Source organism: Onychostoma macrolepis, chromosome 10, assembly GCF_012432095.1.
Source record: "Onychostoma macrolepis isolate SWU-2019 chromosome 10, ASM1243209v1, whole genome shotgun sequence".
NCBI classification, from domain to species: Eukaryota; Metazoa; Chordata; class Actinopteri; order Cypriniformes; family Cyprinidae; genus Onychostoma; species Onychostoma macrolepis.
Genome location: NC_081164.1, coordinates 4,598,495 through 4,718,873, shown reverse-complemented (window position 1 = coordinate 4,718,873; position 120,379 = coordinate 4,598,495). Strand labels below are relative to the sequence as shown.

The 120,379-nt window shown below is 38.8% G+C and overlaps 2 protein-coding genes, 2 long non-coding RNA genes and 1 pseudogene across 8 annotated transcripts; 4 read left to right on the top strand and 1 right to left on the bottom strand.

The window, feature by feature from the left end:
* Window positions 1-8,722: 8,722 nt before the first annotated feature.
* On the bottom strand, window positions 8,723-44,598 carry si:dkey-88l16.3 (low-density lipoprotein receptor-related protein 2). Its single transcript, XM_058790209.1, has 56 exons — window positions 44,466-44,598; window positions 42,921-43,040; window positions 42,558-42,788; window positions 41,945-42,058; window positions 41,683-41,802; window positions 40,901-41,026; window positions 40,617-40,820; window positions 40,355-40,523; window positions 40,109-40,277; window positions 39,792-40,020; window positions 39,591-39,710; window positions 39,295-39,513; window positions 37,967-38,287; window positions 37,662-37,880; window positions 37,415-37,582; window positions 36,787-37,050; window positions 36,497-36,712; window positions 35,914-36,126; window positions 35,565-35,828; window positions 35,224-35,439; window positions 32,362-32,571; window positions 31,994-32,260; window positions 31,704-31,919; window positions 31,119-31,331; window positions 30,770-31,033; window positions 30,480-30,695; window positions 28,509-28,720; window positions 28,170-28,452; window positions 26,974-27,129; window positions 25,710-25,976; window positions 25,115-25,330; window positions 24,676-24,828; window positions 24,316-24,582; window positions 23,698-23,913; window positions 23,464-23,616; window positions 23,114-23,380; window positions 22,824-23,039; window positions 22,420-22,566; window positions 22,100-22,267; window positions 21,807-22,022; window positions 20,906-21,135; window positions 20,325-20,454; window positions 20,037-20,230; window positions 19,707-19,893; window positions 19,150-19,365; window positions 18,331-18,514; window positions 18,036-18,237; window positions 17,792-17,956; window positions 17,495-17,692; window positions 15,906-16,455; window positions 15,009-15,134; window positions 14,621-14,728; window positions 10,164-10,397; window positions 9,727-9,979; window positions 9,535-9,646; window positions 8,723-8,840 (listed from the first exon to the last, which is right to left on the bottom strand). The coding sequence occupies exons 1-56, from the start codon at window positions 44,515-44,517 to the stop codon at window positions 8,796-8,798; spliced, it is 11,211 nt and encodes a 3,736-aa protein (XP_058646192.1). The 5' UTR covers window positions 44,518-44,598; the 3' UTR covers window positions 8,723-8,795.
* Window positions 44,599-46,370: 1,772 nt separating this feature from the next.
* LOC131547723 (uncharacterized) lies at window positions 46,371-48,596 on the top strand. The gene is made up of 3 exons (XR_009272991.1): window positions 46,371-46,503; window positions 47,812-47,947; window positions 48,534-48,596. It is a non-coding gene; the product is annotated as an uncharacterized LOC131547723 (long non-coding RNA).
* Window positions 48,597-55,460: 6,864 nt separating this feature from the next.
* LOC131547704 (uncharacterized) lies at window positions 55,461-56,670 on the top strand. Its single transcript, XR_009272988.1, has 3 exons — window positions 55,461-55,897; window positions 56,298-56,362; window positions 56,453-56,670. It is a non-coding gene; the product is annotated as an uncharacterized LOC131547704 (long non-coding RNA).
* Window positions 56,671-66,112: 9,442 nt separating this feature from the next.
* Window positions 66,113-82,591, top strand: LOC131548802 (cytosolic phospholipase A2 gamma-like; annotated as a pseudogene).
* Window positions 82,592-85,923: 3,332 nt separating this feature from the next.
* Window positions 85,924-109,915, top strand: smad2 (SMAD family member 2). 5 transcript variants are annotated; one of them, XM_058788692.1, is made up of 12 exons: window positions 85,924-86,090; window positions 86,334-86,412; window positions 88,798-89,234; window positions 101,216-101,305; window positions 102,537-102,730; window positions 102,851-102,985; window positions 103,084-103,146; window positions 104,732-104,785; window positions 104,950-105,162; window positions 105,386-105,523; window positions 105,611-105,755; window positions 107,746-109,915. In XM_058788692.1, exons 3-12 carry the CDS (start codon window positions 88,996-88,998, stop codon window positions 107,867-107,869), a joined length of 1,395 nt encoding a protein of 464 aa, XP_058644675.1. In that variant the 5' UTR covers window positions 85,924-86,090; window positions 86,334-86,412; window positions 88,798-88,995; the 3' UTR covers window positions 107,870-109,915. The 5 variants fall into 5 exon arrangements, with proteins under 5 accessions (XP_058644675.1, XP_058644676.1, XP_058644673.1 ...); XM_058788690.1 differs by having other exon boundaries at window positions 85,925-86,090; window positions 86,338-86,412; window positions 103,084-103,158; XM_058788689.1 differs by having other exon boundaries at window positions 85,925-86,090; window positions 103,084-103,158.
* Window positions 109,916-120,379: the final 10,464 nt, after the last annotated feature.

Here is a 120,379-nt window from a genome sequence, read left to right as displayed (position 1 = left end):
CTTTCCTCAGTTTAGGGGTAATGCATAAGCTGAATTAATATACATTAATGATTTACAATCACTTATAGAAGATTTTTTTAATGTTTTCAAAATACAGCTGATAAAACATAGAATAAAAACAGAAATATTGTGAATTACCGTTACAGTTTAAAATAACTTTTATTTTAATATATTTTAAAATGTAGCATACTTCTGTGATGCAAAATTGAAAAAAACAACAACTTTGTAATATTATAAATGTACTTTGATCAATTTAATGCATCTTTGCTGAATAAAAATATTTATTTATTTTTCATGAAATAGACATTAAAATATTTAAATAAATAAAAACATTAACATTTAAATAAACATTATAAAAGTTATAAAATATATATCATTATAAATATCAATATTAAAAATACAATAAATATTTTAAAATAAATTAATATTCAAATTAAATATTTACTTGACACATTTGTTTATTTCAATTTCAAATATTTATTTTATAAACATATTTCTTTTTAAACAAATCTTTCTGACCCTAAAAGTATGTGCATACAGTATCTCTCTAGTTTATACAATTTTTGATGTAAATAAATTATAAAAATCTTATTTCATTCAACAGTTTTTAGCATAAAAACGTGTCGCTTTTCTCATGTGTATATCACATTCACATGTGATGGACCCTAAATATATGTTTTCAATGGACAGCACAGTTTACCAAATGACGCATGGTTTCAAGAAAAAAAATTCTGTGAGAAAATGAAATGTGAACAAATTCTTTAGAAATACTAAATGGACATAAAACTTTATCACTTAACACAGGCAAATGTATATAGTTCTTTTTAAGCAAGTTCTCCAAGAAAATTAATGTACGGTAAACAAACTAACACATGAAGACATTTGAAATACACAAGCCTCAACAAAACAGTTAGCCTAACTGGCAATGAAAGCGTTCAGACAGCCTGTGAATTTGATGCCAGGTTACAGCCTATAAGGTGCATCCAGACAAATGCCTCCCTAAGGCAAAATAACTACAGAAACAGAGTAGCTATACACGTTTAAATCTACTCACCATTTTCCAAGAGAAAACTGGCAAACATACATTCAGACCTATGACTGGAATGCAACCCTGTAGGAGTTTACCTGCGTACAAATGAGGAAAAGATGGTGACACAGGTGCCTTTAGAACAGATGAATGCATTGAGACAGAAAGAATAAAGCAATGTTCCCAAGCAGAAAAGAGACCCACCCATCCACCAACACTCAGTGAAACTAAACTCCTGTCAGGTAACACATGGCCAAGGAGGAGTGAACTTTCAGTTTACAGGACAAATAAGGGCCAGATGAAGATAGCACAGGAGTAACAGTTTGACAACATTTAACTCAGTGTAGGATTTGCCGTACGGGTGCCGTGACGCCCGATAAACAATCACAGAGTTCCGCGAGCGTCTCGTTCTCCGCCCTCGTGCAACGCCAGCAACGCCTAATAACCTCACCTGAGTACGGTTGGCGAAAATGACGTTCTCGGCGTGTATGATCCTTAAAACATTTATGTTTTAATCCAGGTATGTTTTATAGTTAAATCAAATTGAGTCTACATTTGAGAAAGAGACTGCAAATTAAGTTGTTATCCTCTCATAATCTCAAGACTGCGACTGAATCACTGACTCGTTCGCTCATGAATCATTCAGCCAATGTTGCGACAGCTCAAAATTGAAAAGAAAGAACTAGTAAACTCGGTTTTTATGCCGAATCTGTAATACTGCTGCAATAATATGGCACAATAATCTCAAAACGTGTTCAAAAATGTATTTTCATGGAGTAGCCTATAAAATGTGCAGTACAGATATGGGTTAATTGATTTTAACAACCATTAGTGGATAGAGGTGGGTAGTAATGAGTTAACTTTTATACTCTGTCACGTATAGCACAGAGAGTGAGAACGAAAAATAATATTTGATTCATGAACGAATTATTGACAGAACTATAAGATTATCAGAGGGAAAAATAAAGACAATATATTTACACCCCATTTTTTTTTTTCATAAAGAACAAACTAAATTGTAATTAGTAGATTTTTATTTCTAAAATGAACCAAATTATTAAAAGGGATTCTTTTGGTAGGACAGTTGTTGAATTCTCAGGGGTATTTAATGAGTTATGATGAATTTCTTTCATATTTTAATTTCCCTGTAACCCCAAAAGAATATGCCTCTGTAATTGGAGCTATCTCTTCTAGTATGGTGTCTTTGTGCAGAGGTATTTCTATGGAAGCAGAATAATGACAATAGTTTTTGAAACATAAAGCATGCTGAATTCCACAAATCGAAAATAAAAGATGCATTGCAATTAACAGTGCTTGCATTTTAATGCCTTGTATTTCCAGGGCTTGCATTTTTAGGTCCTGAAATTTAACACAGTTGTTTATTTAAGTTGTGAATATTTCAATTCAAAATATTTCACACACATTTTCATAATTAAAAATTCAACAATTCATATTCACCGTCCAGAATTCACTTCCAAAATATTCAACCTGTTTAAAAATACGATGTATAATATTCGACAGGCAAATTTCGGTCACTTTTTCACTTTCCAAATTCGCTGCCACAAATTCAGTGGTTAAAATTCAGCAGAAAATTCCAGTAGCCCCTCACTGCAGAACAAAGATCCAGGGGGCAGGGTTGGATCCACATCCAGGGGGTGGAGATTGATAGGTTTAGGGGTGGGGATGGGTGGGTTTAGGGATCAGGGGATGGAGACAGGTAGGTTTAGGTAAATGTAAGGTGGGAGGAGTCGGATCTAGATCCAACCACACCCCCTGGATCTTGTGTTCTGCAGTGAGGACCATCTCGAAAATTCAGCGTTGCACATCCGGGAACCGCAGGAATAGCAGTAGAGCACCGATGCATGATCTCAAGCTGCTGTCAGCCGCTCACCAGCAGGTCATATGTGGATCAAGTCATTCATTTACAAAAACTGATTTGCAGAAATGGAGCAAGGGCTAAGTAGAAGTTTTGATTATCGGGGCCAGTATAAACATGTGGAAACACTGATTGTGTGTATGTTTAATTCAACATTTTGGCTGTTTTCCGTAGCCTACATATAAGCAGCTTTCTCTACCACAAAGGAGATTATAATGCTCTTTTACCCAACACTGAAGTACAGAACTAACATTACATCTGAGGAAGACATATATTGCTTTCGGTTGCTTAGTTTCTGTAACTCTGTATCATGGCTTGTGTGACGCTGTGCTGTAATACTGGGGTTCCCCTCATACGTCACACTCCAGGATTCCCCAACGACGCGTAACGCGCCTCAGTGAACTAATACAGTGATATAAGACCTCAGATCTCAGAATACACTTTATTGATGATTATGCGAACTATATCCACAGTTAAGCAGATGTAGAATATGAATGAACGCGCAAGGTTTCACGCTGTTTCCCTCAGAAATCGGTTAAAGAAAACACATTTCGTGGCTCAGTAGTGCACTAACACAATAACAGCTATTAGACTTGTTTGAGATGCGCCTCGCCTGAAATGTAGGCGAGAGTAGGCGGCTGCAGTGAGGGGAGGAGTGAAATAAACGCAGTCAGGACGGACAGTTCTGACCTCTCGAAGTGGAACAGATACCAACGAGATCAAAGGCGGATATCGCGTTATTCTCACTCATGTGCTGTTCTGCTAATAAATGTAATATAATTTCAGTTCTGTTGCTTTTATATAAATATAAATATGATGAACAAGACACCCAACGTGCTTGCTATTTAATACGAAAGGCATATTTATCATCCATTTCTACTTTAATATAAACATGTATTTTAGATTTACCTCACAGTACAAAACGAAGTAATAATTTTATTAAATTATTTAAATTAAATTATTAAATTCCAATAATTTATTCAAATGAATGTTTACAGTAAATGAATAATTTACTCAAACTGACTAAATATATATTGCCAATAACTCGCCTTAGACAATAATTTCCCTAAGTATGTACACTATCTTACTAAGTATGTACACAAATATTTTTAAGAAAAAAAATTACAGTAATTCACCAAAATGTTACTAGTGACCAGACTGACTTGCTACAGTTGAAATTTTGCAAACATCTTCCTCACTGTACATACAGTATATAATTATTCTTAAGAAATTACTGTAATTCACTTTTTTTTTTTTTTAAATAAATGAAGACAAAAACGTTCATTTTCTGGTTGTCATACACTCATTAAGTTACAATTTTCATATGCTCAAGCTGAACGTTAATGTTATCTTGTGCTTTAGCAAGGTATCTCTGGCTAAAACTAGCTAAGGTAAACCCTCCTTCGAGTTACCCACCGTATTTATTTTTAAATATTTTATAAATCCCTCCATTTAATATTTGGTGGCCTTTTGTGTTCAAAATTGTGCAAAAACATTGTGGGACATGGTTTTCACACTGTAGCTGTCATTGTAAGACAGTGAGCAACTCCCTTTGTTTGTCTGAGGGAGCAACAGTAACTAAGGGGGGCGGGGCTTACCGATAGGTCAATTGTGAATTGTACATACAGTAAGGGAGATACTGGCAAAATTTCACAACTTACTACAACCTGTGGAACATGAAAAACCCTTTTGGTGAATTACTGTAGTTTTAAAAAAATATATATTTGTGTACTGTACATACCGTAAGGGAGATATTGGCAAAATCTAACCTGTAGTGAGTCAGTTTTGTATCTAGCAACGTGCTACAACCATTGGAACATGAAAAAAAAAACAATAAGTAAATAATTGTGTACTGTACATATATATAAAGGGAGGTATTGTCAAAATCTCATCTGTAGTAAATCACTATGAGCAATACAAGCTTTACAATTTGACACTTTGTTATTTTAAATGATAAAAGTAATTTTAATTTAAATACATTGGACGTTTTAACCCAGTCGGTGGAATTGTTAGACGGCCGCTTGGGTGCGATAGCGCGTCAATGCTTTCTCCGGTTTACATTTGCAGCAACAATACACATAGGTGCTTTTGAACTCATTTTTTATGTCGATATAAAGTAGTTGCTTACTGTTAAAACTAATCGTGGTATTGATATCTTTGTAGGACTGTCGACTCTATAGATCAGTGGTAAGGGACAGCAACGAAAATGCAGCGCGTTGCGTTCTTCTGACCTCATTTGCATGCCTCATTTGTATATAGTTCGCATAATCTTCAATAAAGTGTATTCTGAGATCTGAGGTCTTATATCACTGCATTAGTTCACTGAGGCGCGTTATGCATCGTTGGGGAATCCTGGAGTGTGAATTTGGAAAGTGAAATAAAATGACCGAAATTTGCCTGTCGAATATTATACATCGTATTTTTAAACAGATTGAATATTTTGGAAGTGAATTCTGGAAGGTGAATATGAATCATTGAATTTTTAATTATGAAAATGTGTGTGAAATATTTTGAATTGAAATATTCACAGCTTAAATAAACAACTATATTAAATTTCAGGACCTAAAAATGCAAGCCCTGGAAATACAAGGCATTAAAATGCAAGCACTGTTAATTGCAATGCATCTTTTTTTTCAATTTGTGGAATTCAGCATGCTTTATGTTTAAAAAACTATTGTCATTATTCTGCTTCCATATATTTCATACTCTAAACATGCTTCTTTACTTCACCCTGCCGACACTTTCTGTGGCAGAATTTGTTTTTCATCCGGCAATGAATCCGTTTTTCATCAATTTTTTGAAATTGAGATTATACATCATCTGAAAGCTGAATAAATATTCTTTCCATTGATGTATGGTTTGTTATGATCGGACAATATTTGTCTGAGATACAACTATTTGAAAATCTGGAATCTGAGGGTGCAAAAAAATCTAAATATTGAGAAAATTGCCTTTAAAGTTGTCCAAATGAAGTTCTTAGCAATGCATATTACTAATCAAAAATGAAGTTTTGATATATTTACGGTAAGAAATTTACTAAATATCTTCATGGAACATGATCTTTATTTAATATCCTAATGATTTTTGGCATAAAAGAAAAATCGATCATTTTGACCCATACAGTGTATTTTTGGCTATTGCTACAAATATACCCCAGCGACTTAAGACTGGTTTTGTGGTCCAGGGTCACATATTTGTTTTACTTTATGTTGGATTCTAAATGTAATAATTTCTCTCTTATTTTTATTATTTTTATAGGGGTCATGACATGGATTTTTCTTATTATTTTAATATGTTCCTTGAGGTTTACTTATAATGTTAATAAAACAAATAAAAATGTGGAAAAATTATTATTTTCAACCCTCTGACCCTCTCTCTTAAACTACCTGTTTTAAGGGGCGTGTCCTTTAAGGCTTGTCAGTCAGCCACTGTTAATGTCATTGTTAATGTCATTGCATAGGAAACAGTATCAATGCCCCCTTGCTGTTGCATGTGAGTGTTTTGACAACATGATCAAAAACAAAACTGCCATTTCCAGACAAAGCATTATGAAATCATTAAAGCTGCAGTCCGTAAGTTTTGCCTCTTTGTCGCCATCTCTGTTTGAAAACCTGCAATTGCAGCTGCTTGCAGAATTATCTTGCTTGCTTGGGCTGTGCTCCGGCACGGCTCCAGCGCGGCTGAATCTAATGTTTTGAGGAGTGTGTGTCAGTCTGTCAGTCACCGCACCGGTGTGGATACTGAATCACAGTTTCTAGTTTACGTCTTGGAATATATGACCCAAATAAGTATTTTCACCGTATATTGCCATCTGAACAAGTAACAAGTCTGCCACATTTGTTCTGACCAACTGAGGAAAAAAAGCATTACCATAAATCACGCTACCAATGGTGATTTAATCTAAAGATCAGTTAGCTCATATCACATCAAACTGTGCAAATTATTGTTATACTTTATTCTCAAATTATTAATATTAACAACATCAGAATCACGTGACTATGAGTATAGTGTGTATTAGCGTGTAGATTTCAATTTCTGTACAGTCTAATCTAATTGTCATGCCATTCGAATTTCATATTAAGAAATTCTTTTAACCAAAAAAAGCTAATTATGCTCCCTTCGAACTGGTTTTCTTTAAAATACAAATCTTGTGCAATCCCGGCTATCTGTAATCAGAAGCACATTTGAAATTGGAATATAATACAATTTAATTCACGTGTTTCATGAACACAATACTTTCTGGATTACAATCCGCCATCAAAATGATACATTAATTATTCCAGCTGCTGTGAGAAAAGGCTATAAACGATCCTCCCCTGCAGGATCCTCACATGCGACTATAGCCTACTAGCTGGGACAACTTCATGTTTACAGACGTGACGTAATGACGCAGTGCCATGCTCGAATTTCCCACGAAAACCTACCCGTACCACTCAAATTAGAAAACATTATTATAAGATAACCGTTGTGAATCGGGCTAAAGTAAGGTGATAGTTTTGAACACTGGCTGGTTATGTACTTGCTCAAATATTGATTTTGGATCATTTTTAACCAAAAAAAAAAAAGTTACGGATTGCAGCTTTGTGTGTTACAATTACAGTTTGTGTTGCAGCAGTAGTCAGATCTAGTACCGCTTCATCTTTCAACAAATGTTTTCTTTGTGAACTCTCCATGACACTGTGCCTCGTTTACAAAACAAAAAACTCCAATCAATCCTCCGACACAATCTGGGGTGACAAATTTTTTCTTTACACTGGGATCCTTGTACAAAGACGTGAACGAGCCGTTTAAACCAAACGTGTCAAAGCGAATGTTCTTTCACTCCATTTGTCCTGACGACAGACTCGAGCATGTGGACTGTGTCAGAAAGTGAACACGCATCTCTATACTTTATCCACTGTAGACAAGATAGCAGCAGTGATTGTAATGAAACTTGGAGAACGTTTTAAATGGTAAAAATACCTCTTATATACCAAAACATCAAGGCAAATTTGATTTCGCATGTCATGAGCCTTTTAAGTCACTGTTGGAGGAGGCAAGAGAGGAAGGCAGATCATGAAGTCATGCCACCCCAGATCGATTAGTGACTGCATAAAAAGGAACCTGAATTTAACCTATTTTATGAATATTTAAATTGAACACATTTGAATTGTGTTCCACAAACTCTGAAGGCACAAAGACGGATTCACACAAGCGAGCCTCTTCCTCTTGTTCAGGTACTGGTTCATGTTTCATATGGGGGATGGGTTGGAGAAAAGAGAAAGTATTGAAAGTAGGCCTGGGTTTGCATAACCAAACAAGCCTTTGTATTGTACATAGGAGCCTGAAGCCCAAGGAGGAACAGCAGGTTATTTAAAGCAGCAACTCAAATGACCAAGCAATAAAGACCTTGACGCTTTGAACTTAAGTTATAGGAACCACACAACTATAAAATGAGACTAGAATTACTTTTGTAAATGTGTGATAGATCAACATGCATTGTACAAAAAAAAAAAAAAAAAGAAAAAAGGATGGCACTGTAGAGCTGCTTCTTGCATATAAAAGTACATGTAGTTTCAGGCTAATTAATTATTACTTTAAGACTTCCAATAAAAACTAGACTCTTTGGTTTCACAATCTCATTAGATTCCTCTTCTGGCATTAACCCTGCGGTTTCACTTGTGAAATACTGTGTAAATATTTCTTGAGAATTCCAAGTACCAGCTGTTTCGACATCGGTGGCAAGTTTATATGCAACAAGCTTTTTTCTTGACATTGGACTTTGCAATGTTTAAACCCTTTCATGTTAGTTAAAAAAAAAAATATATATATATTGAAACGAAGTGAGCCACACCATATTTCTTGCAACATTATTATTTTTTTATTAGAGGGGGAAAAAAAAAAAAAAAAGCATTAGCTGACAACAGGGGTGGTGGTAATGGCTGGAGTAATCGGACCCTACAGGAAAGAGAAAAATAAGATTAAATTCTTAATGTAAGAGAAAATTCTTGACAATGATTTTATATCATTCCAAAGCTTTATGACTATACTTCCTATGTGTAATACAAAAGGAGAGGTTTAGCAGAATGTCCAGGCTACTCTTTGCCATACACAGAAAGTATAGGGCAAAAATGTACAAAATATTTCGAAAAATAAAATGTTCCACATTTCTGGATAAATCGATTTGGCTATTATAAAAGCAAAAAGATTCACCAAAAAAAATAAATAAATAAAATGTATTCACAATTAAGATAACTCAATTTGACTTTACAAATATTGTATGATTTTATTTTTGCAAAAATAAATCAAATGAGATCCCCCCAAAAAGAGTGTTACTTTCACAAATCAAATTTGAAAAATATTTACAAGTTTAACTTGCAAATATTATCCTATTTATTTGTGAATGTTTAATTTTTGTACATCTAATTTATTTGTGGATCATAATCTATTTATCAGGAAATAAACATCAAAAAGCAAACAATTCTAACAATTAGAAACAATTCTAATCCCATACCATTTACTGTATGCAAAACAGCAGTGTAAACATTCTTTAAAATAAATAACTGTTCTCTAAAAGAATGTCATGCATATAAATATATACATGTAACTAGTATAAAAAAAAAACAAAAAAAAAACAGAAACATCATTGTACCTCTTCAGGATCATACAACTCATTAGCAAAGTTTGAGTAGGTCGTGTGCTCTTCCACGTCAGTCACAAGTGTTTCTTTTTCAGTGGTGTCTTCCCTCGCTGCTTGTGCCCTTCTGCCAATATAAAGGGGGGGGGGGGCTTCAAGTATGTGCTTCATAAAAACAACATCTATAATATTTAAGAAATGATAAACCTCCTCTTGAGGATGACGGCGGCCATCAGAGCACCTCCGAAGAGAAAGGTAAGTGTGAGCGCGAGTGCGGTGCTGCTGGAGGCGGCGTTCTGACACAGATCCCCGCTGTATCCTTCCTCACACTCACACACCGGCTCACCCTCCACTCTCACACACGTCCCGTGACCGCTGCAGCGCTCTGCCTGACACGACTCCTGCACCGCAGCGCTGCCGTCTCCAGACGGAGAGAGATCGACAGCAGAGCCCAGAGCACCTTTGCAACCAACAACAACTCTTAAGCAACTTACTGGCAATAGCAACAGCCCAGAAACTGCCTAGCAACTACTCAGGACACATTAGCACTGTTGCAGTTAGTTTATAAACCGATCTATACATGTAATATTGCAAAATAGGAAGTTGAGAATGACAGTTATGCAGAAGAATGAAGAATCACTCACACTCCTCATCCGAGCCGTCCTGGCAGTCTGGGATCTGGTCGCAGAACTTGGCCGCAGGGATGCACTTGAGGCCGTCTCTGCACGCTTTACTGCCCACAGGACACTCGAGGTTGGAAACGCATTTGGTTTTGTTCACCGAGAGGTAGTCCTGCGCACAGCGACATGAGCGTCCACCTGGATACGGCAGACACAGGTGACTGCAGCCCCCGTTGTTTTCAGAACAGACATTGGTTCCTGGTCAGGAACAGAAAAGCAGACAAAATCAGATGTTACATACACAACGGTTATTCTCCCTTGTTCAGTTCACTCTGGCAGAGAGATGCAACCTGTGTTCAGACTAACATACTAGATTACACAGCGAAACCTAAAAAATAAAAAGATGTTTTGTTGTGTGTGTTAATTTATATCATTTTTAAATTTACATTATATTACAACCCGAATTCTGGAACTGTTGGGACGTTTCTTTTTTTGAAAACAGACTTTCAAATCACAATATTTTATTCATAAAACATGGAGAACAAATGTTTAAACAGAAATTTTACAATTTAATCCACTAAATGAGCTCATTTCAAATGTGATGCCTGCTACAGGTCTCAAAAAAGTTGGCACGGGGGCAACAAAGGGCTGAAAAAGCCAGACATTTTGAAAAGATTCAGCTGGGAGAACATCTAGCAACTAATTAAGTTAATTGACATCAGGTCTGTCACATGATTAGCTATAAAAGGGGTGTCTTAGAGGAGGCAAAGTCTCTCAGAAGTAAAGATGGGCAGAGGCTCTCCAATCTGTGAAAGTGTGTAAAAAGATTGTGGAATACTTCGCAATTTGACGCTGAGGAACATTTTTAAAGGCTTTGCAAATCTCATCATCTAGAGTGCATAACATCAAAAGATTCAGAGAAACTGGAGATCGCTGTGCTTAAGGGCAGGGCCGCTGCTGGCCAAATGGGTACCCTAAGCAGGATTGTATTGTTGTGCCCCCTCACTCAAATATTATGGAAGTAATACATTAAAAAAAACGCCTACTATACACTTTAAAAAAAAAAAAAAAAAAGTTGAGGGAACTTAAATTTTTTTTTTACCAGCTTCCGCAGATTTTTGAGTTTGCTCAACTTATTTTTGTGGGAAATTCTCAAACTTCTGTTATATAAACTTAAAATGACAAGTTGAGAAAACTCAAATCTGCTGAAGCTTGTTGCCTTAATTTTAAGTTGGCTCAACTTTTTTTTTTACAGTGTAGGGGTCAAAATAGAACTTTAATAAAATATAAAAGTAAATAAATTGTAATTAAACTATTTACAAATTACAATTGTAACTCTAGACAGTTACCTATGGCTATGATTTTAAGACAGTTGTCTGATTGATTTTATAGTCTCAGGCATTCAGAAATAACAAAAGAAAATTAAGCAGCTTTACTACGATAAAACCATGGTTCATTTTTGATCGTCCATATTGAGGATATGATCGTCCTGTAAGTGTAACAGCAGCAGTTACCAGACATTTGGCTCCCTTTGCAGGCATTTGTAATAATATAAAATAACTTATGTACATTACATGTTATATTATTATTGGTTACCATGATATAATTAAGCAGTAACACTTTACAATAAGGTTCATTAGTTAACTACATTAGTTAACATTAACAAAGATTAATAAACGCTGTATAAGTGCAGTTCATTATTAGTTCATGTTAATTTCAACATTTAATACATTAAAATCTTGTTAACATTAGGTAATGCACTGTGAACTAACAATGAACATCTGTATTTTTATTAACTAACGTTAGCGAAGATTAGTAAATACAGTAACAAATGTATTGCTCATGGTTAGTTCATGTGATAGTTAATACATTAATGTTTAAGGTTCATTAGTTATTGTAAAGTGTTACCAATTAAGCATTATTGCCTCTTTTATATAATGCATTTGAAGTCATTTTAAAGGCTGTTTTTGGCTTAGGTCTGTTTTTATAACCACAAAAAAAAAAAAAATTCCCCTAATACTTTTGTAAATTATTATTTGAAGTAACAAAACCATGGTTAATTTGCAGTTACCATGGCTACAAGAACCATGATTGTTTTATTTGTGTTAAAACCATGGCTAATTTTCGTAAGGGAACATGGAAACTCAAGAGAGAATATTAGATGTGTTGGTGATGGTGAAATTATTACCGACATTAACGTTATCAACAGCCAAAAAAAAAAAAAAAAAAAAAGTGTTTCACAGGATTATGAAGGTAGCCTACCTGAAAGTGATGCACAGGCTTCGTTTATCATCTTTTTTTTCTGCGCTGGATTGTTGATGTTTTTACAGGCATAGTTGTCCATTAATTATGATCATTTGCATTCAGCCGCAAACATGAGTTGTGAACGGGCACGGGCACAGACACAGATGGGGGAATGGCGCATCTCAGTTGTTTTTTTGAGCAACTGGGATGTTGCCACCCTGGGAGTTGGTGCCCTACGCAAACTGCATACTCTGCGTATAGGGAGTGGCGGTACTGTGTAAGGGACAAGGTTGAAGACCTTTGCTGGATGCCTGTGGTCTTTGGGCCCTCAGAGGACACCGCATCACTAATCAGCATGATTCTGTCACTGACATTACTAAATGGGCTCAGGAATACTTCCAGAAACCACTGTCGTGGTTTCCGTGCCATCTGCACATGCCAACTAAAGTGCTATCATGCAAAACGGAAGCCATATGTGAACATGGTCCAGAAGCGCCATGGTGTCCTGTCGGCCAAGGCTCATTTAAAATGGACTGTTTCAAAGTGGAAAGTGTTCTATGGTCAGACGAGACCATAGTTTGTTTGAAGACTACATATAAAGTGGCTACCAAAATAAATGTTGGTAACTGCAGTTTGACAAAGTAATGACTAAAAGTTGACAAATGCAATGACTTTTTGTCGACTAAAACCATGAAAGACTCAAAAGACTAAAATGTGACAGACAAGCATTTTCGTCTCAAGATCAAGTCAAAAATGCCTGCCAAAATTAACAGTGTGAAGTAGAAGAGTCCGGGTGCTGAAGTGGCCTGCCTGCAGTCCAGATCTTTCTCCCATAGAGAACATTTGGCACATCATTATACGAAAAATACATCAAAGACGACCACAAACTCTTCAGCAGCTGGAATCCTATATCAGGCAAGAATGGGACCAAATTCCAACACCTAAACTCCAGAAACTCATAACCTCGATGCCCAGACATCTTCAAACTGTTTTGAAAAGAAGAGGAGATGCTACACCATGGTAAATATGCCCCCGTCCCAACTATTTTGAGACCTGTAGAAGGTCCTGTAAATTAGCTAATTTTGTGCATAAAATTTCTCAGTTGTTGCTCAGTAATGTGATCCATGTTCTATTGTGCATAAAATATTGAGTCATGCGATTTGAAGTTTTTAGTTTCTACATTTAAAAAAAAAAAAAAAAAAAACGTTCCAACCTTTCGGGAATTCGGGTTGTAATATTTTAAATATTTATATAAGCAGATATATCGTTTGTTTTATTTTTTTAATCTCATTTATAAAGAATATAAAAGATAAGTTAAAAGAATTAGAAAAGTATAAAGTTAAAGAAAAAATGCATGCATAATACAAAAAATAAGTGATAGAATAGGATAAGTAAACAAATACGTGCATAATTAAATTAGATAAAATTAAGAGTAAGAGTAAAAGTAAAAGAAAATGGTTAAGCAAAAATAAATAAGTAAAAAGAAAGATTAATTGAGAAAGAAATATATTTGGTTAACTTTTTTTAACAATATATTTTATGTTTAATATGTGTATTTTATGAGTAAAACTCAAATGAAAGATAACATACAAACAAATAATCTAAAATAACAATACAATAAAGTAAAACATGAAAAGATAAAATAAAAGTTAGAGAGACATAAAAATGCAAAAATAACGTACATAGAATTAAATATTTAATTTAAATATTAAAACAAGATACAATAACGAAAGTTAAAATAAATCAGATTAACATTTAAATATTTTAATTCAGCTATGTAAAATTACCTTTTATCAGACCAATCAAGTTTATTATTATTATTATTATTATTATTATTATTATTATTAAACAACTCTGTAATCACTATGGTTTATTCAGCAGACTGGAAATGTATGGTCAAATCGAACACATTGTGGGATACAGTACTAAGCACAGTGAACTTTGTTGTGTAGGATGCATTTTGGCAAATGTATTAGGTGATCCGGGCATTTAAAATATACAGAAATTCATACGCTGTATACAACACATACTACGCAAAAACAGAGCAGTAGTAGAGTCAAGCTGAGGAGCGGTGAGTGAGTCTGTGCTGCATGGGTTCTTCAGTGAAAGCTACAGTGAGGGGTGTGGGAACGTAAAAGGAGAACTCTAAATGTGTCTTTTGTGTGGCCAAGCTACCTTCCCCTCCACACACACACACGTGATGAGTCCTCAATACACCTCAGATCACACAGAAGTACCTTTCTGACTGGACCTGCTGTAAGCCTTCAGCTCTATGACGTTCGCTGTCACCTCAAACCACATCAGTTTGGGCTGGAAACCATCAGTGTACCATACTTTAGCTGTACCTGTTGAAAAACAACAAAGAACACTTTAAAATCAGTTTGGAAACTTTCCTCAGCATAAATTGATATTTATATGAATGATTAATCTGCAGATCATGAAACTTGATTAAAATTATTTTCTTATCAAGAGTTGTCAGCTGATTAATTGTAGTTCTGATTATTAAATGTGTAAACTACTGTCCAAGTTTCATTTGAGAGCCACTTGGGCTTCATGCCATCTAGTGGCTCTACACAGAATTGCATTCAGGTGGAAACTAGATTTCTGGAGGTCTTCGATCGTTACCGTTGTCCAGAGTGATCCAGAAGTAGATGTCCTCAACACGAGCAAAAGACACAATGAAGGCAGATCCGGTGCTGTACTCCGTATAATCAGAGCCATCGATATTAATAGAGCTAATCATTTCATTCCCTTGGATAAAAGAAAAAAAAATCAGTTAGCATTATTGATTGGAAGAGATCATTTCCACAGCATGAAATAAAACATTCGATTTTTGCCTCAAACAAACATTTAACAAAACAAAAGCAAACAGATAGTTTACAAGTAAGTGTTACAGGGTAGCAGATTTAGACTAGCTAGCTTTGTTAAATTAAAGACAATAGTTTGTAGTCCTAGATAAACTTGTATATTTCTCAGATGAAAATATTACTATTAGTGTTTCAATATTAATAATTCATAAGTGCTTATTCCAATAAATTAAAACCAACAAGGAGTTCATTAAAAAAGATAAATTTGTATTTCAAATAAATTAAAGTGTATTTTATAACAATACTACAAATAATAAATACTCCAATTATAGAAGACATTTCCCAAATAAAGTAAAAAACAAATGTCCAAATGTTAAACAAATGTAAAAAGAAAAAAGTATGTGCTTTTTTTTTTTTTTTTACCACCACTACTAAACTTGAATGGTTGATCTTGATAGCCAACACTACACTGTGTAAAAAAAATTATCATCTTCCCAAAATGCTTTTATATAAAAAAAAAAAAAAAAAGATTTTTACCACTAAAGCAGGACAGGCCTCTGATTTCTAACACTACTGTACTTTGCGTGCCATGTTAATCGTTGCACGAGTCCTTTTTTTTTTCTTAAATGTATAAAATATATTTTTGTTTTAATATTGGGACATCAATCTGTACCCTAATGTGGAAAGTATAATTTAATTTTAGTTTTTAACGCACCGATATCTGCCCAATACAGTGTTGTTCCTTTCTCAGAAAAGGCAAGTGAAGCAGGCATCTTTGCTTTGCTCCACAGCAGTGTGCGGTTGTTCCCGTCCATGTGAGCACAGTACACCTGAGGCAGAGACTGGGCTGCCATCCGTCCCACTGCAGTGAAGCACAGCCGGCCCGTGGGAGGGTGCAGGGCGATGGAGATGGTTCCCTCCAGCTCAGCCTGCAGCACCAGGCCGGTGTATTTCCCTCCGGGGGACGTGACGTAAAGCTGGGGGCTCTTGACGCTGCTCCAGTAGAGGTTTTGGGTGACCCAGTCCACAGCCAGAGCAGTCACCAGGTCCCCCTTGAGCTGAAGCACGTGACCGAGGGGTGTGAAACCAGAGCCGCTGAGCTTGAGCTGAGCTACAGACCCGCGTCCGGCGTCAGCTACAGAGATGGTGCGGTCCTTAAGGAGCAGATCAAAGTCTGAAGCTTCATTCACGGCAGGCAGAGCCAAAGCACGGTGCTCCGGCCACGTCTTCAGCCCAACCTCTGCCTGAAGGCTCTTCGTGAAGATCTGAGCAGGGGAGAACGGCTTATTATTGAAGGATCAGTAAAAGACAAGCTTTAAAAAAAAAAAATCCTTCATTTATCATAAAATATAAAATGCTATTAAATAATTCACACATTATACATATTTACACACTTCACAGCAAGTATCTACCTACAAGATCAATTTAATTACAAAAAAATTAAATAAAAATACATTTGTCCAGTATTTAAAAAGTATAAATTAGAACTCCACTTTGTAGCGAACGTGATCCATGAGATCCGTGATTTAAATCTTTTAAAATATTTTTAATAATTTTATTTTAGGAATTGTGTATTTGAGTGAAAGAATACTTAATTACTTAATGAGGGAAAAAATAAAGAATTAAAATATAAAAGTCACTTCTGAATCATTTAATACATATGTATAATTAATATAATTTAATTGATCCAATTATCATTTAACAAGTATATATTTATTACAATTACAAAGAACATTTATACATAAATTTAATTTACAACTACAAAATTTTTTTTTTAACCATGAATAAATGTAATTACAAATACAATTTAATTAGGACAATTTGTATCATTTCATTTTAATATTAATTATACATACATTTATAAACAATTACGATTTACAATTAAAAATTATTAAATTTAAATTGCACATTAATTCACTTAGAAATATGTAATAAACTGAATTATAATTTAATTAGAACTTAATTTATTAGTTACCAATTTATAAAAACAAATTAGGCTGTTGGTCAACGGTTCTCAATTCCAATCCTCGTATGTGTTCCATTTAAAGGTCATTGAATTGATGTGAATTTAAATTGTATTTACAGATGCATTTGTCACACTCTAGTAAGTTTCGTCTGTGTGTGAAGACGCTGCGTAGCGCAAAGGCGTGAGGACTGGAATGGAGAACATTTCATGTTGAATTTAAAACCAGCAAATACGTAATGAGAATAGTGTAATTCCAAAGTTTTTACTCTACAATCTGTCCTGGTGACAAACTATTGTATCACGAAAAGCCATTCAGTCATTCTTCTAGAGTGGAGCACCTGTGTAATCATGGTAGGAGACAGCAGCATAAGGAAAGGCGACGAATCCGTGGCACAGGTGAATCCGTCCACGGCTAAGAGAAGCCCCGCTGGGCAGCGACAGACCGCGTCGAGCCCCGGAGTCAGCAAACACACGTGAGAGCATCTGAGCTTCTCACACGGACCAGACACATTGGGCTGCAAAAGAGGGTGGACAACCTAGACCAAAACAGAAAGAAACACTCAGCAATGCAAGATATATTGATGCAGAAGACGACTGTGATGACATTTAGTAATGTGTACAGTACGTATTCTCACTTTGAGGTCAAACGGCTGTCCGGGTCTCTTGAGGAGAACTTTGCGGTTCTTGCCAGTCAGTTTATTGGCAGCTTGAACAGATCTTCTGTGAGTGTCAGACCAGTAGACCATGTCATTAAACACAGCCACAGAGAAAAGACTGGGCATCTCGGACAGCTGCAGCAACTGAAAAACAACAAAAAAGATTCAAAAACGTAAACTGTGCCATTTATTGTTTGTGCCCTCTTGCAGCATTTCATATTACCCTCATGTTTTCTCCATCCAGCGTCGCTGAGCCTATACACCTGAGCTTCTCATCAGTCCAGTATAGTCTGTCAGTAAGAGTGTCCACCGTCATGCTGACAGGCTGCTCGAGACCACGGCTGACCACCACCTTCCTGTCTGAGCCGTCCATGCCGGAGCGCTCGATCCGTGCCCGACCTCCAATCTCAGACCAGAACATTATCCTGCAGACAGTATCTGGAAACATTCATCTGCATCCATACACTGAGACTGAAAACACACGTAATAGCTCCAACTCAAGGAGGTGTGCTTCTTACCCCTTCTGAGGCAGCAGCACAAGCGAACGAGGCTGATGCAAATCCTTATCCACAACTATGATGTAGTTTTGTGCCTTTACAATACTGCTGGTCAATCTCACAGCTAGAATCTGCCCAGCAACACCATCCACCCAGTAAAGGTTTCTTCCCATCCAGTCAATAGCAATGGAGTCTGACTTCACACCTGAATGTGCAAAATTGTTTTGGTTAGAGCAGGGATTCCCAAATTTTAGTAAGCTGAAGACTTTGGCCTAAAATACTTTCCATATTTTTTGGAATATAATTTGCATTTGCGTTTAAACCTATATTCCAAAACAACTTACAAAATGGATTTAACAATCAAGAAAATGTTACTTGTACTGGAGGCCACTATAACTTGTTTTATACTTCACTCCACAACGTTAACAATTAAAAAAAAAACACCACACTTTAAATTGAATGGCAATAACAGATCTGAAAAATGTTAATAGTATGCTTTTAAACCTTTACATTTTATTTACTGGTATTTTACATTTCTGAATGTAATAATGTGACTTATAAATAAATGATGAGTTGCATCAGTATAAATCAATGCAATGACCTGGTGCGAGTTACAGTCAGGAGTGATTTATTTCAGAAAATATGGTACTTTAAGGACCTGAGATTTTAAGGCAATATTTTAAAACTTTAGCATTATCTCACATAATGTTGACAGTTCTCTGTCAGTTAATGGAGACATGGAACCTTCATTTTCAGTAAAAATGTTTTTATTTTAAAATCATTTATTTTAACTTCACATTTGAGACTTTATTTTTTGTTTACGAATTCATTTATTTTTACCTTTGACGATAGTTCCAATGTTTTCCTTTATTCTGTGGAAGGCATATTTGATGCTCTCTTCCTCCAGACTGACCCAGTACACCCTCTGCTCTCGCCGGTCGTAGTCCAGAGAGAAGATGGCCTTCTGTCCTGGTGCGATGAGAGCTTCAATACTGGAGCTTCGCAGACCCAAATTTAACAGCTCATACTGTTCAGAGATCAAAAGACTGGGCTCCTCTGCACAAAAACATGACTTAATCAGAAGAACCATACTATTAATACAGAAGAATAATAGTAAGAATTCTATTGGATTGCAAGTACATAGTCTATGTACATTTCCAGTATTTCCTGTGCAATTATTTAAAATGAATTAGATATATTTTTGTACCATTTCAGATAAGAACATCCCTTAAAAAGGACACGCAAGAGTGTAAATTGTGGTTGGTCACATTTAAAAATAAAATAAAAGGTTACTTCCAGGTAATGCTTGACTAGAAACATCAAAGTGGATCAGACTTTACAGTGATGATCAGAAGTTTGGCAATGCAAGGCTAGCTATAGCTTCTATAGACTGATACCTGCTGTCTTGCAGCTGCGTCCATCTGGCTCCAGTATAAATTCAGGGTGGCATTGACACAGGTAAGAGCCCAGCGTGTTGAGGCATTTATGACTGCAGGCAGCTGGCTGAATCTCTTTACATTCATCCATGTCGTTGCAGGTTAAACCGTCAGAATGAAGCCTGAAGCCAGTCTTACAGCCACATCTCTGGAAACACAAGAGAAGGTTTGAACGCATAGCTGTTTGCGTTCCACTAAACCTTGCAAAAATCTAAAATATAAATTTGGTTTGATTCATGATTTGGGTTTTTGGATAATTAAACAATTTGCTATATAGAAAAGCTTTATAACCGCTCCATGTGGAGTGTTCATGCAATAGTGCTGGCATGATGGGCGGCTGGGACTGGAGCAGTTGTTCTTCAGACACCCCAGACCCTCATCAGAACCGTCTGCACAGTCAGATGCCCTGTTGCACACCAGATCTGGGTCCACACACTCCCCACTTCCACACTGGAACAAGTGTGTCGGGCATTTCACTTGACCACCTACAAAAAAAAAAAAAAAAAATGTGTTTACACTTTAGTATTATTGAACCGATTCTGGTATGGAGTTTAGAATTGATTTCAAGTGGACACTCACATCCAGATTCATCACTCTCATCTTTGCAGTCCTTTACGCCATCACACCTCCACATCGTTGCAATGCATTGAGTTTTAGATGCACACGACCACTGGAAGTCTCCACACTTCAGCAGAGTCACCTTGCAGTTCTACACAGGAAGAGAAGTGGTTGTTTGACCGTATGGTGCAGATGGACACCTTGAAATCATGTTGAACTTTCTGAATGTCTACTTGCATGCCTACTTTGTTTGAAATACACTTGTATTAGCACTACACAAAACTGGGGAAAAAAAAAAAAAACCCACCACATGCACCACTCGTACCAAGCAAACACCACAAAACAAGACCACCAACACAGACTTAAACAAAAAAAAACAAACAAAAAAAAAAAAAGTATACCACAAAACAGCATGAACAAATACACCACAAACCAAATAAAACCACACAAAAAAAAAAAAAAAAAAATCAAAAAAACCCCAAACACAAAAATACCAGAAATACCACATATGAACAAATAAAATGCCACAAACAACAACAACAACTACACACAACGAAAGCAGTAGGATCTCCTAAGATCGCTGGATCAGTGCAGTTCCTCACCCTCTCGTCAGACCCATCACTGCAATCCTGGTCTCCATCACAGAGCCATTGCTTCAGCAGACACTCGTGTGTGTGGGGGCAGCGCTGCTTCACAGGACAGTGTGGAGGTTGAGGACAGCCCTTCTCATCCGAGTGATCACGACAGTCAGCGTACCCATCACAGTGGAGGGCCAGCGCCACACACTGACCGTTACTGCACTGGAACCGGTCACTGGAACAGGGCTCTACAACTGCAGGATGAACAAAGCCCATACGCAAGTAAAACGTCTTAAAACTGAACCAAGTAAAGAGTTAATGATGATGTCTGAAGTATTGATTTGAACCAGATGATTCCCATTTAAATGGTACACTATTCAGCTAACAGAACACCAGTTGCAAAAACAAGCCTTGTCAGAGTAGACACTCCACATGAACAAAAACACTGGAATCTTAAGCACGTCAATGTTCTATTTGAGTAATGATCAGTTGAAAACATACAAGATTATTTTAATTCTCATTAAAATCTGTTTATAGAACAATTTCTCAGATTTTGATGCCAAATAATAAGTTGTGATAAAAATTGAAAAATGGTGAACAGTTGAATAAACAAATATTAGATGGTGATTAAAAAAAAAAGTGACAGTAATGAAATTGTGAAAAAAGAGATACATTTTCAAAAATTAAACAGAAATGTATGGTGAACAAACAAACAAAGCTTCCCTCTTTACAGAAAAGTGATAAAATGGTCAAACAAAATACAGAAATGGTGATAAAATAAAAAAACAAATTAACACTCTGCTCATTTCATGAATGATGCCATTTCAACAGCCTGCATTTCCATATGATATTTTGTATTCTAATCCAAGTAAATTTTTTCTGGAGTAAACAAAATTACTGTTTACACTTCATGCCGTTGACCTACCACAGTTGGCTTCATCAGTGCCATCCGCACAGTCTCTCTCTCCATCACAGAGGAAGGTTTCAGGAATGCAGCGGGTTTTATTGTCACACGGGTGCCCGCACTCCTCTGAGAGCTTCATACAGTTGATTTCATCTGATCGGTCCTGACACTGAGGTGTGCCGTCACACACAAGCTTCAGGTCTATACACTTCCTGCCATGAGCACATTGGAACTGGCCTGGAGGGTTGAATTAATAATACATAAGTTTGTCCAGTTTAATTCCTCAAATAAGATACATTGTATTTCTACTGTACCTTTTTTACATTTACGTTCACAGTTCCTCTCATCTGACCCATCTTTGCAATCTTTCTCCCCATCACACACATGGCTGTACAGGACACACTCTTTCCCATCTCTACAAGGTTTGGATGCCAAGGGACATTTCAGAGGTAATGAAGCACCTGCACTCGCACGACCAGTGTCTGAAGTGGGGGAGAAAAATAAAAATAAAATAAATAAATAATTTATTGGAAAATTGAAGTGAAAAACTGTTCACCAGAAATTAAAATCATGCAACAACTCATTTCACTTCACTCACTAAAATTAAAAAAAAAAAAAAAGCATACGGACTTACAGCAGTTTTTCTCATCTGAACCGTCTCTACAGTCTGGTTTTCCATCACAGAGCTGGGACTGTGAGATGCATTTTGAGGTTTCATGACAAAATACAGAAGGGCTAAAGCAGACTGGCTGGTCTGTGATGGATGGGCCAGTGATGGGAGCTACAAAACAAATCAATGAGTACAGTTAAATGTCTTTGCATTAAAAAAATAAAAATAAAATAAAAAAAATAAAAAACTCTATGGGGATTTCCTTTATTATAAAATCAGACATATCCTATAAAAATTAAAAAGTTATTACCTCAGATTTTCATGCCAAAAAATAAATAGTGCTTAATAAATAGTGAAGAGTGAAAAACAAAAACAAGTTTAAAACTTCGGTTTGGCATTTAATATCCATAATGAGTTAAAACACTTACCACAGTTGGCTTCATCAGTGGCGTCCACACAGTCCTTCTCTCCGTCACAGAGGAAGCTCTCTGGGATGCAGCGAGTTTTATCGTCACACTGATGTTTGCATTCGTGTGAGCGACTGAAACAGTCGAGTTCATCAGAGCGATCCTGACACTGAGGTGTGCCGTCACACACCTGCTTTCTGTCGATACACATCCTCCCATGAGCGCACTGGAACTGATCTATGAGGAAACATTGTCAGTTACACTCGTTTGAGTTACACAAGACAGTTATGTTTTAATTTCATGAGCTTTACCTTCTTTACACCGATATTCACAGTTGTGTTCATCTGATCCATCTTTACAGTCCATCTCTCCATCACACACATGACTGTACAGCACACACTCATGTCCATCCTCACAGGGTTTAGAGCCCACACGACACCTGAATGGTGCTGAAGTGGAGGTTTTAGGTGCTATGGTGGGACATCCCATCTCATCTGACCCATCAATGCAGTGAGAGCGGCCGTCACACACCAGATCCCTCTCCACACACTTCTTCCTGTCCTTACACAGGAAGTCACCTAAAAGAAAAAAAAAAAAAGAATTGTGACTACACGATTTAATATAGCCATATTTTGTACAATTAAGGAAGTAAACCGAGTACCTGCGTTTGGACATCTGTCAAGGCAAAATGTTTCATCGTATCCATCAGGACAGTCTCTCTTGCCATCACAGAGCTTGGTGTGAGGGATGCACAGCGACCCGTCACGACACAACACAGCAGGACTCTCACACTTCACTACCTTTGTGGGGTACCCTGAAGACAAAACCATTAAAATTGATTTTAATGCAATTTGTAAAGTCAAATCATATATAGAGCCAAAGGAACCATTCCCACCGCAGTCAGATTCATCAGTGCCATCCACACAGTCTTTCTCTCCATCACACAGGAAGTTTTCTGGGATGCAGCGGGTTTTGTTGTCACAGCGATGGCTGCAGCTCTTGCTGCGTATGAAGCAGTCCCTCTCATCAGAAAAATCCTGACATTGTGGTTTGCCATCGCACACTAGTTTTGAGTCTATGCATTTCCTCCCATGGGCACACTGAAATTCCCCTGAGGAACAAAATCAAGTCAGCGTTTTTAAATCAGTAATAAACAGGACAGTTTTTTGACCAAGTCTCTCCTCATAAATATATGAAAGGTATAACTTCTGTGCCACTGTGAAGAAACAATTGAAAAGAAATAAATATTTAAATTAGTAAAAATTATAGACAGATATATCGTTATAGATGTAAATAAATAACAAATCAACAGTTTGCTAGAAAACAAACAAATAGATAAACACTTCTTAAATAACATATATCAAAAATATGACATGCGTACGAATATAAATACAGACATAAGTACAAATAAAAATAAAACTCCTCAAAACAACTTGCACATTATTATTAACTTGCACAAAATTATCCTTTTAATTATGAAGTGTTTGTATAAAATGATCTCTGGCTAAACTACCTGCTTTACAATTAAAATCACAGTCAGCTTCATCCGATCCATCTTTACAGTCCATCTCTCCATCACACACATGACTGTACAGCACACACTCGAGTCCGTCCTTACAGGGTTTAGAGCCCACACGACACTTTAACAGCACTGTGGTTGAGGTTTTAGGTGCTGTAGTGGGACATCTCATCTCATCCGAGCGGTCAAGGCAGTGAGAATGACCATCACACACCAGATCCCTCTTAATACACTTTGTCCTGTCTTTACACATGAAATCACCTGGCAGAAGATGCAATTGTGAAGCTGTAAGACAGCAAGAACTTTACCGCAAGCAAGGCATGTTACCAGTAAAAAAACAAATGTGTTCATTACTGCGATATGGGCAGTTGCGAAGACACGGTCTCTCATCAGATCCATCAGGACAGTCTTTTCTACCATCGCACAGGTATTGCTGCAGGATGCAGAGTGACGTCCCTTGACAAGCCACGTAAGGGCTTTTACAAGTTGATTGTGGCGTGGGCATAGCTTAAAAAACAAAATTAAATTGATTTAGCACATCACATATTACTTCACTAAATAGTAATCAATTTGAGTCGCATTGACCCAGAAACACGTTTATTATGCTGTGAAGTAAAAAAGGATTTAAATTATATCTCCCAGACTGGAGCAGACACATCATATCATTAGAAAGCTGAGGCTTTCCTTTTTACTTCTTTTGGGGTCAACAGTGGTGCAAAACCTGCTCATCACTTTTTAGATCCCATATGTAGAAGCAAACGTATAATTTCTGATGCTTCTACAGCAAACTCACCACAGTCCGCTTCATCTGAGCCATCCCAGCAGTCCCTCATACCGTTACAGATGAACACCTCTGGGATACAGTGGCTGTTCCCGTCGCAGCGGATGCTGCAGCTCTTGGTGGGTTTCCAGCAGCCTGCTTCATCCGAGTGATCAGGACACTGAGGAGACCCATCACACACCTGCCGGAAGTCAATGCACTTCTTCCCCTGAATACACTGAAACATCCCTGCACAGAATCCGCATATAAGGAACAGATAAGTATGAGTCAAGACTCTTTAAGCATTATATATTGATATTTCTGAAATACTGTAACATTCTGAAGGAAATTCTGAAATATTTGATATCTGGATATTTTCCGACTGGATGAAACCACCCTCGTTAAAAAACAAACAAAAAAAACAAAACAGATTGTGACTATCATACAATACGAGACTTGAAATCTGTCAATTCAGATCTGGAGACTGGGTCTGACATTTGGTAGTTGGCATCCAGATTGTAAATCAGTGAAAAATCTGGGCAAAAGTTGTAGATTGTATTCCAGCCTTTAGTCAATATTGTCAAAAATGGGTCATGGTTGAGATTGTGAAACTGTGATCTCATCTCACCTGGATTGCACTGAAGTTCACAATGTTCTTCATCAGATCCGTCCTTACAGTCCATCTCTCCATCACACACATGACTGTACAGCACACACTCATGTCCGTCCTTACAGGGTTTAGTGCCCACACGACACTTGAAGGGTGCAGTGGTTGTGGTTTTAGTTGCTATGGTAGAACATCCCACCTCATCAGAACCATCAAGGCAGTGAGAGCGTCCATCACAGACAAGAGCTTCCTCAATACACTTCCTCCTGTCCTTACACAGAAAGTCACCTGTATAAATACAAAATAGCATATTAGGCATAAGTCATGACATATCTTCAGTATAAAGACCTGCTGTAGGAGGAGAAAAACAAGAAATAGGAGTAATACAAAAATAAAAAAAAAGTGATGGGGAAAGTGGAGGATAAGAACAAGGTGCATGAGGAGAAGAACCAAGGAGAAGAACAATGAAGAGTTAGGAACAAGAAGAAAGGAGTAGAGAAAAGAGAAGGAGGATAAGAACAAGGAGCACGAGGAGAAAAAGAACGAAGTGAGAGGGAGAAGCAGGGGAAAGGAGAACAAGGAGGACAACAAGGTGGAGTAGAGAGAGGAGGAGAAGGTGACAAAGGATAAGGAACATGAGGAAGAGAACAAGAACAACAATGAAGAGAGGAACAAGGAGATAAAGGGGAGAACGAAAGAGGTAAAGGAGTAGGAGGAGAAAGGAACAACAAGTAGGATAAGAACATGAACAGGAGAAGGAGAAGAGCAAGGAGAAGAACAAGGTGGCGAAAAACAAGACTGAGAAAGTGGAGGATAAGAATAAGCAGTAGGAGAAAGAGAACAACAAGAACAGAGGGGAACGAGGAGGAGGGGGAGCACACAGAAGGAGGTGGTGGTGGAGGATGAGAGCAACAAGGAGGAAAAGAATAAAGAGCAGGTGCAGAAGGACACGGAGGAGAACTAGAAGGTAAAGAGGAGCAGCAGCAGGAGAAAGCGAAGAACAAACAGGAGGAAGAGTAGGAAAAGAACAAGGAGGAGATGAACAAGGGATGAAAAGCCAAAAAGTAAGGTTAAGGTGAGAGAGGAAGAAAAGGTGGAGAAAGGTGGTTTGCTGGCCTTCAAGCAAGATTTGTTTGATAGTTTTAGAAGGGTTTTGGGCACTTGTTAGCTAATCAGGGTGAGAGACTAACTACACCAGATTAAACCAACCAAAGCTTCTTAAACCACCACAGGCTAATTAAAGCAGATTTTTTTTTTCCAGCTGAGAGAAGTTCAATTATTTTACCTGGAGCAGCACATGCATCTATACAAGAAGCTTCATCAGATCCATCGGGACAGTCTATTCTTCCGTCACACATCTGAGCCTGAGAAACACATACTGACGTCCCCGGACACAGTACAGAGGGACTCTTACAGCTTGTCTGAGCTGGTCTTGAAACAGCTGTCACAAAACATGGATCAGGTGGAATCTTATTAGGTTATTTACAGTTTTGGGTAATATTTAATTCTTCCACCAATGTATTTGGGAAAGTGGAGCATAACGCTGATATGGAGTTAAATGTTGGAAAGTAACGAGCGACTATTGTTTGACTAGTAAAGCCACACTTTTGAAGTTTCGTCCACTCCCACTATAGGCCATTTTGGTTTAGACCAAAGATGGCTAAATCAGGGATCCAAGTGAAGACTGTCTAGAGGTGGGCTGAGGAGGCTGTTAAGGAGGCAGGTGAAAGTGGGCCGAGGAGTCCATGGGGGTGGTGAAAGTAACGGGAGAAGGCATGAACTGGCCCAAAGCTCCCAAGACTGTCTTTCTTGATTGACTATCTGGACTTCTGCAGGGAACAGGTAGTTGTTGTTGGATCTCAAACAGCAGCTGATGTTCCCTCAAGATGTTGCAGCCACAACCCTGGAATTGGACATTGTTTTTGTGTCCGAATCTACCAAACAGGTTGTGTTGCTGAAGCTGACAGTTCTGTGGGAAGACTGTTTGGAGAGGAAGTTCTCCTAGTGGAAGGGTCTCCTAGTGAGGTGGGACATACAGGATTTGCAGTCCATTTGTTAGTCAGAGCCTTCAGAAATTTGGGTATCACAGGAGATAGGAGGAAGAGAGCCATCTGCAGTATTACTGAAGTGGCTTTGAGGGCATTAAGATAGCTATGGCTTACAAGTCGCTCGCCATCTAGACACAAGCTAGGTCACCTTGAGAGAGGTGTATGATGTTGAAAGACCTGAAACACCCAGGGATTCAGGAACATCACTGGACATGTGACGAGAAGAATCAGTAGATTTATGCATACAATGTTGGATGTTTGTGACAATATGAAAGAAAAGACCAAAAGCTACCTCAGTTTCTACAACTTTATATTGCCAATTTTGACCCTCTCTGGCATTTTTTGTGCAGTGTTTTTCAACAGTTTACACCCAGTTATTACATATTCTTAGATGAACTAAGATTCCCCAAGTTCAGCAGAACTGTTGGCTCACCACAGTTGGCTTCATCAGATCCATCTTTACAGTCCATCTCTCCATCACACACATGACTGTACAGCACACACTCATGTCCATCCTTACAGGGTTTAGTACCCACACGACACTTTAATGGTGCCGGTTTTGAATTTCTAGCTGCCATGTAACAAGCCATCTCATCAGAGCCGTCAAAGCAGTGAGGGCTGCCATCACACACCAGATTCCCATCAATACACTTCCTTCTGTCCTTACACAGGAAGTCACCTGGAACAACATTACAGATGTCAGTGCTTAGCATTTTCTTTGGAAAAAAAAAAAAAAATGAATATTTAGCTTGAAGATCAAGTGAAAATTTACCAGTTTTGAACAAGCATCTACGCACGAAACTTCATCAGAACCATCTGGACAATCTATCTTCCCATCACACACTCGAATCTGGGAAATGCACAGTGATGTTCCTGGACACATCATGGATGGACTTCTACAGACTGGAGGCGGAGGTTGCAAATCTTGTTCCTTGTTGTCTTTGTTCACTGTCACCAAATTTATATCCCCGCTTTTAATCTCAGCTGTGAACAAATAGATCAGGCATGCTTAAAGGTTAAACAGAACAAATAAGACTGTTACTCATTCCACATGCAAAGGTCATGCAATTGGTTAGCCAATCATAAAAATAAAGGTCCTAAATGGACAGCAGCAAAAAAAAGTGTTACAATTGACCTATCGGTAAGCCAATCCCCTCGAACGCAGATAAGCCAATGGCACGGGGCAGCTGCATGAGGAACGGAATTTAGACATCTTTAGGTTTCAGTGCCATAGAGAAACATTGGAAGATCCAAAGCTCTCTTCAGTTTAATGGGGTTTATATTACAAAAAAAAAAAGCTACAACTATGTGCCTAGGTAATTGTAACACTGATTCCAGGTATCCTATCAGTATCCAGGATAGGAAATGGAATGTGGAATTTTATTCTTCAATGTTCATTTTTTGGTTGTCATACTCCCATTAAGTTATATCTGCTACAACTGAACGTTAATGTCATCTTGTGGTTCACCAAAGCATCTCTGGCTAACATTAAAGTTAGTGAGTCCATGCTAACGTACAAACCTATATACCTAACTGTTCTCTCGTCATGTACAGTGTACGTCAAAAACACAAATAAGGGTCTACAGTTCAGTGCCTCTCCATATTACATTGGTTCAATGTAAATTCATTTAATCATACCCTGCGGTAAATGAACAGTGTTGATCCTGGATGTTGTCATCTGCATCCCGCTTGCATTGTGATCTGTAAACCCTCGCTCCATATTAATTGTGTTACCCACCATTTTATTTTAAAATCTTTTATAAATGTCCCTCCGTGCCATATTTAAGTCCCACTTGAATGCTCCTCAATGAGGGGTGGTCCTATGCCCAAAATTTATCAAACATCCTGGGACAAAGTTTTCACACTGACAGCTGTCATTGTAAGACAGCTGGCAACTCCATTTGTTTGTCTGAGTTGGTAACAGTAACTAAGGGGGCGGGGCTTACCAATAGGTCAATTCTTTTGACAAACACCGATAAAAACAAAACAATATTAGTGGAGTTCAAAGGAATAAATTAACAGAATACTGCCCCTTTAAAAGGTATGCCTGTAATTTTCTGATGTTAAAATACTTTTACCCATCCCAGCTTTATAACGAAACAGTAAAGCATTTGCAGGTAAACTGCCCACATGAGTAAACGGATCGAAAAATGAAATTGACTCAAGCAGTGGTGGGAGTTTGTGTTGGAGTCGTTTGTCAAACCAATAAATGTGGAATTTTTGGGAAACCTATTGGGACGGTCTTGGGAAACCTGTTTTTGCAATTCCGCTTGATGCTAGCGATTAGTTAAACTTTAAACGCTCACTGACTGCAAAAAAAAAAAAAAAAAAAAAATTATATATATAAAATACTACTACACTTAACATGATAAAACCTACATTATAAAACGGATAGTTCCGGTCCTTGATTCTGATTGGTTGAGCTGTTGTAAATTACACTACAAACATACACCTTTGTTTACATTTGTGTGTTGCCACTTTGTTGGAACCACAACCGTTTGAGGAACTACATTGTTTGGGTGGAAGAATAATGTTTATTAATATCATTACGCTTTGTTTGCTCCGTTTTATTGTAAACATGTGGAATAACCATTTTATAAGAGCAATAAGCCCCATGAAGCCATGGTTTACAGTGAATTTATAACAGCTAAGGGGGTTTTTGGCACTCCACCTAACAACGCCCCTTATCGGTTATAAATTCACTGTAAACCACGGCTTCTTGCTTTATTTTGTGTTAACTCACAGCAGTTGGCTTCATCAGTGGCGTCCACACAGTCCTTCTCTCCGTCACAGAGGAAGCTCTCTGGGATGCAGCGGGTTTTATCGTCACACTGATGTTTGCATTCGTGTGAGCGACTGAAACAGTCGAGTTCATCAGAGCGATCCTGACACTGAGGTGTGCCGTCACACACCTGCTTTCTGTCGATACACATCCTCCCATGAGCGCACTGGAACTGATCTATGAGGAAACATTGTCAGTTACACTCGTTTGAGTTACACAAGACAGTTATGTTTTAATTTCATGAGCTTTACCTTCTTTACACCGATATTCACAGTTGTGTTCATCTGATCCATCTTTACAGTCCATCTCTCCATCACACACATGACTGTACAGCACACACTCATGTCCGTCCTCACAGGGTTTAGAGCCCACACGACACTTTAATGGTGCCGGTTTTGAATTTCTAGCTGCCATGTAACAAGCCATCTCATCAGAGCCGTCAAAGCAGTGAGGGCTGCCATCACACACCAGATTCCCATCAATACACTTCCTTCTGTCCTTACACAGGAAGTCACCTGGAACAACATTACAGATGTCAGTGCTTAGCATTTTCTTTGGAATAAAAGATCATTTACATTGAAGATAAAAGCAAAGACTTACCAGGTTTTGAACAAGCGTCTACACAAGAAACTTCATCAAAACCATCTGGACAATCAATCTTCCCATCACACACTTGAATCTGGGAAATGCACAGTGATGTTCCTGGACACATCATGGAAGGACTTCTACAGACTGGAGGCGGAGGTTTCAAACCTTGTTCCTTGTTGCCTTTGTTCAGTGTCACCAAATTTATATCCCCTCTTTTAATCTCAGCTGTGAACATGGATCAGGCAAGGTTTAATAAAAGGTTAAACAGAACAAATAAGACTGTTACTCATTCCACATGCAAAGAGGCCAATCATAAGAGATCATTTGCATGGAGGTCTTAAATATACTATCAAAAAAAAAAAAAAAGCCTTTGTAATGATAAAGGGGAAGTTTTAAAATTGAGCACAAGAAACCGCGTTAAAACAGTGGACGTCAAGTGAAAACAGCATGGCCACTTTAAACCTGTAGTTTTTTTATGACAATATTTTCACCTATTCCAGATTTATACCATAGGAAACAATAATGTAAAGCGTTTCTAGGATGTTTTTCACAGTAACAACACGGTAGCACCATAAAAAAAAAAAAAAAACGACTCACAGCAGTTGGCTTCATCAGTGGCGTCCACACAGTCCTTCTCTCCGTCACAGAGGAAGCTCTCTGGGATGCAGCGGGTTTTATCGTCACACTGATGTTTGCATTCGTGTGAGCGACTGTAACAGTCAAGTTCATCAGAGCGATCCTGACACTGAGGTGTGCCGTCACACACCTGCTTTCTGTCGATACACATCCTCCCATGAGCGCACTGGAACTGATCTATGAGGAAACATTGTCAGTTACACTCGTTTGAGTTACACAAGACAGTTATGTTTTAATTTCATGAGCTTTACCTTCTTTACACTGATATTCACAGTCATGTTCATCTGATCCATCTTTACAGTCCATCTCTCCATCACACACATGACTGTACAGCACACACTCATGTCCGTCCTCACAGGGTTTAGAGCCCACACGACACTTTAATGGTGCTGAAGTGGAGGTTTTAGGTGCTATGGTGGGACATCCCATCTCATCTGACCCATCAATGCAGTGAGAGCGGCCGTCACACACCAGAGCTCCCTCTATACATTTTCTCCTGTCCTCACACAGGAAGTCACCTGGCAAAGCACAGGTTTAGATGTTACAGGTGTTAGCGATTTACTTGGCGTTTCCAACAGCAAAAATAAAATAAATTTACACCGAAGTTAAAGTACTTTACCAGGTTTTGCACAAGTGTCAATGCATGAGCCTTCATCAGAACCATCAGGACAATCTCTCCTCCCGTCACACAGCTGAGTCTGGGAAATGCATAGCGATGCTCCTGGACACATAATAGATGGACTTCTACAGACTGGAGGCTGAGACGGTACAAAACCTGAGCTTGCTTTGTTCACTGGCACCACGTTTACGTCCCCTCTGTTAGCCTTCGCTGTGCAGACAAAATACAAATAGAGCATCGATTATTAAGTGACTGATGTCGACACTGTATTTGTGTTATATTAACAGACAGTCCAAATTAAAATGAATAAATTACCAGCCATTATATTCAAGCACAAGAGTGACAGAACCATCAGTTTAAAGTCAACATGAAACAGCACTCACTGGTTAAGGAAAACCAGGAAATTGTGGTCTATAAAACACATTTGTACAGAAAATAAATATTTAGTATTTATAAATGCAAAATTTAAAGCCGTCAAACAATTAAAAATCACATCCAAAATAAAAGTTTGCGTAATGTGTATATTTATTATTTCTATCTACCTACATACATTTTGAAAATATTTACATGTCTATATTTATATAAATTATATTATATATAAATTTAATAAACATAACTTTTCTGAAATATACATGCATGTGCATGCATTTATATATACATAAACATAGTACACATACATAGATTATGTAAACAAACTTATTTTGGATGTGATTAAATCGCTTGAATTTAATAAAACTCACTAAAGAATTAAATGTGTGTTTACCGGCATGTCATGTAACTGTCAGAGAATCGTGAACATTCAAATGTGACTAAAGAATAGTCTAGACTTATGGTCTATAGTCAAGTCACATTTATATAGCACTTTTAACAATACAGATTGTGTCAAAGCACTTAACTATCAAATTAGAGGATAGAGTGTCAGTAATGTATGATAAGATTAAACACTCAATTTTCAGTTAAAGGCATTTCATTATTGAATTCAGAGATGTCATTGTCTAGCTCAGTTTAGTTTAAATAGTATCTGTGCAACCAAATCAGCGATAATCGCTAGAAATGAAGTGTCCCCAACTGAGCAAGCCAGAGGCGACAGCGGCAAGGAACCAAAACTCCCTCTGAGACAGAATGGAGAAAAAAACCTTGGGAGAAACCAGGCTCAGTCGGGGGGCCAGTTCTCCTCTGACCAGACGAAACCAGCAGTTCAATTCCAACCCCAGCCATGTCAGATTGTGTAAAGGGCTTATCCGATTCCTGTGGTCTTGTCCCGATGGAGCATTTTAATTTATAATTTAATGTATTTGTTATATTTGTGTTTTATTCATTATTTGAAGTTTTCATTTATATGATTTATTCATTTGCTATAATTGTAATGTATAGTTTAATGCATTTGTTTCTCGGTGCATTTTTATTATATATATATATATATATTATAATTTAAATGCATGTCTCAAGGTCTCTCCGCTGACGATCAGGGCTGCAGACATCTCTTGGTGCTGATCCACCATCTGATCGGATATGGACTGAGAAACAATAAGAAACAGACTAATATTAGCGTAGATGCCATTCTACTTATGATGTAACGAGTACATCGTGTGTTATGGGGAGTGTTCCCGGTTCCGGTTGATCTAATTAATGCAGCCTAACAATCCTTTAACGGATTTGAATAATAGAAGCGTATTAATGTGTTATGTGTAAGCCAGGCTAAAGAGATGGGTCTTTAATCTAGATTTAAACTGACAGAGTGTGTCTGCCTCCCGAACAGTGTTAGGTAGATTGTTCCAGAGTTTGGGTGCTAAATAGGAAAAGGTTCTGCCGCCCGCAGTCGATTTTGATATTCTAGGTATTATCAAACGGCCAGAGTTTTGAGAACACAGTGGGCTTTAATGTGATAAGGGCTCGCTCAAGTGCTGAGGAGCTTTATAAGTTATTAAGATTTTAAAATCTATCCGATGTTTGATAGGGAGCCAGTGCAGTGTTGACAGAACCGGGCTAATATGGTCATATTTCCTGGTTCTAGTAAGGACTCTAGCTGCTGCATTTTGGACTAACTGTAGTTTGTTGATCAAGCGTGCAGAACAACCACCCAATAAAGCATTACAATAGTCTAACCTTGAGGTCATAAACGCATGAATTAGTATTTCTGCATTTGACATGGCTTTCAAATGAAAGATTGCTATCAAACAGCACACCTAGGTTCCTAACTGATGAAAAATCGACAGAGCAGCCGTCAAGTCACCTTTATTTATATAGCGCTTTTAACAATACAGATTGTGTCAAAGCACTTAATATCAAATGGGAGGATAGAGTGTCAATAATGTATAATATGATTAAACACCCAGTTCCCTCAATTTTCAGTTAAAGGCATTTCATTATTGAATTCAGAGATGTCATTGTCTAGCTCAGTTAGAGTCAAGTGTTAGATAATGTTCTAGGTTATTACATGTGGGGTTTTTAGGTCCGATAATTAACACCTGTTTTTTCAGAATTTAGCAGTAAGAAATTACTCGTCATCCAGATTGACTATTCTTTCCGTTAGTTTCTCAATTTGGTGGGTTTCACTGGGCTGCGAAGAAATATAGAGCTGAGTATCATCAGCATAACAGTGAAAGCCAACACCATGTCTATATGAATATTAAATATAATAAATATTGTAGGTGAAATGGGTCCAGCTGACAGTTTAAAATCTCTACCTTAGAACAATCAGGAATAACAAATCCCACAGAAAGAGTGGAAAACTCACTCATCAAAAGGTGTTTGGAAAAACTATAGATTCATATAGAATTCATCGATTAGGTGAAAAATCTCTAAATGCATCACGAGATGCAAAAAAAAAAAAAAAAAAAAAGAAAACTCTTCAAAACTCACAGCAGTTGGCTTCATCAGTGGCGTCCACACAGTCCTTCTCTCCGTCACAGAGGAAGCTCTCTGGGATGCAGCGAGTTTTATCGTCACACTGATGTTTGCATTCGTGTGAGCGACTGAAACAGTCGAGTTCATCAGAGCGATCCTGACACTGAGGTGTGCTGTCACACACCTGCTTTCTGTCGATACACATCCTCCCATGAGCGCACTGGAACTGATCTATGAGGAAACAGTCTCAGTTACCCATGTCTTACATAAAACAGTTAATTCTTAAATTTAATTAATAAATAAAATAAATAAAGAAATTAATTAATAGTTAGTGACATTAATTTCAATAGTTTTACCTTCTTTACACCGATATTCACAGTTGTGTTCATCTGATCCATCTTTACAGTCCATCTCTCCATCACACACATGACTGTACAGCACACACTCATGTCCATCCTCACAGGGTTTAGAGCCCACACGACACTTTAATGGTGCCGGTTTTGAATTTCTAGCTGCCATGTAACAAGCCATCTCATCAGAGCCGTCAAAGCAGTGAGGGCTGCCATCACACACCAGATTCCCATCAATACACTTCCTTCTGTCCTTACACAGGAAGTCACCTGGAACAACATTACAGATGTCAGTGCTTAGCATTTTCTTTGGAATAAAAGATCATTTACATTGAAGATAAAAGCAAAGACTTACCAGGTTTTGAACAAGCGTCTACACAAGAAACTTCATCAAAACCATCTGGACAATCAATCTTCCCATCACACACTTGAATCTGGGAAATGCACAGTGATGTTCCTGGACACATCATGGAAGGACTTCTACAGACTGGAGGCGGAGGTTTCAAACCTTGTTCCTTGTTGCCTTTGTTCAGTGTCACCAAATTTATATCCCCTCTTTTAATCTCAGCTGTGAACATGGATCAGGCATGGTTTAATAAAAGGTTAAACAGAACAAATAAGACTGTTACTCATTCCACATGCAAAGAGGCCAATCATAAGAGATCATTTGCATGGAGGTCTTAAATATACTATCCAAAAAAAAAAAAAGCCTTTGTAATGATAAAGGGGAAGTTTTAAAATTGAGCACAAGAAACCGCGTTAAAACAGTGGACGTCAGGTGAAAACAGCATGGCCACTTTAAACCTGTAGTTTTTTTCTGACAATATTTTCACCTATTCCAGATTTATACCATAGGAAACAATAATGTAAAGCGTTTCTAGGATGTTTTTCACAGTAACAACACGGTAGCACCATAAAAAAAAAAAAAAACGACTCACAGCAGTTGGCTTCATCAGTGGCGTCCACACAGTCCTTCTCTCCGTCACAGAGGAAGCTCTCTGGGATGCAGCGGGTTTTATCGTCACACTGATGTTTGCATTCGTGTGAGCGACTGTAACAGTCGAGTTCATCAGAGCGATCCTGACACTGAGGCGTGCCGTCACACACCTGCTTTCTGTCGATACACATCCTCCCATGAGCGCACTGGAACTGATCTATGAGGAAACATTGTCAGTTACACTCGTTTGAGTTACACAAGACAGTTATGTTTTAATTTCATGAGCTTTACCTTCTTTACACTGATATTCACAGTCATGTTCATCTGATCCATCTTTACAGTCCATCTCTCCATCACACACATGACTGTACAGCACACACTCATGTCCGTCCTCACAGGGTTTAGAGCCCACACGACACTTTAATGGCATCGAGACTGTTTCAGGAGCCATGGTGGGACATCCCATCTCATCTGACCCATCAATGCAGTGAGAGCGGCCGTCACACACCAAATCCCTCTCCACACACTTACTTCCATCCTTACACAGGAAGTCATCTGAAGGAACAGAGCATTGTCTTTTTTAATCAATATTTTCTAGAGTCTAATGACCCATGCACAACAAAAATAAAAGCTAAAAACAAACAAAAACGAAAATAAAAAAACAGGTCTATACTTGCATGCTACGGTAAAAATACTGCAAGTTGAAAGTTACACGATTAAAAAAAATAAATTAGCACCATAACTATGCTTGCAATTTTTTTTTTATATCACTTTAGCTTTTTTACAGTGCAAAACACTGTATAACAGGTCTCAAGCATTTATAACACTTAAAAGGAAAGTCATACAGGACTCAAACAACATGAAGGTTAGTGAATGACTGAAGGATTTTTGAGTGAACTGCGCCTGTCATAAATTATACCTGGCTTTGCACACATGTGCACACATGAGGCTTCATCAGATCCATCCGGACAGTCTCGCTTCCCATCACACCGCTGAGATCGACTGATACACACGGCTGATCCTTGACAAATGACTAGGGGACTTTTGCAAGTCACCTCAGTGGGACGCACTTCTTCGGCTGTTGCATCTAAAGAGCATACAAAACTAAAAATAAATAAAGCATAATAGTATAAAGACAAAATGAAATCCAGAAGAACATTACAAACCTTGTTGGACTTCCCTGAGGGCAACAGATAAGCTAACAACTCCATTCTCTACCGCCACCCCAGAGACGCGGGCTCCATCTTTGCGATTCCACACTGTCAGGATGTTATTGAACAAGGTCACCATGTAGGGTTCATAAGCAGCCATGATGGAGCCAGGAACAACCCAATCTTTACCAGCCGAGTACTTCCACATCTTCAGTAGACTCATAACCTGCAAGTCTAAAGCAAACATCACATTCAGCTGAAGTAAATGAAAACCTGTAAAGTGCAGACTAATAGTTAATTCAGAAGGAAGAGCCACTCACAAGACTCCATGTTCCAAAGGAATCCATTTGCTTTACAATCAAACACAATGCGGTCGACTCCATCCTCCTCAAATCTGAAAATAGTTTCGGCATTTCCACCAATCAGACCCAGTTTCATTCTCATGACCCGACCTCCCTCCAGCCAGTACAGCTTTCCTCTATGCCAGTCCACAAAGAGGTCTAGGATTGCAGTTCTGGCTTGATATAGCTGTTTGGAGATACTCTGGTCAAGGGTGCCAATGGTAGAAACTCCAATGGAAAGTTCGTCACAGGCCAGCCAATACAGATTCCCAGTCCTTTGGTCAACTCTGACAATGCAGGCTAAAAGGAAGGGACACAAGCGAAGTCAGAATTATTTACTTTGAGCTGGAATAAATATAGCGGAGATGCTTAAAGTCTGTGTCTAGGTTATTTCCATTAAGTATTCAAAAACAAATCTATCCACAACGCACCGAATCAAAATGTAAACTCAAATCAAACTCCAAGCCAGAAACTGATGTTTTGTACAAGTACACAAACACCAAAGATTAGCCGATCCATGATGGTGAGCCCATGCTCACAGTAAATTTTTTGACCATGATAATAAAATAAATGAGAATAAATATGCCAATTCCCTAGAAAAATAAGTTTCAATAAAAGAATTGAGAAAAGGTCACGTAGTGTAACAATCAAGCAAAAAGTAATACATTTTTCCTTTCCTTACATCTACACATGCGAGCATACATATTAGTTTTCACAGGTTTAATATATTTTTAAGGTAAAAAAAAACACAAAAATCATGAATTAACTGATAAATATAATTATGGTTTTTAGGAATGCTGCACCACATGACATTTTATAGTCTGGTGCTAGCCTTGCAATATCAAAAAAGTTCGTATTTAAAAAAATAAATAAAATAAATGTGCTTAATGAAATCATTTGTTTTTTTTCCCCTTCTGAAACCGTAACAAAATTATGCCAAACTACTTTTAAGAATTAAATTCTTTTAAGAGGCTTTTTTCTCCAGTATGTATGCATGCGTATATGTATATATAAAACACTTTAAAAAACATTTTTTCGAAGCTTAGTTAAAACAAAGATTGGTATGGTTTACATGAAAATACTATTCCAGCCTTTGTACATCAATTTCATGATTACTTCACTAGCTGATTCTTTGCAATTAATTGTGAAATTTACTAGCAATTTCTATTTTTACAGTTTTCAAAAAAAAAAAAAAAAAAAAAAAAGGACATTGACCCCACCAAATCAAGCATGAATATCCAGAGACATCAGTGCTCATGTACTTGTGTAGAGTATGTTTCAAGGCTTTAGTTGAAATAACAACATACCAGGTTTTAAAGTCAGGATGTACTCAGACAAGTCCTGAGACTGTATGTTAGTTTTCACATGACCCGTCCCATTAGACCAGACCACACATCCTCTCCGCCAGTACATGTCAAAGGACTGGATGTCTTCATCTGAAGTAAAGAGTTCTGTTTTCACAGGAGTCTTTCCTGCAAACTCCAAACTGTATATGGCTGTGGCTGTTGCATAGGCGACCTTAAAATCTGACAATGAGAAGAGATGAATATCAAGAGGCAACTAATTTTTAACTAAAATGCTAAATATTGGATGCTAAACACACTTTCACAAGACCCCCAAGACATGGGCAACGCTCCCTCAGGACAAAGACAGGTGAATCCAGCAGCACTTTTCTTGGAGGGCAAACACAGCTGGCAGCCCGAGTCTTTACATGGAGCAAAACCTACATCACAGAAACACAATAAAGCTTGGCGCTTGTGATGTGGTGTAGCCACTATGATAAAATTTACAAAAATTAATTCACCTTGCGGTTGCTGAAGCACATGGTAGATGTTCAAAACAGGAAGCGATGCTTTTAAGATGAAGCCATTTTGTTTGTCAGAAGGCATATTTTGACGAGCCTGCCAGAGTTTCTTCTCATCAGCCAAGTAAAACCAGCCATTAAACACGGCCAGGGTCTGAGCAGGACGTCCTTGAAAGAAATCCCAGAAGGTATGCCGTCCAGTGCCGTCTGTCCTGATGCTCTCAATTGACTGGAATATCAATTTAAAGAACTCAATATAAACACACAATCAATAAATTTGACAATACAATTCAGGTTTTTGACCAAACGCAACACACCGCTTTGTAAACACTGATCCAATACAGTCGGCGTGCTGCCACATCCAATGCAAGACTTCTCGGTAGCTGTGCAGTAATGAAAACCAGTGTTATCCGATTCAAACCATCCATTTCCACCCTCTCAATGGTTAGCTCATCATTCGTTCCTTTATTAATCCAAAATATGAAACTACAGGGGGGGAAAAAAAAAACAGATATAACTGTGCTCCTCAAACCTGTGCTAATACAGTAAAAAGCAGTTTGTACCTCTCAGTTGGGCTGAGGACCATATCTATCGGGTCCATTTCTTTGGACAGGACCATGCCTACAGCACTACCATCAGCTGCACCGGTGTAGATTGCTTTCTGGGTAATGCTCGTCCAGTACAGTTGTCCAGTAAGCCAGTCGATGGCTAGACTGTGCAAACCAGACTGCCCTAATAAGTGGAGAAATAAAAGTGCATATGGTTTTGGTGTAGGCCAACATACAGTATTTAGGCAGTTTTGCATGGATATAGCACTCAACTGACCTGAATAAAGAATCGTGCTCTTCCGGTTCAAAGCCTTGTAGATATTCCCATCTTTATCAGCCCAGTAGATGAAGTTTCTTTGGATATCGTAGGTCATTGTTATAGGGTCGCTCTCACTTGCAAAGAGCGGCTCATAGACTCTGGTTTTCACATTCACAAACCCAATCAGCCCCTTCCTGGTGGTCAATATCTTTGTCACGGCTCCTTGTAAAAACAGTTTGATGTTACTGGTTGTGTATACTTGATATTAATAGTAAAATCTGAGAATACATGCCATAAGTTACCTTGAGCTTCACAAGAGCCGTTGCCGAGAGGTTTGAAACCATTCTGGCACAGACACCGAAAAGACCCAGGTGTATTTGTGCACAAGTGCATGCAAGGTCCTAAAGACTGGGCACACTCATTGACATCTAGAATAAAAGGAGCAACAATACTAAAGTCAAACTGAAAAAACTGCACTATATTTGGATTACTATTGATATCAAGTGGAAAACGAACATTTGTTAATACTAAGTATTTGGAACTAATAGTATATAGACTACACATTATATACGGTCTCTTTCCTTGACATTAAAATTATACACTTAAAATAGTAATTATTATTATTATTATTATTATTGTAGCAATATGCCAAATACGATGATGCATATTCAATACTGTATTGTACAGCATTTGGGGTTTTTACATTTTCAAAAAACATCAAATGTGTTGTTATAATTCTCCAAATTAAACTGCCTTTTATTTTGTTGTACAAATGCCAAAGTGAACATATTTTCTGGAAAATTCATAGTTTCATATCAAGTTGGTGCAGGTTTTGTCTACTTTAGAAACAAGTATGGTCGTTTCATTTTTTGATCAAGTTATATATAAACTGTCTTGAGCTCTGGCTCAATCAAATGTCAAGAAAGATGTCAAAAACACATTCAGTTGAGGGATACGGTATTACCCAGTATTGTGCACATCTAGAGAACAGTATATGCTGCATATTGCAGAAGTGATATGACTAGTAAGGTAGTGCACAGGTCCAAAAATAGTCTGCTTTGAGGCAAAAGTGCAGCTACCGTACCTTCACAATCAAGTCCATTTGCAGAAAGTCTCATTCCAGTGGGACAAGTGCACAAAGCTCCCCAAAGCTGGTCAATGCAAGTATGACTACAGCCACCATTCCCATTATGACAACTTTTACCTGGTCACAAAGATGAAACATAAATAAATCAAGCTAGCCTGTTGTCTGAGATATGCTACATGATCAGTCAAACGCACTTCAAAGCAAATTACAGCAAAAAATAAATAAAAATAAAATAATAAAAATGAGGGTCTTTATGTACCACATGTAAGAGGCTCATCTCTCTTATCGGAGCACTGAGCAACTCCATCACACCTCTGTCTCGGGGTTAGACATGTGCCATCAGGACAGCGGATGTTCATCTTCCCACAGGAACCTAATAAAACATGATCAAATATAACATGACCCTTAGACAATCAATAAAAAGTCTATGATATTCTAAATATCAACAGAAATACTGTGCATACAGGGTGTTAATGAATGTTTTGTGTAAATCAAAACATGTTTTGTGAGTGTGACAGGTGAGTTTTATTTATTTTTTGGTCATTTATATAATTTATAGTATAGTAGTTTTTTTAGTATCAACTAGTAGACTTCCTAGAGTTTGCTATACATGGAACCAGGACAATAAAAGTATTTACATGCACAATCATAATGCAATGTGGAACAATGTGAAATTGTAATACATTTATCTGAATCTTTCCTATTTTGCATTTATGAACAGGTGGCCCCATTTCCCTTTTGGTAGGGCCCAGATAATTTGAGGTTGTGCCTCTTCTTGCATTTATTTTAAACAACTGGTCCTACAAAAAGTCACAGGTTGATCTAATGCACTGACAGACATCCGTTGTTTAATGAGGGTTAGAGCATCTCACCACAGGTTTCTTCATCAGAGTTGTCACCGCAGTCGTTGACATCATTGCAGAGAAGCTCTTGTGGGATGCAAATGCTGTTCTTGCACTTCCAGTCACCTGACAGACACCCTAAACGCCTGCTGCAGTCCCACTCATCTGAAGTGTCGGGACACTGGGGCCGGCCGTTACAAACGCCCGACCCAATCACACACCCGGAGCCATCCGCACACTCCAACTCTCCAGGCTGACATACTAATGGCATAGAAATATGCTTGTTTATTCGTGTTCTACTTCCATAGAAACAACCAGATGCAATCTGATCAATTCAGCAAGTCAGCATAAAGACAGACAACTTTTCAGGAGCAGGTGGTGTCTGATACATACCGCAGTCCATCTCATCAGATCCATCCTGGCAGTCACTGACACCGTCACAGCGCCATCTGTGTGTGACACACACTCCATCATCACACTGCCACTGATTTCTGCTGCAGCCTCCGTGAACACCTGAAACGACTCAATACTTTATACAATCTGGATACGTTTTGTAGGTCAAATGAAAAAGTGGAGAAATAAGTGAAATAACAGGATATAAAAGCATTTGTTTCACAAATTTTAATTATTTGTGGATGACTGTAGGCTATAGTTTTCTTTCTGCCATTTTGAAAGACATACATGATCTATGATATTTAATGATTCATTGCCAATTCTGTATTGAGTGACAACAGTCATGATAGATGAGCCATTTCCAAGGCATTGAAAGGTCTCTATGAATGTATGAAAACTGAACATGTTGACCTTAAACACTTAATTTCTAGCGATTATCATCAATTTGATTGCACAGATATTATTTAAACTAAACTGTGCTAGACAATGACAACTCTGAATTCAATAATGAAATGCATTTAACTGAAAATTGAGTCATTATACATTACTGACACTCTATCCTCCAATTTGATACGGTTAAGTGCTTTAACACAATCTATATTGTTAAAAGCGCTATACAAATAAAGGTGACTTGACCTTGTACAAAGTTAAGCAGTAAAGCAATTACAAAACAATTCAGCAAAAACAAATAAATGAACATACAAAATGTATCCAATAAAAATTGTAGTTAATAAATCATATGAAGTTAAAACATGTAACAATTTTAAAATGCAGTAAAAACAGTAATATTGTGAAATATTACTGCTGTTGAAAATAACCATTTTCTGTAAATGTTAAAATGTCATTTATTCCTGTGATGTAAAGCTACATTTTCACCATTACTCCAGTCTTCAGTGTCACGTGATTCTTCAGAATTCATTAAATATGCTGTTTTGCTGCTCAAGAAACATTTCTGATTATTATCAGTGTTGTGCCGATTAATATTTTGTGGAAACCATGATTTTTTCAGTTTTCTTTGATAAGTAGAATGTTCAAAAGAACAGCTTTAAAATATATATATAGAAATTACTTTTGATGATTTAATCCTGAATAAAACGGATATATCATTGGATCAAGTTTCTGAAAGACTCATAATTATTGACACTAATTTCCACAAATGTATCGAAGCGTCATTGTTGCTACTGAAACATGTCCTCATCAACTTCTGAACGATAGTGTATAGCCCACATGGTTTTATGATGCGTTTAATTGATTTGATATGCCATACCAAAAAATGTGATATTAGAATTTCCGCTTAAAGGGCAGAATTCATAAAAGAGTTTAAGAGGGTTCTTCAAACCAACACGACCAATCAACAGAAGCACACATATTTGTGAAACTGGAAATTTTGCTCAAAACTGAGATGTAGCTTTGAGACAACTAGCCCCGTTTTTCCTTTATTTATTAGTACTATTACGATTATTTTTTTAAGAATCGGAAGGACCTTCAAGGAGCATACAAATTACTGCCCGACTGCTCCAATAAAAGTTTCTAAAAGAGAATTACCTGAGAGCAAGGCAAACACCGCCGAGCAGCAGATTAAGTGCCGCAGGTCCATCACACTCACGCACCTGTTTGAGCCACGCGCGTCTGCGGACCAATCACACTCCTTTATAAGATCCAGCTGCGCGAGACCTGCTCAATCATGACGTCATGCGCACTGCTGTTTGGGGAAGTTTCACTCAAAAAACACTGCAACAAATCATTTCAAGATTGCGCTACAATTTATTAATAATCCTTATCCGTCATTTTGACTGAATGGGCTGTAAATTTACATTCATTTTCTATTTTCAGAAGAGTTACGTATCTAATAGCTCTTGTCAGTCCGCTGCATTATTTTCCTATTGGTTATTTTCATGTTTCCTTTGTATTGACCTGTAAGTAGGCTAAATGAATAAATAAATAAATAAATAAAAATAAAAAGACAACATGTAGACTGTTCTGCCCTTTGGGTATTATTTATTTATTTATTTTGTGTGTGTGTGTGTGTGTGTGTGGGGTGTATATAGGCTATACACACAAACACACACACAGGCTATGAATATGCGTACTTTTCAATTAAAGACCACTTACAGATTTAATATGGGCTGCTTTTGGTGCTTGACACTTTTTTATTGGTCATTTTGTTTTTCAAGAAAAATGTAAAATGTTTCTCTCTATTTAACAACATTGAAAGACGACTTCCCTTACTGATCACGTCTCTTGCGCGGCTGGATGTTGGACTCATGAAAAATAATCGCGTTGTTTGTATTCACCACTGATTTACTGAAGTCAAAACACGGACGGAATTGGCGTTAGCGCGAGCTGCGCTTGCTGTGAGGCGGGAGCGACGAGCCGGCAGAGAATTGCGCAGCCTTCCTCGAACAGTTATGTTCAGGATTTCTGATTTAATTAACTAATACTGCGTGAGGGGGGCTGTGACTGGATGCTGACAGGTATCGGTGATCATTCTCAAGTGATCAGCACTCCTGCTGTTGTATCAGTCAGTGGTTAGCAGAAACGGGACACATAAATTAAGCCCAGTACGGGACGTCCCGGGTTGGCAACCCTAGTTCAAACATTCACACAGAAACAATACATTTAACACACTGTTAATGTTAGTTATGGAAAATTAACCTTATTTTAAATTGTTTCCAGTGAAACTATAAAAATATAGATGCTGCCTAAGTCACATTATGAATTAAACACAAACAGGAAGAATAACTAAATCTGGTATTCCTGCACAAAACTGTATTCATTTGAACACTTCTCTAGCATACACTGTTTAATCTTCAAAATATATTTGAAGTGTTCGATTTCCAGAAGATGGCAGCAATGTTCTACTATAGCCCTTTCTAACGTCATCACCACGAATTAAAATAAGAAACATACATCAATTAAATGATTTTTCTTACATAAAATGTTGCTATTTTAATAATACTAACATTACTAAATTAGCCAAGCCAAATTAAAAATACCATTAATCCCCAAATACTATACATAACTAGCGTAAAAATATTATTAAAACATGTTATCATGTGACACGAAAAAAAATGACACGATTATGTTACAAAATCTGGTCTCTGGGACACTGTAAAAAAATTACATTTTGAAAAATTGTGGGAACTGACAAATAAATATTGACTCAACAAATTGCTTCCCGATAATTCTCCCCAAACAAAAAATGCATTGTACGAATTTTAGCTGAAGGTCTTAAATTAAATTTAAAAATATACATTCACCGAACATATTAAATTGTGCTCAGCCAATCTATCAAGCAGAAGTGAAAAATCTGTGGGCCTGTTTACACTTGGTCATTTCATGCGTTTACGCTGATCGGATATCTATCTGATTTGTTAAAACGTTTCCATTTATACTTGGCCACATAAATGTGTCTTCCCAAAACGGATATAAATCCGTTCTTCAGTTCCCGCGCTATATGCAAATTTAACGGAGTTCACGTCAATGAAAGCAATATGCACTTCATTTTATTCATTATCAGCTATTTCAATATCAGAGATAGCAACAGGAGAGCGCGGCATCAACACTGGAAAGATAGATTAAGGTGCGTTCACGCCATATCTTAATATCCGTAATTACGAGCAGTGATGGGAATAATGGCGTTATAAATAAACGGCGTTACTAACGGCATTATTTTTTTCAGTAAGGAGTAATCAAATGAATTACTGTTTCCCCCGTTACAACGCCGTTACCGTTACTGACAATAAAATGTGGCGTTACTATATTATATTATTAGAATTAAATTTTTCAGTTCATCTGAATGGATGCGCAGTGTAGCTGTATTTGACGTACCATAAACTCTAGTGTGAAGCGCACGACTCGCCGTCGCTTTCTCTCACATACACTACGCAAAGAAAGATACAGAGCAAGAGTCTTTCATAACATCCAGAATTGACGCGCTACATGTAAACAATATTCTTTGTTGTATTTTCCTGTCAAAATAACGGAGTTCCTTTGAAATTCTTCAGCTTTTAAGAACTGCCGGTTTCTCTAGTAGTGGGCGGAACTAATGCGCAAACGACAATCTCATTGGCTGGCTCTCACCTATTATCGTCCTTGTTTTGATTTCAGCAAATCAATTCGAGCGAACGCAGACAACGTGATTAATATTCATGAACCCAGCAGCTCATTAATCCTTAGTGCGTTTTATATTGATGACAAATATGCATTCATACTTGGTTATTCTAATTACTAAAGTTCTATCATCATATAATATTAAATTATCATAATATTATATTATAATGCTTGACTGACTGATACTAAGTGTCAGTAGATAAATAGTGTAGATTAATGTACAATGTTTTATAATAATAATTTATTCTTTTTAGTGTCCATTTCATTAATTTAACATATTTAATATTGGGGGCATCCAAAGTTATTTGACATTTGAACATTTTTTAAAAAGTAACGCAATAGTTACTTTCCCTGGTAATTAGTTACTTTTATAATGATGTAACTCAGTTACTAACTCAGTTACTATTTGTGAGAAGTAACTAGTAACTATAATTAATTACTTTTTTAAAGTAACGTGCCCAACACTGATTACGAGATACCAATAGTAAAAATCGTTCACATCCTCATTCATAGAGTGAAATATTGAGCGGAGTGTCACACGTGACGATTTCTAGAGGGAGAGTGAAACCTGTGCACTGAATACTGCTAGGCAGTGCAGCGCGCCATATATTTTCGGCTCATATTTTCCGTTATTATATATCAGCCTAAAACTGAAAATGCCTTTTTCAGCCGATAATTTTCGCCGTGCGAAATTTTGGTGCATGCCTATTGATTATGGGCCATGCTCTGGTGAATGCAGTATCATCCTCTACTTAAAATTGATTGTTTTGTTTCACAGGTAGCCTGAAGCAAAACCCTCTGCTAAAAAATGTTAGCAAAAAAGAAGTTAAGACAGCCCTTAGCAAATGGTTCGCCAACACCAGGGACAGGGATGGCAACCGCACCTTGCGAGCCCAGCGGGACCTTGAACGGAGGTCAGTACGGTCAGTTTCTGTAAAATTTTGGTTTCTGCAAGTTAAACCACACCGCTGTTTCTCCATTTTGATTTCATGTTTACCTTAGCAGCCAATTGATCTTAGTTGGTTGCTAGGTAACAGACTTGACAGTTGTTTATCAAACTTTATGGAGCGGTTTAAAGTTTCCTAACCAGACATAAGATAATATTTTGTAAGATAAAATAAGAATTCAAAATGAAATTAAGATTTGCTTCTTTAATAAGAATTTGTGAACAAATATAAATTAAATGATCAAATCTTAAGTTAAGACCTAAGACAGGAAGTTTCTGTAATAAACCCCTGAAGCAAATCTTAACTTCATTTAGGATTCTTATGTTATCTTACAAAATCTTAACTTACATCTAGGAAACCACTCAACAAAGTTTAATAATCAGCTGTCAGGTCTATTACCAAATACACACAAAGGGCTGGGTAAACATGAATTTAAATGGAGAAACAAAGAGTGTGCTTTTCATTTCAGTGCGGTAATTGACCCTTAACAAAATCCCGCCCTTACTGTCCGACAAGCCATGCTGCTCTCACTCTACACATCATGTTCTCACAGTCACAAAAACATTGCGGAGCAAAGAGGACACTGACAACGCACCAACAGAAAAGACAGAGCAGGTTACTTCTTGTATGAAACAGTCTCAGCTTTCAAATGTTGTCATTTTTAAAGAAATTCAAATAAATACTGTTTTGTGGCTCTTTAACGTGTTGTGACATTTGGGTCCTCCAAAAGTCTCTCCACCATCAAATGTTGACTCATACAATAAATAATCCATCTCAGTCATTACTTATGTTGTGATGGACTGTAAGTTTATATCTACAGAGACACTGTCCAATGCCTGTATTTTCTTATTTTATTCTTCTATTGCTTTGTTTAGGACATTTCTGGGCTGCATCCTTTGGCCAGTCGGCGAGTCATCTGTCTGAAGCTTGGGAACGGGAAGGTCTACCTAGTTGTCATGTCTCATTTGCTAATGTTGCAAATGACTTATTGACTGCTATAACTGTAACTCAACAGAATACTGGGGATTGTAATTTTTGGATGTTTTTTGTTTTGGTTGCGTCTGTTGTGGCAACTGATATGATGTCAGGGGCAGGGTCGTGGCAACGGCTCTTACTTGTTTCTGTCACCTTATCTGCTGATCTGATCTTTTGACCATATCCATTTTTTCCCCCTGTCTGTTTATATGTTTTGAATGGCTGTCCTATTAAAATTATTTATATAATTCACATTAGGTGGTACCGTGATTACTTGCCAGAATGGATAAATTAAAAGTTGCCATGAATGTTTACAGTGCAAAATTTGACTGAAGGGATATACGATTACAAGTTGTACAGAACGCGGCTACAAGGCTTCTGACTGGGACCACAAGGAGGTTGCACATTACCCCTGTGCTTAAGGCCCTTCATTGGCTTCCCATTGGTTTTAGAGTGCATTTTAAAATTTTTGGTCATTACTTACAGAGCCCTGCATGATCAGGCACCCTCTTATATCCATGATCTATTACATGCACACTCTCCTGGCTGGTCTTTGAGGTCTTCTGACCTAGACCTTTTAACTATTCCCAGAACATGTCTTAAGACAAGGGGTGACCGTGCTTTCTGTGTTGTAGCTCCAAGGCTTTGGAACTCTCTCCTCTTGTCATTGAGAACTATGTGTTTGTCACGGTTCGTGGGTCCGTGCGCTCATTCCTGGGTGGGTGTTGTGTTTTGCGTGCTGCTGCCGCTGCTGGCAACCCCGCTTCCTAATCAGGGGCTTCATCTGCACCCTATTTTGCTGTCTATATCTGGGTGCTATATCTCTACGAGCTAGGACGTCACTCTGGGATTATTGGAAACTGCTGTGGTTTCTGCATTCTGTGAAGCCAATAAACTGTTTTCTTCACTCGCAATTGGATCTGAGTCTTTGCTTACGTGACAGAACGAACTGACCAGAAGATGGATCCAGCAAGTGCCACTGAGCTCTTAGCTTCTTCGAGAACAATAACGCAAGAATGACTCAACAGGAGCAACAGATGCTGAGCACTGGCCTCGCCGTTCAGGCATTAGTCTCGCAGGTTTCTGAATTAACCTCCCAGTTTCAACGTTTTAAGGTGGAGTCCACACAACAGCCCGTTGTGCACAATCCACCAGCACTTCCAGATGCATCTAGTACCATCCATTCTGCTGAACCTCGGTTGCCGCCTCCCACTGTCTACTCCGGTGAGCCTCACTTGTGCCGTCCTTGTTTGACTAAATGCTCTTTATACTTTTCTCTTCAGCCATCATCATTTCCCACAGAGGAATCTAAGATAGCGCTATCACATCGCTTTCTGGACAGACCACTCTCTGGGGCACCACGGTCTGGGACAATAAGCACCAGTGTGTTTCCTCGTTCCAGGCGTTCTCGAGTGAACTGAGAAAGGTTTTCAATCGAGCAGCATCTGGAAGTGAGGCGGCACGGATCTTGGCGGAGTTACGCCAGACTCACCGAACAGTTACAGACTATTCTATTGAGTTTCGTACCTTGGCAGCAGAATGCAGCTGGAACGCCGAGGCTCAATGGGATATGTTTTTGACTGGCTCTGCATATCCTAAACGAGATCTATGCCCTGGATTTACCCACCTCTTTGGATGGGCTTATTGACTTGGCTATTCGGATGGACGCCAGGTTGTGGCGGCGAAGTCAACACAGACCTCTTCTCTCGACTACTGATCGTCTAGACCGCTCTTCATACAACCCATATGAGGCACTGGACGAAGTCTCGGATTCTGAGCCCATGCAAGTGGGACGGTCCCGTCTCTCTCCAGATGAGAGGGAGAGACACCGTAGCCACAGATTATGCTTATACTGCGGGGAGGCTGGCCATATGGTGGCACAGTGCCCAGTAAAAGCCGGAGCCCGCCGGTAAACAGGAGGTTACTGGTGGGCGGGTTCGCTACGGAAAAGACCTCCCACATGGTCACCCATCTCCCGATCAAGATTCAGTGGGACTCGGACAATTACAGCTGTCAGGCTCTCATTGACTCGGGAGCCGAGGGTAATTTTTTGGATTTTACTCTGGCCCGTAAGCTTAAAATTCCTGTATTTGTCCTTAAGAATCCCATTTCTGTTGTTGCCCTCAGCGGTCAATCATTGTCTCCTGTTACTTACACCACAGGCTTGATAAGACTGGTCACCTTGAGCAATCACACGGAAGACATTCATTTTTTTCTAACTAATTCTCCTTCTGTCCCCGTAGTCCTCGGTCATCCCTGGTTGACTTTACACAAACCTCACATTAACTGGGTTCTCAATTATGTCCTGGCCTGGAGTGATAAGTGTCATGCTTCTTGTCTGTTGTCTGCTTGTCCTTCTGTCTCTTGTTCTGAGCATGGGGACCTGTCTAACGTGCCCAGTGAGTATCTCGACCTGAATGGAGTGTTTAGTAAGTCTCGAGCTGCTTCTCTTCCTCCGCATCGTCCCTATGACTGTGCTATAGACTTATTGCCAGGTACGTCTCCGCCTAAGGGCAGATTATACTCACCTTCCGCTCCGGAGAGGGAGGCCATGGAGAAATATATTTCTGATTCTCTAGCGGCCAAGATCATCCTCCCCTCTTCGTCACCGGCGGGTGCAGGGTTCTTTTTCATGGAAAAGAAAGACGGTTCCTTGCATCCTTGCATCGACTATCGGGGGCTGAACAGCATCACAGTGAAGAATACTTATCCTTCGAGCGTCTGCAGGGTGCGTTGTTTTTCACGAAATTGGATCTCCGTAACGCTTACCATTTGGTCCGCATGAGAGAGGGGGATGAATGGAAGACCACTTTTAATACCCCCAGGGGGCACTTTGAATATCTTGTTCTTCCGTTCGGTCTTTCGAACGCTCCCGCGTAGAGAATGGGCTTTATGTCAAGCCAGAGAAATGCGTTTTCCATGCACAGTCAGTCCCCTTTTTAGGGTACATCGTGTCGGCCGAGGGAGTGTGCATGGATCCCGACAAAGTTAAGGCTGTGGTGGATTGGCCAATCCCAGATTCTCGTAAGGCCCTGCTGAGGTTTCTGGGCTTTGCCAATTTTTACTGCGTTTTATTCGCAATTTCAGCCAGCTAGCTTCTCCTCTGACTGCCTTAACCTCCACCAAGACTGCGTTCAGGTGGTCTAACGCAGCTGATGATGCATTCACCAAACTAAAGGGCTGCTTTGTTTCAGCGCCCATTCTCGTCGCCCCTGATCCATCATGTCAGTTTGTGGTGGAGGTTGACACTTCAGAGGAGGGAGTTGGTGATTTTTATAATAATTAAGTATATTTATAATCCATTGCCAATCGATGTATTAGTAGCCTATGGAACATATTTTACAAGGCTACTTGCTGCCGTCAGAGAAAGTATAATTTCTGCATTCATGCGCTCCTCAGATGCTCTCATTTCCCGAGTTGTGCTTTTAAGTCGGAATGTGAAAACAGCACGCTCGCGTTACTACAAAGATTTGTTGGACGCGTATTATTAGAGCTTTCCCACTTGAGTTCACGTGCATTTTCTCAGTGGGGAAATTATTTTTCACATGAGGTGCCGGTGATGATGCTTCTTATGTTCGTTTTGGAGAAACAAAGGACAAATATTTCAATCGATCGCTCAGGCATGGCACCGAAATGAGGTACCGAAATCTGAGTTTTGATTAGGTTCTAGTACATACCTGTTACATAGGTACCAGTGCCATATTGGTACCGGGTTTCGGTACCCAACCCTACTGTGGGCCCACAAAAACCCCATAACGGGGCCATTTGTGGATCCAGTGTAATCACCCATTTGGGCCCCATAAGGGTTTTGTATGTGGCCCACTTTGGCCCCAGTTATTAGAACTCATTTGGGACCCATGTAGGCCCCTCTAATGAACACCTAAATGGGCCCCACTTGGAGCCCACTATGGACCCATCATGGGCCCCTATGGGTTAACACACATGGGGCCCATGTGGAGCCGATGGACAAAATTGTATGGGTCCCATTTGGGTTGCCCATGCAGGGCCCAAGTGACAGCCCACCAAAAACCCACATGGGGCCCACATGGAAATGTTGGCTGGGTTGTAACACTAACGAGTCACATGACACCAGGGAGAGAAAATGGCTAATTGGTACCAATTTGGACATTTTCACTTAGGGGTGTACTCACTTTTGTGGCCAGCGGTTTAGACATTAATGGCTGTGTGTTGAGTTATGTTGAGGGGACAGCAAACTTACACTGTTATACAAGCTGTACACTCACTACTTTACATTGTAGCAAAGTGTCATTTCTTCAGTGTTGTCACATGAAAAGATGTAATAAAATATTTACAAAAATGTGAGGGGTGTACTCACTTCTGTGAGATACTGTATATGCAAGCAACAGTGTCTTGAACGTAATGCGAGCCGTAATCGGCAGCCAGTGCAGGGAGATGAAGAGAGGTGTAACATGGGCTCTTTTGGGCTTGTGGAACACCATTCGTGCCGCTGCATTCTGAATCATTTGTAAAGGTTCGATTGTGCATGATGGAAGTTCAACCAGAAGAGCATTGCAGTAGTCTAGCCTAGAAATGACAAGGGCCTGGACAAGAAGTTGTGCAGCATGCTCTGTTAGGAAGGGCCTGATCTTTCTGATGTTGTGCAATGCAAACCTGCAAGATCGAGCAGTTTTTGCAATGTGGTCTTTGAAAGTCAGCTGGTCATCAAAGATTACACCAAGATTTCTGACCTAACTTGATGGGGTAATTGTTGATGAACCTAACCGGACGGTGAAGTCATGCTGTAGAGTTGGAGTGGCAGAGAAGACAAGGAGTTCAGTCTTTGCCAGGTTGAGCTGTAAGTGAAGTCAAGATTGTAATAGACAACAATATTCAATTTTATGAGAGATAAGATAAATCCCATACCATCTCTGAAAATATACCGGTGCTTTTAAGTAGCAGGTAGTATGGTCGAACACATGGTAAAAATGTTAAGTGTTCAAATGTTTGTATTAAGCCATCTTTTTTCACCCTTATTGTTTTGAAGTCGCTATGACTGAAACAAGCATGAATATTGTATAATAAATCTTTTTTGATCAATGATTTGATAACTACAAATAACTTAGACTGTATGCTTTTAGTTGAAACGTAGCTTAATAATATTACTGGTGTAACAACACTGAATGAGGCTTGTCCTCCGAATTTGAATTATTATCAGTCGGTCAGACAAAACAGAAAGGGTGGTGGATTAGTAGTCATTTTCTCTTCGCAGTTTATGTGTAATGACATTGATATAAGTGAGTTTGCAGCTTTCGAATAGCTAGCTTTTGAGCTTAAAAGGTGATTTACCAGTGTGTGTTATCACACTATAGCAGTGGCGTTCCGTCCATATAAGCTGCGAATGCGCCGCATACCCAGGCCGTCTGAGAGAATGAGTTCACGGGCTAATGAATATAAACATGATTATAAGTTGATCCCTTGTCATTTGAGATGTGACTTAAATCTTAATCTTAGCACTCAGCATACCCTGTTCAAAAAGTCACCGCTCGCCACTGCTATATAGGCCACCAAAATATGTAACAACATTATTTTCAGGAATTATCAGAACTGATTTCACTTTGTATTACTAGATTTGATCAAATTATTTTGAGAGGGGAATTGAATATTCATATTAATAAAGTGACTTCAAGGTAGGGGTGGGCGCTATACCGGTATTGGGTTGGGTATTAACGTGACTACCGGTATTACGTTGTGCCATGATATGGATTTTGCTATACCGTGAATACCGTTACATATTCATGGATTTCACTGGATGGACAGACAAAGATTTTTTTCCCCGCGCTCGTTACGGCGTCATCAGAGAGAGAGAGATGCCCCGCTTGATCGGACATAAAGTTTTTGCTCCAAACACATGATCGGCTATTCTGAACTGCACACAAACTACAATAATTTACCAAAATGTAATTTGTGTGGTAATATTACTAAGTCTGTAAACGGGCGTTAACACAGGACAGAGAAGAAAATACTGTAGCAGGCAGCGCAAGATCACTGTTCACAATGCTCGAAATATAGGAAGAAAAATATAAATAATGAATTAATATGAATGAGTATCTGAAGTGAAGGACAATTTCTTTTTCTCTTTCCTCCTTGTTAATAAGCGCAGCGCAGAGCAGCTTTATTTACAGCGGTAACAAAGTAACTCTAAATTGAGGCCATAAGCGCCATCTGCTGTCAGAGAGTGAATTTGCATGTTCTTTCAGTCCATTTGCTGTTTTTCTTTTGCGCAGCTGTCTTATGTAGGATAACTTCACACATCTAAAGTCAGACCATTCTATTTTTGACTTAGATCTTGAAATCATGTTTTTTTTTCTAGTTACACTGTTAGACATTTCTGTAATTTCCACAGTTATTTACTGTATATCCAGTGTAATACTGCAAATTACCTTTACAGTAGATAACTGTAATACCATTTGCATCATGGGAATTTTCTGTGACGTCAGACCCCACATACAGAGACTTACTGTATTTTTAAAAATGGCTGTATACTACTGTAACGGTCTCTTTGGCGCCATTATACTGAGGTCGTTTTATTTTCCTCATTTCTTACATTTGGATTGACACAATTTGCCCTACACCATGTCTACAACGCCGCAGCAGCTTGGGACTGACTACTGGATGTGTTACATCGCTTCTAATGATTGGAAAATCCGTTTGTGCGCGAGCGCTTGGAGTACATCTGTACATCAGAAATATACCGGGGCATCACATTACTGTCCACATCCACTGTAGATAGTATATATAATTGGTTCTATATTGTTTTTTATCGAGTCGCGCCTCGCCGCGCCACTCGCGTCCGAGAAAGACACGGAAGCAGCGGCGCCACAGGTTTTTCCCGGGGATGAACCCGCGAGAGTGGGAGAGCTCCGGAGAACATCTGCGCTGTGTGTCGATGCACTTTACGAGAGAATAAGACCAGCAAGCAAGGTAAAAATATATGTACGTTTGTCTGTGTGTTTCTGTCAGATTTTTGCACACCAGTTTACCTAACATTACTCGTCAACATGGCGGTTACAGAACTTTACCATGGTAAACTGCGCTGTCGTTTCAAACGACTTTTGTCAGCTTATTGAATTAAGTTACCGAATTAAAATTGTTTTTAACGAGCAACGCTTATCTTATATTAACATTAGGTTAACTAATTTGAAATTTAGTGCAGGTGTTAGTAGTTATTGTTGGCCAGTAGCCTGAGAAAATAAAATCGTATATGTTAGCTAGGTTAAACTAGTTTTATGGCTAACTGCCTCTTTAGTTTTAGAATTAGTTTGTTATAGTTTTTAATGGAATTTAAGATTTACTGCATTGTTTTTGTATTTGTGTTTTAAAGGCAACTGCAATGAAGCATCAAGAAAGACATGAGCAGGCCAGCCACCCTGAGACTGATAATTCAAGGTAAGAGAACAACTATGGTTTTGAGAGGTTTGTGTACTCTATATGAGGTTTGCCTTCAAAAGTGTGTTATTTCTTCTACTTGTTTTTCAGAGAAGACATTTCTGTCAAAGTGGAGGGTGAGCAAAGATGGTGGCCACGTTTTGGAGCAGCACCTGGGTTTTGCAGACGGCTATATATTCTCTGGCTGCTTGTCTTTTTCCCCCCATTATGTTTCTGCACATAATGCAACATAATGCATAATGCACTGCAAAACGTCCTAAGACAGGAGAAATGGTGAAGATGCACTGTTCCACCATGGGAAGACTGTATTTTTAAGTGTTATACATGCAATGTTTTAAATAAAGAATTTGATATTTTGTAGTTATTGTGTCTGTTTTAATTGAATGCCAGTAGTACTTATGTAGAGTAAAAATAAAATGAATTCTATATAAAAATTATAAAATCTAATGAAATCTATATTAAAATGAATGAATTACAGTAGTATACTGATAAATCAAATACAGTTTGCTACTGTAAATCTTAATTACAGTAACTTACTGGCAACAAGTTACTGTAAAAACCCTTTGAAATGTCTAACAGTGTATATAAGGTTAAAACACATATTTTGCCTGTAATTTAACTAAGGTCTACTAAAATGTGATTCCAATTTTTTTTCTCATATATAATATCGATATCGTCTGAACAGTGGAAAATTTCATGATTATGAATTTTAGCTCATATCGCCCACCCCTACTTCAAGGCTAGGAAGATCTTAACTCTTTTGGATAGTTTCGAACTCACCCAACACATTAAGGAACCCACTAATCAGCATGGTAACACATTAGATATTGTAATAACAACAGGATTAAATATTGAGTATATTTGAACAGAATACTACATCCCGCTACATCCAGAACATTCTCGGTCACCATTCCTGGCTGGTGGAATGATCTTCCCACCCATATTCGGAGTGCTGGATCCCTGTCAATCTTCAAGCAACAGCTGAAAACTCATCTCTTTCGACACTACTTGACTTCATCCTACACATAAAAAAAAACAAAAAAACTTTCTCCTTATTTATTCCTTCCCTTGCTAGCTTGTACTTATTTAAACAATGCCTGAGACTTGGTGTTACAAGCACTTCGTTTGTCGGATTGCCTCTTCAAGATGAATCGCTTTATGTATTCCCCAAATTGTAAGTCGCTTTGGATAAAAGCGTCTGCAAAATGACTAAATGTAAAATGTAAATTTGTGTGTGTGACCAGGGTCTACGTGGAATGGGGAGAGGCACAAGCTTGCCCACGGGTAAGTGACGGGGAGTCGAAGACGTGGCACAGACTGAGCAGCTACGGACGTACCTGGTGACATCATGGGACATACTGGGCCACCAGTACCGAGCTTGGAGGAGCGAGAGGGTCCGTTGGCTGCCTGGATGTCCAGAGCCCGGTACCGAGTGAACTGAGCCCAGAAGGGATTGCCATAGGGTGGATGGAACGTAAGTCTGGACCTACCAGCGGAGCAGATTCTGTGAGAGTGGCGGCTCTGATGTCCTTGTCCAGGTCCCAGATGATGGGGTTGACTATGAGGGCTGGAGGGAGAATTGGTTCCGAGTCTGTGGGAGAGTCAGGCGAGTGGAGACGGGATAAGGCGTACGCCTTGCAGTTACGATTTCTGGGACGGTAGGTGATGGTGAAATTAAACCTGGTGAAGAACAGGGCCCAACGGGCTTGTCTGGGGTTAAGTCTCTTAGCTTCTCTGAGGTACTGGAGGTTTTTATGATCTGTGATAACTGTGAAGGGATGGTTGGCTCCCTCCAGCCAATGCCGCCACTCCTCCAGGGTCAGTTTGATGGCTAATAGCTCCCTGTTGCCGATGTCATAATTTTGCTCCGCTTGGGTCAGTTTCTTGGAGTAATAAGCGCAAGGCTGGAGGCGTGGAGGCTCACCATACTGCTGGGACAGCACGGCCCCGACCTCGGCGGTGGAGGCATCAACTTCCACCACGAATGGCACCTGGGGTCTGGATGACGAAGGATGGGGGCCGTGCTGAATGCGGTCTTGAGGCGCTGGAACACCTCGTGGGCGCTGGAATCGAAGGACAGGGACTTGGGCTTTCCCCGGAGCAGGGTGGTGAGTGGGGCTGTGAGCAAACTGAAATTCTTGATGAACCGACGATAGAAATTGGCAAATCCCAGAAACCTCTGGAGTTCCTTAACAGATTGAGGGGTTGGCCATTCGGTGACTGCGGTTACCTTCTCCTGGTCCATCGGGATTCCGTCTTCTCCTATGAGGTACTGCACCGTGGAACTCAGGTGACTGTGATCTGGTGATTGCTGTGGGCGGCGGTGACTGTAACTCTCTGACAATCATAAATACATCCTTACAGACTGGCTATTTCCCTGATGTTTTTAAAACTGCTGTGGTAAAACCTGTATTAAAAAAGCCTAATATGGACAGTAATGTCCTGGCTAATTATAGACCGATATCAAATCTCCCATTTATTAGTAAAATACTTGAAAAGGTGGTTGCAACACAAATAAAATCTGTTCTAGAAAAAAATCGAATTATGGATGAGTTTCAGTCCGGCTATAGAAAGTACCACAGTACTGAAACTGCTCTTAGAAAAATAATGAGTGATCTTAGAGTTAATTCTGGTGAGAATAAAGTTTCAATTCTTGTTCTTTTAGATTTGAGTGCAGCGTTTGACACAACTGACCATGACATTTTAATAAATCGTTTGGAAAAATTGGTAGGTCTTTCTGATAATGTATTAAATTGGTTTAAAACTTATATTAAGGGGAAAAAATTCTATGTTCAACTTGGAAATTATGTGTCTGAGAAACATAAATTATGGAGTACCACAAGGAAGCTGTCTTGGCCCTTTATTATTTTCATTATATAAGTTGACACTTTGTGACATTATCAGAGAAAACAATATAAGTTTTCACAGTTATGCTGATGATACACAACTATACATTTCTGTTGAGCCAAATGACACTGTAGCTATTAACTCCATCACATCCTGCCTTATGACAGTGAATAATTGGATGAGTAACATTTTTTTTTTAAGTTAAATGGGGATAAAACTGATATTCGATTGGTTGGCCCTAAGACTAAAAGGGAAATGGTGTATAATAATTTGGTTAAATTGACTCCTTGGGTTCGCTCAGAGGTCACAAGTCTTGGTGTAATTCTACTCTCAGATCTAAGTTTTAATTCTCATATTAATAAGGTGATATAATCACCATTTTGTTTATTTAAGGAACATTTAAGGACCTTTTTTTAAACAGAAAGATGCAGAAAAATTAATTCATGCTTCCATCTCAAGTAGACTTGACTACTGCAGTGCACTTTTTCCCGGTCTTCCAAAAAAAAAAACAATTAATAGACTTCAGCTTATCCAAAATTCAGCAGCTCGGCTATTGACTAGAACTGAAAAGTGAGCATATAACACCAGTTTTAGCTACTGGCTTCCTATTCTCACGCCCAAGGACTGTTTTGTGTGTTTTGTTTTGTTTCCCTCGTGTCCCATGTACCTTTGATCTAGTTTTCCCTCGTGTGTGCCCATATTTGGTTATGTTCCTGTTCCTGTCCTCATTGTTTCATTATCAGTTGATTAGTCTCCACCTGTGTTTAATGAATTACCTCGTTTAGTTTCTGTTACTTGAACCCTGTGTTTTCCACTTTCCAGTGTCCGGTATTATACGTTGATGTTGTGCTTCTTGTGTATCTCTGCCTGCCTCGTTACCCCGTTTTGGAAGATTAAAGACTGTTTACTTTGAGTTTATCCTTTGTCTCCTCATTCTTCTTTCCGCCACAGTGGGCAACTGTGACACCTATAAAATTTTGAATGGATTATAAAGTCCTTATTTCGTATAAAGCATCATATCTGACTCGTTTCGGTGCATATCTCTTTACATGCTAATGAGCACTGCCACCCCACCCCTCTCTTCTGTGGAAGTGATCCATGCTTGAGTTTTAACTTTTTAACAAAACCTGCCTTGAATTGTCCCTCATTCAGAAAACAGTCTGGAGTAAAATCATTTGCACAGCCAGACATAAACTAATTTAGTGAAAGTGAAGTGACATATGGCCAAGTATGGTGACCCATACACGGAATTTGTGCTCTGCATTTAACCCATCCAAGTGCACACACACAGTAGTGAACACACACACACACACCATGAATACACACCCGGAGCAGTGGGCAGCCATATTGCTGCGGCGCCCGGGGAAATAGGTTCTGGCTGCAGACATGCACTTGCATTTTCAGACTTGCACTCTCAGACACCTGCACTTCCGCAAGTGATGTCACTTGCAGTCTTTTTTGTTTTTTATTTTATTTTATTTATTAAGTATTTTTTTAATTGAATCTCTCAACATTTTACACAAGTAGCCAGGTGGTGAAAACAAGAAAAAAGAAACTAAATTACGAAGTCACTTGCAATCGCTACTTGCACTCTTCGCTGCTTGCGGCGTCACTTGCAATCCACACAAACCGTGCATGTTGCCAATGGAGACGCTGTGGTGGTTAAACGATTAAAACTAATTTAATATCATAACATACAAGGTCCTGCAAGTCATCTGTAAGAGAAAAGACAACACCCACAAATCCGTGGCCGCAGAACAGCACGCTTTTAAACCACCCGTAGAAAATCATAAACACTTAATATGGCTTAATGTGTTAAGATAGTGCTATTAAAAGATCAAATTCAATATACAGTTTATTAATATAATGTATATGTATATAGTGTTTTTCTCCCATACCGCAAAACGTGGCATAATGTGGCATAACGGACTGAGATTATAAAGACCAAACTCAATATGCTCCTCTTCATTATTAAAACATAATTAATAAGCATTTTCCCATTTTGAATAAAATGTCTACAGCCCTTTTGTATCATTGTGTTTACCCATTAAGCTACATTACTGTTTTATTTATAATGATGTTCTACGGGAGAAAAACGTTTAATGTGCAACTTAACGCATTGCATTCTGGGCTCGTCTGCTTGCCTACACGGAGTTGGTCCTTTTAGTCTTAATGTATTTCTTAATGCGCGTTCATATGGTCTGTATAGTTTGCATAACAATAAGAAATACTGAATTTGGTCTTTATCATCTTAGTTCGTTATTATGCAACATTAAGTGTTTTGCTGTATGGGAGGAAAAGTGAAAGTTTGTGTTCATGGCCATTTGCTTGCCTTGCAGCATGTTAAATTAAACTATATATCAAATTTGATCTTTTAATAGCACTATCTTAACACATTAAGCCATATTAAGTGTTTATGACTTTCTACTTGAGGTTTAAAAGCACTTAATGAGAGCATTGCGTTCATATTCTGTTCTGTGGCCACGGATTTGTGGGTCTTGTCTTTTTCTCAATTCTAGACTACATTACATTAAATCTGGTCTTTTTCTCTGTTCCTCTCTCTCTGGACTTTCCAAACCAATTTTCAATGTGAATATTCAATTTGACCTTCCTCTTAATATGTCGGAAAGCTTCACTGCATTTATCAGACACACTGCATAAGGCAAGCTATAATAAGAGAAATAATTTCACAAAGCAATACCTTAAAATCAGTAAGTGAGAGTGAGAACATCAGTAATGCAGTATTATAATGAGATTATATAACGACTTTTCTTCTGCAATGAGGCTGAGGCTCTTCACAACTCCAGTAATAATAACATAACAACTGCTGAATAAACATGCTTTGAACAAACACACATGGACTTTAATTTGTAGCAAATAAATACAAGTGTATCAAAGGTTGAACACTTTGGCAGAGAGTTCACAGGTTGGATGTGAACGTGCGGATCCAAGTGCAAGCTTTTATTTAAAGACATGGTCATATTTACAGGCAGGGTCGAAACAATGGCAAACAGGTATGGCAGGGACAAGACAAAGAGTAATCCTAGGGCAAGCGAAGGTCGACGATGGGCGAACAGTGTCCAAAAGGGCAAGGCAGAGAGACAATCCAGGTACACGGGCTAGAAAACGAACACAGGAAAACAGGCAATGCAAGACTAGGATTACTAACAAGGTCTCTGTAGAGTAGCTATCACTAGGAGAGGGATACATGCATACAATACTCGGCAGTGCGGGAGAGAAAGTCCATGGCTATATATAAAGGCATGTAATCAGTGTGTGCGTAGGATCAGGTGTGCGTGTGATTAGTGCAATCAGCCGTGTGTGCAATCAGTGCAATGAATGATGGGAAATGCAGTCCAGTGTGAAGGATGGTGTGAGAGTCAATGTGGTGAGCGAGCTTCCAGGCGCTCCTAGAGCCAAACTATCCAGGAGGGTGGTGGAGCGGAGGCGGAACAGGGGGAGGGACGGAGGGCCAGGTCCACGTGGAAGCGGAGCGACCGGGAACCGAGGCAGAGCCGGCAGAGCAGGAAGCCAGAGCGGAGCTGACGAGACTGGAGCCCACCAGGGAGGAGCAGACAGAGCAGAAGACCACCAGGGCGGAGCAGACGAAACTGGAGCCCAACAGTGAGGAGCAGACAGGGCAGAAGAGCTCCCCGGTGGAGCAGACGGAGCCCACCAGTGAGAAGCAGACCGGGCAGAAGACCTCCACGGAGGCGCAGACAGAGCAGGAGCCCACCATGACGGATCAGGAACCCACGACAGAGACTGGGACCTAGGGAAAATTGAGACACAAGGAGGAGAAAGAACATGCACAGACACAAGGACAGAGGTGGGGAACATGTGAAGTCTATGAATATCTTCCCTGGTGGCAACTGAGCGGGCAAGCAGTCCATAACTAAAAACATTGATGGGAAGGGGACAGACAAACTGTTCATCAATGATTTCTTTGGCAGTGACAGACAAGACAGAAAGTTCACAATCAGCCACCATGGCTGGCTCAGAACGGGGCGAGAGTTCAGAGATGGCCTCCTCGGCCGGTTCAGAGCATGGCAAATGTTCAAAAGCGGCCTCCGTGGCCGTGACAGGACATGACGAGAGTTCAGGAACAGCCCTTTTGGCTGCGACAGGACAGGCAGAGAGTTCACAGACGGCCTCCATAGCTGTGACCAGACAGAACGAGAGTTCAGGGACAGCTCTTCTGGCTGTGACAGGACCGGACAAGGATTCGTAGACGACCTCCATAGCCACGACCGGACGGGACGAGAGTTCATTGATGTATACCACTGACACCTCCTGAGGTTCTGCAGCGGTTGCCGCCACCTCTGGAGGTTCTACAGTGGTAAACTCAGGACACAGGGAGAGTTCAGTAATGGTCTCTTCGACCGCAACACAGCAGGCTGAGAGTACAATGCTGGGCGCCACCACCATGCGAGGAGCTGAAGCGAGCACCACCGCTTTGGGAGGTTCTGCAGCATGTACCGCCACCTCTGGAGAAACTGCAGTGGGCACCATCACTTCGGGGAACACAGCAGCGAGCGCCACTACCTCAGGAGGTTCTGCAGTGTCAGCCGCCACCTCTAGCGACATCATAGTGGAAGCCATCACCTCTGGGAGTTCTGTGGTGGTGTATGCAGCCCAAACACACCAAAATGCGATCCCCATCATGGGAAGCACTTCAGACAGGGGGATCAGTTCAGGAACAGGAGGGTTAGAGTGAGTGGGTTTGGGGATACCAGCTGCGCGTGCAGACACCAGCGGTGAATCCCTCACACTGGATACCAGACTGGGATAATGGAAGACTGACCTTGATGATCTGGGTGTGTCAGCCCGGACGTGACGTGACTCTGGAAGGTCAGTGGAGACGTGACCCGACTCTGGAAGGTCAGCGGAGACGTGCTGCTGTGACTCTGGATGAACAGCCGTGAAGTGCTGCTGTGACTCTGGACGAACCGCCGTGACGGGCTGCTGTGACTCTGGACGAACCGCCGTGACGGGCTGCTGTGACTCTGGGAGATCAGCGTAGACGTGACTTGACTTTAGGAGATCAGCTGAGACGTGAAGTGACTCTGGACGATCAGCTGAGACGTGAAGTGACTCTGGATGATCAGCTGAGACGTGAAGATCAGCTGTGACTTGGTTTGACTCGTGAAGATCAGCTGTGACTTGGCTTGACTCGTGAAGATCAACGGTAGCTTGACTGGATTCACGAAGATCAACTATAACTGGACTTAGCTCTTTAAGGTCAACTGTGACCTGACTTGGCTCTTTAAGGTCAACTGTGACCTGACTTGGCTCTTTAAGGTCAACTGTGACCTGACTTGGCTCTTTAAGGTCAACTGTGACCTGACTTGGCTCTTTAAGATCAACTGTGACCTGACTTGGCTCTTTAAGATCAACTGTGAGGTTACCCTGTAAGATATCTCACAGAATTGAGTGACGTACTCCTCAATAGATGAACTCCCCTGTCTCAGGTCGAGCAGCTGGTTGAATGGATCCATACCTGGCCAGGGTTCCTTAGAAAAGCCGCTGGATCCTCGTGTGGCCGAGTATTCTGTAACATGGCTGACGAGACGTGAGACGTGTGGATCCAAGTACAAGCTTTTATTTAAAGACATGGTCATATTTACAGGCAGGGTCGAAACAATGGCAAACAGGTATGGCAGGGACAAGACAAAGAGTAATCCTAGGGCAAGCGAAGGTCGACGATGGGCGAAGAGTATCCAAAAGGGCAAGGCAGAGAGACAATCCAGGTACACGGGCTATAATCCAGGCAAGGGAATAAACAGAGGCCGAACAGTGAGACAGGGGTAAATACTGGGAACACAGACTAGAAAACAACAAACGTTCAGTAAAGCAGCTAACACTAGGGGAGTGAAAAACGCAGGACAATACAGGAATTGAACAGAAACACGGAATGACACGGAATGGCACGGAAAGGGTTAATCCAGGAAACACAGGCTAGAAAACGAACACAGGAAAACAGGCAATGCAAGACTAGGATTACTAACAAGGGCTCTGTAGAGTAGCTATCGCTAGGAGAGGGATATTTGCATACAATACTCGGCAGTGAGGGAGAGAAAGTCCATGGCTATATATAAGGCATGTAATCAGTGTTTTGCGTAGGATCAGGTGTGCATGTGATTAGTGCAATCAGCCGTGTGTGCAATCAGTGCAATGAATGATGGGAAATGCAGTCCAGTGTGAAGGATGGTGTGAGAGTCAATGTGGTGAGCGAGTGACCTCTGGTGGAGGGTGAATGGAAGTTCACAGACCGGATTTGTGACAGTTTCAAATGTTGAAACCGTTTTAATGTGCTTTTTACTTATGGGCAGTCGTGGCCTAATGAGATAGAGAGTCGGACTTGTAACCCAAAGGTCATGGGTTTGAGTCTCAGGTCCGGCAGGGATTGTATGTGGGGGGAGTGAATAACTAGCACTCTCTCCACCCTCAATACCACGACTGAGGTGAGACCCTTGAGCAAGACACCGAGCCCCCAACTGCTCCCCGGGGGCTGCAGCATTGGCTGCCCACTGCTCTAGGTGTATGTTCACTACTGTGTGTGTGCACTTGGATGGGTTAAATGCAGAGCACAAATTCTGAGTATTTCTTGGCCACACACCACTTCCCTTTCACTTTCCCTTAACAACAAGACAGTTGCTGAAAACAATACAATAGCACCGCAGCATTGGCTGCCCACTGCTCCAGGTGCATGTTCACTATGTGTGTGTGCACTTGGATGGGTTAAATGCAGAGCACAAATTCTGAGTATTTCTTGGCCACACACCACTTCCCTTTCACTTTCCCTTAACAACAAGACAGTTTCTGAAAACAATACAATAGCAACCGATGGTTTCCCATGAAGCTTTTTCACTCCACCCTCTCCTCCAGTTACAAAGAAAGTCCATGTTAATGATCTCCACCCCTCATGATGAGATATAAAAGAACATCTTCTGCCTGATCCGAGAGAAACAGCTGCTGTGATTATTGGTGAACCTCACGATATTACAAGACTAATCAAGAACAGTGAGTATATGTTTTAAGGATTTTACAATGGACAATTAAAAGTCTTGATGTCTTTATATTTCTAAGTGACAACAATGAATAAATAATGTTGGTTTGATTACTTCTATTGTCCTCATTTTTTAATCGCTTTGAATAAAAGTGTCTGCTAAATGACTAAATATAATGTAAACATGAATGAATCTAGCATTTTTCAATAATGGGCTTTAATTCTAAATAAAACTTGGCTAATACCAATGACTTACACAATAGTAAAGACTACCACTATTAGTAACTTACATTAAAATTTTTTTTTTTTTAAATGGTTCAATAATTGACATTTCAGGTAGGACTGTTTAACTTGAATGTTGACTCTGTTATTTTACAGATGAGTGCATCCAAACTTCAGGAAAGGTCTGAAATTCTCCTCAGATTCCAGCAGTATACAGTTGCAATCAAAAATTATTCAACTCCCTTGACCTGCAAGATATTTTGCTGCCGAGAACAAAATTTTATGAAATCAGTTCAACCAAAGCATCAGTAAACTATTAGAGAAAGTTTATTAACACACATTTGAGTGATTCTGAGAACGTAAAGTTGATGAAAAATTAAAAAAAAATCTAATTGGCTCTAAACATTCAAGTACAAAATTATTCAACCACAGAAAGTCAACATTTTTGGCCAATTTTAAATTTTAAGTTACAAGTAAGTAACTTAAAAACAGACATTTTGAATGGGGGTTGAATAACTACGACATTGCTGTATTACAACAAAATCCTATAACTCAAAAACATTACATTATACATTGACATTTTCACTTTTAATTTGCCACTAAACTGTTATAGATGCAATTTTTAAACAACTCTTGATCTTTAGAAAAGCTTACATCAGTAAATTATTACAGTCTCTAGGGCAGTGGTTCTCACTTCCAGTCCTGGGGGCCCCCTGCTCTGCACATTGTGCATGTCTCCCTTACTTGACACACCTGATTGAGATCATCAGCTCGTTAGGAGAGAGATCCATGAACTGAACTAACGAGCTGATGATCTCAATCAGGTGTGTTAAGTAAGGGAGACATGCAAAATGTGCAGAGCAGGGGGCCCCCAGGACTGGAATTGAGAACCACTGCTCTAGGGGGTTGAATAATTTCAATTGCAATTGTATGTAAGTACACTACTGCATAAACAATTAATATCTATTACAAACTGGATCGTTCTGTGATCTGTTCATAATTAACATCATTGTTAAATGCATTCAAATCTAAAATAGAAAATATATGAAATATCAGTATGTCTGTCTGTGTCTCCACTGCAGTGGTGAGGTCAGAATTGCAAACTCTCTACATATGAATGAGGAGGAGTTTGTAGTCAAAAGGAGAGAAACTGTTTTTCAAAGCCTGCGGAAATATAATATACCCTGCAGTAAGGTAAAACATCTTATACTTAATATATTACTAACAGCAGTGTAACGTACCAGAAATTCTTTCGTTCCATATGCATGCATGTGTACCGAACAAATATAGCCACATAATAACATTCCTATTTTTATATATCTTCATTTTAACAAATTGATATTTTTTCTTAAATCCCAAAATCAATCTTTTTGTCTGTGCTGTTTCAGTTGATGCGTGAATAAAACTTTAGACATTACTGCACCTTCCGTCTCAATATGGCTCTATTTAGATAAGAAACAAAGTCAAGTTCTGTCCATTTTATCCGGAAATCCAAACAATAAATGCCGCTTTGATGCTCTTTAATGTGGCATGACTGATCACCATAGGCTATAGAGGCCTCAGCTCAAAAGACAAGCTCGAGTAAACGCAATCATCCTTCACTCTTTACTACTAGTTACAGCAGGAAATAAACTCCTGTCATGAATTTCACTAAATGTATGCAGTATATTTTACTTAAAGGGATAGTTCACCCAAAAATGAAAATTACCCCATTTACTCACCCTCAAGCCATCCTAGGTGTATATGAATTTCTTGTTTCAGAGTCTGAGTTATATTTAAAAATGTCCTGGCTCTTCCAAGCTGTTACGGGGCTGACGAGACGAGAGGCGTGCGGATCCATTTGCAGACTTTTATTAGGCAGAGACGTGGTCATAACAGGCAGGGTCAAACAGTGGCAAACAGGTATAACAGGGGCGAGACAAAGAGTAAACAGAGACAAGCGTGGGTCGATGATCAGCAAACAGTATCCAAAGGGGCGAGACAGGAGAGGTAGTCCAAAACGTCAGCGATAGTCCAGGCAGGGGAAAACACGATTAAACAACAAAGTCAAGGCTAGGCAAGGCAAGGCAAGGAAAACTAACGGGGCTCTATAGGGCAGCGATAATGCATACAATACATGGCCACGAGGGAGAGAATGTCCAGGGTTGAAATAGTGTGTGTGATTAGTGATGCTGTGTGATCAGGTGTGCATGTGATTAGAGCAATGAGTGATTGGTGACAGCTGTGTGCGTGTGATTGGTGAGATGGCTGATGGGAAATGCAGTCCATGTGATGTGTGGTGTCCTCTAGTGGTAAATGAACGGGAGTGCAGACCAGATTCGTGACAGAGCCCCCCCCCAAAGAGCGGCTCCCAGACGCCAGACGCTCCACACAGTCTATAATCAGGAGGGAGGTGGAGCGGAGGCGGAACAGGGGGAGGGATGGAGGGCCAGGTCCTTGTGGAAGTGGAGTGATCTGGGGCCGAGGTGGAGCTGGCAGAGCAGGAAGCCAGGGCAGAGTGGACGGGACTGGAACCCACCAGGGCGGAGCAGGCGGGACTGGGGCCCACCAGGGCGGAGCCGACGGACCAGACGGGACTTGAGCCCACCAGGGCGGACCAGACGGGACAGGAGCCCACCAGAGCGGACCAGATGGGACAGGAGCCCACCAGAACCAGACAGCAGACCACCACGGCGGCACAGATCGAACAGGTGGAGCAGAAGACCACCATGGTGGAGCAGAAGACCACCACGACGGATCAGGAACCCACAGCAGAGCCTGGGACCTAGGGAGAATGGAGACATAAGGAGGAGACAGAACATGCACAGACACAAGGACTGAGGTAGGGAACACAGAAAGTTCATGGTTAGTTTCCATAGCAGGGACAGGACAGAACGAGAGTTCATTGACGGCCTTCATAGCCGTGACAGGACAGAACGACAGTTCATTGACAGCCTCCATAGCCGTGATAGGACAGAACGAGAGTTCATTGACGGCCTCCATAGCCGTGACAGGACAGAACGAGAGTTCATTGACGGCCTCCCTTGCCGTGACAGGACAGAACGAGAGTTCATTGACGGCCTCCCTAGCCGTGACAGGACAGAACGAGAGTTCATTGACGGCCTCCATAGCCGTGACAGGACAGCACGAGAGTTCATTGACTGATACCGCTGACACCTCTGGAGGTTCTGCGGCGGTTGCCGCCACCTCTGGAGGTTCTACAGTGTTAAACACAGGACACAGGGAGAGTTCAGTAATGGTTTCTTCGACCGTAACACAACAGAATGAGAGTTCATTGCTGGGCGCCACCACCATACGAGGAGCTGAAGTGAGCACCGCCGCTTCGGGAGGTTCTGCAGCATGTACCGCCACCTCTGGAGAAACTGCAGCGGGCACCATCACTTCAGGGAACACGGCAGGGAGCGCCACTACCTCAGGAGGTTCTGTAGCGTCAGCCACCACCTCTAGAGACACCATAGTGGACGCCACCACCTCTGGGAGTTCTGTGGTGGTGTATGCAGCCCAAACACACCAAAATGCGATCCCCATCAGGGGAAGCGTTTCAGACAGGGGAATCAGTTCAGGAACAGGAGGGCTAGAGTGAGTGGGTTTGGGGATAACAGCTGTGCGTGCAGACACCAGCGGTGAATCCCTCACACTGGATATCAGACTGGGATAATGAAAGACTGACCTTGGTGATCTGAGTGTGTCAGCCCGGACGTGACCCGACTCTGGAAGGTCAGCGGAGACGTGACGCTGTGACTCTGGACGAGCAGCGGAGACGTGACTTGACTTTAGGAGATCGGCTGTGAAGTGCTGTGACTCTGGACGAGCAGCGGAGACGTGACGCTGTGACTCTGGACGAGCAGCGGAGACGTGACGCTGTGACTCTGGACGGACAGCTGTGACGTGCTTCTGTGACTCTGGACGGACAGCTGTGACGTGCTGCTGTGACTCTGGACGGACAGCCATGACGTGACTTGACTTTAGGAGATCAGCTGAGACGTGACTCGGTTGATGACGACCAACTGTGACTTGGCTTGACTCTCTGACATCAACCGTGACTTGACTTGGTTCTTGAAGATCAGCTTTGACTTTACTTGATTTGTGACGATCTATGGGGACTTGACTTAGCTTGTGAAGATCAGCTCTGACTTGGCTTGATTCATGACGATCAATGGCGACTTGACTTAGCTTGTGAAGATCAGCTGTGACTTGTCTCGACTGGTGAAGAGAAGCTGTGAATTGGCCTGACTCATGATGATCAGCGGTAGCTTGACTGGATTCATGAAAATCAACGGTGACTTGACTGGGCTCTTTAACAGCAACTGGGACTGGACTTAGCTCTTTACTGGCAGCAATGTCATGACGGAGTGTTGTTGTGGCTGCCATTTTGTGAACGGGCTCCGGTGTCGCTGCCATTTTAGTCACAAACGTGGTGTTATTTTCCTCCTCCGCAACACCCACAGTAAATGAAGAGCCAACACATAACAGAGCATAGTCTATAAAATCACTTAAAGACAAACGGGGACCCTCGCGAATTAGTCGCGATTTGAGCGGCTGGTTAATGCCCTCGCAAAAAAAGTCTATCAGTACACAGTCCGGCAGATCAGAAAAATAGGCTAAATCTAAATACTCCTGTACGTAATCCTCGAGTGATCGCAAGCCCTGCTCGAGGGTTAACAACAGTCTCGCAGTGTCCATACCTGGCCAATGTCCATATGAAAAGCCGCTAGATCCTTGTGCGGCCGAGTATTCTGTTACGGGGCTGACGAGACGAGAGGCGTGCGGATCCATTTGCAGACTTTTATTAGGCAGAGACGTGGTCATAACAGGCAGGGTCAAACAGTGGCAAACAGGTATAACAGGGGCGAGACAAAGAGTAAACAGAGACAAGCGTGGGTCGATGATCAGCGAACAGTATCCAAAGGGGCGAGACAGGAGAGGTAGTCCAAAATGTCAGCGATAGTCCAGGCAGGGGAAAACACGATTAATCAACAAAGGCAAGGCAAGCAAGGAAAACTAACGGGGCTCTGTAGGGCAGCGATAATGCATACAATACTCGGCCAAGAGGGAGAGAATGGCCAGGGTTGAAATAGTGTGTGTGATTAGTGATGCTGTGTGATCAGGTGTGCATGTGATTAGAGCAATGAGTGATTGGTGACAGCTGTGTGCGTGTGATTGGTGAGATGGCTGATGGGAAATGCAGTCCATGTGATGTGTGGTGTCCTCTAGTGGTAAATGAACAGGAGTGCAGACCAGATTCGTGACACAAGCATTATAATGACAGTGACAGCTGGACTCTGGCACTATATATAGACCTCACAGCAGTCACTTATATTATGAGAAAGACTGAAAACCTTTGAGGATTTTTTTCTGCTGCTGAGGGGTGCGTTTCAATCAGGGTCTGCTGTTGGAGTATAAATTTAATATTATACTTAGATTTATAAATTAATGTAAAAACTGCCTTATTGTACAATTGACATGTTTGCATTTTATTTGAGTGTTTATTATTATATCTAAAAATAAATAGCAGTTGAATTTAATTGTTTTGCCTCTGTTGTAATTGCAACCTTTAATATTATTGTAATGGGCAAGTAATTGGGCTCCACATAGTTTACAGCATTAGCTGAGAGGGCTGTGCGATATGACGATATACAGTATATACAATGTTTAATATTGACATCGGTGACAAGGATTATGAAAATTCTATGGTATCAAATATTTTAATATCATAAAAATCTTTTTAAAAGAAAACAAAATACTATATCGTGATATATATCATCATCGTGATATAAAATTAGTCATATCGTGATATACTGTAAGATTTTGGTCATATCGCCCACCCCTAAGCTGAGGTAGATCTTTCATCCTAAAGAAACTTTAATTATAATTATAATATAATAATTATAATGTTATAAATGTAATTATAATTGAATTTAAAGACAGAGCCATATTTTGTTCAGTAAACCACTGTTTAATAAAAAAATAAGCAATTTTACAGTTTTTTCCCCTCTGCTGTACCAACCATGTACCGAACCATGACTTTGATTCTGAGCCGTGTTTGTTACATGTTTGTGTACCGTTAAACCCCTAATATCTACCTATCTGTCGCTGGTGTCGCTGATGAACATCAAATGATTCCCAAATCAAACTGTGTGTGCTTCATGGTAAGGTGCCAAACATTGCATTACTGGGTTCTGGAGGTGGACAAAGAGCCATGGTGGGTTTGCTGGGATCCCTGGTTCAGCTCAATAAAGTGGGTCTTCTGGACTGCATCCTTTATCTGAGCGGAGTCTCTGGATCCACCTGGTACGAACCTTGAGAAACAACAAACACAGAGAGATTGAATTGGGTTGAATGTCAAAAATGAGAGCAGTATGTTCTTCTCTGAAGGTGCATGGCCTCCTTATACCAAGAACCAGACTGGTCCACCAAACTAGAGACTGTGAAAGACAAAATCATCAAGAGAATCAGCGGCCCTGCAGTCAGCTGGGGAGATGCATTTGCCAAACTGAAGAAATATTACTATGGGAAAGATTTCTTCAGCTTGACTGATGTCTGGGCAGTGATGGCCGTCACAATATATGTGAAAGAGGTCTGTAATTAATCATAACTATTTACCATCATTTGCTATAAATATATATATATATATATATATTTATTTATTTATTTATTTTTTTTTTCTTTTCAGATTGACGAACACAAACTCTCAGCGCAGTGTAACCAGCACAGTAAAGACCTGTTTCCTATCTTCACAGTGATCGACAAGCAATGCAAACAGTGCAAGGACGAGAAAGGTCTGTGTTGGTGTGTGTCTGAAAGAATTAAAGTGAGTTTTTGTGTTCATGTCAGCTGGTTGTATTTTCTGTCTGCAGACTCCTGGTTAGAGATCAGCCCACATGAAGCAGGTTATTCCCTCACTGGAGCGTTTGTGGGAACATCCAGCTTTGGTAGTCAGTTTGACGATGGCTCAAAGAAAAAACCTCAGGATGAAATGGACATGCTGTACCTGCAAGGTAAAAAACTCTGTCACAAGAGAGTTTATTAATATTTGCAACATTACAGTTAGAAATGCTAAAAATAATTGATCGTTTTAACAGCAAATTGAGTTTTACATGCAACATAAAACTATTCATTACAGAGAGATTTAAAGTATAAAGCATTTCTTCTGAGGAATTTAAGGGTTCAGATGACAAGTTGATGTATTAGACTGTTATATAACAAATATTGCATATTTTGTTTTAAAATTATGTTTTTGATTCATTTATTTTAAACACTTTTAAATGTAATTGTATTTTCTGCAGCTCTGTGTGGCAGCGCTTTAGCAGATGGAGACGAGATCCGTAAATTCCTCTGGGAAAAAATAAAAGGTGCAGCTGCATTTGAAGATTCAGTTCTACCTAAAAATGACAGTCATTTCATTATCATGTAATAATCATAACTCTGATTTTCTCCCCAGATTTCTTTAAACATTTAGTACATTTGGGGATGCTTGAGGAAATGGGGAAAGGTAAAGTATGTGCGTTGCTGCATTTATTTATAGATAAGTTTTATCTTTTGGGCCCACTGATCTGTTCATGCTTCCTGCTGACAAATGAAATGTGAAAGTCTATACAGGTGAGAAGAAAAAGATGAGCTATAATAATGATAATCTGTAATCTGGTTTTAAAGACTGTTAGTGACCCATAATTAATTCCATATCACTTGCTATAAATATATAGTAACACTTTACAATAAAGTTCCATTTTCTGATGAAACTACTTCTGAAGCATTTATTAATATTAAATCATTTTCATTTCAACATTTACTAAAACATTATTAAAATCAAAGGTTGTGTAACAAAGGGCCTGGAGAAGATCTCGGTGGGTAAAATCCTTTCCGGTTCGTCATTGTTATCTTCAGGGTTATGGATGTGGGACAGGGCATCCGCCTTGACATTTTTGGAACCAGGACGATAGGAGATTTTGAATTGGAACTGGGTGAAGTTGTCACGAATCTGGTCTGCACTTCCGTCCATTCACCACCAGAGGTCACTCGCTCACCACATGGACTTTCACACCACACACCACATGGACTCCATTTCCCATCATCCAACACTGATCACAGCTGTCACCAATCACTTATTGCACTAATCACACGCACACCTGATCCCACGCACATACTGATCACACACGCTTAAGCGTGGACTTTCTCTGCCTCTCTGCCGAGTATTGTATGCGTTTACCACTCCCATAGCCGTAGCTACTCTACAGAGCCCCTGTTGTTTTCCTAGTTTTCCCCTGCCTGTTTGGTTTGTGTTTTCCCGTGTTTGTTCTAGCCCGTGTTTCCCTGGATTAACCCTTGCCTTGCCGTTTGGACTCTGATTGCACCCCATTGGATTCTAGCCCGTGTTCCCTGGATTATCTCTCTGCCTTGCCCACTGGATACTGTTGCCGATCGTCAACCTTTGTTTGCCCTAGGATTACTCTTTGTCTTGTCTCTGCCATACCTGTTTGCCATTGTTTCGACCCTGCCTGTACGACCACGTCTCTGCCTAATAAAAACTTGCACATGGATCCGCACGTCTCACGTCTCGTCAGCCCCGCTACAGAAGTAAAGTGCCCATCTAGCTTGTCTAGGATTTAGCCGTTTAGCCTCGCGGAGATATTGCAGATTTTTGTGATCTGTTAAGACTAGGAAAGGATGAACAGCTCCCTCCAACCAGTGCCTCCATTCTTCCAAGGCGAGCTTGATGGCTAGTAATTCACGGTTGCCGATGTCGTAATTTCTCTCCGCCGGGCTGAGTTTCCGGGAGAAGTAGGCGCATGGATGGAGTTTGGGAGGCATCCCCTGCTGCTGAGAAAGAACGGCTCTGACTCCTGTAGTAGGCTACAGTCTACAATCTACCTCCACTATAAAGGCTAACTTGGGATTGGGGTGCACAAGGAGTGGTGCGCTGGTGAAAGCATGTTTGAGTTTATTAAAAGGTTCTAGGGCACTAGGATTCCAGGAGAGTGATTTAGATTTACCTTTGAGTAGGTCGGTGAGCGGGCTGGTGATGGTGCTGTAATTTGATATGAATCGTCGGTAAAAATTGGAAAATCCTAAGAATCTTTGGAGTTCCTTAATGCTTGCAGGAAGGGGCCAGGATGTAATTGCTTCCACCTTCCCCTTGTCCATGCGGATGCCACCACTGTTGATGATATAACCGAGGAAATGGACTGTAGATTGGTGGAAGGTGCATTTCTCTGTCTTGAGATATAGTTGGTATTCTCGTAAACGTTGGAGGACCTCCGCAACGTGTTGGCGATGTTCGGCCAGGCTCCGGGAGTATATGAGGATGTCGTCTATGTAAATGATTACAAAGCGGTGATGGAACTCCCGGAGCACCTCATGCATGAATCCTTGGAAGACTGAAGGAGCATTGACTAGCCCATATGGCATTACCCGATACTCGTAGTGACCGGTGTTGGTCACAAAGGCGGCCTTCCACTCATCCCCTTTACGAATGCGAATGCGGTTATAGGCGCTGCGGAGGTCCAGCTTGGTGAATATGGTGGCACCGCGAAGTTGTTCCAGAGCAGTTGGGACAAGGGGAAGAGGATATCGGAACTTGACCGTAATTTCATTGAGCTTCTGGTAATCGATGCAGGGTCTTAGGCCACCGTCTTTCTTTGCCACAAAGAAGAAACTGGAAGCAGCAGGGGAAGTAGATGGAACTATGTAACCTTGGTGTAATGCCTCCTCAATGTACTCCTCCATGGCCTTCTGTTCGGGGGGGTGATAGTGGATAAATTCTCCCATGCGGTACTGGCTCACCCGGTATGAGGTCGATCGCGCAGTCCCACGCCTGATGCGGTGGTAGCTGGGCAGCTTTTTTGAAGACGTCACTAAAGTGGGCATAACAGGATGGGATATCAATGGATAGTTTCTCAACCGGGCTCTCTATGGAGGTCGTATGAACTGGAAGTTGTACGGGATCCATGAGGGAAGGTCGTGGTAACTTAGGAAAACAGTGAGGGAAACAGCTCTTGCCCCACTTTAGGACTTCTCCTGTCCTCCAGGATAGATGGGGATCATGCTGCACCAGCCATGGGCGGCCAAGGATGATGTCCACAGTGGAACCCTCCAGAACCAGTAAGTGGAGTTCCTCTTGATGTAATTGCCCAATTTGTAGTCATAAGGGTCCTACACTGCGGCGGACGTGACGTCTTGTTAGGGGTTTGCCAGTTATTGATTGGACCTCGTAGGCGGTCTCCGTGACCGAGGTCGGGAGCCGGAGCTGCTGGATGAGGTCTCCAGAGATGAAGTTTCCCGCAGAGCCAGAGTCGAGGGGGACGGTAACTGTAATTACACAGGATTCGGCAGTAAGCGGAGCACATGTTGAGAGAGGGTTTAGTTTGTTGAAGGGGGGAAGTACGGAACTCACCAGGGCCCGAGGAGGACGAAGAGGGCACTCCAGGATCCGATGTCCACTAGCACCACAGTACAAACATAACCCCTGGGTGATCCGTCTTTGTCTTTCTTGTAGTGAAAGGCGAGTTGAGTCTGTTTGCATTGGTTCTGGAGGGTCACTGGTCTCTGGTCGACGTGGAGGAGGAGTGGCAATGGCTGTGAGGTCAGTGGAGCAGGATTGAATTCGGTTGGAACACCGGATGGCCAGTTGGATTAATTTTTCTAAGCCATACGTGTCGTCGTAAGCACTGAGATGAAGGCGTAAGTGAGGGTTGAGTCCTTGTCGGAAAGCTGTTATCAGAGACGGCTCATTCCAGCCGCTGGCTGCTGCAAGGGTTCGGAATTGGAGCGCATATTGGTGAATGGTCATCGTACCTTGTCGAAGTTGATACAGTTTTTCACCCACGGATAAGTCTCCTGGTGAGCTGCTAAACACTTCCCTAAAGTAGTGGATGAAGTTGGAGAACGTTTGAGTAACGGGTCCTATCGCTTTTCAAAGGATATACTTAGAGAGTCGTTCTCAAGGGGTTTGAGTCCACGTCGTGGTTACGAGATCGGACAGTCAGAGTGGCTGAAGTGAGGGCTTATAAGCTGGGGTTGATGACTGTGGTGATAAGGTGCAGGTGAGCGTGATTAGTACTCGGGTGATGTGGATCGTCGTGACTGGTGGAGACCAGGGCCTGGCCGATCAGTGACAGGTTGTATCTGTTAATATTATTTAATGGACCTAAGCTAGCATGAAATAACAATAAAATGTTGTATTTTTACTTATACTGTAAAAAAATTAAATAAAATAAACATAAAAAAAATAAACATTGAAATGCTTGGCAGCACAGAACAAGCTACTAAAGTCACAAAAAAGCTTTTCATTTCAGTAACTAACATCATCTGTTCAGATTTTCTCTCGCAACGTTTTCTATAACAAATGTGCTTCAGAAACTCACAATTACAGCAGCCAGAGGAAAACTGATGTTAAAAAGTCAAGGCTCAAGAGCCCAACTAAAGCAAATGCTTGTCTCCGCAAAGACAATTTGTATCAACATCTAAACCTCTGTTAATGCTCAATAAAATGTTTTGTTTGAAAGAAATAAAGGCAGACTGGATTGTAATGAGTAAAGATGTTGAGATCTAGGGAGATCTGTTAGCGATTAATGTTCTGTTGCTGCCATTTATTTATTTATTTATTTTTTTACAGTGAAGGTGTATGATCGTAATAATTTAGGAAATGCCTGTAGATTAACTGTGCTGTCAGCTTATTTAAATGAGATTTTACTTTAATTTTATGTTTTTTGTTAGGCAGCTGTTGCTGCCAGTCATTTGACCGTTTTATCATCTAATGGTCTTTAATTGCAGATTATTTTTGTAATTTTACATACATTTGTATGTCATTTAAGAAAACAGAAAAAGTACTGTATAAACATACAGTAATGTTTCTGTATTAAAAAAAAAGTTAATTACTGTAATTTGTTAATGTCATAAAACTTAAAATAACAGCAGAGTGGTTAATTTAGAGATGATTTTACTTTAAGTTTTGACTACAATTTAAAATAAAACAGCCTGAAAAAATCTGTTGTTTTCTGTAAATTAAATATTTATTTTTTTATTTTTTTTACAATGTACACTAACTTAATAAATACTGTAACAAATGTATTGCTCATGCATCTTATTGTAAAGTGTTACCAAATGAGAATGTCATCAAATTCATTTTAGCTTCAAATCAAAACATGACTTTTGGACAATGTTATGTGTATGTTTGCTTGTGGAAAAATCATGATATCTGAACATGATGAATTTGGGGGTTGAAACACTTACATTCAAGACATTTTGCATTGTGTTCATGTTTGTTTAATGTGTGTTTTCTTTAAAGACCCAAAAGCCCCACCTGTAGAAAAGTGTTACCAGGTGCTCATGGATCTTGCGAACATGAATCTCTCTGTTTTAAATGGCAAAGATCCTTCTGATCTTGATCAATCCATCAGAACAACACTGAAGGGTAAGAGTGTGTTTCATAAAGAGGTGACTAGCTTAGTTCACTTTAGAGTCTAGATATCAGTTACTGCAGTCAATATTGCTCAATGATGAGTTTCTGAATAGACATAATCAAAAAAGTTATTTAACATTAATCCCCATAATTATCCAGAATTTAACACAGTGAGGACAGTTTAATGGCAATTCAATCAAGAGAGACAATCTCTTCAGTGGGTTTTTGTTAGGTGAAAGACAGAATGACATTGTCATATGGCTGAATGACAAAATGCAATTTTGATTTGAGAACAATACCTTTTTGTTTGATTTCAAATGCTATTTGAAATAAAGAGGCTGCATTTCATTCCTGTAATTAAAAGGCCTCTTGTCTTTTTAGCTAAATTTAAACAGTAAAACATGAAAACAAACTAATGGATGAAACTGCAAAACTGTCACATGCAAAAACATCTGTTTAAGACAAGACACAAACTAGAAGTATATGTTGTCAGATAACAATAACTCAATAATGTACATGTTTCCCTCTTTTACAGAGCTTGGTGGAGGCAAAACTCAGCTGATTTTTCCTACAGAAAAACTGAATCTCGCTGATAAACATGCTGCAAAACTGTATATGCAGCATTACACTAAAGCTGTGTGTAATGATTTGAGATGCTGGTTCAGTTTCTGGCCTTTCAGTAGGTTGAATTGTCTGTACAATCTATGTGATTTGTACAATGTACTTTTTTGGGGGATTTTCTAACCAGATTTATGTGTGAACTGAGAAGCGCTTTACTCTGAGATTTCATAAAGCTTCCGAAACAGATTGATGCCACAAAATGACCTTTTCTTAAAACATAAAGCTGAAGAAACTAATTAAACATCGAAAACCTTTTTCATCTACAGTTCTTCAGCTAGTCTGCTGAAAAACAATTTACAGAATGAAAAAAACAATGTCATGTACTACATTTAATAGCCACTGTGCATTACAGATGTTTGGATGAGCATTTGTAAATGCATGGCTCAGTGGATCTGGGGAAGGAATTATGACTTTCTCCACAACATGACAGGTGAGAACAGTCCTGTTTGTAAATTTGCAATTCAATATGAAAAATAAACTAATTTCATGCTGTAATCCCTCCAGATAAAAGAGTGCCTTGCGCGCTTCTGCAAAGTGAGACGAGAGACTATGAAGATGCCGGACTGTTGCTCACCCTACATCTCAGTGCTGAGAAAAGAAAGAAAGGTTGATCTCATCATTTCCCTGGATTTCAGTGATGGCGATCCTTTCACGGTATTATACACACACATAGCACATAATAGAATAAAGTTAAAGGAATAGATCACCTATAAATGATCATTTACTCCCCCTCATGTAGTTTCAAACCCGTATGATTTTAGTTCTTCAGTAGAAAACAACAGGTATAATCATGCTGCTTTTTTCCTCGCACTGTAAAATAAATTCCGTAAAATTTATGGTAAAAAACCGACAGCTGTGGTTACTGGAATTCTACCATAAAAAATATGGTAGCAGCATTTTAGGTTTTACGGTTTTAACTTAAATTTACAGTTAAATACCGTAATTTCACTAAGTGATATAATGTTAATATACCAACCTATTGAAGTACTGAAATCTGTTTTGTACCTTTGAAATACACTGATAACCACCAAATGCAGAAAGTGATGAGAAAATCACATGATGAAGCAAAGCCCATCACAAGCAGCTTTTAAATAATAACATATATAGAAGGTGCACAGTGTCATTCACACTAAACACCATCATGGTGAGACTCATTAAACTGAAATATGCAATAAACATTAATTTAACAACATTAGATGTAACATACAACCCTAATAAACATAACTGATGAGAGAAAACTAAGAAGAAACAGTTATTTAAAACAAACAAACATCAAATTCAAACAAAATTTGAAATGCAATGCAGGGAATTCTGGGAACGTCAATTTACGGTATTTCCCTGTAAATTTTACATTCCTTTTCACTTCCAAAAAATGGTATTTCACCGTAAAATTGTCTGAAATGTCTATTACAGGTTTTCAATGTATATATTAGGGGAACTTACCGTTAACCATTTAACAGGTTTTTACTGTAGTATTTTCACAGTTTTTAACCGTTAAAATTACGGGTCATTTTTTACAGTGCATGACATTCATTGTGACCACCAGAAGTCACTCTAACCTTAAAAAACAAAAACAAGAAAACAAATCAAACAAATTTGCATATGACTTCATTTGAATAATATTTATCTATAATACCTGGAGAGAGCATCTGCTAGCATTCTCACTCATCTCGGCCTTATGATTTCAGTGAATAACAACTTGAATTTCAACTGAAATGATATTGATATGCTTTTCCATTGCAGACAGTGAGAGAAGCTGCTGATGTGTGCAGGAAACAAAACATCCCTTTCCCTGAAGTCAACATTCCTGTTGAAGATGCAAAGAAACCGAAGGACTTCTATGTGTTCAAAGGCAAAAACACTCCAACCGTGATTCACATCCCTCTGTTTAATGCGGTCAACTGTGGAGGCAAGTTAAGATTGTCTAGTTAAATAAAACTGAAACAACAACTATGTTTTCATTTAAGTGTTCTGCTCTATCTTCAGGTAATATTGAGACCTGGAGGGAAAAATATAAGACCTTTCAAGGTTCTTACAGTGCTGAGAAGATTACTGATCTTATGGAGGTTGCTGGAAAAAACATCTCAAACAACAGAGAGAAACTGCTGCAGGAGATTGGTGTGGCTGCTGGGCAAGAGGGACACAAATAATGAGTTGAATAATAAGTCCTTCCCGTTTGTTTGTTTTTTGTGTGTAAGTAAATTCTATTCTTTTTGTCACTTTATGTTTATGTTGACTTTTTTTAGGTTAAATAAATTACTTACACTAAGAGAAAACAGTTAAATAATGCACTGTTTATTCAAATGAAGTATATTTCTCATCAATTTAGTGCTTTACAAGCATGTTTACATTTATTCCAAAATAATAACTATAAGACATTTCATATTCCATGCATATTGGTTAACTGCTATTCAGCTGTTCTTTTCAGTAGTCAACTTATTTCTAGATCATCCGTCATCAAAGCTGAATAAACACTGTATGGCTATGTGTCATGTACTTTAAAGGGATAGTTCACCCAAAAATTAAAATTCTGTCATTAATTACTCACCCTCATGTCGTTCCAAACCCGTAAGACCTCCGTTTATCTGCAGAACACAAATTAAGATATTTTTGATGCATCCCGTGAGCTCTCTGACCCTCCATAGACAGCAAGTGTCCTAACATGATCAAGGTCCAGAAACGTAGCAAAGACATCGGTAAAATAATCCATGTGACATGAGGGTGAGTAAATAATGACAAAATTTTTATTTTTGGGTGAACTATACCTTTAATTTTACCAAGCTGATTTCTCACTAAAAACACTATAAGAAAGTGTTTTCAAGTAATTTCAAGGCTAATTTTGACTTGACATACATCTAATCGAGTTGTTGACATCTTTTAATTAGACTCCTCGTTAACACCATAATTTGTTTGTTTAGATCGATTTGAGGATGCAGAACATGCATGGAAATGAGAGGCGGGGTTTATCGGCCAATCACAGCTCTTTTCTGTTTAATATGTTAAACACTGTTCTGCACGTTTCAGTCTGTTCCTTCATGCTTGACTTTTATTAAATAAATGATTATTAATAATCAAATCAACCATATCACAGACATGATTACAACTATGATTGCTTCTGTTCCAATGAATTAATAAACTGTTCTCTAAAAAACTAAGGTTTTGTCCTGGTCATTTGATTTCAAACAGCACAACTGCTCATTACTGTAAAACAATGACAAACTCCACGATGTGAGGAGCAGTGTTGGGGGTAACGCATTACAAGTAACGTGAGTTACGTAATCAGATTACTTTTTTCAAGTAACTAGTAACGCATTACAAGAAAATACCTGAGTTACTTTTTCAAAAAAGTAACTCCAGTTACTTTGTTTTCCCTTTTATTGACTGACAGCTCTCCTGTCGCCATATTGGGAGAAATCGGAAGTACAGAGGCGTTGTGTGCGCTGTGTGAACGTGATGTTACTGTAGTTCTAGACTAAATGTGAATGTGCATTAATTCATCCCACTCGCAAAAAAACTGATTTAGTATTCATCAAAATGAATTAAAACAGTGAAATGCAAACTCAGAATATGACGCACACCTGCAATAATTAAATAAGTTAAATAACACAAATGCATCTAATCCCATTTTATTAACCGATGTCTTTGTTGCTGACCTTTTATGATCCAGTTCAACCATGCTAATAAGAAAAAATAACTTTAGATAAACTAACAATTGTGCTTCATTGTTTTTTTCTTTATTGCTGAAGAGTGTTGAACCTTCTTCTCCTGCGTTCTACTGTACAGACGTGAATTTACTTTTCCTTCAGCCTGAGGTTTATTCATTACACTTTTTGGTGTGAAAGAGATTTTACATTTGCTATAAATAGAACTTCTTATATTAAAAACAATCAAGCCCTGCTCATATTTAACGTGAAAATAAGTAACGCGAAAGTAACGTAAAAGTAACGTAACTATTTACTTTTTAAGGGAGTAATGCAATATTGTAATGCATTACATTTAAAAGTAACTTTCCCCAACACTGCTGAGGAGACGCACATGTTTCTGAAGAATCTCCACTGTAAAGTGTTCAAGCTGAGAAAGTTAAACTTTGGAGCCCTCTTTGTGGTTATCAGATATAACGCCATCTTTTCTCCTTTGTGTTTTGCCCATTGTCTTTTGCGGGATCTCGTAGCGAGTCCGTGTTGAATCCAGTCCATGGATTCCTTTATATTACAGGAAAAGGCTTTTAAAATCTCCAATTAACAAAATGTTCATATTCTCATCTGATTAAAGACAAAATCATTTAAATGTGAAGCTGTTCTGGGACGTTACAAAAAAGAAAAAAAGAAGGCTACCACGCAAAAAAAAATGTTTTTATTAAATTCAAACAGGGCTGCGTTCAGCCCAACAAAACGGTGCAAAACGTTTATTAAACGGAAACAGTGGCGCGTTGAACACTGTTCTGGTGACACAAGAGTTGCAGCTATGGCAGCTGAGAAGGACATTCTTTGTGTTCTTTTTGAAGAAGTTTTCGGAGCCTGATGAAATCGATGTTACAGTCACTGCCCTTGCTGTCCAGAATAAAAGAGAACATCCCAATCGAGTGAAGGATTTGTGGAAACTGTGGTTCCTAATTATTGTGATCCAACATTTGCCTCGCATTTCAGGATGAAAAGACAAACATTTCAGGTGAAGGATAATCCACTTCTTACCTCCCAGACTGTGTTATGATCTATATGACCGCATTATTTTTATTGTGAGCATTAGGCTTATCGTTATTGCTGATCACTGTTGTTGTGCTATGATATTATAATATTTACCATTATATAATCAGGTTAGTATAGAAAAGTTTATGAAAGTGTCACTCCACAATACAATAGCAAAATATATAAATATGTATAGTATTTTTATGTTACATTAATCAGTGTCTAGCACACCTTCCTAAGGAAAGGATACGGACCAGAAGACATTGCATTTACTTCATGATATTTAGACAGACTTAAAGAAGTTCCAGATATATACTTGTGCTCTTATTATTTCAGTTATTTGCCTTTAATGTAAATAAACATGTGCAAACAATATACTTGCTCTTGTGAATTTATTTTGGTGTTAATTACATTTACTTACAAATTTTCACTGTATATAGCAGTATGTGCATCAGTGTGTATACAACAGCCATAGCAAGATTTGTGTCAGCTTATTTAGGCTACAGCATGATAGGGATGTCGAAACTTCTACTATAAATGCTGCACATACTTTTCTACAGGCTCTCTGTGACAAAGCTGATCCTTTCCTGGTAAACGTAACCTTGGACACCCCGAAAAAAATTGCTGTGCTCTATTTGGGTGGTGGTTGGTAAACGACTTGACTTGGACCCATTGCGCGAGCTGCCTCTCTCACCCCTCTGGACACGCCCCTCATGTGACACTGAAGACTGGACTAATGATGCTGAAAATTCAGCTTTGATCACAGGAATAAATTACAGTTTAAAGTATATTAAAATAGAAAACTGTTATTTTAAATTGCAATAATATTTCACAAAATAACAGTTTTTTTTTTCTGTTTTTTTTTATCAAATAGATACAGCCTTGATGAACAGAAGAAAGTTCTTTAGAAAACATTAAAAATCTTACTGATCCCAAACAGTGTATGTAGCCTATATATGTCATATTAACATCACGCATAACACCTTTTGTATGTCTATTTATTGGTTATGTCAGTGCTTCTGTTCTGACAGCAAAAGCAGCTATTAAATAACGGACAATGGCGACATCTAGTGATCTGAGCTGGTACTGTTTTGCCCGCTTTACGTTATCACTGGAATAATGTAACCCGGGCTTTGTTTCATCATCAAATACATCAAATATCACATTAATTCACCATCGCGCACAAAAAAAAAAAAAAAAAAAAAAAAATTTATCGCTATATTAATTTCCTGTCATGCACACTGCTTACTCTTTTGCCTAGTTCTCGACGTAAAAGCGAACATCATCTTACTGTTGAAGGCATAAAAACACTGATTGGTAAAATATATCTGTGCGCACGCTTAATATTTTTATAGCTGTTTTATTACTGCAAATAAGCACAGGTGGTTAACAACACACGCTTATGGAATAGTCTTATTTTTTACGTGCTGAATGGCGGATGAACACACACATAAACATCACAATCTCATAGTAATGCTATTTAGAGGCAGTAACTCGCTCGCTATTTCCCACCCCGTTCAGTTCCACTCTATTATGAAGTCAATAGATGGACAGCAACATTGACAAACCACCGCCTCCTACCAGAACCTAAACATCACTGATTAGAAGACACAATCTGATTAGCCAATAAAAATCGAGTATAGTTTGCATATTCAATTTTGCTCAAGATCGACGGTTTTATAAGCCAATCGACGGGAAGAGCATTCATGACGGGCTTCTCGTTTGTCCAATAGAAAGCTAGAAGGCGGGGCTTGTGTTGAGCGCGTATCGCATTGCGTGCATTAAGGTTAGGTTGCGCGCGCTGGAGGCCGTCGTCTGCTGCTGTAATTCGGCTACAGTGGGAAGGAAAATATTGTTTAAAAACGACTTTTACCCACTCGCGAATAATCCGTTTCGCTCGGATTTTACGCTACCCCTTCCTTACAGAGAAAGCGTCTCGTTAAAAGGGTGAGTTGACGGGTAAACGAAAAGATAACGACTCGCAAACCCGTTTGAAAGCTGTTTATTTTTCTGTCAAAGAAAGTAGCGCAGGCTGCTAACGTAGCGGTTTACACAAAATCAATGGTCACACAAACTCACACATCGCGCATAAGCAGCCAGATTTCGGCTTTTCGTTCGTGCACAGATGAAAGAGTTCATAATGCAGCGATTAATGTAAATGTATTGATCATGGGGTTTGTTATATTGTAGGCAGACCGGGACAGAGAGTCGATTAGCGGCCCATGCAGCCATAACGAGCCCGTGATACACCATCAGACCGCTGGAGAAGGTAACAATGCGTTTATTAATCATTTGCCAATCGTTTTAAGCTTACAGATGAGATAATGATGGCTAGGGTAAGCACGTTTGATTTATATGCATGATTAGAAAGATACCAGCAGTTAAATATGGTGATGTTTGTTTTGTCCATTTAGTTTGCTAAATATCAAATAGTTTTGCTAGGAGAAAACTGGGATATAACTCACACCTGCCTCATTGGCTTCTATGTATTTCTCATCTCAGTCTCTGGCTGTGTGTCAAAACTTAGAGAGCTGCCTACCTAGACAGCATTCTTGGGCATCAAAGTCGCGTTAATAAATGTTGCCACATTCAACAAACATTCCAACACGGCAGTTATGGGCAAAAAAAATTTTTTTTCATTTTAAATCTTTCAAAAACATATTGTGGTGCTTAAATTCTCTGAACGTTCCAAACGTTCTAAGAGATCCGGAAACGCTTAGGGTGTTCCAGAATCCACACGCGTTTGTGTCTGGATTTGAACGTTCTGTTAGGGTTTATGATGCCACGAAACTTTAAACGTTCCAATACACCCCCCTCACCCACCCTTTACTCTATTGTTTTACTCTAAAATGCTTTGAACATTTGTTTTGAATCTGTTAAATGCACTCTTGTAATCTGCTAATATTAATTCTGATTGTTCCAAATGTGATTCTAATATATTAAAAAAAATAAATAAATAAAATACAAACGTTCTATTGAAATTGTTCGAACTTGCATGTGATGTCCAAATTGCTGTCAAGTTTGACAGTTCACTGAGATCTGTTTTTTTGTTTTTGTTTTTTGGAGTTCTGCATTCTTAAAATCAGAGATTGCAATATCGAATGGTTACACTTTTTACATATAAACAGGCTACACATAAAAGAAGAACTACTTCAGATAGTTCAGCATATAAAAGACATTAGATTTTTTTTTTTTCATTGGTATATTTGGCTGTGGCTGGCAAGAAACTCTCACAGCTTCAGAAAAATGAGCCCATTAAATCTTTCCTTATGTCATCCATCTGCAAAGCATCTTTTGGCCTGTTTTGAGAGAGAATTATTGTCATGATCATGCTGTCAAACGTCTTCATTTTATCCTCATCTTAAGTGAATTACTTAAAGTAACATTTCTAGGTATGTGCAACAGTCTTTTTTTCATGGCCCATCGATTCCTTTGTAAGAAATGGCACTCCGACTAAGAATATGTTGTAAGCCTGACCAAAGTGATCAAGATGTTTTACTTCCACTTTTCTTATGTTCACAACATGGCAATATTTGCCTGGTTTCTGTGTAGATTTTGTTATGTGGAACCTCTTTTTAAATTAAATTATAAATCCTTTTAAATGAAAGACGGCCTTCTGTGGTATTACCGTTTCATCTGTAGAAAATTGTAGTTTCAAAGAAATCCCTTGTTTGGTGAATAGGGCTGAGACCAATAGCAAAGAAGCAGTTCTTGGAAAAACAAGAAAAGCAATTTATATTGAACACTCTCCTTTATTTAAAGCTGAAATCTGATTTCTGGTCTACTATTGTCATCGGAACAAATTGCAAAAATAAGGATGTTTTAGAACTTGTTTCCCAAAGACTCACCCATCTATCATTGGTCAACAAACAGACATTCCTGACTCAAACTAACAGGATGGGTTACACTAATTTTGATAAGTCAGGCCGCTAAAAATGGCATCTTTATCTCTGCATATTTATCTAAAATAAGAGAAAGTATTTACACTACTGTTCAAAAGTTTTTTTAAATTATTATTGAAAGAAATTGATGCATTAAATTAATCAAATGTGTCCTTAAGGAGGTTAGTAATGTTACAAAATATTTTTATTTTAAACTTTGAACTTTTTATAAAAAGGAAAGGAAACCTACTGTTTCCACAATAATAAGCAGCACAGTTTTTTTTTTTTAACAACAACTTTTTTTCCCCCAACATTGATAATAATCAGAAATGTTTCTTGGGCAGCGAATAGGCGTATTAGAATGATTTCTGAAGGATCATGTGACACTGAAGACGAGTAATGGAGTAATGAGAAATTCAGCTTTGATCACAGAAATAAATTACATTTTAAAATATTATACCAATCCCAAACTGCATATAAAAACAAAACTGTAAAAAAAAATAAAATAATAATAATAATCAAACATTGGTTCAGGATTTTCAAGTAATTATTTGGTAATAAAGCATCAAAAAAAAAAAAAAATTATACTACTATTAATGATAAAGAAAGAAATTGCCTGCCCAGCTGTAGAACAGTTAAAAAAAATACTACAAAGATAAAGTCTAATTAAAATTAGTCAAGAAACAGGATGGAGGTATGTAATCTCATCCCTGAAGTTTGTATTTACGGAGTCTATCTTTGGCTGTTCTTGATTTCTGCTTCTCTCCACTCAGGTAACTCCTTGCCCCCCTTTCCTCTCCTGTTTCCTAAGCTTCTCTGTCCCCTGCCCCTCATAATCAGCCCAGAGACCCTCTTCCTAAAGGCCAGTTAGGAAAGTTGGGTCTGTTCCTCCCCATTCTCCCAGCCTCCATCTGTCTCTCTAACTCCACCTGCCCAGTAGGGGCTGACCGCTTATTGGACACCCCAAAAACATGTCCTCCATCTTGCCTTTCACTCCGCCCGTGGTGAAGCGTCTGCTGGGCTGGAAGAAGTCAGCCAGTGGTTCGAGCGGAGCGGGAGGGGGCGGAGAGCAGAACGGCCAGGAGGAGAAATGGTGCGAGAAGGCCGTCAAAAGCCTGGTGAAGAAGCTGAAGAAGACTGGCCAGCTGGACGAGCTGGAGAAAGCCATCACCACACAGAACTGCAACACCAAGTGTGTCACCATTCCCAGGTATGCCAACACGCAAAGCTCATCGCATTCCTGCTTTTAGATCAGTGTCGTCTTCAATTTGTCAGTCTAACACATTGGAATCGAAAACTTAGGGGAAAAAACGAAAATTGTTGTTTACTCATCCTCTTGTTGTTCAAGAAATAAACTCTAAGAGAAAATCAGGTGTATTGTTAGAGTTTGCGTAAGAATTAGTGGTCGACCGATGTGCCGCCAAGGCCGCCAGTTTGACATTTAATTATCAGCATCAGCCAGTATTTTATCTTGACACTGCTGTGAACGCCAACTCCTGAAAGCATGGTGCTCATGTTCTCCGTCTTCGTTAGTTTACTGCTTCTGTTTAACAGTTCTGACTAATAAACTATACTTACACAGAGCAAAGTAAACGGCATAGGCCTATTTGAAAAAATAATTTCAAGTGCGCACAAATTTATCAGATTACTGAGTGCACTGTTGTTGAAGTGTTTAACAATTGCTTTGTAAAAAATACTATAATAGAATTGCAGAATCAACTAAACCTAAATAAATCACTTTATTTTACTCTATTTTTTTGCGTTTTCTTTTTGCCCATTTTTACATTTATATAATTTAGTAAGTAGCAGTGTTGGGGAAAGTTACTTTTAAAAGTAATGCATCACGATATTGTGTTACTCCATTAAAATGTAACTAGTTGCGTTACTTAGTTACCTTTTATGGTAAGTAATGCTTTTCGTTACTTTTGCGTTACTTTTTGTCACATGGGTTGAGCTGCTTATTTGTTTTAACTAACAAAAAACCCAAATGTTAACCCAACTTTCACACCGAAAGTGAAATTAATAAGCTTCAGCCCAAAGGAAGTGCCTCTACACTAGTGAATAAATTGGAAAACAAAGTAACTTATTTGAAAAAGTAACTTGGAAATTTACTTAAAATGTAATTATGTAGCTCGCATTACTTGCAATGCGTTACCCCCATCTAAATAAATTAAATTTCCACTATTATGTCTGCATTTTTTTTTTAAATTACGTGTTTTTTTACTTTTGGAACAACATGAGGATGAGTAAGTATTGACTCCATTTAAGATGTGTAGAATTGCAAGCCAATGGACTTTTTGTTCATTTGAGTCTTCATCTAATTATAAAGCAAGTCCTCTAATGAATCAGAAAGGCTTTTATTTAATTTTCGAAGTGACCTTAGCCGTATCATTGCGTGTGTTGCTTCGTGAGTGAAGGTGAAGGAATGACGCCGAGTTGCGTCTACCGTTGCGAAATATCAGCATTACTCCCCTTTGTTTCTTTAAGTGATTTCTGCTCCATCTGTCTTGACTTGAGTTAAGGTCATTCTGTACAGCTCCACATCACCTCCATTCTGAGCTCACGTAGGCTTCTCATGCTGTATGAATGTCTGCGATATCAACCATCAGGCTGCTTTTATTCCATTTCTCATGACAAATGGTGGAATATCAGTGCTGCTATTTTAGGGAAATGCTAAGAAGAGAGGATGATGGAGGATGGGTCGTGTGCCCGAGCCACAACATATCAATAGTTTGAAACCAATATGGTACAGATACACAAGGGTTGGGTGATATTTCTAATACATTCAATCTGTTTTTCAGCCGTTTGGTGATATTTGAGAGAAATATATTTATTTGCTATGAAATGGCGTTATGGACGTACAGTAGGAACTTGTAAAAAAAAAAAAGTTATATTTTTGCTTTTAATAGAAATATAATATACTTTTTTTATTCTAATAATGATTGGGCTTAATATAGACTGCAAAAAAAACAAAAACAAGAAAAAACTCTGACTTTGAAGATAAACCTCTCTCATGCTATTTGTAAGCTCTAAGAATGAAGATACGTTTTTCTCAAGTTTTTTCCCCCTACATTTTTGCTGTCACACCATAGGACACAGTCCAATTTTTATTTGTCAACTACCCATATATTGAACCTGAATTTTATAATATATTTTTAGTAACACATATAATAAAGTCCCATTTATTAACATTAGTTAACAACATTTTGTTAACATGAGCTAAAAATGAAAAATCATTTTGAAGCCGTTGTTAACGTTGATTTTAACATTTACATAAAATCCAAAAGTTGCATCTGTTAATGTGATGTACCTAACGTGACATGATCTAACAATGAATAGTTGTATTTTTTATTTTTTTTTATTGAAGATTAATAAATATTCATCTAACAAATGAATTGCTCATTGTTAGTTAATTTTATTCAATGTATTAACTAACATCAACTAATAGGACCTTATTGTAAAGTTTTACCATATTTTTACATTTCTAACTTTCTTTGAGCATTCGTATTTTGGCCTGAACAGACATTAAATGCACTTTCAATTTTAAATGCCAATGCAAAACAATAAAAATCCATAAATTTAAGAATTTTAATCAGTTTCAAAAATGGTAGTCACTTATTTATATATCTTAATCTTATAATATAATAACATATATAACACCAATGTAACCAAACATCAATATTTTTAAATATTCTATAAATCGTCCATTGCTAAGATACACCACAGCTTTTTTATTTTTTATATTTAGGTCATCTAGCAGTAATGTAGAAATCTAGCAGGTTCTCATTATTTTCCGTCTAATATGCAGCTTTATTTTGATGAGTGTTTCTAAACAAACTTGAAAAGGGCATGATCGCATAAGCGCATTCCCTGGGTTAATTCAGTTGAAAGGTGTTGTTGAAATGGATAATGCAAGCTTGTTTTATTGGCAAACGGGCATTATCCTTTGTCCTAGAGAGATTTATTTCCATTGAGTTCTTTTTGAATCAGTTTTAACATCTCAGATCTACAGAATCATTATAAGTGTGTCATTTAACAAACCCTGGCCTGAATGTGCATCTCCCTCCACTGTTTGGAAAATTGTGCAATGGTTATTGTGAAAATGCAGTGCGACTTGGCACCGTGCCTTAATGCTCGATCAGGTTCACTTAGCAAAACCTCTCGGACTGTATAGCCTACAATGAATACAGGTTAAAATGACCTCCCTGCAGTTGAAATTTGTACAAGTGAACATTTAAAATGATGACTTTTCTCTGCTAACTAACTACGGTCCGGTCAGACCTTCAGAAATGTTTCCAAGTCATCCAGAGTGCTTTGTCTTCCCTTGAGAGTGGATTCAAAGGGTGGGAAACTTTGCTTCCAACATGTTTCTGCGGCTAATCTATTCTCTAACCTTGGAAGCTTGTGGGAACGGCTGGATCAGCCATTGTGTTCGTCGCTTGTCTTTTGGTTATGGCAACGTGAAAAGCCTCCCTGACTGTCCTCTCCAGCCTCCCTCACATACCTGTGAACTTCGGCTCAGCTAGACTTTTTTTGAGTGTTTTCAATTTGACTGTTCATTGTTTATGAAAGCATAATAGCTTGTAAATTAAACGAAGATTGATTTCAGATTTGTTCCGTTTTGCTGTAAATCATGTTCAGTCAGACATCAGAATTAAATATTTTCTCCAGTGTTTTTTCTGTCTTGAGTGCATCACACACCATAATTTGGCCAGGGAAGTAGTGTAGAAATTATTTAACGCCAGCTTCTTTTAAAGGGATATTCCACTTAGTAATGTAAATTGTCATGCCTTTTCATAACTGTATATTTTGAGAAACTTTTTTTTTTTGTTTAAACATATAGTAGAAGTCAGTGGGCTCCAGTGGTTGGTTGCCAATATTTGTAAAAGCCTCTTAATGATTTAAATAAAATGTTCATATTTTGACGGAGTATCTTTTAATATTAACATGTTTAAACGCATTCCACAGATTTTTGACCAATTTTCAGTACAATTTAGTAGGGATGCAGCAAAATTTTGGCCACCGAAAATTATCGGCCAAAAATGGCATTTTCGTTTTTGTTCGAAAGAGGAAAAACGTCCAAAAATATATGCTAATGTTATGCGTGTTATTTTATTGGCTTGCTTTTTTTTTTTTTTTTAATTCAGTTTAATTAAAATTGAGGTAAAAAAAAAAAAATTAAATAAAAAATCAGTTACTTTATATTATATAATTACATAATAATAATAATAATAAATATTATTATAATATTATAAAAGCAGTTTCGATTTCGGTTTTCAGCCAAGTGCATCCAGAATTTTTTGTGTTTCCCTACAATTTAGTTTGTATGTACAAAGCTTGCTGCAGTTACTTGGCTAGTTCACAACTTTTCATTTTGTTGTACTAGAGCTAAATGGATTCCTGTCTTTGTTGGGAAGTGAATCAGAGATAAATATGAAATTGCCCAGAACCTCAGGACAAAAATCACTTAAACACATGATGTTTTTTTTTTTTTTTTTTTTTTACGATAAGCAGCATATCTGTATTATAACTCTAGTGACTAGAGTTTTGAAGTTGATAATTGCACAAGCAGAATTTAATAATTTATCATGTGCTTTTAAAATGCCATGTAGAGACACTTAGGCCCGTTTTTGTGCCAGAGTCGTGATTAAACCACCCTGTTGCCCTCCCTAAGGGATATTTATCCAGTAATGGTACATTGCCGGCTCAATCAGTTGTGTATAATCTTGAATGAAAATCAGGAGGTGCATTGTTCACTTGTTCTGTTTGGGAAATCAGACTTGAAGTCTTCCAAATAGTGTGTAATTTGCTCAAAACGAAGATTCCCGCATACGCACATCCAGAACTAAACACTACGAGCAAGCGTTAAATTTTAGCTGATGTCTAGTCCTTTTCACTGCTTTTTACGTTTGTCTTGTTTAAAGGGAAAACAAACCCGTATCTGTGTCGACCTGACTTCCTGTTGAAGATCTCAGCAGGCTGTACTATCAGTGCAGGTCTTTTGTGTAGAAGTGCTGATAGTGTATCTGCAAGATGCCTTCAGTGAGTGTAAGAATGTGAAGAGGGTTTCTCGTGAGGACAGAGTCGACTGGCGCTGTGGGTTTTTTCAAGTCTATTGATTGTAACCTGAAGACTCTATTGTCTGTCTGGCTTTCCATACTATAATTAAGACCCAGCTTTCATTTGGATTCATAAATGATGTTAGAGTTGAGGTAAAAATGTCCTTCTACCAGTGTTTTCTTGATAAAAGCTCAGACCAGAATTTATTTGAAATGCTTATTTTATCCGTAAAGTGCTTTGAATTAGTCTCTGTATTATGGGAAGTAACAAAAATGCAAATCAATACTACTGAAATTAAGAGGAAGATACATTTCAAAAGATCCTCTTAAATTGCTTGTTCATTGAATTAAGATGTTGGTCATTTGGCTCGTGTTCAAATGGCAGCCTGAAACGGGAAACTCATTGACTGTTCATTTGCAGGAATCATCCTGAGATTTAACAGAGACATATGGTTTCCTTTGTGAGGCTTGCTTTTTTTTTGTTAATCTGGCCTGGGATCCGTTTTGAAACTCGGCCCATACGCCTGCTAAACCTTTCCATTTTATTTTAAGACTAACTCATTGTCTTCATTAGCTAGTCACCTGGTGCACGACGAAGGCAGTGCTTTAAAAGAAAAGCTTTTTTGCTTTTATCTCGAGCCAAGTGTAGTATAGCCAGAGTGAGGGTAGACGGTGGCCAGCAGATGGACTCTCAGTGGTTTAGTGGGGATGGGGTCTTCACACACCAGGATACAAGGGTTAATACCCTCCAAAAGTGTGTCATCTGTCTGGGATGTGGATGCCCAGTCAAGCTGGTGTGAGATCCAGGTCTGTCAACTAGGTTTTGGGCATTTTAAATTGCTGATACAAGCATCCGTCTTGTGCATATGATGGACTAATGGAAGTTAGTTGTAGTAATACCATGAATAAACCAATGCATTTTGGGTGAAAATGTTGTTTCATTATATTCTTTAATATTTTCACTAAAATTGTCTAATATTGATTGGATTCCTGCTAATGGTTCATAATAGGTTTGTGAATTATCTTTATCGTGCTTGATTGCACGTCTGTTAATATCACACAGTGATTGGCCATCTGCTCTTGTTAATTTGAGGGTTAATACTAAATCGGGCTTCTATTGTGTGTGTGTTTTAAGAGTATTGGGAAACTCTTCATCTACTGGTGTTGAAACTGAAGTCCCCATCCCCCTAAAACAGGTCATGTGAGTTTATGTAAACTCACTGTGGTTTCACTTCTCTTAATGGTTTCTCATATACATTCACTTTGCTCTTTTTCTTTTTCTCCTCTTAACACTGCCTGGCATTTCACTTTTAGTAAAGCTCAAACTGAGACTGTATCCATTAATAATGTATCCATTAATGGACAATATTAGATTTTTTTTTTGTTGATAAATTGATATTGTAGATTTAATTGCATACTAACGTTTACTTGAAGTTAATCTTTAAAACACCTACATTTAATAAAGCAGTAAGGTGTTATTGAATAAAAATAAAAATTTATACTGTAAATGTTACAATGCATAAATTGTTGCATTTAAAACATTGAAACAATTTTAGAGTTTAGCGTTTTTATTTATCGAATTTATATAGTGATCATTTAATGGTTATCAGCCATAACATAATTATCAGAATTGGTCAGCATATATTGGTTCCGTGCTAACAATTATACTGTGCTTTTTTTTTTTTTTTAATCTGCTTTTAATGTTCTACAAATTCAACTCATTACCTTTTAAAATGTCATTGCCTTTTGTCGCTGACTAAAAGTGTCTATTGATCAAGTTCTCTGGGCATCATGAAATCTTAATTTCCTGAAGGAATAAGGACACGCTATACTCTGAGCAAGCTTCGCACAGTATCTCGGGTGGCATTGTTACATTAGGGTCGGTCTCATTAACTTTTGACATCAGGTAGCAGCGAGTGTACAGGTCGAGGGTTAGCGATACACGCGGCGCTCACATAACCTGCTCTAATGTTAATGTGCTCCTCAAGGGTTGTCTTTCTTACTCCTTTTGTATCCTTAAGTGTTTTAATGTTGGTTAGTTTGTTGTATAAATGCTTGTTCTTAGTGTTGGGATGGATGCTTTAAGTTTCTAGACACAAACACAACAAATTGTTCTTTTAAAGTTAATTAGTTAAAGAGTTAGTTGAACCAAAATTAAATGAAAATCATCATTTACTCGACACCTTGTCATTCTAAACCAGTAAGACTCTGTTCATCTTCTAAAAACAAATGAAGATACTTAAAAGGAGGAGACAAAGCTCTCAGCTTTCCTTAAGAGTGTCCACGCAACCAAAACTCTGATACTTCAAAAAGTTGAGTAAGACTTTATAAGAGTAATCCGTATCAATTGAGTAGTTTAAGTTCGTTCTTGTGCATCAAGCAAGTTTGAGCTTCTGTGTTTGCCATATTTGATGTGATCTTTATGTGTGTTATTGTTATATGTGTACGGTGTTGATCAACATTTTGAAGCGTCAAAGTTTTGGTGGAATGGACTTTCATTGGAATTGCATTGTTTTGTTAATATCTTCTTTTGTGTTTCAAAGATTGCATGGGTTTGGAATATGACGTTGAGAGCAATATACTGTAACACATTTTTAATAAACTAATAAAACTGTCAGAAACTGTGGTGAACAGCAATATTTATTTTGCTTTAAAACAAGCTTCTGGGAACCCTGAGTATTCGCTGTTGATTTAAAAATATTTGAATTAAAATGAACTCTTGTAGCAAACAATCGTGACATACTAGGAGGTTGTGTTTGCTCATTCAGTTGACTTACAGTTGCCATTTTATTTTGACTTAAGCCCTGTTCACACCAAGAACGCTAACTATAAAGATAACGATATTACTGTCCACACCAGAGGACGATATTGTCTGTTTATTCTAAGCACACGTGCGTCTGCCGCTTTAAATTCTTGAGCTCGTTATAGTGGGATGGATTCTGATTGGGTGTTGTTTTTATCGTTCATCGGCTGGAAAACAAATCGTTCTGAAAGTGATTCCAACGACATTGTTTCTCTGGCCACGTACACACTGCAGTTAAATTCGGTTGTCAGTTCACCTTTACTCCTTAATCGCGTTCTGTACACACACAACTCACTAAAATACAGGTAGTGACAACCGCATTTACAGAAATTCAACGCAGTGTGTACTGAACTGAACTGAACTGAACAACTAGTTGTTAATGACGTATTTGAATGTGCTTCACAAATGTGTCTTCGCCTGTATGTGAGATGCAAGAAAATAACATTGAAAGAAGTCTTAACTTTGCACATTTTGACACGGAGCTAGCTGTGCTCATGAGCCCTGCGGTAAAGTGTCGGTGTTGCCAGATCTTCATAGAAAACAAACAAACAAGGAGAAGCACAAACAAACCCCCACTAAAACACCCAAATGCTTTGTTTTATAACACCAAAAAAAAAACATACATCTCATATCTGCGACAGACCACTTTATTAACTCCATAAAGCGCCTATCTTTGAGATAAGACCAAACAACATGCCTAATAGCGCTTGTGAATATGAAAACATGGCAACACTGCAAGACAGCGCTCTAAAGCAGCCTCCCAAGCAGAAACAAAGCGCAGCACGTCTGTCAGCGGTAGTTTAGATAAAATCGACGGACAAAAAGAGTCTTTAGCCAAAGAAAATGGCACATAAACGGCTACATTTTTATTCACTCCCGCAAGACGACAAAATGTTGCTATGGTTACAAATGCGGGCGTGAGTACTGTTCCGTACACACATGGAACGATAGTTTACAGGACTCACTCCCGCACTGAAATGCGGTTGTCACTCCTGAAACTTGCAGTGTGTACGTGGCCTCTGTGACTTTATCGTTATAGTCTTGGTGTGAACTCTTTAATATTGAGAACGATTTTTAGAACTATATCTTTATAGTTATTGTCCTTGTGTGAACGGGCCTTTATTCTGGTCAAGAACTGCCTATTTGGGATGATACTGCCTGATCTTCTTTTAAAGCGACCAACTACAATTGATGTAGTTGTTTGGTTTTATTTAGGAATGATTCAATCTGAAATAGTTAAAACCACATTAACATGCAGGCCTGACACATAAAGTCTAAAGAAACACTTGCATAATGTAGCTTGAAAGTACTGTAGTATGTTTATATTTTGGTAGGGTAGGAAACTAATTTGTAATGTGGTATTTGTAGTTTTAGCACACCTGCTAAAAGCTTCTCAGTTGTGCAGCACGAAAGAGACGTGTGAAGTACAAGTACACTGGGCAACAGTCCAGTTCTTCTTCTCCTTAGCCCAGGTAAGACGCCTCTGACGTTGTCTGTGGTTCAGGAGTGGCTTAACAAGAGGAATTCGACAACTGTAGCCAAATTCCTCGACACGTCTGTGTGTGGTGGCTCTTGATGCCTTGACCCCAGCCTCAGTCCATTCCTTGTGAAGTTCACCCAAATTCTTGAATCGATTTTGCTTGACAATCCTCATAAGGCTGCGGTTCTCTCGGTTGGTTGTGCATCTTTTTCTTCCACACTTTTTCCTTCCACTCAACTTTCTGTTAACATGCTTCAATACAGCACTCTGTGAACAGACAGCTTCTTTGGCAATGAATGTTTGTGGCTCAATGATTGTCTTCTGGACAACTGTCAGATCAGCAGTCTTCCCCATGATTGTGTAGCCTAGTGAACCAAACTGAGGGACCATTTTGAAGGCTCAGGAAACCTTTGCAGGTGTTTTGAGTTGATTAGCTGATTGGCATGTCACCATATTCTAATTTGTTGAGATAGTGAATTGGTGGGTTTTTGTTAAATGTGAGTCAAAATCATCACAATTAAAAGAACCAAAGACTTAAACTACTTCAGTCTGTGTGCATTGAATTTATTTAATACACAAGTTTCACAATTTGAGTTGAATTACTGAAATAAATGAACTTTTCCACGACATTATAATTTATTGAGATGCACCTGTATGCTGTGTTCTGTTAATGCGTGAACTTCATTATTTGTAGTGTGCTTGCCATAATGAAGTTCAAACAATAAATACAGTTTTGGCGCTCCTTAATGTAGCATGATCGACATCACATGCCGCTTAAACTGAGGTGCTAAAGTGAACTTATATCTTTCTCTTTACTACTATAAAACATGAATGAACATCAAAAGGTATTTTATAGGAGAGCCTACAGCACAGCTTACTGAAATATCTCATGTAATCACTCATTCAGTTGTTCAAAATGTGTAAATCTTGTAAACAATGCCACATAATACATTTATCTCAGAATAACCATCCTGCGTCCATAAGCTCATCAGTCAGCTAGGAAAAAGTAACTATAAAGAGGAACGTTTTGCTAAATTTATTTGCCATATTCATATTTTTACTTAACCTGTTGTCCACATAAGAGAATGCAAGGAGCTAAAGATAAAATTCAACACCTCCTATATAATTGCATGCTACTAAAGAAGAAAAACAGACTGGATGTGTGAAAGATGCATTGATGAGGAGCCCAAACTACACTCAGTGGCCAAGTGATGCTGACGTTATGGTCCGTGACATTGGCACAGATTCTGTGTAATAAACAATTCTTTGTAACTGTATATAGTTCTCAACATGGAAAAGACGTTTAGTCCCCACTTTAAGTGAACCTTAGTTCCCAGAACATCTGCAAGATGGATTAAATTGAGACATACACACATGACAGTATGATTGAAATGGTGTTTAAAAAAATGGATTTATTCTTTGGCACCTAAAAAAAATTTATTTGGTGCCTAGTTTTATTTCTTAAAGAAGTTGATTTTTATTTATTTTTATTTTTTGTCTGGAGCCCTGTAGTAACTTATCTTGCTTTTTATATCAATGCGTTGTTTTTTTTTTTCCTTTGAGGCAATATTCTTGGCTTAGGCTGACTTTCTTTCTCCAATAAGTGTACTGTTCAGGAAAGCTGAGTTTATATTCATTTGGTTATTGCCTGTGTATACAAGAGAACTACTTGTGTAGCCCATGCTGTAGGAAAAATGTAAAAGAAGAATTTAATGAGAAATCATCCAATCTCAGTATTTGGAAAGATTTTCAAGTGTACTTGTGATAAGAACAGGTCACTGATGGAGTCTGGCACGTGTTTTTGAGTCCCTTTTCAGAGACGGTTAAACCACAGGGGGCCAAAACTTCATTCATCACATATCAAGTCTGTGCGAGTCCTGTTCCTGTCATGTCACCGTGTCTGTTTCTCATCCCATGTTTCTTTTTCAGAACTACTGAAGGTCTGTGTGCTTGTCTGATTGACTGATAGCGTTCTTTATCTTGAGTGTGATGTAGTCGAACGACAGTAGGTCCTAGGCTCCTGTCCTGTGCTGCATGTTTAAATGTTGATATCTGATGTGAAATCCAACCCCTGAATGAAACGTCTCTTATAACGTTAATTGCCCTGTTCGTCTCGTAACACACCGCATGATGACCGGGGAAGAGATTATGCACTGTAACTAGAGCTGGGCGATGTAGCAGAAAATATCAGCAGATATTAGATATCGACACTTTTTTTAGCATAAATATGATTTAAAAAATTACAGGAAATAAAAATAAAAATGTATTTTTTTTTTTTAGTGTAACAACTAAAATTAAGTGCAGTTAAAATAAACAAGGTATTGCTTTTTCACTAAACAAACGAGAAAACGATTGTGTACAGTTATAAAAACATTAATAAGTGACAATTTATCTAAATTTATTACAGTGTTTCAGTACATATGGACACATTTGACTTGCTATTTGAGTTTGGAATCAGTTAATTTAACGATCTGAGCTGATTCATGGAAATGAATCAAACTGACATTTTCCATTTGCGAATATATTGTGAATGTTCAATATATCGCCCAGCCCTATCTATAACTTTAAATACATTTGTCAGTTTCTCTTCGGTTTTCTCATCTCACTGTTATATGTGAATTTTCCATTAGAGTGGCTTCTTTTATTCGAGGTGGGCCGCGTTGTTCGTCAGCTTCTGGCGACCTGCGCGAAACATCTCAAATAAAAGAAACGATGCCCTTCGATTATCCCGCCATGGTACTTCATCTTGGTATTTTTGAATGAATCATGCCCCATGTTTATCATTTTTTGTTTCTTTGTGTTTTTGTTTTCTTTCTTTTTGTTTTTGTTTTTTTACTTTCTGTGCACAGCAATTGCTCTGAAATTTGGGGACTGAGTACACCAAATACGATAGAACAGTGGGATACCTCAGGCCTTTACAGCTACCCTGACCAAACCAGGTGAATATCCTCTCCTGACATTGTGCCACACTCACCCCACGAGACACAGGTGGGGCTGAACGAGCACAGGGGGCTCCTGGGGCCGTGAATAAACACTTTAACGCGCTTCATTATAGTTGATGTAGAATTAATATCTTGAAGATGGAAGCACTTATGTTGTTGTAGAGTTTTAATTCTAAATGTTATAATAGATTTAAAACAGATGGACACGTTTTCACAATTCCATACATTCACTTCACTAAAGCAAGGACTTTAAAACAGTGGTTCTCAACTGGTTTTATTGATTTTTATTTTATATTTGGTGACCCAACTTATGACACAATTTGCTGAATTTATGCAGAGGTGAACTGTTTATATTTACATTCATATATACACAATTTTTTTTGTATATGCTGAGCCAAAGTTTGGGGTCAGTAAGGTATTTTTTTCTTTTTTTTTAACTAATGTTGTTATTCAGTAAGAATACATCAAATTGATCAAGTCATCGTAAAGACATTTATAATGTTATAAATGATTTATATTTCTGATAAATGCTGTTCTTTTGAACTTGTTAATCAAAATATCTTAATCACTTCACAAAAATCAACAATATTAAGCAATATTTAAAGAATAAATATATGAATGAAATATAAAATGGAAAAATAGTTTTGGAGTGTTTAGTTTTAGAGAAGTTTGTTTTTAAGTTTTGTTTTTAATTTAAAGTTATAAATATAAAACATACAATACATATGTATATAAAGTTATTAATTTTATGTATTTATTAATTTTTTGTATTTTTATGATCAAATAAATACAGAATTAGTGAGCATAAGAAACTTTCATAAACAAAAAAAAAAAAACTCCAAACTTTTGACTGATATCTTATATGTAACTTAAAGTTATGCATTTTGATTGTATGCATATTAAAATAAACATGAAACATTTTCCACATTTTAAAACTTTGCATTGTTAAATGGTTAGTTGCATTTAGAATGATTGATTATTTTCCAGTTTTGGGGTCACCAACCATTAGTTGAGAACCAGTGATTTAAAATATTAGTATTGTTATTGTAGCTTTCAGATGTTTTAATTGTAATAGATGAATTTTGCATCTCTGTTGTTGGTGATTGACTTGCTGTCTAATCTCACCATCTCCCCTCTTCCCTCCATCCATGCATGTCTTTCTCTGGTCATTTGGCACGCTCCCTCTCTTCCATTTCTCTCGCCCTCTCTTTGTGGATGCTCGGGTCAGATCTCTGGACGGGCGTCTGCAAGTGTCTCACCGCAAAGGTCTGCCTCATGTCATCTACTGCCGCCTGTGGCGATGGCCCGACCTGCACAGCCATCACGAGCTGCGTGCCATCGAGACCTGCGAGTACGCCTTCAACCTCAAGAAGGATGAGGTCTGCGTCAACCCCTACCACTACCAGCGGGTGGAGACGCCAGGTATGGAAATTGGCAGCTGAATTGCCAAAAACGTTTTGGCAATACGTGTTGTTTGAACGGATACAGCTTTACTCTTTCTATTGAACGTTCATTCAATCATCTGAACACTTGCTCCTGTAGTTCTTCCTCCTGTCCTCGTGCCAAGACACACAGAGATCCTGACTGAGCTGCCGCCTCTGGACGACTACACCAACTCCATACCTGAAAACACCAACTTCCCAACAGGGATCGAGCCTCCTAACAACTATATACCAGGTAGGAACACGCACTTGTCCAGAAATGTAAGGCCGAAGACTATGCGTTTATTGTGTAGTTCAAGAGTAATAACAAGTTTGTGATTTCTGTGTGTTCAGAAACTCCTCCACCAGGATACATTAGTGAGGATGGGGAAGCCAGCGACCAGCAGATGAATCAAAGTATGGACACAGGTACATTCCCACAGTGACATCACTATATGGGAATGATAGCCACGTGTGTTTGCACTTTAGACAGTAAAGCACAATCTGCTTTTACTGCAGTAGTTTCCTTTCTGAGCTCCAGCCAGGCTTTCCCTAAATTATCTTCTGTGATTGAATACTTAAAGGGTTAGTTCACCCAAAAATGGAAATTCTGTAATTACTCACCCTCATGTTGTTCCAAACCCATAAGACCTTCATTCAACGCCAGTTTTTGTTTTCTTTGCGCACAAAAAGTATTCTTGTAGCTTCATAAGATTAGTTGAACCGCTGATGTCACATGGACTATTTTAACGATGTCTTTACTACCTTTCTGGGCCTTGAAAATGTCAGTTGCATTGCTGTCTACAGAGAGTCAGAAAGCTCTCGGATTTCATAAAAAATATCTTAATTTGTGTTCTGAAGATGAGCGAATGAGGGTGAGTAATTAATGACAGGATTTTCGTTTTTTGGGTGAACTATCCCTTTAAGATAATGAACTTCTCCATCATCCCTGGAAAGAACAAGTGTTTTTTTTTAAGTACACTACACAGCTTGTAAAATGTGAACAGCTTTTAGAAACTAGGCATCATACACTTGCCGACTTTGTCAGTGGTTAGAGGGGAAAGATTAACAATTGAGGACTTTCATGTCGTTCCGATCACAACAAACTCTTGCACTTTGTTTCTTTATTTCAAACTTTATTGTTAGATGCGTGACAAATGAAAACAATGTGTTCAGAAATCACCTTAAAATATCAAATGTTTGATCTTCTCTGACTGGGTTGATTAATTATTAAAATAATTGTTTAGGCTTCAGGCTATGATTTTGAGGTTATATTATGATAGTTGTGCAACCTGAAGGAAGAACAAGTTTAACTTGTGACTTATTTTTATTTTTTTTTAAATGACACTTTAAATTTAGACTTTGTTTGAAATAACGGAAAAAATTAAGTCGACATTAAATGAAAATTCCTAATCTTCTAAATGCGTGTGATTGATTTCATTAACAAATCATCCTTGCTTTTTTGTTTTTTTTAATAAAGTGCTGTGACATTATCTTCCAGTGAAGTGACAGATGTCTCTCTGAAGATAATTGCAAGTTTGCATTCAGATCTGCCTTGTCCAATCAACAACTGATGGATAGAACCAAGTCCATGTGCTGCGGCTTTTTTTTTTTTTTTTTTATGTGTATGTCTCAATACAGAAGAGAATATCTGTTGCTACTTTTATTACATTGCAACTTTTTGTTTTTCAGCCTGTTGTGTCCAGAATTTTTTTCTACCAAGAATTTCAATTTTACTGCTTTTTGCTGCCATTCTTATAATTTAGGATTCTGTTCGGAACCTTTTCTATTAAACTTTGCTTGTGCTATGGACAGGAATAATTTCTCAAATCACGTGCCTATTTTGACTGAAAGAGGATAAAACAGGCGAGGGAAAAAATCCCATTGAATGATGGGACTGAACCATGTCATGAATGTCAAATTTTACATGGGAAAAACAATAGTTATTTCTTTGTGTGTTGTGTTCTTGTGTAAGAAATCATCTTTTTTTTTTTTTTGTCAGGTTCCCCTGCGGAACTGTCACCAAGCACACTCTCGCCTGTCAATCATGGCATGGGTAAGACCTTGCTAACTGCTTAAACTCATTCTAAATACATCTTACATAAGTCCTTACAATCTTAAGAAATGAGGAGGTTTACTACCATAGTCATACACTGGCTATACACCGTACATTTGAGCTTGTCAATTTGTTCTTACATTTGATTTTCTTCTTTCTTTCAGACCTTCAGCCAGTGACTTACTCGGAGCCTGCGTTTTGGTGCTCCATAGCTTATTATGAACTCAACCAGCGAGTCGGAGAAACATTCCACGCCTCTCAGCCTTCCCTCACCGTGGACGGTTTCACAGACCCCTCCAACTCAGAGCGCTTCTGCTTGGGCCTGCTGTCCAACGTCAACCGCAACGCCACCGTGGAGATGACCCGGAGACACATAGGTATCAGGACATCTTCAGCTGCTCTACTATCAAGTGTTTGTTGAATTTTAGGGAACCGTTCACCCAAAAATTTAAATTGGCATATTTTATTCGATCATGCATTTCCAAAACTGTATGACTTGCTTTCTTCTACAGAAGATATTTTGAAGAATGTCTGTGTCTGTACAATGAAAGTCAATGGGGTCCAAAACGACATATTTTTGTGTTGATGTTTTTTGATTAGGACGAGGGGTCAGGCTGTATTATATTGGTGGGGAAGTGTTTGCCGAATGTCTTAGCGATAGCGCCATCTTTGTTCAAAGCCCTAACTGTAATCAGAGGTATGGCTGGCACCCTGCGACAGTCTGTAAAATCCCTCCAGGTAAGAGATTCACTCACTTTTATTGTCCTCTGTACTGTCCTAGAAATTTACGTCAACCATTGTGACGTAACGATACCTCTTTCTTAGGCTGTAACCTGAAGATCTTCAATAACCAGGAGTTTGCGGCACTGCTGGCTCAGTCGGTGAACCAGGGCTTTGAGGCTGTATATCAGTTGACCAGGATGTGCACCATTCGCATGAGCTTTGTCAAAGGCTGGGGAGCCGAGTACAGGTATGGACAATCAAACCACCTCACTGACAGTTATGCCAATGGCTGAGTCATAAATTTTATGACTTTTTTTTGCTCAGGAGGTTTGTAAAGTATATTTTGTTAAACTTTTTCAGGGATGATTTCTGTGTATTCTTTTCTTTTCTCTTTTTTTTTTTTTTTTTTTTTAAGCTATATTTTATTTTTTGCCAGATATTGGGTCCAATAAATAAATAAATTAATTAAAATTAAAATAAGTAAAAAATAATTTGAGTTGTCTTTACAACTACAAAAAAGTGAATGCACCTCCTGAATGACCAAAATTAAGATTGCATGGTACGGTGCCAAGGAGCATTTTTCATTCATTCATTCATGCACTCATTCATAAAAAAAATTAATTTCTTTAAAATGTTAATGCATACGGTTTTATATAATAGTAAAGATTAAGTAAAAGTAAAATTTAAGCGAAAATGTGTAAAAAATCTTGGTTTAAATTACACTTCCGGTGAAATGTATGATTCATTATTTCTCAAAATAATGCAAACCGAAATCCAAACTACATTCATTATTCAAATATTCCATATATTTTCTATTAAATTCAAATATAGTTTATGCGCTTAACCTCAGTTTATTTACCATTGTCTTTGCTGCAACCAGATTGCCACAAATTAAATGTCTCATGTATCACTTTTGTATTTTTATTGCTGAAATAAGATTTAAACTTGCTTCGGTCTTTTTGTTCTGCTTTTGATATCCACAATTAATTAACTACATCACCGATTTTCATGTTTTGACAGACCTTGTCTTAAATGCATCAACCAAATCAAAAATCTAAAACTAAGAACACTTACTCCCTACTTGTCATGTGCAAATCATGCATGTTGGAAGTAGTAGCTTTTCAACATGTAGTCAATAACAAAACTGGAAGAAATGAAACACCACCAGTTTTTATACAGTATTGGTAGTACAGATGGGCAAAAAATACTACCAATCCTATCATGGCAAAGACATGGCTCATGAATATCAATGAGGTTGTTGCTATGCAACTTTTTGGGGCTAATTAATATTCATGAGCCAAGCCTTTGCCATAGTAGGATTTAAAACGCATGCATATCCATCACCCTAGCAGTTCCTTTTGCCTGTTTTTCCCATTCCAAAATTAATATTTAGTGGGTTACTCCACCCCAAAAGGAAAATTTTGTTATTAATCACTTGCCCCCATGTCGTTCCAAACCCGTATGAGCTTTGTTCGTCTTCGGAACACAATTCAAGATATTTTGGATGAAAACCGGGAGGCTTTTGACTGTCCCATTGACTGCCAAGTAAATAAGAAAAGTATGAAAAACATCGTCAAAATAGTCCATCTGCCATCAGTGGTTCAACCGTAACGTTATGAAGCTACGAGAATACTTTTTGTACGCAAAGAAAATAAAAAATACGACTTTATTCAACAATTCGTCTCCTATGCAAACTGAATGTATGCTGTTCTGTGTCAGCTGCGCCACATGGATACGTTTATTTACGCTTTGATTTGAATGAAAACCGCATATCCGTGTGGCGCGGCTGACATGGAACAGAATGGCCAAAATGGCGCTACGGTGACTCCTCTGAGACTAATTGTTGAATACAGTCGTAATTTTTATTTTCTGTGCGTACAAAAAGTATTCTCGTCGCTTCATAACGTTACGGCTCAACCACCGATGGCAGATGGACTATTTTGATGATGTCTTTCATACTTTTCTGGGCCTTGACAGTGTTATTTACTTGGCAGTCAATGGGACAGTCACAAGCCTCCCGGTTTTCATCCAAAATAAATTAAATTGTGTTCCGAAGACGAACTAAGCTTTTACGGGTTTGGAACGACATGGGGGTAAGTGATTAATGACACAATTTTCATTTTGGGGTAGAGTAAGACCCAAGCTGTCACTACAGTAGCTTGAACATAACTGTATGCTGTTGCAATTGACATCCATGTTGTCCATGATGCATCCTGTGACTGTTGACTGTTGTGTAGACGGCAGACGGTGACGAGCACCCCCTGCTGGATCGAGCTTCACCTCAACGGCCCCCTGCAGTGGCTGGACAAGGTCCTGACCCAGATGGGCTCGCCCTCCGTACGCTGTTCCAGTATGTCCTAATCGCCGTGACCTAGCTCTCTGTCCTCTGACCCCCAAAACGACTGATTCTACAATCACATCAACCGACAACTCGAAGAACAACAGACTTACTCGAACCCCGCCCCTCTTTCTCTTTCATAGTAATCGTGAGCCTTTCTCTGTCTTCTCTCCTCCCGACACTGATGTTCTCTCCGTTCGGACCTGAACGCAGCACTTGCTGTCTCATCAGCTTCATGCACCTTTAATTCTCTCTTGTTTTCTTTCATAAACCCTCAATATTAAATGTATTAGTAGTAGAATTTGAAATGTATATTGGTTATTTTATTTTTATGGTTTTCGAGAAGGAGGGAAGGTGCGTATGTTGTGTGGAAGTTCAAGAAGGCAGTAAATAACTTCACACACTTGTAGCAGCAAGGCTTTTCCCCCCGATGAAGTAAATACTCTGATACTCTTTTAACGATTAATTTTCCTGGATGCCGATCCCAATCTGGTCGTTCAAGGAGGTTACTTTTTCTGGCAAAAAGTCACGTTCTTTGTTTTTATACACGTTATTATTGTGCAGATTGACACGTTAAGACTTAATCATGGATTTTGATTTCTTCAGTAATGCCAAAAGATACTTTTTTTAAATTTAATTTTATTTGATTTTTTTTAACGATTTCTTCCCCCAAACCACTATATAAGAATGTTGCCTTTGATTTGAGGTATGCTGCTGTAAGTCATGCTTCTTTTCTTCAAACTTCTGGAATGTTTAACGCAAAAAAAAAAAAAAAAAAAGACCCCACGTTCAATTCGAACCTTACGCCGCCCCTCAGAATTAACTTTTTATTCACTGGGTGAAATATTCACTAGTTAGCTGTGGAGTGGTTTTGGAGTCTGGTTTCTTCAGAAAGTGGCTTCTTTTAGGGACTTTCGAAGGTTATTAAAGCGTCTCACGCAGTCCAGATCTTTAAAATAAAAACGACAAAAGAATAAAAAATAAATCCAAGTATTTAAGCTTTAAGTGTTAATAAACTAGGTTATCCTTCACAATTACAATATTTTTTTTCCCTTTACCTTTCTTTTAGCTACTTTTTGTATTTTCATGTATTTTTATATATAAATATATTTAAGATCTTTAAAGCTCTCTTCCTTTTTATTAGAATTGAATATTTTTTTAGATCATGCCCTCTTTTTAAAGGAACATGGCTTCATAATGAAATGTCCTATCATACGAAAACGTTATTTAGCATGAAATTTTTATAAGCGCAAATATCTTTTTCTCCTCTTTCTCCGCTTTCTAATTCAAGCTGTTGTCCCAGGTTAATGTTTTGCCCTGATCTCGAACCCCCTGAAGTACATCTGACTTTAATTTTCTTTTAGTTGCTTTCCTCCCATGTTCACAACATGATACTGTATAACCCACCGCCCCCCGAAGTATGGTTACCCGAAACCATGGCGGTGTTCTATTTGTTTGCAATTGGGGAATAAAAAAAGACTAAACAGGTTACTTTTACAGGGAGAACTGTGCAACTTTAGTGTGCGTGCTCGTTGTACAACTTTTACTAATGACTGTGATATAGCTGTCTGTTATTCTTTACTTGTTGTGGCAGTGACCAGGCGTTGCAAATATCCATTCCCCTCTTCTCACCTCTGTCTCCATATTTTCCTTCATTGATCTTAACTACTCTTGCGATTGTACTTTTAAGTGCATCTAGTAAAAAGCTGACGAAGATGTTGTGGCCCGTTTTTAAAGCCGATGAGCGGCCATTAAGACACTGGGAACATTCTGTTTGCCATTTTTGACTGGGTGTGGAAAGAAAACCAAATAAAACTGAAAGTGGACCAGACATATATGCATATAAATGTGTATATATAATTTTATTTTACTTTTATTTTATTTTTTTCCTGTTGTTTTTTTTTTTTTTTTTTCTCCTATTTTGCAAAGCATTTAACAGTTGGTGAGCTTGTTTTACCATTAGAGAGATGTATTGGTAGGACGTGAACTTCAGGCGATAAGCTTTTCAGGCGTGTTGCATATGCAGACTTCATAAATACACTAATAAAAAGTTTTAATTCTCATGTTAACACCTGTCTGGAGTATTTTCTTTTGTTTTTCTTGTTGCACTACTGCCATCAAAATTGTTAGTTGATGCCACTTGTTTGTTATCTCAAGCTCTTTGCCAACAGTACTGGGTAAATAAGTACACTAACATTTATTAACTTTATTAGAGATGAACTTGCTGGCAGTGGTTATGTTATGCAGCAAATGTGGGACAGTCATAATTTGGGTAAGACTAAATGATAATTTGCGTATCTACACTTGAAAAGTAGCAAAATTATGGCATCTAATGTGACCTTTATTTAAAAAATAAATAAATAAATGTAAAAGAGTGCCGTTTTGAATGCAAAAGAGATTCTCTTGTCTACAATATTGTGTCTTGGACACAAATATGAACTTAACGTGTCTAGTTTAATGTATTCCTAGAGGAATTTGTCTCAAAGTCAATAAGCAGAAGTGTCATTGAGCACCCTACAACAATTTTGGTAGCTCTCATTTGTGTGGCAGGAGTTTCTTGTTTGCATTAAGACCACACCATTCCAAACTGGATCACACACAATGCTCTAAGATATACTGTATATACACTATATGGACAAAGGTATTGGGAAAACCCCTTCTAATGAACCGGTTTGACTACTTCAGTAATTTCAGTGAGTACAAATCTTAATGTTTAAGCATATAAAGTTACTCTAGGGAATTGTGTGCTTCTAATTTTACAGCAACAGTTTGGACAAGGCAAGGTTCAAAAAGAAATGATTGAATCAGCCAGCCTGATAGAACTTGACTGGTCTGCAGAAAGCCAAGTTCTAATCCCAGCTGAACACCTCTGGTCTGACTTGAAATGCAGAGCTTGAACCAAAAATCACCAAACACCAATGACTTGTACATACACTATATGGACAAACGTATTGGGACACCCCCTTCTTTAGAACAGAAAATGGCACTTCCAAAACTGTGGCAACAAAGATGGAAACAATTCATGTAGTTAAATTGTATTTTCATCTCTGTTGCAACAGTTTTGGAAGTGTCTAAAATGACTGTATCCACATGTACAAGTCATAGGTGTTTGGTGATGAGTTTTTGGCTCAAGGTCTGCATTTAAAGTCACACCAGAGGTGTTCAACTGGGATTAGGACTTGGCTTCCAGTTCTTCCACACTGACTGAATCAATCATTTCTTTTTGAACCTTGCCTTGTCCAAACTGTTGCTATAAAATTTAGGGGTGCAACGAATCGTAGATGATCCGTGATCCATACGGACCAGTCCCTACGGTTCGGCACGCATGTGATTCGCGGATTAACAGTTAAATTCAACCAGTATAGACTGAAAGTTATCATTTGCACGTGTTTACCAATTTACACATTCAAGCAATTTCAGAACATTCAGATGAAGGAGAAATCGAATCGGGACTCGCGCGCCGTTTTCTGCGCTCAGCCGCAGCCGCACACACCCGAAGCGCGCGGAGAGAGAGAGAGCGGCGCCATTCAGAAACCGCGTTTCAGACAATACCCGTTTTGGCAAATATTCTGGTAAACACAGTAAATTATGTCCATGTCTTAAGTTAATGTATACAGCTGACTAAGAAAAAAACCGAATGTGTGTCAGTATTTAGGTCCGTGCATTTAGTCTTAAAGAGACAGTAGCCTAGAAATCCCCACTTCTGTCTTGTCTGCTAATCAAACAACACCACAGCTTTAACAAAGATTAATCTGTATTTAACTTATGCAGTAAGCATTATTGTGTTGTTTTACACTTTAGGATTACATTTCTGCACCTGAATACTACTGTTACTGTCTTTATATAGCCTATAATTTTATGTTGTAGGCTGTACATCTATGCTTGGAATTTGCGCAATTGTTCTTGTTGTATTACTGACTTTAGTAGTTAGGCTAGTAGTTTCTGCTGGGGTATAGAAGTACTTAAAGTAAGCTTTTAGTAATAAATGAAAAGCAAACTTTTTATTTTATTTTTTAATCCGAAAAATGATCCGATCCGTGACTCAAAATCCGTAGTATGATCCGAACCGTGAGTTTTGTGATCCGTTGCACCACTAATAAAATTAGAAGCACACAATTCCCTAGAATATCATTATACTGTATGCTTAAACATTAAGATTTGTACTCACTGAAATTACTAAAGTAGTCAAAGATTTAGATTTAACTGTAACACCCTTCAGCCGTGTCTTATTCACAATACAGCACAGCCTCTCGTACCTTATTGCTTACATAATACACCACTTTCAATACAGTAATACAATAAGCTTTTAATGAAGCAAATCAATGTTCCTCCATTACTAGTTCTAAAGTGACGTTTTGTAATTAGTAACGGAGGCTTGGGCTCAGCTGTTAAACTGTCAATTTAAGATTTGAATCCGTGGTGGAAGGAAGAAGTTCTGCACAAAAGAGGGCTTTTAAATACACTCCGTTGTTATTTTATGTATTTATACACTCGTGCCGTCGAACTGTTGTACAAATGCAATATAACTAGTGGTGGGCATAGATTAATTTTTTAAATCTAGATTAATCTCACTGTAATCTTGCAATTAATCTAGATTAATCTAGATTAAAATGGCTCATTTGAATTCTGCCAAGTAGATCAGAATAAGTTCACTACTAGTAGTAAACAACTAGCAGTCATCAAGAATTTAATATTGATAATAACATTGAAGACATTGTATGATTATTCCTTAAAGATAAGGTTTTAATAGATTTAGTAGTAGTAGCCTATTACGTTCTGCCCAATGTCTTCAAGTGAAACCGAACTTTTATTTTGACGGGTTGCAGTGAGGATAGTTTTTCTCAAATGAAACGCTCGAGTGCTCATGAAGTGACTCTCAGAGCAGTTCTGGAGATGTTGTTCATGTATTTATGTCCTCATTTAGTGAGACGATAGACGTTAATATCGCCGCAAGCGTCGCACGCTTCTGTATGAGTGAACAAACCCGCGCGTCTGCGCCATACATTAACACAGAGACACACAGAAGTCATATTTAAATAGACGTTTTGCGGCTTAATATTTACAAATAGGAGTGGGAGTGTGCTCACTTGTGTGTGCGCCACGCTTGTTTGTTTGTGTGTGTGTGTGTGTGTGTGTGTGTGTGTGTGCGAACCGGGGCGGAACTCCGCTGTGCGCGCGATACAGAGAGCGTGACCATGTAACATAGAGATAGAAATGACTTGCCGATTTCCATTGGGAAGCTTCTTAAAAATAAATTTTCCCTGAAGCAAACCCGGCGGCTTCATAGCTGCATCCATGTTAGCACGCATACACACAGGTTCAAGACTCGTTCTCGCCCCCTACAGTGCTATTCGGCTAGGTATACATCCGCGCTAAAATATCAAGGTGAAAGTCATCATAGCTTGCGTAGTATAGATCCAGCTCCCAACCCAACTTTGAGAATAGATTAACGGCGATATTTTTTTTATCGCCCGATAAGAGTCTCACGTTAACGCAGCACGTTAACGCCGATAACGGCCCACCACTAAATATAACACTTGTAGACGTGGTTGTAGATATGGCTGTATATCGGCAGGCTATGCCGATATACAACCCGAATTCCGGAAATGTTGGGACGTTCTTTAAATTTAAATAAAATGAAAACTAAACGAATTTCAAATCACATGAGCCAATAGACCCTTTTCTGTTAGTAAACATTGTGACGTTTTTCTGTGGGCGGGGCTTAGGTGGAGGCAGAAAGATTCCACTGACCTCTTCACTAACGCTAGCTATGAAGTTTGTTACCTTGTGTTTTTTTATAACAATGGCTGGAGAAAATCAGATTTTACCTGCATATGTAAGGTCACTCACTGTGCAGGAGCATTATTGTTATTTAAATAAGTTAACTTTAACGGACAAAATCAGATTGACCGACCCTATGCTCATGGATGGACGATCTGACAGGATTACCTCCCAACTGATTGACTCAAGTCGCATATAGAGAAACCTAATGAGTAGTAACGAGAAACTCACCTGTGTCTATCTAGCCATGAAGATGTACATATATTTCAATTTCAGCAGGTAACTATTTTTACAGCTAATATTGAGACGTGAGAGTGAACTGGGCCAAAATACAAAAAGTAAGTTAAACATTCAATGTGATGGATATATTATTCGAAGATGTATGTATCATGGCGAAATAGTTATTTTAAAGTATATACATTCTGTAAATTATGCAAGTTAAATTTACAATACTTTACAATGTAACAATGTATATTACAGATGATTAAGCATATAAATCGTCAGTTTGTTGTTTTACACACATGCACACAGACATTATTTCATAGTTGTGAGATGCATAAGAAATCTTTAGACACGTAACACAAACCATAATCCATAACAAAAGACAGTACTTTATTTAACCTTTTCTGATAAGAAGTGTGTGCTGCATACGCAAACATTTTTGACTATCGTTTCTGTCCAGTCTACTCATTTGATCTCGTTTAACCACAGCTGTCATCGTTTTTTTGTCTGGGAGTGGCAGCAGGTATGCGTTAAAATTTCAAATTGGAGCATGTACTACGTCGATTCTTGCATCTAACATCACAAGAAGATGATATTTTAAGCTCCTTATGTAGCCGAATCTGCGCTGGTTTGAATGGGCCGCCTCCAGTTTTCCTTTTGTTTTGCCTCCAGCTAGCGCTGTGACGTTGGCGCAAAATGGGTCTATATTTTATTCACAATAGAACATAACACAGCAAATGTTTGAACTGAGAAATTTTATAATTTTATGCACAAAATGAGCTCATTTCAAATTTGATGCCTGCTACAGGTCTCAAAATAGTTGGGACGGGGGCATGTTTACCATGGTGTTGTATCTCCTCTTCTTTTCAAAACAGTTTGAAGACGTCTGGGCATCAAGGTTATGAGTTTCTGGAGTTTTGGTGTTGGAATTTGGTCCCATTCTTGCATGATTATAGGTTTCCAGCTGCTGAAGAGTTCATGGTCATCTTTGACGTATTTTTCGTTTAATGATGCGCCAAATGTTCTCTGTGAGTGAAAGATCTGGACTGCAGGCCAATTCAGCACCCAGACTCTTCTACTACGAAGCCATGCTGTTGTAATAGCTGCAGTATGTGGTTTTGCATCGTCCTGCTGAAATACACAAGGCCTTCCCTGAAATACACGTTGTCTGGAGGGCAGCGTATGTTGCTCTAAAACCTTTATATACCTTTCAGCATTCATAGTGTCTTCCAAAATATGCAAGCTGCCCATACCGTATGCACTTATGCACCCCCATACCATCAGAGATGCTGGCTTTTAAACTGAATGCTGATAACACGCTGGAAGGTCTCCCTCCTCTTTGGCCCGGATGACACGGCGTCCGTGATTTCCAACAAGAATGTCAAATTTGGACTCGTCTGACCATAGAACACTTAACACTTTGAAACAGTCCATTTTAAATGAGCCTTGGCCCACAGCACCCGACAGCGCCTCTGGACCATGTTCACATATGGCTTCCTTTTTGCATGATAGAGCTTTTGTTGGCATCTGCAGATGGCACGGCAGATTGTTTACCGACAGTGGTTTCTGGAAGTATTCCTGGGCCCATTTAGTAATGTCAATGACAGAATCATGCTGATGAGTGATGCAGTGTCGTCTGAGGGCCCGAAGACCACGGGCATCCAACAAAGGTCTTCGGCCTTGTCCCTTATGCACAAAGATTTCTCCAGTTTCTCTGAATCTTTTGATGATGTTATGCACTGTAGATGATGAGATTTGCAAAGCATTTGCAATTTGACATTGAGGAACGATTATTCCACAATCTTTTTACGCACTCTTTCACAGATTGGAGAGCCTCTGCCCATCTTGACATCCCTTTTATAGCTAATCATGATACAGACCTGATGTCAATTAACTTAATTAGTTGCTAGATGTTCTCCCAGCTGAATCTTTTCAAAATGTCTTGCTTTTTCAGCCCTTTGTTGCCACCATGCCAACTTTGAGACCTGTAGCAGGCATCAAATTTGAAATGAGCTCATTTAGTGGATAAAAGTGTAAAATTTCTCAGTTTAAACATTTTTCTATGTTCTATTGTGAATACACAGCAAAAAATGCTTTTCTTATGATCAAAATTAAGTCAAAGTTAAGTGAACTTTTGCTTAGAACAAGCAAAATAATCTGCCAATGGGGTAAGCAAAATAATCTTATTTCAAACAGAAAACAAGATTATTTTGCTTACCCCATTGGCAGAATATTTTGCTTGTTTCAAGCAAAAACTCACTTAATTTTGACGTTTTTTTTTCTGAAAACAAGACAATCATTTTTACTTATCTAGAAAATCCTTCTTGATTTAAGAATTTCTAGATATTTTGGCTGGAAACAAGACAAAAAAATCTAAGAAAAGCATTTTTTTTTTGCAGTGTAAAATATGTCTCGTGATTTGAAAGTCTCTTAATTTTCATTTTATTCAAATTTAAAAAACATTTCCAGAATTTGGTTTGTACAGCCATATCTATGATTGTGATATTGCTTATATATATATGTATATATATATATAAATTGTGCTCGTAAGTTTACACACCCTTTGCAAAATGTTAATAATTGAAACAAAATAAGAGGGATCATGAAAATTGCATGTTATTTTTATATGTAGTGCTGTTCTGAATGAGCTATTTCACAAAACAGATGTTTGCATATACTCCACAAGACAAAATAATAACTGGAATTTATAAAAAAAATGACCTCATTCAAAAGTTTACATACCCTTGAATCTTAATACTGTCATTTCCTAGATGATCCACAACTGTTTTTCATGAGTCCCTTGATGGTCCTGAGCAGTTCGACTGCCTGCTGTTCTTCAGAAAAATCCTCCAGCTCCTGCACATTCTTTGGTTTTCCAGCATCTTCTGCATATTTGAACCCTTTCCAACATTGACTGCATGATTTTGAAATCCATCTTTTAACACCGAGGACAATTGAGGGACTAAAGGTTAAGTGCCATTACAAAAGGTGAAAACATGTACTGATGCTCAAGAAGGCCACACAATGCATTAAGAGACGGGGGGTCTCAAACTCAATTCCTGGAGGGCCACAGCTCTGCACAGTTTAGCTCCAACACTAATCAAGCACACCTGATCCAGCTAATCAAGGACTTCAGGATCACTAGAAACTTCCAAGCAGGTGTGGTTTGGAGCTAAACTGTGCAGAGCTGTGGCCCTCCAGGAATTGAGTTTGAGACCAATGATCTGTGATGTTTTAAAATAAATAACACCTTATGTCTGAACTAATGTAAAATCTAAATTAAAATAAGATACTTGTTCTGTAATTGAAATAAATGATAAACAGCATTAGAATACCACTGAAATGAAAGTGGGCTCTTTTGACCACTGGAACCCCCAAGGTCTAATCTTCTGTAACTGGCTTAGACAGAACTAGGTGGATAAACCTCAAGTGCAACAGTTTTATTAAAAGAAAAAACTATCCTGCTGTGCTTCCTTTCTTTGACCACCAAGGGGAGCAAGAGCTTCAGTAACATGCGATCTGGTCTGATAGCATAGTTAATTTAAGTCTGAAGATAAGTTTAAGATATAATTTAGATTTTTTTTAAATGTATAGATTGTTATAATCGTCAAGCTAAAATCTTGCACTTTTCATTATAACAAAGCCCTTGAGTCCTTTAACATTTGGTGACCAGAGATGTTTTATAAAAACTCATGTGCCATTCACTCGTTTGTTTATTAGTAGATGTCACTATTATCAGAAGAAGTGTTTAGGCCACATCACTCTGAATCAAGGCCTCACCGTTGGTTAGGTCCGTAGGGGCCTTGATGTTAGGCAAGACCACACAGATCGGTTGCTAAAAGCTTGGAGGCGTATTGCAGCATTCGTTAATCATTCCTCTCTCGTTAAAACCCCTCTCTGTGGTCGGGATAGGCACTAAGTGGTTTCTCCAAGTTACACTGTAATAGTTTATAATTTGTGGCATTTAGTCTCGAAGTTACATCTGGTTTGGCAGCATTTCACAGTGTAAACCCCAGTGGCTCATTAATGTGCGCCAGAAAACATTTCCCAAAAACGTATATTTACTTACAAACTGACTTACTGGAAATGTATTCTAAATAGGCCTATTGGGTTTGCAATGGGCGTACAATCAGAGGACGTTCTTCTCGATACTACTGTGGTCCGTTGATCCCGGTAAGTATTCGGGTCAAACTGTTATGTCCGACTATCCATAATGTAAGTATGATATTGTTTTCCATTCCGAGCTCGCCGTCTTGGGTCTCTTCATTCACATGATTGGTTAACTGTGAGATTTCTTTACATTATAATATCTTACTGACCTTCACAATGCCTCCACCGTCTTGCGTTATTCTTCTCGGATCATTCAAGAGTAGCTCTATTGTTGAATTTTGGCCATAGGGAAAGAGCAATCATGTATAAGTTATGGCCAACTAATTAAAACATCATCCTCACCTATACTTGACCCTGACTCCTATACAATGGGCTCTACAGATTCTTTTGTGCACTGCCCTCTGACTTGTCCAGTGTGAAGTGTTGGATGTCTTCTGAAGTCTTTTTCCTGGTACTTTGGCAAAGGTCTGCAGCGGTAACTGGAGCACAAGGGCCCTGCAAAGAATTAATTAGGCTCAAATGAGTTTTTCCAACCATGGTAAGCACTGACAATGACCAGGATATACAGGACATCAGAGGGGTCATGTAGTCTCCCAGCCCGTGACCCCCAAGAGACCTTAGAATGCAGGAGTAGTTAATAGGATAGTTCGCTCAGAAATGACAATTCTGTCATGACCAACTTTACTTGAAAGTCGATAAGGTGCCATTTCATGGTAACATCTTGTGAAAGTCCTGAAATTAAATTTCAGTTACTGTCCAGCTGGCAATTTTTCATTTCATTCTTTTCGAGAGGTCATATTTAGTGGCGGATGTTTGTTGGAACATGGAAATAAATCTAAAACAACATACTTCTAGCATCATTTTAACTTGCTGGAAATCACCTACTCTGTACCTCTTGTGCACTGAACACTGTTATGCACATTGTTACCAGCAGCTGGCAGCAGTTATAAAGAAAATCACTTGGTGGGCCAACAGCCAAAAAAACGAGCTGTGAATTTGTGTTGCTCTTTATTGGCAGGGTAATTAAAGCAATTATACAGATTATTGCTGTTTTAACCGATTAATACTGTTTCAGTAATGAACACTTTTATTTGCCAGTGAGATGGCTTTAACTAACAGCTCTGTTTTGGTAATCACAGAAGTCATTTGAAGTGCCAGCTGCTTATTACCCAAGTACTTGCTGTTTGGGTGGCTTTGAGTGGAGACAAATAAACCCATGTTAATGTTACAAAGAGATTGCAAATTACATGACCTTGTTTTGACCTGAACGAGGTGACACTCCAGATAGGACGGAGGATATTTAACTGACAGTGACGGTTTGACCTTAGGGGTCAAGCTGCATATGAGCAACTGGAGTCTTGGACGAGGAGACTGGAGTCTTTTTCAAATGTGATATAGATGATTGCAATTACACTGTTTACTTTGCAAGTTCTGATAAGAAGATGGAGTAGTTTTGAAAAGGGCCTAATATATAGCCTTGCTGAACCCCTCAGTTATTTCTGTGCATGAATGGCTGCATTAAAAAGTATGCTTCATAGTTTCCTAACCTACTATGTAAAAATCGCAGCAGAACAAAGGAGACGAGCCACGAGGAGTATCAGTGATACTTCGATTCGATACACGGCGCTGCTTGTAAGAGACACTGGGTGGACGTGAAGATCTGAACAAACGTCCTCTCATTTGCAGTCTGTTTTCAGAGGTAACACCCAAGCGATTTACCGTACCCCACTCCCACCCAAAGAGAAGCAGGGGAGAGTTATAAAAAACTGTTACGCTTAATAATTGATGTGCTGCATTTCAATCAATTTTACCACGGCGCTAGGCTAATTAAGGGTTGTCTCTGATTCCCAGGGGTAATTTAAAGAACGAACGCAGAAAAGAGTTTATTCTCATTCTTTCTTCTCTCTCTCATCCTCTTTATCACTCTCTTTTCCTTCCTAGCAGCTCAGTTCATGGGAATTCGCTATTTCAGGAAGCAGAGATCCGTTCCTCTCCGTGCGTCTCCTGGGGCGGAAGCCTAAATGCAATTAATACAGCTGCTTTACTGCCTGCTAATTATTAAACGATAAAAAGAGATTATTTTACACCAGACTAATTTAAAGTTCATAGATGATTGTTTTAATTAATTAAATAAGAAAAAGTACACTTTAAGCATGACTAACGGCATTTGCATATGAAGGTAATAATTAGCCACAGCGACGGTTCTCACCTAGCTGGGCTACATGGAGGAGAGGCGTATTAATGAGAGCTGCTTAAAAGTGCTTTTCTTTGGGTATTTAACAGTAAAATTAATAACTAAGGAGCTCAGTTAAGGGAAGGGGGAGTTGCTAATCCTTAAATATACAGAGGCACCTCCTCCCTCCAAAATCCATGCATGACTCAGGCAAAAAGTCAGCTTGACTGAATCTTTAGGCCTGTTT

Bases quoted from the DNA above. Each gene is read 5' to 3' on its own strand.
- smad2 (XM_058788691.1), top strand. From the start codon at position 88,996: ATGTCCTCCATCTTGCCTTTCACTCCGCCCGTGGTGAAGCGTCTGCTG. The intron at 102,731-102,850 runs GTATGGAAATTG...TTGCTCCTGTAG, and splicing joins CCAGCGGGTGGAGACGCCAG to TTCTTCCTCCTGTCCTCGTG. The intron at 103,159-104,731 runs GTACATTCCCAC...TTTTTTTGTCAG, and splicing joins GAATCAAAGTATGGACACAG to GTTCCCCTGCGGAACTGTCA.
- si:dkey-88l16.3 (XM_058790209.1), bottom strand. From the start codon at position 44,517: ATGGACCTGCGGCACTTAATCTGCTGCTCGGCGGTGTTTGCCTTGCTC. The intron at 40,524-40,616 runs GTCAGTTGAGTG...TCCACTTATTAG, and splicing joins GAGCACGATTCTTTATTCAG to GGCAGTCTGGTTTGCACAGT. The intron at 37,051-37,414 runs GTATAATTTATG...CTGTTCCTTCAG, and splicing joins GCACATGTGTGCAAAGCCAG to ATGACTTCCTGTGTAAGGAT.